General features: G+C 51.3%; 4 protein-coding genes and 1 long non-coding RNA gene across 9 annotated transcripts; 3 read left to right on the top strand and 2 right to left on the bottom strand.

Moving 5' to 3' along the window:
• Positions 1 to 3,363: 3,363 nt before the first annotated feature.
• Positions 3,364 to 11,655, top strand: LOC144720724 (uncharacterized). The gene is made up of 6 exons (XM_078597713.1): positions 3,364 to 3,521; positions 5,141 to 5,303; positions 8,053 to 8,094; positions 8,966 to 9,102; positions 10,026 to 10,085; positions 10,640 to 11,655. The coding sequence occupies exons 1-6, from the start codon at positions 3,384 to 3,386 to the stop codon at positions 10,646 to 10,648; spliced, it is 549 nt and encodes a 182-aa protein (XP_078453839.1). The 5' UTR covers positions 3,364 to 3,383; the 3' UTR covers positions 10,649 to 11,655.
• A 4,445-nt stretch (positions 11,656 to 16,100) lies between these two features.
• Positions 16,101 to 39,064, bottom strand: GLUD1 (glutamate dehydrogenase 1). Its single transcript, XM_078597712.1, has 13 exons — positions 38,550 to 39,064; positions 35,224 to 35,304; positions 32,434 to 32,489; positions 29,689 to 29,752; positions 29,261 to 29,355; positions 27,785 to 27,964; positions 26,760 to 26,897; positions 25,251 to 25,388; positions 23,722 to 23,802; positions 21,892 to 22,015; positions 20,620 to 20,711; positions 19,597 to 19,659; positions 16,101 to 18,391 (listed from the first exon to the last, which is right to left on the bottom strand). The coding sequence occupies exons 1-13, from the start codon at positions 38,947 to 38,949 to the stop codon at positions 18,275 to 18,277; spliced, it is 1,629 nt and encodes a 542-aa protein (XP_078453838.1). The 5' UTR covers positions 38,950 to 39,064; the 3' UTR covers positions 16,101 to 18,274.
• Positions 39,065 to 39,188: 124 nt separating this feature from the next.
• On the top strand, positions 39,189 to 82,793 carry SHLD2 (shieldin complex subunit 2). 4 transcript variants are annotated; one of them, XM_078597705.1, is made up of 12 exons: positions 39,189 to 39,287; positions 39,788 to 39,892; positions 42,823 to 42,940; positions 46,970 to 49,317; positions 58,349 to 58,456; positions 60,252 to 60,449; positions 68,471 to 68,626; positions 69,742 to 69,945; positions 74,296 to 74,578; positions 77,664 to 77,779; positions 78,589 to 78,763; positions 80,595 to 82,793. In XM_078597705.1, the coding sequence occupies exons 4-12, from the start codon at positions 47,712 to 47,714 to the stop codon at positions 80,662 to 80,664; spliced, it is 2,916 nt and encodes a 971-aa protein (XP_078453831.1). In that variant the 5' UTR covers positions 39,189 to 39,287; positions 39,788 to 39,892; positions 42,823 to 42,940; positions 46,970 to 47,711; the 3' UTR covers positions 80,665 to 82,793. The 4 variants fall into 4 exon arrangements, with proteins under 4 accessions (XP_078453831.1, XP_078453834.1, XP_078453832.1 ...); XM_078597706.1 differs by lacking the exon at positions 39,189 to 39,287 and adding an exon at positions 39,296 to 39,544; XM_078597708.1 differs by lacking the exon at positions 42,823 to 42,940.
• A 9,194-nt stretch (positions 82,794 to 91,987) lies between these two features.
• LOC144720720 (synaptotagmin-15-like) lies at positions 91,988 to 113,375 on the bottom strand. Of its 2 annotated transcripts, none has more exons than XM_078597709.1 (8): positions 113,234 to 113,375; positions 110,292 to 110,604; positions 104,376 to 104,560; positions 101,758 to 102,101; positions 99,945 to 100,118; positions 95,956 to 96,076; positions 94,857 to 95,045; positions 91,988 to 94,215 (listed from the first exon to the last, which is right to left on the bottom strand). In XM_078597709.1, the coding sequence occupies exons 1-8, from the start codon at positions 113,238 to 113,240 to the stop codon at positions 94,079 to 94,081; spliced, it is 1,470 nt and encodes a 489-aa protein (XP_078453835.1). In that variant the 5' UTR covers positions 113,241 to 113,375; the 3' UTR covers positions 91,988 to 94,078. The 2 variants fall into 2 exon arrangements, with proteins under 2 accessions (XP_078453835.1, XP_078453836.1); XM_078597710.1 differs by having other exon boundaries at positions 110,292 to 110,601.
• Positions 93,673 to 103,392, top strand: LOC144720721 (uncharacterized). The gene is made up of 2 exons (XR_013585793.1): positions 93,673 to 97,850; positions 101,783 to 103,392. It is a non-coding gene; the product is annotated as an uncharacterized LOC144720721 (long non-coding RNA).
• Positions 113,376 to 132,455: the final 19,080 nt, after the last annotated feature.

Raw genomic sequence — 132,455 nt, 5'->3', positions numbered from 1 at the left:
TCCTCCACCTGCGGTACTCCGGCTCGAGCTGTCCGGTGCGTGTCCATGTTCGTAGTTGTTCTGACACCAGATGAAGTACCGTCGATGACTCTTGGACACCGTTGGTGAGGCACACGTATTTATTCCGTACAAGTAGTCACAACTGTGGACATACAATACTAGAGGGGGTATCGGCCCCCTCACCCGGCTAGCTGGGAATACACTGCTAGCTATCTCTGACCTACCTCCTAGTCCTCCACTAACGGGCTAGGGGAGGCTGTCTGGCCCGACACTGGTAAGTCGGGCTACGGTACCCGGAGTCCCAGAGCACTAGCTCTGGTTCTCGGGACCACGCCGCTGGCTCGGTCCTGCGCGGCCCTGACAAGGGCGGCGTCCCAGGGGAGTCCAGGGCTCTAGCTAGACGATCTTCGGTCTTCACTGGTTTAGCTTTAACATTCTGCCCCGAGCCCTCTGACACATCCCCCTTTATACTCCACCCCCGCTGAGGGGTGGGGCCCCGGGCTGCCTGGTGCGGACGTCGTTGCGAGCACCCCCCCCCGTGCACTCACGTAGCCCCGCCCACTGTGTTTGTTTCCCATAAGCTGCCATGCATAACGGCTCTCTCTCTAACACCCCTACACAATGTGCAAGGCCGTCAACGTGGCTGTCACCGTGTCATCTCGGCGCTTTATGAAATCATTCATTTCATTTTGATGTTGAGCTAAGGGGGCCGTCCATAAATGACGTCACGCTGTTTTGGACGATTTTTGACCCCCCCCCCCCCCGTTCGTCACACGGCGTCACAAAAAGTCAGATATGACGTCACAACGCTCTGCCCCCCCCCCCCCCCAAAAAATCAAACATGCTTCAAATCGCTTTAAACTATTGTCATTGTAGTGCGTATTTAATGTGGCGCTGCACTCTGATGTTGTAGGAGAAAACATTTATTAAAAAGTCTGTTTAATTAAGTAGAACGTGTTGTCTATATTTATTTAAAGTTGCACATTTTTACGTGACGTCACATTTCGCACCCCCCCCCTCGTCACACATCGTCACAAATGTCTGACCCCTCCCCCCCCAGATGCGTGACGTCATTTATGGACGGCCCCTAAGACATGGGGACCACAATGCACTTCAGGAATTCCTAGTGGTTGTTTGCATAATGCAGAAAGGCTGAGTGATATTTCCACGTCTTTATTTGTGACGTATGGGATTCGTGGTGATGCCTACAGCGTGCAGTGACGCTGTTTGTAATGTGTACTGAATATGAAACGATGATTAAAATTACAGTCAGACCCCACGGTTTCCGTCGGGGATGGGTTCCTGACAGGTTGTGACGACGAATTTCGAAACGTCATTCAAAGCGATGTACAGAGTAGTAGTAGTCGTAGTAGTAGTGGGTGGTGGTGGTGGTAGTCGTAGTGGGTGGTGGTGGTGGTAGTAGTAGTCGTAGTGGGTGGTGGTGGTGGTGGTGGTGGCGGAGGGCGGAGAGGCGACGGACAACGAGGCAGGACGGACGATGCTTTCAGCGACATAAGTGTGGGGCTTGAGGCGACGCAAATCACGTAGAGGCAGTCGTACTTAATAATAAAGCGACAACGCATTTGCGAAACGACGAAAAAGGGGGAGTCGTAAATCGGTGTATCCCTGTAGCACGAACATGGACAGGCGTACACCTGTCCATGTCCTTATCACAGCTTATTGTCCTTCCCCCGCATCTCCGATGAGCGCAGCTGGCTACGTACGGCGCGAAAGAAGTTCAATATGCACACGGCACACACGTACGCACAGCACACACGCACGCACAGCACACACTTACGCACAGCACACACGCACGCACAGCACACACGTGCTTACAGCACACACTTACGCACAGCACACACGCACAGCACACACGCACAGCACACACGCACAGCACACACTTACGCACAGCACACACTTACGCACGACACACACGCACGCACAGCACATACTTACGCACAGCACACACTTACGCACAGCACACACGTACGCACGACACACACGCACGCACAGCACACACTTACGCACAGCACACACGCACAGCACACACGCACAGCACACACGCACGCACAGCACACACTTACGCACAGCACACACGCACGGCACACACGCACAGCACACACTTACGCACAGCACACACGTACGGCACACACGCACCGCACACACTTACGCACAGCACACACTTACGCACAGCACACACTTACGCACAGCACACACGTACGCACAGCACACACTTACGCACAGCACACACTTACGCACAGCACACACGCGCGCACGGCACACATGTACGCACATCCCGACTCCGAACCGATCCCGAGGAGCGTCCCCAGAAAAGTGCCGCGCGAGAGACGTTCAACGCCCAGCAGTGATTGCGCGACTTCACGCGCGCGCCAAGCCGCATGCGAGCCGGCGCTTCACCGCGCCCCGAAAACCCTCGAGGACGAGGAGCCTCCTCTTCCTGCTCCACTCCGCAATCGCTCGCCCTCTGGCCGCCCGCCCGCTGCTGCAGTGATGACGCGGCTCTCTCGAGAAAGGGAGCAGCTCCCACCCCGAACTCTGCAGCAACCACCACCACCACCCCCCGCCCCCATTCGCCAAGGCTCCCTGTGAGGTCGTTCTCCTGCCCCCTCTCCCTTCCCAGGATATCGCTCTCCAAAAAACATTGCCCGAACAGACTGTTGGGGCAAGTGCTGTTTGCGAGCGCCTATGAAGGCCGGCACGGCAACACGAGAGGGGTGGGTGGCCAGCACCACGCCCGACCGCCTTTGTCTCCCCAATGGCGATGTTTCACACATCGCATGAGATGCTCACTTGAGGCTGAGTCGACCTAGGCGCGGCCCATAACCGTTTCAGATAATTACCGTCACTGGTGTTGGCCGCAAGCGGGAATCCAATTCGGGTCACCGGTTTCGTAGCGCAGCGTAGCGCTCACCACTACACCACCGCCACTCTCATCTTACGAGCTCCCCTCTCTCCCTCGACCACTGCCAAATATCTGCCATCGTCAGCAGCCCCCCCCCCAACCCTCCGCATGGCCCCTAGACCCCCCCCCCGTGTAACTCACTTGAGGCTGAGTCGACCTAGGCGCGGCCCATGACCGTTTCAGATAATTACCGTCACTGGTGTTGGCCGCAAGCGGGAATCCAATTCGGGTCACCGGTTTCGTAGCGCAGCGTAGCGCTCACCACTACACCACCGCCACTCTCATCTTACGAGCTCCCCTTTCTCCCTCGACCACTGCCAAATATCTGCCATCGTCAGCAGCCCCCCCAACCCTCCGCATGGCCCCTAGACCCCCCCCCCCCCCCCGTGTAACTCTGGCACGCGCGCGAGGAGCGGCCACTCCCCTCTCTGTTGCCCGTGAATCGATCCGTGATGGATTGATGTCTCCCAATGCTGACGCGCCCGCTCGTCCCATATATAAGCGACGCGCCCGCCGTGCCGCATTCGACACAGCCAGCGAGACGAGAAGACCCAGCCCAGCCACAGCACAAGACCAGCCCGCCCCGGCATTCCTAAAGGTACAGAATTTCTCCCTCGACTCGGTAAGACGACTGCTCGAAGGGTGGTTGGTGGTGGTGGCGGCGCGGTGGTTTTGCGCGCCCGGCAACCTGAGTTCGATTCCCGGCCACGGCTAACATCAGTGGCGAGTGGATATCTGACCGGGTCCTGCATTGCGGCCCCCACCCTGTGCTGACCAGCGTGCTGAAGTCTGGTTAAGCAACCACCCTCCTCCCCCACCCCTATGGGCCGACTCGGCGTGCGGAGGCCTTCATCCAGCAGTGGAGTGACACGAGGAACTCCTGCGCATGGTCGGTGATTGTTACGTCGTAAAGGGAAGAGCGGCGAGCGGAGTTTGTGCAGAGAAACCGAAGTCCCTCCTCCTGCTCCGCGCGTCTCGTCTCGCCGTCGGTGGCACCGCACGTGGCCGCCACCGCACGTGGCCGCGACGCGGCGGTCCAGCGGTCGCTCGCTCGTCGCTTATAGCGGGAGGGGGGCTCTAGCCCTCCACATCTCACCAGTGGCGTAGTAAAGTACACTACCAGCTCAGGGGGAGAGGGGTGGGCCATCTGTCAGGTGGGGCCCCAATACTGCTCGAATAACAACAACAACACGTGGAACGCAACTGAAAGTATTTACATAAAAAGTAATAAACCGCGTTTTAAATAAGCGTTGTTGTTCTTTTACACTGTTGTTGAAAACAGATCTAACGGTGGTTGCCACGGGGGGGGGGGGGGGCAACTCGTAGCTTTGGCCACCAGTTGTGGTGGGGGGGAGAAAGGCACCCCCTGCCTGCCCCACGCGAAGTTACGCTCCTGCCCACGACCTTCTCTTCACCTCTCACGACTCTGTCCCATCCCGCACTCAACGCTCCCGATCTCGAACCACGCCGAGTCGCCTTGTGCCCCACAGGGACAGCTGCCACCGGGAGTGCCTCTTTTCGCAATGTTTGAAATGAGATGTGAAGCGCTCTGAGACTCCCATGCTTATATATATATGTATCAAAAACAAATCATTATCATCATCACTATCGCTAAACTCCTCAGTATTTAATTCTCAGAAGTTAAGCAGAACCGTGCCTGGTTAGCACTGTACTTGCATGGGAGACTGCCAGCGAATGCCAGGCGTTGTTGTCGGCTTGGGCTGCTTAGGTAGCCAAACGATTATGTATATCAGTGACGGATTGTAGAATCCATCTCTGCGATGACATTTGCCCTCTGGTATGCGTGATGGGGTGTTATCCGGTTTTATCCGGTTTTTATCCTACTTTAAGTCAAATATTAATGAATAGAAATGTCCAAACATCCCAATGTCGCATCAGGAGTAATCTGGCGAACGAAGGGTGAGACAACGATATCCTGCTGGGTTTAATCATTGGTACTATCATCATCAACCATCCTACCTCAAACGAGTAGCAGACAGCATCGTGTTCCGAGACAGCGCCTGGTGGGTCACATCAATGTGCAATAGCCGGAGCGGAATTTTCTTTTTAATATTGCGCAGTGATCGAGATGATAATGATCAAGAATGTTTCACAACACCGCGCAGACGTGAACTCAACCCCACGCAGCAGCAGGAGCACGCGTGAGTGACATTCACACCGAGCGCTTTGTGTGTGCGTGCGCGTGGTCTTTTAAAGACCTCTCTCGTTGAAGCACAGGAGGAAGACGAAGCAAGAGGAATGGACGCTCTGAAGAAAGGCTTCTCCAAGGCGAAAGAGGGCGTGAGCTCTGCCGCAGAGAAGACGAAGCAGGGCGTGACGGACGCGGCCGGGAAAACCAAGGACGGAGTCGTGGCCGTGGGTAAGGGTGGCGCGCGCACTCCGCACGGGGACAGCTGCACACGCGCTGAGCTCTCCTCTGAAAAATTTACTGGATGTCTGTGGCACAAAGGAGATTTGTAGCTCATCGTATTCCGCCAGGGTAACTACACGTGACAATGGGCTTGCATAATGCGCATGCGTAAGGGACGTTGGTTACCATGTAAAAAAAAACAACCGGCAATGGATACCCATTATAATTTATCTGCATTCAATAATCCCCCACCACACTTCGCTCTAGAAGGGCTCACAAGTGATGTAATCACATCTGCACCTCTATTTAAGGAACGAAACAGGAGGATTTATCCGCAAATGTGGCTGTCGCCTGATGAAGCTCGTTGCAATTACTGGTGAAACGTCGTAACTCAGATTGTAAATGTTGTGGCGTGGCTCTCCAACACACCGGTGTGCTGTACTAGTGACGAATTGGCCATGTTCTGTTTACGTGACAAACCTTACTAGTTGGCTGTGTCGGGTGGTGGCGGGTTTAACGACACATTTATATATTTACGCGATCTAATACAAAAAAAAATCTGTATTATGGATGATATTGGTCGCGAAAGACTTTGTGTTAAATCAATACATATACTGATTGATTTTGATATACCATCGTCATCGTTTACTGTCCATCTCTCCACGCCGTGTCAAGGTGTCGAGATGTTAACGCCCTCGCCTGGTCTACAGGAGGGCGTGGGTTCGATCCCGACTCTGACGATGACTGCTGCATATTTGGGAGTCTCCCTGGTCTCTCTCCCTGTGGTCGCGTGGATTTTTCTCCGGGTCCTCCGATTTAGAATCAACACGCATTCGGAGTCTTAAATATTCCACGTGATGGTAAACCTCTTTTGTGAGCTATCATTTGTGATAGCCACGTCGTCGCTTCAGAAAAAAAGAACTTTATGACTCAGTTGACCTTACCTGGGGTCATCGGCGTTGATTGACCATACTTCACCACGATGGTCAATTTGGAGTTGGTTCAGAGTGAAAGGTGGCGTGGGGGATAACAGAAGCGATCTGGTTAGTCTTCATCTCTGACGTTAGTCGTGGGCGGGAATCGAACTCAGGTGGCTGGGTTCACAGCGCAGCGCGTAGCCCACTGCTGCACAGCTCGCCCACCGCGGCAATTGCGAATGTTTCTCGTGAACCAAAGCCCCCCCAACGAATCTCCTGTGCAGCGGCGTAACCTGTCTCGGTGAGCCGGCGGTGCCACTGCACCGGGGAGCCACAGGCCAGAGGGGGGGGGGGGGGCCCAGGCACCAGGGCTACGAAGAGGGGGGGGGCGATTGAACAGCGCCCCCCACCCCCCCGGCCCATGCTAAGCACGCCGAGGGATCCGTGTCACCATTTCCAACTGCAGCAGAGTAGTGGAAGTTGATGCGCAGCACGGCGCAGGCAGGTCGCTCGTGAAATAGAAGCCAATAGCTCAGTGGGGCTTCAAAATTAGTTTAGTTGTTATTTGTGTAGATATGTTAAAGTGATTTGCTTGCCTGCCCTATACCCTGCACTGTTTGTTGTTCTGGCGTTCTGACCCCGTGCCCCTTACTGGATATCTGTGAAAAAGAGCTTATTAGCTCATCGGATTCTTCCTGCAGTATAAATACAGATTCTGAAGTGGCAATTGAAGGCAGCTTAGAATCATGCAAAGTGTGCCCTCTGTGTGTATGGGTAGTTCTCACTGGGTAGTGCTCGGATGGGTGACCACCAACAGCAGTCACAGGACTGCGCGGCTACGTGGCTGTGTGTGTAGAACTTCTTTCGCACCGCACGTAGCCAACCGTGCCAATCGCAGGTGCTGGAGAGCAGAGGGCAGTGCCGCATAACCAAGTTGCTGTACTGCACTATACACTACCGCGTCTATGCCCCCCTCTCTCCCCCCACCATAACGAACTCGCAGTGACCAGTGTGGGGAAGTATGGTCTATAACTCGCTGCGACACGAGCACGTTCACGGATTGTAATTCTGTGATGTAATTTACAAGTTCAAATTGTTCTTATATTTGGATTTGGATTCATGGCACGGATAATTGTTTATCCTGTTTACAGTAAGTTCTTGCGTAGATTTCATCGAAATTATTCGGCTTTGTTCTTGTTAATTTGCTCGCATCCACCATGCAATATCCATAACTATAGCCACTGCTAATGGTCTATGGATTTCTACGTAACTCTATGGATCTCTACGTTACTCTATGGATCTCCACGTAACTCTATGGATCTCTACGTAACTCTATGGATCTCTACGTAACTCTGTGAATCTCTACGTAACTCTATGAATCTCTACGTAACTCTGTGGATCGCTACGCAACCATATGGATCTCTGCGTAACTCTGGATTTCAGTGTAACTCTATGGATCTCTGCGTAACTCTATGGATCTCTACGTAACTGCCAGCACTGGCGACATAATTTGGCTGCGTCCGTTCTCGTGACCGAGCTGCCGAGCCCAGGGAGACTCTCAAAGCGACACGGCCAGCAGCAAGTTGGGTAGGGGGTGGGGGGGATTACGTTGAGACGTAGGCAAGAAAATAAAAAAGATCAAAGAATATAACGCAGTGACGCTCGCTGCAGGGCAATTGCGTCACCGCAGTGTGGCGAGGGGAGGGGGTGATGTGCATGGCTCAGGGCGTGGCGCTGCGATCCGATTAAAATAAAAAACGGACTGCGACGGGAATAGCCGATCGTGAAAGATGGTCTCGTACTAGAGCCGCCACGTGTCTCGCCTCCCTCGTGGCCCGCAGGCACCAAGACCAAGGACGGCGTGGCTCACGGAGTCAGCACCGGTACGGCGACTCATCCCATCCGCGGCTCACCGCACGTCTCTCCCTCACTTCACCAGTGGGGGTCGGGGGGTCGGCGATCTGCGCATCTTGAGCCGCACGAGGCTGATGGCTTGCCACCCAACCGCATCGTATTAGCCACGTTGCATTGGCGGCTCTTGAAATGTTGACGGGGTTTTAAAAAAAATATTTGACAACCGAATCCGAAGCAAAATATTTGGCTCTTCTTGGTTCTGTAATTTGGCTGCCGACCTCTGCACTCGACGATTCGTCATTCAGGCCCCGGAGCTGAACGGGACGCGTGGAGTGGCACTGCGGTGGCAGGGCTGCGCAATCAGACGCACACACGCACACACACCAATACACAATGAAAACCACGAGACATAGTTGTCAATCCCGCACTCAGGGCACCACGGTGGCTAGGAGATGTTAGCTACCTCGCCTGGTATACAGGAGATCGTGGGTTCGATCTCGACCCTGACGATGCCTGCTCTATATTTGGAGTTTGCGTGTTTCCTCTCTCCCCGTGGTCGCGTAGATTTTGCTCCAGATTCCCCCCACACATTAATAAACACGCGTTTCGATTATTTGGCTGCTATGAATGTCCACATGAGCGGCTACTTCGTTGAGCTATAACTTTTGGCCAGGCCGCTTCTGAAAAAGAGCTACACAATTTAGTGGGCCTTACCTGGTAAAACAAAAATAAATGTTTATACTTTGGATAGTTTATGAGCGGCATGGTAAAGAATGATGAAACGTCACCCATGACCCAAAATGGCGTGGGGAGGCCCTCATCCAGCAGTGGATTGGCAGTACAGGAATATAGATCACGTGGCTGAGTGGCGTGGTTGCCGTGGCGACGCTGTCACCGCAGTGGCCGGGAAGACGAAGGAGGGGGCCCAGGCGGTGGGGGGCGCCGTGGTGAGCGGCGCCAACGCCGTGGCCACCAAGACGGTGCAGAGCGCCGAGAACGTCGCCTCCGCCGCGGGGATACACGCCAAGGAGCGCAAGGTGGGGAGGGGGGGGGGGGCACGGGGTGGGAGGGGGGCACGGGGTGGGGGGGGTACGGGGTGGGGGGGCACAGGGTGGGGGTGGCACGGGGTGGGGGGGCACGGGGTGGGGAGCACGGTGTGGGGGGGGGGGGTACGGGGTGGGGGGCATAGGGGGGGGGTACGGGGTGGGGGGCACAGGGGGGGGGGCACAGAGTGAATGTGTGGGGGGGGGGGGGGGCACGGTACGGGGAGGACAGGGGACACGGTGGGGGGGTGCAGTTTGCCCTCGGCCTCAGATCTGGAGGGGACCCCGTCTGGCAACTCCCCGACCGGCTTTCAAAACAACAAAAATGCTGCTTCGTGTTAGAGCCCAGAGCGCGTCTATATCGGCAGAGCAACGTGGTGCAAAACGTCCGGCGCGCTGTCCTGCTGTGTGTATCAAGGCCGTAGCCATGGAGTCAACATCGGGGGGGATCAAATCTTCCAGGGGGTCTAGGGCCCCCCTCCCCCAGAAAAAAAATCTAAATTTTAAAACAAATTTCCTAAAATATAAAAAAATGCACTAACACATGGGATGGACTTTTTTACAATAATGTCAAACAGTGTATTGTATTACATTGCTCTGTTTTTTATGTTTTACCTTTTCTTGTTTCATTGTATGTAATGACAGAGATTAGGGATTTATAAAGTACAATTACCACAATCATATAAATATAAATCTATGCATTGTTATATGAAGACAAGGTTTTGGCAAATTTTAGTTTTTATTTACACAGCATAGAATTTTTTTAAAATATTGTTTATAGCAAAATATTGGGGGGGGGGATATTTTGAACATATTTGAATATTGGGGGGATGTGTCCCCCCCATTATATATTATAATTACGGCCTTGGTTTGTATCGTGGGCTACGCGCGTTTCATCCGGCCGCGTCTCATCACAGGATGAGGACAAAGAGGCGGAGGGGGAGACGGCACCTGGAGCGGACGAGGCTGCACCACAGGCAAGGACAAGATCTCTTGAGACATTACACTCAACCTCACTCACACGCACGCACACACACACGGGTCGTGTGTTACACACACAACACGTTAGCGCAGCGGTCAGCGCGCTGCGCTACGAACGCGGCGACCCGAGTTCGATTCCCGCTCACGGCCAACACCCGTGACGATTATCTGAAGTGGTCCTGGGCTTTCCCGAGGTCAACTCAGCCTCGAATGTGTACCTGGTGCGGTGGATAAGCATTGCCACTCGGGATACAAAGGCGGCCGGGCGTGGTGCTAGCCACCCACCCCGCTCGCGTGCCTTACCGGCCTTCATAGGTGCTCACTAACAGCACTTTCACCAACACCTGCATTATTGGTTTTAGCACCTCCAGTGTTATTCTGTTTTCATCATCTCGATACCGGCCAAAAAGGGTCCCACAGATAAAACACAGCAACTGCGGTTTTGAAAATGGTGAACGTCCTCACCTCGCATGATTGTGCGCCGAGCAGCGCGGCAACGCAAAGCTACTCTTCAATAAAACCGTTCTGGTTCTTTTTCAATATTTTACAGGAGTCGTAAAGTTCCGCGGAATCTGCTGCTCGTGCCGCCCGTGCCGACCATTTGACGTCTGGGGGATGCGTTTGTCGTCGCTGCCACCACGCTCAGCACCTCGCCCGCTCAGCACCACCACGCTCAGCGCCTCGCCCGCTCAGCGCCACCACGCTCAGCACCACCACACTTAGCACCACCGCGCTCAGCACCACCACGCTCAGCACCACCACGCTCAGTGCCTCGCCCGCTCAGCGCCTCGCCCGCTCAGCACCACCACGCTCAGCACCACCACACTCAGCGCCACTACACTCAGCACCACCGCGCTCAGCGCCACCACTCTCAGCACCTCGCTCGCTCAGCACCACCACGCTCAGCGCCTCACCCGCTCAGCACCACCGCCCTCAACGTCTCGCCCACTCAGCACCACTACACTCAGCACCACCACGCTCAGCACCACCACTCTCAGCACCACCACTCTCAGCACCTCGCCCGCTCAGCACCACCGCGCTCAGCGCCACCACTCTCAGTGCCTCGCCCGCTCAGCACCACCGGACTCAGCACCACCACTCTCAGCACCTCGCCCGCTCAGCACCACCGCGCTCAGCACCACCCCGCTCAGCACCACCGCGCTCAGCGCCACCACGCTCAGCACCACCCCGCTCAGCACCACCGCGCTCAGCGCCACCGCGCTCAGCGCCTCGCCCGCTCAGCGCCACTACACTCAGCACCACCGCGCTCAGCACCACCCCGCTCAGCACCACCGCGCTCAGCGCCTCGCCCGCTCAGCGCCACTACACTCAGCACCACCGCGCTCAGCACCACCCCGCTCAGCACCACCACGCTCAGCGTCTCGCCCGCTAGGTGCCACTACACTCAGCACCACCACATTTAGAACCACCGCGCTCAGCGCCACCACACTCAGCACCACCACACTCAGCACCACCACACTCAGCACCACCACGCTCAGCGTCTCGCCCGCTCAGCACCAGCACGCGCAGCTCGTCACAATAAACGATCGCAGCATTCGCTGTGGACCTGGTCTCTGCTTGCAATAAATTTCCTTTTAAAGAGCGCCGCTGCATTTGCTCGTTTGGAAGATGGCTTACTTCCAATAGCACCGAAAGCCCCTCGAACCGAAGTGATTACTTCAAAGTCACTTTGAAGTAAACACTCTAACTAATTGGACTATTTTCCCGTGGTATGCAGTTGCCATCAGCACGAGTTAATTGGTCACCGATTCAAGTACTGGCACGCAGGCTCGCCAGTTAGAAAGTAAGTAGCGAATTATTCAGACCACGGACGTAGCCTTTGAGTCAAAGCTGTCCTCAACGTTTGGCTTCAAATGCTGAGATATATCCCCGATCTTCTTGTGCCTTGCCTGTGCAACCAGGGTCTACCAAAAACCTCGGCCTAGATCTGTTCTTGGGGGTGCGGGGGCGCCGATTGCACGGTCCGCCTGTGGTGAGGGGAGTATGACTCAGATCGTTCCAGCGTGGACAGGTGCTTTTGTTTGAGGGCATTTGGTAACTATTCAGGAACGAGCTGTCCCAACACCTCCCGCTGTCGTTCGGCCTCCCAGAGGCGTAGCTAGGATATTTTGCGCCCGGGGACGAACTATAAAATTGGCGCCCCCCCCCCTCCCCCCCGTTTAATCACATTTCCTATTACATTGTATTTAAAGAAGCAAATTTATAGAAATTATATTACATGGCTCACTCAGCCACTGTCGTAGACTGGTTGACATAGTCTACAAAAGATTAATTTTTCTTGATTTCACTGTCGCAAACTAGTCAATCACGTAATCAAAATCTGTTTTTTTCCAACGTTTCTCTTTCAACGCTAAGAAGAACAAGATCGCTGAGACGATCTTGTCCCATTGAAGTACGCAAATACGACAAAATATGTTTCAATTTGCTGAACGACCGCTCACAGCTTGCAATTGAAACTGCTATTGTTAATAAAATTTGCAGTGAAATTCGCAAATTCGGAAATATGTCGTCTCTATAAAACACAATAAAACCAAGAAGATCCAAAGGAGTTTCTGGTAGAACTTAATTCCGGTTACTGAGCAGCATTTTGCAACCTCCAATTTCTATGAAAAGTTCGTGGCAATTGATGTCGGTGTCATAGAAATTTCCAAAATCTGTGCAATTTCGACGAATTGCATCGACATCTGTGTCGGATAGAAGAGTTTTGACTTCCAGCAGAAATCCAAATTTTGTGTTCAGGTCTTTTAGTCGTAAAAACCGTGTTGACATCTCCTGTTGAAGGCGATAAAATACGCTCTTCATAACGCGCACAATTTCTTCTGCTGAAAGTTCTGCATCTCTTGCCAGTTCTCCTGGAATTTTCAGACGTCGCCTAATTCTTCTGTCCACATCGATCCCCCAGGCTGTGCATCTTGTTTTGGCGTTTTCTACAGCAACTTGGCTCAAATCATCACGAAGCTTGACAAATTCATGCTCCAAAGATTCAAGATCAGTTGCTGCTTCCTTGAAATTCATAGTAGGATCCTGTAAGCGCTTCTGAACACGATCAATTTTTTCAAGAATGACATTCCAGAAATGTAATAAAACTATGAAGTAAAAATTTAATACGCATGCCTGTAACTGTTCTGCATCACTTCTGGTTTCAGGCGTCATAGTTACGTCCTCCGATAATTTGTCTAGCAGCCCTACTAGTTCATCCAGTCCTTCATAGATAGCTTTAACAGCTTCTGATCGTGCACTCCAGCGTGTTTCAGACTCCCGCTTTACTGTGATGGGCACAGCTTTTTTAACTCTTCGCAACGAATTGTTGAACGAGAGAAAAACAGATATATACTGTGCGGTGGCTAGGATTGTTTTCATGAGAATTTAGTTTTTCTGGCTTTCTCCACTTGTTGAAACCGTTTGTTAACTCAAACGAAGCTCGTGAGTTTGAACTCGATGATGTAAATAATATACAACAGAAACAGTAAGCAGCTTTATTGATTGGTGAATATAATAGCCACGAACGATTCACTTCCTCTTCATTCGCTAGTCGGCGTTCATACCATGCGGATGTAATTGAACGTTCTCTGGATACTGATGATAGATTGTCTCCGTGCGGAAAAGGCAAGGATCCGAGAGTAATCATTTCATTGCGAAGAGGCTGTGATATTTTCGATAGCTTTGTCGTTTTATCATATTCTAAGTAGCCAACATCGTGAAACCTTAGTACAGCAGGAACAGCATCATAATGAGTATTTTCAGCTTCTCTATCAGAAGATTCTTCCATCTCATCTTCCCCGTTACTGTCAACAAGTTCATCATCATGTCGTAGTTTCTGCCACCAAAAAACAGGCCAGTGACTAAGGCTGAAAGACTGCGCCTGTCTGTTGTTTGGGACGTTCTTCCATGTAAGTTCTTAATAGGCACGCGTACCAAAATGTAATTACATGACATGTAGGCTGTGTGTGGCGGGATATTTAATTTTTAGGTTGAGGTGTAGATTTGTGCAGTAGTTTCAGGCTGCCGTGCCCGCCGCAATAAGTTATAATGTAACGTTGTAAGCCTCATTTTGGCGCCCCTTTACCTTGGCGCCCGGGGACATATGTACCCCCCTGCCCCCCCCTAGCTACGCCTCTGCGGCCTCCTATGGTGGCGCATAGTGGCGGCAGTGGTAGCACACGTGCCTTGCAGCAGCAGCAAAAGAACATGCGTCTGGGTTCGATTCCCGACTCTGTAGAGTTTATGTATTCTCTCTCTCCTCCTGTTCTAAACGGGGTTTTGTCCAGGATCGCCGGTTTCCTCTCCCAAGCTAAAGAGACAAACTAACAATGTCATTGGTACTGGCCAAGCATCCCAATGCTGAGACCATTACCTGCAAATGACACGACTGGAGTTATACACAGCAGCCGCAGCAGCAGCATCAGCATCGCCCCCCGACTGCAAAAAAAACACACACTTGGCAGGACCCTCCTGAAAAAGGGTCTTGAGACTCGGCGAAGCTTTCCCGGGCAAATGAGCGTCATCACAAATAACAATAAAATATTATTGATGTTCACGTGGTTTTTTTCGCTGTCGTTTGTGAACTGGGCAGTTGAATGGGAACCACAGCGAATGTCCCAAGCGAGGAGTCGGATTCACGCATGCAGCATTAAGACAGCGACTGAGCAAGTGGTGGTCGCACCGGTCAAAGGCAGTGAAGGCATCTTCAATGAAGCATTTACCTTGCACGCTACATTACAGAATACACGACTGTAATGTGATGTAGCTGCTGGTTGTATATGCGTATGTATATTCAACCAGCGCTTAACTTCAGTCGGAATAGTCTAAAACGCTGTTCGGGGAATAATTTCAGCGCCCCATAATCCATCTCAGATTTTGTCTTCACGATAAAATAAATATGGATGGGCGTACCTTGCACTCTAGTGGTAGTGCCTTACACCGACGGTCCCTTCTGCGCGGCGGCCTGGCGGAGTGATGGAAATGATCGGATGAGAACTGAAGTCCTGAGCACGCGCAACGGTGGCGTGGCGAGCGGGAGACTCCCTTGTTGCGGTGTGACGCTTTGCCTGGGGGGGTTGAGAGGCCGAGCTCTTGGGAGGACGCCCCAAGAATCTGGGCAATGTGTGTGTGGGGCGGCGGGAGACATTGCGTGGGGCGCGCGTGACACCCCACGCGCTCCGCGAGTGGCGCGCGAGTGTGAAGAGGTGCACGCGACGGAGTGTCACAAAGCCACCGCTAACACGGCGATGATAAATAATAATGATGAATACCATTATTGTTGAATTACGACCGCGAACCCTGGAATTTATCGCACTGGCTCAGGGCTGCGAGTGGAGCACAGCGCTGCACGACGCTCGATCCCAACTGGAAGACAGTGGCGCCGGCAAACGACGGCTTCCTGTTGGAATGCGTCAGTGGCGTAACGCATGAGCCTGTGAATTGAGAAATTAGCTGTAAATGTAATTATCGTTCGTAGTTATAACTTAATTAATGTATTGCCATCGAACACAGATGGTTTCCGCATCGCGCGCTTGCGGCCGTCTGGAACGCTCTTTCGATCTTCGGAAGCCACTTGAGCTATGCACTTTTTTTTTTACTTTAGACTGAAAACTCATTTATTTAGAACCGCTTTTGTGTTTAGTTGTCCTTCCCCGCACCTCCGATTAGCATGGTTCGCTACGTACGGTGCGAAAGAAGTTCAACATGCGTACATTATACAGCCTTTTAATCCACTCCAGGATAAAGGCTTCCCCATTCCGTGCGAGTTATAAGGGTTGTTTGACCATACTTCACCACGATGGCCCGTGTGGGTTGCTGAAGGGGGTGGCCAGGATTACGACAGATAGTACTTGGCACTGATGTTAGCTGTGGCCAGAAAATTAATTGAGCGTCTTCGGTTTATGGCGAGGCACGCTAACCAGTACTGCACACCGGAGCTCAATCCGCTTAGAAAGTATATGGGATTTGGACAACCAATTTATGGCACAGAAAATGTACGACATACAAAGTTTAAACGGCAACATTTATTCAATGTTTGAACGTCAACTTAGGTTTCCAGAAGAAATGAAATCATCACCGCCCCATAAGTGTCCACCGATCGCCAAACGATGACGACCCAAGCAAACACTCTCTCCCTCTCCCCCCATCGGCAAGCCTCAACATTCTCCCTCTCAACTCGTGACACAATCAGTGCAATGCGAGAGAAACGGAAGCAACCCCCCCCCCCCCCCCAGAGACTCCGTGAACACCATGCCTGCTTGAGCAAAACGCCATGGACGGAATGAGGCACTTTTCAAGAGCCGAAATGTCTTCTCGAGATAAATGCGAATCTGCAGTCTCCAGCGGGACTTGCAGTGGCCAATACCCTGGCCGAAGTAATGTAGGATGGCTTTTACAGGCAGCAGGCACGTTGGGAACACAGAAGAGGCTGCTTCGGTTAAAAATGCACAGAGCGCAGGCGGCACATTGAGTGCGGGCATCTCTCGCGGTGTTTAAAAAAAAAAAGTGTCACTGCCCCCCCCCCCAAAACGTAAATCGTTGCCACTGAACTCCACGGGGGGGGGGAAGGGGGGGCAGAACAAGCTTGAAGGTGGCAATGGACGGTACATTTGTGTGGATGCACTTAAAACGCAGAGGTCAGCCAGACTTCTTCGTTGAAGTCGCACATTCCAGAAAAATATAAAAATCAACGTCCTCTGAAAAATGTTCCTTGCATTCGCTTCAGGCCAGTGCAACACATCGCACGATGTACGACGAAGCCCATAGGAGACCAGGAAGGTATCGGGAGGAGGTTTGCGAGTGAAATGCATTGTGGCCGTATGGAATTTTGGACAGTGCTGCTGTCGACATTGAGCAGCCTTCATCCAGAAGTGGATTTGGAATGGCTGAAAATGGTATACGTATGACAACATATGCATTTAATGTTAAGAGACTTTAAGCATATATTGCTGAAATGAAATAAAAAAATAGCTTCTGTTGCAACACCACATTTTTTAAAAATCCACACCAACACCTCAGCCATTTAAAAGGTTTGGAAACGCAAAAGACAAAACACACGTTTAAATCTGCCTCAAACTCTGCTGTAGCGTCCGAGTTGACAGTATTAATCGTGCTTGCAAAGTCAGTGGTTGTGAAAACATCAATCTCAGCCTAAGATTACACAGCCTGGCATGATCAATGACAGTGTGCGAACACGACAACACAGGTCTGACCAACTGGGTCCATCCACGAACGCGACACTGCACACCCAATGAAATTTGGCATCTGACAATGGCGTGGCCCATGTCCCCACAGTGAAGGTTTGCATTAGTTTGAGTAATATTAACGTGCAAAATGAAGCACAATCATAAAAAAAGAGAGAAAATGTCATAACATTTCTTTGGCAATATTTTAAACAATGTTATACTTTTGTCGAGACTGTCCGTGGAATTTAAAAAAATTAAAAACGTGGATGACTTGGTCGCACCGGGGCAGGAGAAAGCAAGACGCAGTGTCGACATTTCCTGCGCCCGTCACGGGACGTATAAACGAGCATTCTATTTACTGTGTAGCTTCCTGCGTGGCGTGTACTGGCAGGGGTCTGTGTACATCATGCGGTAACCCGTCAAGTCTCAGCCTACACTTGCAGCCGCGATCACTTCACTCCTAAACTGTGAGGATAACCCCACACCAACAGCTGACAGCTCACAGGTGACAATCGACACTACATTAGCCCTAAAGTACATCTTACACTATTGTTGCTTATTTTGAAATGCGGCATGGCTCATCCTTGAGGCCACAGTGGCTACAAGCATCCACCGTTCGGCAACGTATAACAGTGAAACTCCCACGTGGTCATCGTATCCAGAGGGCAGTGGTTTAGAGAGATGCACGGAAAATCGTGTAACAAAAAGTGAACCCAGGAATGAGCGACCTCGGCTCGTGCCATGGTCAATCTTAACTACTTCCTGCGCGTTGCACCGTTCAGAAGCTAAATGCCAACGGCCTGCTAGCCACGAGAGAGGGTTTCAAGGCAAAGTCTTAGCTCATCATGCTAAAAGGTGCTGTGTGGGTGTTTGGCACGTGGTGCTGTGCGGATGTTTGACACGTGGTGCTGTGCGGGTGTTTGGCGCGCCGGCGTTTGGCACGTGGTTGGCGTTCAGGCGTGTGAGTGTGGTTGTCCCGTTGTTTTGGGTGAGGGCCTTTAGAAGGTGAGGCCGGCCTCGTTGTAGACGCGGAACACTTTCTCGATGGCGTTGACGTACGCCGCCGTGCGCAGGTCCAGCCCCAGGTTGTACTTCATCGCCGTGCGCATGATTTGCTGTTGCAACGCACACGTTCACACACACGCGCACACATACACGCACGTGCACACACACGTGCACACGCGTGCAGGAAAACGTGGCACAATTAGCTCGGAGAGAAAAAAATACATCATCATACCTGTTTGCTTGTTTTTTTACCCGCAAATAAACGATTAAACTATTGTTTTAGTTTAACAGGTAAGGCCCACTGAGCTGTATAGCTCTTTTTCAGAAGCAACCTATCCACAAATGCTATGAAGTGGCTTATCACGTGGAAACTTAGAGCAGCCAAATACTCTAAACGCATGTTGAAAACATGCTCACAAGCAGGCACACTGACCACGGGGAGAGAGACATGCAAACTCTAAATATAAAGGCACCAGGGTTGGGATTGAACCCTCCTGGAAGCGACCGTGGCACCCACAGTTTCTACATGGTCAGAACTGCTTGCCTTAACATACTACAATTCATAGGCACGTAATAAGTCACCAGCCCCAGCGACTTTGTGAAACATCACAATGTGAGTTGCATTTGTACAGATCAGCCTAAGTGTTAAACTAGCGTTCAACAGGTTTAAGATTATCATAACTTGAAAAATAATGTATTCTCATACCCACAACTCAATGTGCTATTATGAACGCAGAAATCGACTGCAATAAGTGGATCGATGGATTGTCGCATACATCATAATTTCACACACATGTCACATATATGCAGCCAGCGAAGGATGTTTCCACCGCTCGACAATTACGTTCATGATTATGATGATGTAATGAGAGCGTCTGAAGGATACGCGACTCAAACTGCACGTGATGCGGCTGACTGATGGCGAGTTCTCTGTTTGATCACCACCACAGGGGAGTCAGGATGTAGGGCACATTCCAATTGCCTACCACACATCCCCCCCCACCCACCCCAAAATATATTTAGATGGTATTGAATGTAGCAGAGGATTTTTTGGATGTCATGAATGTCAAATTGTCAGGATATAATTCAACATTTTCATGTTTTTTTCATTTTATACACATTTAATCGTGCAAAACGAAAAACCGTATATGCTACTACTTTTGCTTCGTCAAACTTTGTACTCTGGTGGAAACAAGAATCATCCTGCGATTTTTATTCCATTTTGCGTGCGTCACCGATCATCGATCCCCACAACCGCCACCTCCCACCACCGCCCCCCCCCCCTCGTACCGCCCCTCCGCTTGTGCTTACTCACCCTTGCGGAGCGCTCCATCGTGTAGGCCAGCCCCGAGTGGACAATGTCCTTCTCTGATGCACCCTGGGAAGCACAGGGAACAGGGGCCACACGGCGGAGGAAACACGGCTGAGCAGCAGCGGACACCGCAGCAGCGGACACCGCAGCAAAAACATCCTCGTGACCACCCACCGGCTTCGTAGGATCGACATGAACCCCGGTTTAACTCGATTGTAATAGCGGAGCAGTGCGTGTGCCCACGTAAGTACATATTCACACGATGACGAATGGCTTTAAACGCGCAAAAAGAAATATGGCTACGAAGCGATGGTTTTAACCGAGCGGACACTGACAATTTTTCGTGCCTTATCGATCTCTTGCGACACATGTTGCTGACAGAAACGTTTCAAAGATTGCTCAGCAGAAGAAGAGAAATGAGTCGGTGACAACATGTTTTAACAATCGACGATGCAACAAGCTTCGACTGACAAATAAGTCTTAAACCACTATTGTGGATTTGTATATGTGTACATGCGCAGCCATTTTTTGTCAATAGGCCACTAGACAAGAGCCGGCCGTGGTAGTTATTTGACCGTATTTCACCACGTTGGTCAGTGTAGGCTGACGAAAGTGAGAGGAGAGGGGGGGCATAGGTGTAGCAGCATAGCACAGTATAATAATACATTTTCTGTACTGCCCTCTGCTGACAAGTGCCACGGCAGCCTACAAGACCTGTTTTACACATGGGTATTATAATAATTATTGTGTTAGGGCCTTGACACAAGAGGGCCATGACTGTTGCATACGAATGCGGTGAGGTTCGTTGTGCCAGGAGGCTTCAGCAGAACCACCGTCGTCGCCGTGAGTTTGTTGTCTTTCCCCCGCACCTCTGATGAGCACGGTTGACCACGTACGGTTCAACACACATACAACGGACGTGGCTCTTCACCGGCACCTACGGGGCCTTTGTGTGACCGAGCAGAGCGGCAGGGCGGGGGTTTGGTAAGGGGGGGGGGGGCGGCTTCCCTCCGCTGAGACACTCACGGCGATCCGCGCCTGGAAGTCTTCGGTGGGCACGATGGGGATGCTTCCCTGGGTCTTCCCGAACTTTCGCTCGATGCTTTCTTGTACCGAGTCTGCGAGGTACCGGTGAAAACACAGACACACACACGTTTTCATAAACAAAGATAAAAATCCCCCGTGTAGCCTTAACAGACTGAAAGGGCAAGTGCCGTTAGCGAGCACCTATGCAGGCCGGCACGGCACACGAAGGGGTGGGTGGCCTGCACCAACCCTGGCCGCCTTTGTCTCCCCACTGATGTTTTCACACCCCACCAGGTACTCATTTGAGGCTGAGTCGACCTAGGGGAGGCCCAGACCATTTTAGATATTTGTCACTGGTGTTGGCCGTGAGTGGGAATTGAACTCGGGTCGCCGGGTTCGTGCACAACGCGCTAACCGCTACACTACCGCTCCCCACCGGTGAACACACAAACCTGTACATTAACACGGACACTTACACATACATACACACGATCTCGCACATTCACAATGGTGCAAAACTAAAGCTTCCCCATGGAGGTCGCTTGAGCCCACTGCCCCAACACTGATCAGTGAGGGTTGGCCATGGGTGAGGGGTCCAGGAAGGATTCAGATACCACTCACCACTGTTGGTTGTCATGGCGATTCAAACTCTAACCACTGGGTTCACAGTGCAGTGTACTCACCCACTCCACCACCACTACCCAAGCATGCATTACCACTCACACACACGAGCGTGTTCGTGTGCGCGTGCAAACTCATATAGGCGCAAACATGCACGACCCAGCAGCAGCTAAACTAAAAACATGACATACACGATAAACAAATGGTGTGGTTCTGACTATGTAAAGTTATAGGTCAGTGTCGCATAATTAACACTAATTTGATTATTGTTGTTATGAACAATAATAACAGTTATTTAATGATATATAAAGTCACAAAATGGACGGCCATGATGCATAATGGCCCAGTTTAAAATCATAACAAAATAATTCAAGTTGGTTTTGTGTGGAAGTCGGTTCTATTTCTAGGCACGGAGGTTTTTTAGATGACGCTTGTGTACCCAGGACAGCCTCACCGAGTCCCAAGACTCTTTTTCAGGAGGCTCCTGCCATCCTAATTGAGCCAATTCAAAGGCACATTTACAGCATTGGGATGATTGGGCAACATTAGTTAGTGTATTTTGGAATTTTCTTTTCAGGTACGGGGAAAAAACCGAGAATCCAGAGGAAACTGATAGGTGCGAGGAGAAGTGATGCCTTGTGGGTCACTCACTCAGCAGGTGGTAGTTGGACTCGCGCTCGTATTTGAAGGTCAGGCGCCCGTAGCTCACGTGGTTGAGGTTCTTGAGCCACTCGAAGAAGGAGACCGTCACACCGCCCGCGTTCAGGTACAGGTCCTACAAGGTGGCACAGAGAGACCGCCGGCTCCGCCTCACAGAGTTCACACACAGCGCGAACACTGAAGCGCCAATACGTACTTCACTAGAGAGATTGCTGAAGTAACAAAAAAACAAAACACCACAGATGGCAAGACGGTTCCCAACCCCCCCACTCCCCCCCGACCCTTTTCCCCGTTAATTTTGCTCCGTTTCCCTCGCCTTCCCTTCCCCGTATAAAAAATCCGCACTCCCGCTCGCAGCCCCGACGCTCGTAGTAGAGCAGTGAGCCCATTCCACTCGCTTCTGCCCGTGGAATTTCCGTGCCCCCCTCCCTATTCTGGCTCGTGCTCTGTACCGGGCTCTTGTCAGAATAACAGAAAAAAACCGCAGATATATCACAGACTACATGTTTCCTAAGACAAGTTTCCCTTCGCTTTACGCAGTGGTAGTAGATGTTTTCCAAAAAAAGTGGCGTAACAAAGCGAAACAGCACGAGGAGACAGCTGCCTGCCGAGTAGCGTGTACGGCGGTAGACATGACGTTGACCCATGTCCGACCGCGCAGCCGCACGTAGAGTTAATTGAGGGCGACATCGCACAACCCGAACCCGCGTAAAGCGAGGGAAACCTGTAGGAATAAGAATACATTTTGAAATAAGAAAAAAATGTATGTCTACGTTGGTAAAAAAATTAAACTAGCCATGTTTGTCATTACGACTGTCTAACAATGGAAAAATGTATAAGCTGACAGTACTTAATTGGGTCAGTAACCACATAGCAACATTGCCCCCGACTAGCAGAGCGTACCTGTATGTGAAACGCAGCACCCTTGTGATGGACTTGCGCTAAGAGAATCGTGCGAATACCAAACGTGCTCGTGGTCTGATTGGTTTCTCTCTGAAGAAGGGCCATTTCCCGAAACGTTAGCCTGTTAAATATGAATTTGTAAGACAGTGCCAAGGATGAATGAAGTAAAATATTTCTTTATATTAGTATACATTTTGTTGAAAGACACTGGCAATAATCAGATTATTATTCAGCTTGTTTACACAAAAAAGCCTCACGGAGTCTCCGAGGCACTATTTCAGGGGACGCCTGCCAGGTGTTCCCAGCAGGGTGAGATATTGCTGCTGCTCTGTGTGTAATCCTGTCACGGAGTAATTTGCAGGTATTTTTGTTTTGCATTGGAATGTTTGGCCAATTACCACAGTGGCAAGATGTTAACTACCCCGCCTGATATACAGGAGGATGTAGGTTCGATCCCGACCCTGACGCCTGCTGTATATTTGGAGTTTGCATGTTTTTACCTTCCACATTTAGAAGCGTGCGTTTCGAATATTTGGCTGCTATAAATGTCCTCGTGATGGCAAGCAAACTTCGTTGAGTTATCATTTGTGGACAAGTTGCTTCTAAAAAGAGCTACAAAGCTCAGTGGGCCTTACCTGGTGAAATAAAAAAAAAATGTAGTTTATTGTTTGCTGTTTTTTGCCAAAGGAGGAAACCGGAGAACCCAGAAAAAACCCATACACAGGACAGGGAGAGACAGAAGGTACAAACTCCACGCAAAAGAACGCCCCGAGTGAGGAATCAAACCCACGCCGCCCTTCTTGCCGTCAGGCTCAGGTGTTAACCACTATGGCAGCGGCGGTGCCACCACCCAGCCCACTCGGCGAAGCCGCTGCACTACGGCGGGATTTGCCGTAAAACGGGAAGCGTGCCACGCACCGGGATAACCATGACGTTGTTCTTCAGGAAGATCTTATCCGCGTCGGGGGTAGTGGGTCCGTTGGCTCCCTCCGCGATGATCTGCACGCAAAAGCACGATCGCACGGCACCGTGGGGGGGGGGGGGGCCCAACCCGCCGGTCACACCACGTTGCTTTCACTGTTCCTAGGCAACGCAATTTCAAACTGTAGCGCAGACAATGCAAGCACATCTCCAGTAGATACTGCACGACGATAATGGAACGTGTGCGTTACGTGGAAAAATGAAAAATGGGGGGGTTGTGGTGGGTGAGGAAGTGAGGGGGTAGGGGTAAGGGAAGTGACAGTATGTTGCGATTAAAGACGTTGTATGGAGTCATAGGCAGAGGAGGAAAGGAGGTTGTTTGAGAATGGGATCTTAGCCGGAAGGCAGTTGGCTGAGCGGATGGGTTGGGGGAGAGAGTTGCAAACTACGGAGGCAGCTGCAGAGAAGCAGTGACCTCCCATTGAGTGGAGTTTGACCGAGGGCATTCTCTCCTCATGTTATCCCAATCGTGCTATCAGCGTTGCGTCACGGGAAAGAGAATGCATTCGGATCTCTCGCACAGCAGCACGACTGTCTGTGCTAGATAACTGCCCACAGAGCTACCTCCTAGATCCCTTCCAGATATCTCTGGTCAGCACAGTAAGTGGCTGCACTTTGCCATCTGCCCTGCCACAGAGATTAATGTTAGCAGCATGACAGTCAAACCGATATATTTTTCACTGAGATTTAACCAAATAAAGCGGGCACATTTCTTTCAGGCGATAGTTTTCTCACTGCAGTCAACGGTGACCGAACTGAACCCATCAAGTCGCTACGCTTGAGAGCCCAGTTTAACCACAGGCTCGAACCCAGTATCTCGTCGGTGCAAGCTCAGCAATCTGACGTCTGAGCCCCTGCGGCCGCCTGGGCTGCAGGCTTTAACGCAGGCCCTTGGTCGCTGGAGCGGCAAGCGAAAGAGAGGGGAAGGAGTGATGAAAAACGAGGTCGCTTGACCCCACTGCCCCAACGCTGGTGAGTGCAGGTTGGCCATGAGTGAGAGATCCAGGAAGGGTTTAGATGCCACCCGCCGCCGATATTGGCCTTCGTAGCGATTCGAACTCCAACCACTGGGTTCACAGTGAAGTGCACTCACCCACTCGACCACTACCCAAGCACGGAAAACCACTCGTGCACAAACCCACACCGCGTTCGTGCAAATTCATATAGGTGCAAACTTGCAAATATAACGTGCGCGACCCTGCAGCATGCAAAATAAAAACCTAACATACATGACAAATACACAATGCGGTTCTGACTATACAAAACCATAGATCAGTATCAAATAATTAACACTAATTGACTGCTGTTATTAACGCGAATAAGGCATGCGGGCGCCTGGACTGCGGGCTTTAACGGAGGCCTTGGCCGCTGGGGCGTCGAGCAAAAAGAGGCGGGAAGAGGTCACCGAAAATGAGGCCGCGTGTGCGTGCGTGCGTCCGTTAGTGCGTCCGCGCGTGGTTCCCCACCTTGGCCTTGATGCGGTGGGCGTTGAGCCTGGTGAGCTGCTTCTCTCCGGCGGCCGGGATGAGGATGTCGCACTGCGCCTCCAGGATGTTTCCGTCGTACGGCTTTGCCCCAGGGAAGCCCAGCACCGTGCCGTGTTGCTGTTGGGCGCCAATGGCAAGAGGCGGATCATCAACGACGTGCCAGAGACGTGGTCGCGGGCGAAGAGCGGTGTCATTGCGCACGGGAGGCGATTGTCACATGCACTGCGCTGATCTCTCATGGCTCAAATTCGTAAAAAACGATAAAAAATATTTTCAAAAACTATTTCTATTTTACCAGGTAAGGCCCACTGAGCTATAGAGCTCTTTTTCAGAAGCGACTTGGCCATAAATGATAGCTCAACGAAGTGGCTTATCATCGTGTGGAAATTTATAGCAGACAAATACTCTAAACGCATGTTTCTAAATGTGGAGGGAGAAACCGGAGGACCCGGATAAAAATCCACGTGAACAGAGGGAGAACATCCAAACCCCAAATATACAGGCGTCCGGGTCGGGATGGAACCCATGACCTTCTTTATACCAGGCGAGGTATTAAACACCCTGCCACTGTGGCACCCTCTAAAGGCATTGGAAAGGCCCCATATAAGTCAAACTCGTGGTGAAGACTATATAGAGCCCTTTTCTTAATCTGCTGCTGGATGACGATCTCACCATCCCACGCAGGTCGTGGAGGTGCTCTGACAATGGTGAAGTTGGGAAGCATAAATGCACGAGCATTTAGTACATTCCAACATTGGATGTTGCCGCAATGCCCGCTTCTGTCCGACACTGTAGCAGAGCCCGACAGCCCGTCCACGAAATCCTGACGTGCGTGGTGGTGTTGGCCCATCCGAGCACTATCCAGGTTCAAATCTGCTTGGCTTCCGTGATCTGTGCCATCCACGCTCCTATCTCAGCATTTTTTTCTCAACGTGGCACGTTACAAATCTTGGACTGATTGGTCTGACGAGGTCGGGCGCATTCCGGGCGATTTGGTGAAGACCACAATTGTTACTCACAGATGGCTGAATGGCAGAACAGAGCATACAAATGTGGCAATACTAATTAAGGGTTGCTCTCCTGGGCATGTTGGCAGCTTATGACAGCTGTCAGTTCGCCCTTTCCCATTCCGATGACGTATGTGTACATCATCAAAGTGAAATCAGAAGGAAAAAATAACTTTATCGGTACCGAGGTTCTCACAAGGCCACGCGGGAGGGCTTGTGGCAGTTTGGCGCCAGCTATCGTAGAGTGCAATCATGTCGCTACACTTCTCTGCGGCGAGTACAATGTTTTTAAAAACAACGTCGCGCAACACCTCTCTAAATAAAATTGAACGCTGAGCCGTGTGCGCGTTCCAAGATTCAGCGGTGAACGGAACCCCACCCTGCAACTTGCGGACGTCTCTGAACAGGAAAGAGTGAAACTAAAAAAGTGAACAGGCGTGGCAGTAAGCCAGGGTGCGGTGAGCACGGGCGTGCATCTCACGAGCTTGTACTCCTCCAGGTCTTTGGGGTCGATGCCGCTGGGGTTGTACAAGTTCCCGTCGAGCTCCCCGATGCCCACGCACTTCGCTCCAGCCCGGTGCAGGTACCGCATGGAGTGCAGACCGACGTTGCCAAAGCCCTGTTCATGGCAAAAAAAATGGAGAAACGACGCCACGCGTTCAAAAAGTCTGACCCGTTTCTCACGGGTCAGGGTTATTTTACATTGCAGTGCACCTGTGTAGGCCTGCAAGCGATGAATGAATGGTTACAATTCTGTCATTATTCTCTGTAATGTCTGTAACGTATGTCTCAGTCATTCTGTCGTCTCTAAATTGTTTCTTTCGTCAAGTCTTGATTTTAGTTTCTCCCAAAGAGGGAAACTAATAACTTCAGGCCTGCAGTATTATATATATACGGTAACTAAAGATCCTTATCTGCTCTGCAACCCCAAGCCCCGAAAACCACAATTATGATAAAAAATTTAAGCCCAGACTTCCCCCTAAAACCATGACATAAGCTTCTCTATCCTGTCAGTCATGGGAGATGTTTGATACTACTGCACAGCGCTAGTCAAGACGCGTTGGTAAAAAGGGGGGAAAGCCAGGAATGGTTCAAGTATCACTTGCCACTAACGATAGCGTTGCTGGGAACCAAACTCAGATCCGTTGTTGCAAGTTGCCCAAGCCACAGAAAACCGTGTTAATAATTCCCAAGATGACGTAAATTCCAATGGCATTTAGACCGAATTAACCGAACTACAGAAATGTATCGAATATTCGAGGAGCAGGAGAAACATCTTTAGCCGTCTTGCCTTGCTGCCTTGTTACTGACCGTACATTATGTATTATCTCGTATAATCGTTCTCATTCGTCAATCTCATTCACTGCAACCATTAGCAAAAAATAAACATTTCCCTATATCACTCAAGCACGCGCGCGATTCGACGCACGTACTGTCACAAGCGCAAGCACCGATTCGGATCGACTAGTCGTCGTCCCGCCCCTGCATGCGTGCGCCCGCCCGTACCTGCACAATGAAGGTCTTGTCCTTGAGCCCCGGGGCCAGGCCCACGGTGCCCATGAGCGACGCCTCGTTCATGAAGTTCTCGATGCCGTGGAAGACGCCGCGGCCCGTGGCCGACACGCGCCCGTGGATGCCCCCCTGGGTGATGGGCTTGCCCGTCACGCACGCGTGCGCGTTGATGTCCTGTGGGAGGCAGCGATTCGCGTCACTAAGATTTGTTATTTTTTGCCTGCTCAAGCAGGGAGACGTTTCTTACGTCGGTCTGATTTAAAAACATAATGTAAAAATAAGACGAATGAACGTTTGAAGGTGAAGCACCGATGAGGACGGAGCCTTTGATTGGTGTACGGTTATATCTGCTTAGTTTCATACGGCCCACGGCCACATGATGATGCCTTCCACTTGAAAACGGTTCTCAAAAAGATATTTATCCATCACCGCGAGCATCTTCGCCTCTCTCATCTCATACTGGAGGGCAATATTCAGAACCTGACAGCAGTGTTTCTCATGTTCACGCTCAGTCACTTCTATCATTTCAAGAGCCTCTTCATACCCGTGAGACACGCACGTTATTTTTCGCATGATATTTATCATTGGATAATGTTGAGGTGTGCGAGCGTGTTAATGTGTACTTGGACTTTGAAAGTGCGGCGCTGGTAGTGCAGTGGTAAGCACTCTGCGCTACAAACCCGGCGTCCCGAGTTCGATTTCCGCGAACGACCAATAACAGTAGCGAATATATGAACCGGTCCTGGGCCTTCCCTAGGTCGACTCAGCCTTCATTGACTACCTGATGCAATGTGTAAACATCGCCACTGGGGAGACAAAGACAGCCGTGCGTGGTCCTGGTCACCTACCCCCTCGTGTACCGTGCCGGACTTCACAGGTGCTACTCGCTAACAGCACTTGCCCCAACAGTCTGTTCAGGCTATACGGGGCATATCTGTCTTTCCACTTTCAAAGTGCACCGAGCCTGGCACAAGCGACATGGTGACGTCATCACTAGTTTGTGGCGAATGGCGGCTGTTGTTGTTGTAAATGTGTGGCCTGCCAAAAGCATCTGCAAGTCCTTTCCGGCCCTCGGTATGGATCCAGTTCATTACCCCTCCCGTGGTCTCTAACAAATAATTATTTAACAATTTGTATTTTACCAGGTAAGGCCCACTGAGTTATGTGCCTCTTTTTTTAGAAACGACCTGGACTCAAATGATTTCTTAAGAAAGTGGCTTATCACGTGGAAATGTATGGCAGCCAACCACTCTAGATGCATGTTTATAAATGTGGAGGGAAAAACCGGAGGACCTGGAGAAAAATCCACGCGACCACGGGGAGAGAGACATGCAGACTCCAAACATGGCGTCTGGGTCGGGATCGAACCCACGACATCGTGTATACCAGGCAAAGCAGTTAACATCTCGCCACCGTGGCTCTGCTGGAGGTGGTGGGGGTGGTGGGGGGCAGGCGTGTGCAGGGCCTTACGGTGTGGCCCATGGTGTTGGCATAGGTGTCGGCAATCCACGACATCTCGCGCTCGCCCGTGCTCATGTCTGGTGCTGGCACATCGATGCCCGGTCCTGGCGCGTCACAAGGGCAACACAGGTGAGAAGATAGCCCCAGGTGACACAAGTGAGATGATACCCCCAGGTGACACGGGTGAGATGATACCCCACATCCAAATCGATGCTCAGATCCTTGCGTGGAGTGTGACTGTACACTACTTATACATTGTTACGTTCTCAAACATGTGATTTGGCATCTAACATGTCCCTATATATTGCCAACGCAATATATACTGTGCTGTCATGAAAGCCCATCGTATTGTCAAGTTGGATGAATCAAAACAAACATCAGAGCAATTCACTGCCCGCACCCCCATCCCCCAACTCAACACAAACTCTGGCTCTTACCGATAAAGCCCTTCTTGGCCAGCTCGATCGTGAAGCGACGCGTGATCTTTTCCAATTCCACGTCCTGTGAAAGCAACGGCAGAGAACGGGGGATGCAGGGGAACCCGTGCCACAGTGTTAACATTTTCATTGAAAAAAAAAAATAATCGCCAACATGTGAATATCAATTTCAGAATGTCAAATTTGATGCTCTTAAAAGCAACGCGCCTGACCAAATCTACTTTCTACTTTTTCTTTTACCAGGTAAGGCCCACTGAGCTATATAGCTCTGTTTGAGAAGCGACCTGGCTATCACAAATTATATCTCAACGAAGTGGCTCATCACGTGGCATTTATATTGGCCAAATACTCTAAATTAATGTTGTTTCTAAATGTGGAGGTAAAAACCGTAGGACCTGGAGAAAAATCCACGCGACCACGGGGAAAACGTGCCAACTCCAAATATACAGGGGTCAGGTATCGAACCTACAACCTGCTGCATACCAGGCGAGGGAGTTAACATCTCGCCACCACTTGGTATATGCACCCGATCTCACCAGAACTCAGAAGCTAAGCAGGTCTTAAGATGTGGTGAAAATGCTAACAAACATGCTCTAATAATATATGCATTGTCTTTAAGACTGATTTTCATGTTCACCACAAGTACGTGTGGTCCATGCAGATTTGATTCCTTGCAGAAAGTTTATATTTGGTGTTTGTACATCTTAACACCCGTTTTATTGTCAGAAAGGGTAAAACCCATTCTTATTTTTTTTCCTACTCAAATACTCCCAACGCGTGTTTCTCTTTCACAAGCCCACGCTGACCAGTGTGGTGAAGTTTGGCAAAATAATCACCATGGCAGGGCATGCTGTGGTGGGGGAGCCTCTTATCCAGCAATGGATTGACATGGAAAAGGACTCGGTCAGAGAAGGGATGGGGGGGTCTCACACTGCGCCCATTGGACAACGCTGATTTTCACGCCGTTATCAGCACTTGTTAATGGTCAGCAAAATACCGGATCGTTAACTCGTACAAGGAAAGAAAAAACAGCAGTTCGCATTTTTCTTTTGCAGACGAAATGTGTGCCGCACTGAAAATCAACAGGTCACCACGCAAATTACTTTTTTGCACTTCGGTTTTAACCAATTATGATTATAATGCCACTGTGTTGAAAATGCTGACATTGCCACAACTTTGCAATGTATTAATAGATTAGCCAACAGCACCACCACCACCAGTGCACACCATTAATCTATGAACTCTGGCTAAGGTTAACCCACCCCACTCCCAACTCCCAGCCAGGTTTATCTGCCAACGTTTAACACATGCCATCAAATATTTTCTTTTACAGCCATGTTTTTTCACTCGCTGTATCTCACAAAAACCTAATCCCAATCCATTTGGGGCTGCCGAAGGTTGCGGACAGGGATCAAGGTACCGTCGGAGTAGCGCTTCTCACGTCCGGCGTGGTCCCCAGGATGCAGACACAAAAAAGACAAAGATTCCGCCCCCCCCCCCCCCGTGTAGCCTTTACAACAGACTGTTGGGGCAAGTGCTGTTCGCGAGTAGCACCTATGAAAGCCGGCACGGTACACGAGGTGGTGGGTGGCCAGCACCACGCCAGATCGCATTTGTCCCCCCAGTGGCGATATTTTTAAACACAACACCAGGTGCTCATTTTGGGCTGAGTCCACCTAGGGGAGGCCCCCAAAACCAGTTCAGATAATCGTCACTGGTCTTTTCCGTGAGCGGGAATCGAACTCGGGATCCCGGGTTCATAGCGCAGAGTGCTAACCACTGCACTACTGCTCCCCTCTGCAAAAACACACGCAGACGCGCACACCCACAATTCCACCAATCACCCAGTGGCATGGGTTTACACCCACACGGGCAAAGCTCACTGTAGATAGCCTGCACTAACAATGTGCGATTTTGCATCGCCAAGTGCAATCACAGTTAATTATCATAGCAAAAAGATTAACAATAACATCGTACAGATTCAGCGTTTCTGGTATACGTTGGGGTAGAGTGATGGTGCCGTGGTTAGCGCATTGCGCGATAAACCTGGCAACCCGAGTTTAATTCCCAGCCACGGCTAATAACAAGTGACCAGTGTAACCGGTGCTGGCCATGCCCTTAACCAACCTTCGATGACTACCGTGGTGGGGCTTGGTGGAAGAATCCCCATGTCCCAAAGGCAAAGGAGGCTTTCACCCATATTGTGCCCTGTGCTGTGCAAAAGATCAATAAATATTTTAATGCTTCGACTCTAACGTGGCTTGTATAATTCATGTAAAATAATTTGCCAGAATTAATAAGTGATGACACATCCCATTAAGTGGAGACAATGATTTTTCTAAGTGTACGAGGACTAAGTCCTGTAAAGATTCCCATTATCACAAAACTTCATGGGCATTCATTCCAAAACACCTGACTTTGCATTTCAATTAACCATGAAAACTGCACCAAACCGGCGTTAGTCGTGATCATCGCACCATTATTATCACGGGTCAAAATCCAGGCTGTTTATGCTTGCAAAACAACCCACTATCTGTCACTGGGTCCCATAGGGTTGCTGATAGCTGTGGAGATGCAGTGTCCTAGGAACTTAAGCAACATCATCAGATTTTAGGTTCAGCATAATTGTCCGTGTGAAAGACTTTGGTACAGGCTCGAACTTTAGATATCACACGTTTCAAAAGGAATTTGACTCCAGGGCAATATATGTAGGATGAAGTGCGTGCCTGCATGCTGTATACACACCGAGTAGTTTCTGGGGTTGATCTTAACTCCAGCTTTTGCACCTCCGAAAGGCACATCTACACACAAACAAGTGACACAAGTACACAATCAGTCAACGTTCAGACAACGTTTCCGGGAGGTTCTTTAATCAAGGACATTAGTGTGTTCATACTCTCCTGCATGCGTATCACATCACGTGCGCCGTGTATTTTTTTCACTGGTCAACATAAATGCAAGCGGATATATTTGTAATGCTTTCCAACTAAAGTTGAGAGCTATGGTGCAAATACAGGTTGTTAAGATGTTCAAACACCAAATAGACACCAATTGCCAAGGTACATTGAGGGAAAAAAGTATTTGATCCCCTGCTGATTTTGTACATTTGCCCACTAACAAAGAAATGATCAGTCTATAATTTTAATGGTAGATTTATTTGAACAGTGAGAGACAGAATAACAACAAAAAAATCCAGAAAAACGCATGTCAAAAATGTTATAAATTGATTTGCATTTTAATGAGGGAAATAAGTATTTGACCCCCTCTCAATCAGAAAGATTTCTGGCTCCCAGGTGTCAAGTAACGAGCTGAGATTAGGAGCACACTCTTAAAGGGAGTGCTCCTAATCTCAGCTTGTTACCTATATAAAAGGCCTGTTCACAGAAGCAATCAATCAATCAGATTCCAAACTCTCCACCATGGCCAAGACCAAAGAGCTCTCCAAGGATGCCAGGGACAAGATTGTAGACCTACACAAGGCTGGAATGGGCTACAAGACCATCACCAAGCAGCTTGGTGAGAAGGTGACAACAGTTGGTGCGATTATTCGCAAATGGAAGAAACACAAAAGAACTGTCAATCTCCCTCGGCCTGGGGCTCCATGCAAGATCTCACCTCGTGGAGTTCCAATGATCATGAGAACGGTGAGGAATGAGCCCAGAACTACACGGGAGGATCTTGTCAATGATCTCAAGGCAGCTGGGACCATAGTCACCAAGAAAACAGTTGGTAACACACTACGCCGTGAAGGACTGAAATCCTGCAGCGCCCGCAAGGTCCCCCTGCTCAAAAAAGCACATATACATGCCTGTCTGAAGTTTGCCAATGAACATCTGAATGATTCAGAGGACAACTGAAAGTGTTGTGGTCAGATGAGACCAAAATGGAGCTCTTTGGCATCAACTCAACTCGCCGTGTTTGGAGGAGGAGGAATGCTGCCTATGACCCCAAGAACACCATCCCCACCGTCAAACATGGAGGTGGAAACATTATGCTTTGGGGGTGTTTTTCTACTAGGGGACAAGACAACTTCACCGCATCATGTACCGTCAAATCTTGGGTGAGAACCTCCTTCCCTCAGCCAGGGCATTGAAAATGGGTCGTGGATGGGTATTCCAGCATGACAATGACCCAAAACACACGGCCAAGGCAACAAAGGTGTAGCTCAAGAAGAAGCACATTAAGGTCCTGGAGTGGCCTAGCCAGTCTCCAGACCTTAATCCCATAGAAAATCTGTGGAGGGAGCTGAAGGTTCGAGTTGCCAAACGTCAGCCTCGAAACCTTAATGACTTGGAGAAGATCTGCAAAGAGGAGTGGGACAAAATCCCTCCTGAAATGTGTGCAAACCTGGTGGCCAACTACAAGAAACGTCTGACCTCTGTGATTGCCAACAAGGGTTTTGCCACCAAGAAGAACTAAGTCATGTTTTGCAGAGGGGTCAAATACTTATTTCCCTCATTAAAATGCAAATCAATTCATAACATTTTTGACATGTGTTTTTCTGGATTTTTTTGTTGTTATTCTGTCTCTCACTGTTCAAATAAACCTACCATTAAAATTATAGACTGATCATTTCTTTGTCAGTGGGCAAACGTACAAAATCACAATGGGATCAAATACTTTTTTCCCTCACTGTATCATGTCTGCATGAACCAGACTCGTTTGTGTCATTTACCACAGGTGTGGTTAATGCAGACATGACCATCCTATAAGATTGAGAGCATAGATTCCAAGAACACAGGATGAGATGTTACTATCCTCTGTGCAAGCACTTCCAAGAGTTCATGAACAGCGAGCCTGGTGAAATTTGGGGAGCGCATCGTCAGTAGTGTACCTTTGGTTCCTAGGGTGTTTCGGCCTTTCATACTACTGTAGCTAAAGCGGGTGTTTCCAACATACTGCGAAGCATGAAAAACTACAGAAATGGGAAGCTAACCCATGACTGTCCCATTGGGGTCTATTCCCTCCTGTCAGCCGTCTCTCCGTGCCGCCACAAGTACTTTCCCCTGTTGTCAGCTGATCTTTCTCAGCAGTCACTGGACAAGTCCAGATATTCAGATTCCAAGAACACAGGATGAGATGTTACTATCCTTTGTGCAAGCACTTCCAAGAGTTCATGAACAGCGAACCTGGTGAAATTTGGGGAGTGCATCGTCAGTAGTGTACCTTCAAAGGGTAATCAAATGCGAACAATATGAACCAATGTGTAGAAAATAGATGTGTTGCTATTAGAGTTAGCTGATTAAAAACCAGACAAATTGAACCAAGGGTTGCACAAATATATTTGCCCTGACAGCCACCAATCAGTTTCAGTACTGATAATCAAATACTTCTAAAAACAAACACATGTTGGAAAGAGTTGCATAAGTCATGCATACACAGGCTCTTCCCTAACGAGTTTAAATTTCTTGTTGTATGTTTGGTGAGAGTTTGCACTTGGTATGCCATTGCAAGTGAACATCGTGTAATTGTGTGCATTATTTCTCCATTTCCACCACCCTTTACCCCCCCCCCAGGTGAACGATTAAAACGTACCCACGACAGCGCACTTGTAGGTCATGAGTGACGCCAAGGCCTTCACCTCGTCCACGCACACGTCCATGCTGTAGCGGATTCCTGGGAGTCCACACGCACCACATCACAACACCAATCACTATTTGGAACCATAGAGCGTAAGAGAGAAGGTCTGAAGCCTGGACTTGAACAGGCAGTCAGGATGTATGTATGCTGAGCTCCATTTGCACTGGACATAGTCAACCATGCTATCGGAGGTACGGGGAAGGACAACAAACTAAATACAAAAATTAGTTCTAAAGATATGAGTTTTCAATATAGCAAATTTAAAAGTGCATAGCTCCAGTGGCTTCCTAATATCGGAAGGAAGAGCATTCCAGATGGCCTCAGGAGTGCATCTGAAAGTGCGCGATGTGGTAACCATCTTTGTTCGATGACTAGCCAAAAGCCGCTGCGAGGATGACCGGAGTTCACGTGATGGTTTATGCTCCTTGACGAGATCAGCAAAAAGCATGGCGAATGTGTGACCTCCCACCCAACAGAGGTTAACCAGGGCTTCGACAGAAGACCTTGGTTTGCCGAGGTGGTGATGAGAGGGACAGAGGAAGGTGGGGGCCAGTCCATTAGTCCACGAGCGGGGCATAAATCAGTGCTACCTAAGGTAACACAACTTTAGTCGTACTCAATTATTCACATGGCCAATAAGAGTAGTTTATTTGATAACCCACTCATTTCAAATGGTTATCATGTAATTCACTGTTTTTGGCCACATTATGATATTGAAAATGCTAAAGTTATGCAACCTCAGATGGTATAGACAAAATAAACTATTTAAACTATTTTTCTTTTACCAGGTAAGGCCCACTGAGATATATAGTTCCTTGTCAAACATGAGCTGGCCACAAATGATAGCTCAACGAAGTGGCTTATCATGTGGAAATTTATAGCAGCCAGATACTCTTCAAGGCATGTTTCTAAATGTGGAAGACCCAGTGAAAAATCCACGTAACCACAGGGAAAATGTGCAAACTCCAAATATACAGGTGTCAGGGTCGGAATCGAACCTACAACCTCTTGCATACCAGGCGAGGTAGTTAACTACATGGAGTAATGGGCACAAAAAACAATTGCTCATCTGTTATCGGCGAGTATTGTACTGTGCTTATTGAGTTGCCATGTACGATGTTGTTCAGCTATGGACCTACAGAACAACACAGATAACAACACATGTATTTACACATTCTTGGAAGTCAACATTGCTGGGCAGCAACAAACATTTATAGACTTGGCAAGTGTGAAACAATGTGATGCGGTGGGTCAAGTGGCTGTCCGTGTGCTATATATGTAAACGTAGATGGCTCCAGATTGGAATGTGTGTTAAAATGCAACGGTGTCACACAGTTTGATTTAAACCTCACAGAGGAGAGGAAAAAAACAAGATGGCCCACATTTTATTGGGTATAAAAATAACTAAAACTGAAGAAATTCATCAATAATGTTGCCCGAAGAGCAAACACAAAAAGGGCCACTGCCCGAGACGTCTCTTGTAAAACATCGCCTATTATATTATACGTACTCTTTCCTTTTAGGGTAGTGTTATTGAAGGATCTGTAGTGCTTTTGTTATTTGTGTTTTTGCCAATTCAGTATTACAAAAATGTGTCTGGGGGGGGGGGTGCTCGCTGGGTGTGGCGCACAGACAGTAGATGTCATTCCTGCAGCTTTCAGCCAAAGGCGTGGCCATTTAAAGCACAAAGAAACAACCCGTGTAGAATAAGGCAGTGTTCGTGTGCATTTAATTTTTCTTCATGGGCTGGGGTCACCTGAGTGTGAGTGGTGTGTGCCCCATGTTAGACGAGGATGCTCACCAAGTTACACCGACGAGTGTGGGGAAGTATGGTAACATGTGTATCCCACCATCGCCTCCAATGCCAGTTTTGGGAAAACCTCCATCCAGCAGTGGATTTATCATAGCTGACAATGCTGATGTCTTAATGTAGGCTCCACTGCCTTTGTAACGCGATGATAACCCATCACTCGTTTGCGGGTGTCGTTGGACTAATGAAGGCTCAATATGGGATCTTTATTGCCAGTATTAAAATATAACAGGTTTTACCCTTTCTGGCAATAAAACAGACATCAAGATGTTAAAACACCGTACAGAATCCTTATTCAAGGAATCCTGTCCGCATTAACCACACGTACTTGTGGTGAACATGCAAACAAAAAACATGCTCTGATAATATTTGCATTTTCTTTGAAACTGATTGGTCCACACCAGAGACAGCTTTCTTTTGAGCCTCGTCTCAAAGTGTTAGACCAGAGAACGCCAAAAGGCGAACTGCACAAAGACAATGCACTCTCAGGGAATTTATAGCTCGGGGTGAGCAGCTACAATATGCTGAAAAACATTAGGGGGCCCTTACAAATCAGAGCCCCATTAAAAGATGCCAAATTCCAACGGCCCTCACTTAATGACGTCGCTCTTCGTCTACATCAAGGATGAGAGGTGGGTGCGGCGGGTGCCTTGGCTACATTTAGTTTGCTCTATAAGGAAAAGTTGCAAAGTTTCAATGAGACTAAGCCAATCAATGGAGGCAGGCAGCCCACTCGACACGATTATTATGTAACGTGCAGTCCTGCGCATTCCAAGTTTTCCATTGCCGTCAGAGCTGCGAATGCCGTCGTGCCTATGACCTCTCTGCCTGTGCCAAAGTCCAGCGGGACAATGTACGGTCCCTGTCTTTGGCAGAGGGCACGGAGAATTTGGAAATAAAATATCTGTGGGTAGTTCAACAACTCCGGACGTGCACTTAAGACGCTTCAAAGATGTGGGCAGCCATGAGTTTAACCAAGAAGTCCGTTTTAAATTGGGTCATACACTAAACACAATTTAGGACTTTAATTCAGAGATACATCGTTTGTCATAATTTCTTGATGAGGAAAAATTAATCCCCAAGGCCATCATTTCCTTCATAGATCATGTTGCACCTTCAAAATTACACCAACATACGAAGGGACAGCACTCGCGAGGTGCCGTGTGCTGCCCTCAGGTGAGATCGCCCCACCAGGTGACAACAGGTGATGCTGCCCCTTGAAAGAGTGACGTTTAGGTCACGTGACACATGCTGCCCACATGGAGATATTCTGACCAGGCGACACGTGCTGCCCTCACGTAACAAGTGCTGCCCCCGGGCGAAATGACACAGATGAGATGATCACCCTATGTGACACAAGCGAGATGACAGATTTGGGTGGCACAAATTATACTTTAATTGTAGGTGACACAGGTGAGATGATGACGATAGCCCCAGGCTACCCCTCACCACCAACCACCACCATCATCACCTCCTTTGCAGGGCGTGCGGTGCTGGCTGTGCTGCGCGCGGTACGCCTCGATGACCTCCCACTCGCCGTTGTCCCTCTTGATGGGGAAGCAGACGCTCAGGATGTGGTTGCACGGCTTCACGATCTTGAGGATGCCCCGCACCCGGCGTCTCTTCTCTTCGGGCGACTCCCTCGTGCGCAGGTCCTCCACCAGCTTGTCCTCCACGATGCTCACGCCGCGGTCGAAGAAGCCCTCGACCATGCGGAAAAAGTTGGGGTCGTCCACGTCCGTCGAGTCCGTCGAAGCCGAGGACGCCAACGTTGCCGTGGACGAGAGCGGCCTCGCGGTCGGAGCAGGCCCCGTCAAGGCGACGCGGGAGGCGGCGGCCCGCAGCGCGGGGAGGCTGAGGAAGCGGTGCATTGCGACGGGGGAGTCGAGTCGAGTGCGGGCGGTGGTGGTGGTGGCGGTGTGGAGTAGGCGAAGTGAAGCGGGACCCGGGGTCGGAGTCTAACCGGGGTGAGGTGGGGGCGGGGGCAGTCTGAGCTCAGCTGATGGGGCGGATGTGACGTCATCGGCGGTGTTTGTGTGGCCATCTTGGTGAGGGGTAAAGTTGATTTGAGGGAGTCGCGCAATGGGGGGTGGTGGGTGGCGGCCATATTGGTACAGGAGAGCCGAGTGGTGGTGGTGAGGGGGAAGCCGAGTGGTGGTGGTGGTGAGGATGGTGGGGTGATGGTGAACTGGTGATGCTGGTGATGCTGGTGCGTGACTGGTTTAACTCCATTGACCCCCCCTCCTCCCTTATGATAAGTCCAATGTCCGCCACGGTTCGTGACAAAAACAACAACTATGAGACTGTACTGGAGTGTAATGAGAGTGGTTGGCGCCTCGCGCTGTGAGTTCTAGCAAGCCCCTTCGCCAACCCGCGCTGAACCAGCGTGGTGAAGTATGGCCGAACAACCCCCTATGAGCCCACACGACCTGGGGAGGCCTCCATCAGCAACAGTGGGGTTTGCTTGTTAACAATAATTTGTATTGCATTGTCAACATGAGCACTGTTTCGACGCGTAATGGGTGCAAGCTGAATCCACGTGCTCACACACAGATGTGTGTGTGCTTATTTAAATTGCACAATTGCGGTCAAAGTCTTAGCAAATCATTGCGTTTCTTTTACAGCGTATTGTGTTTCTTGTTTGATCAAATGTTCGGTTTTGTTATTAGAATTCTGATAGTATTGTCGGTACTCTGTGTTTTATCCCAGGTTTCTCGATTGAATAAGAGAGCTGTGTTACGGCAGTCCTGTATATCAGACAAGGTCTTCGTTTGCACGCGGCTGGCGGGCGGAATGAAAGAAGATTCGACAGTGGTAAGTGCAGAGCTCCCAATTTTCTTAAAGAGAAAAAAACTACTTAGAAATGCTTTCCAGGAGCGTGCCGCTGTGTTAATTACGTGTCGAACTTCTTTCGCACCGTACGTAGCCAACCACCGCTGTTCGGACATGCGGGTGGAAGGACAACAAACTAAACACGAAAGTCACTTGGGATGAGCGAGGATTTGTATTCGAGTCTTGACAGTCGGGCACACGCAACTATCCACGTGTATAATAGTTTGTTGGGGGGGGCATTTCATGGAAATAAATATTAACTGTTACATGCGTCACTCCAGTGGGAATGAACACATCAAATTGATTTATTTTGGACTTTTAATTATTTTGGAACGAGTGCGGCTAGTGTTGATTTAAATCGTATGGAATTGTTTAGGAATTTAAACGGATTAGAAAATAGTAAGCACACAAAAGACATGTCGATGGGACCATTTTGCCAGTATCAATAACATTTATGGCATAACACAGGTGTTATAATACCATATAGACACACACGTCTGTGTCCATGCATGAGCATACAACGTTTAGATCACCAGCCTAAAGGTTTTAATCCAATGTTTTCCAGCAAAGAGTTTGGTGATTCCACAGTAACGGAGTGAGAATATCAAATGCAGTTACATCAGAGATGTTTTACTAAATTGTTGCACGATGGGGTTTCATCCAGCAGTGGATTGGCAAAACAGGTGAAGCATGTTTCGCATCAACCTGCTATGAAAGAAAATGACAAAACGAAAACCCCCGATTCCCTTTACATTTTGTGAAGGTCAGATTCCATGCCCTGTTCTATAATGAATTTAATTGATTTAAAAACAACAGACAATATGCATCCTCATATTTGATTATTGCTATGTATTTGTTAAAACATGAAAGCCCTGGTACCGGTTTCGAATCCCCAAAAAATCCGAAAACTGGGGAGCTCTGCTCTACTGGACATCTGTGAAAATGAGCTATATAGCTCATCGGATTCCTTCAGTACTAATACACATTCTGATTCCAGCCCCATCATAATATCGTGACCATTTAAACACAAAACTGCCGAGCAGAGAGCTTATTTTCTCTATGAACATTCTCATGGTTGGTATGTGAATAACATCCACAGACATAGCGAGAAGTTTACACACATACTGGATGTAATGTGAAATGAAATCTGCCCTACTCATGGGTTAGCGAGGTTGTCTAATAGCAAGCGTCCTTCACTGCTCTTGCTCGGGTCAACGCCACGCGCGGTGGGGGTCGTGACAAGGGGGCGTTGTCCGTTTCGTGCTCGCAGCCAATGGCAGGAGGGGGTGGTGTCCGCCTTGTTTGCCTGCGGGGAACCCGGTAGTGGGTGCCACGTGGTCTCGCCAGCCCCACGTGTTGACAGAATTGTTTCGGCAGTGGCAATGTTTGCTAGTACGCGTTGGTCAGTAAGCAACTTTGCGATATTATTTATAGACTGATGTGATATAATGTAAGGGAGATGTTACAGCCCCGTTTCCGTCCACTGCTGGATAGAGAGTCCTCCACCCGCTCCAAGTTGGTCATGAGGATTGTTTGACCAGACTTTGCTGGTCACTGCAGGTTTGGGGACTGCAGGACGAGTTCAGAGATTACTCGCCACTGATGTTTTAGACTTGGCCAGGAATTTAACCGGTTTTATAGCGCAGTACACAGACTACAGTTTAACGGTTCCCCATGTGATAGGGTATTATACTGTGGACATGTTTAATGTTTGCAGGGCCAGACCTGTTTGTGTTTGTGTGCCATTACCTTTAATATAATTTTGTGAGCCGAAATGCGACGTTTTAACTGCGGTACTTCTACAAGTTTGTCAACCCTGTCAATGTAAGCCGCAGGCTGTCAACTTTCAAACTTTTACCGCATGCTGATTTTCAAAGCTAATGATACTGCATGATACTTTTTTTTTTATCAGACAATCGGCAAGCACGTTATTTGGACGTTATCGTCCCTCCAACCAGCCAGTAAAACTTGTTCAAAAAAAAAATACTATATTATATAGCAAGGTTGGCTACGTTCGGTGAGAAAGTAGTTCAACATATGAAGTATGGTGAAACCCCAACGTCTCCACCTCCCCACCCCTGAGTGACCTCTCGCGCGTGACAGCCCTCAGGCCCCCCACCCCCACATGCCTGCCCCCCAGTCGCCCTCCACCCGCACCTGCCTCCTTGCCCCCCCCCACGCACCCACCACCCGCGCTTACCCTCGGTGCCCCCCCCCACTCTCTGCACACCCCCTCCCCTATACGTGCTGTGTTTCGCATGGTCTCCAGCCAGACGGGTGGCGTGCTGGGGTGGGTAGCCAGACAGTCAGCCAGCCAGCCAGCAAGCCAGCCAGCAAAACTTCTAAAATTGTACTAACTTATTTTACCAGGTAAGCCCCGCGAAGCTAAGTAGCTTTTTTTCAGAAGCGACCTAGCCACAAATGATAGCCCAAAGAAAGTGGCTCTTGTGGAAATGTATCCCAGCCAAATACTCTTTAAGTGCGTTTCTAAATATAATATGAATCCGATGCAAAATGTTTCTTTGAAAATTTTTATTTAAACACAGTTGCCGAGCACAGACCAAAACGCCCAAAACGCCAAGCAGCCAGCAACAAACATCACCTTTGAAGTTGTTTTAGATAAGATATACAGGCAGACCTCGCTTAGCGCTCTTGATGCGTTCCTGGAGAAGTGAGCGCTAATCGAATCAGTGCTAAAAGAGGTCATTATACCGTTGTAAAGATGGGGATGCATTCCCGACAGCAGCATTATTAATTTAGCATGAGCAACATATTATGGGGCTTCATTGGGGTATCGGTAATAGCGCTAATATTTCAGATGGGAAACAATATTTCATAAGTAAAAATATTTATGTATTATTACAACATTCATATTATGTATTGTAACCACAAGGCCATTCTATTCCTACAAGGCAGCGGTGGGAGATGGGGTTGGAGGAGCTTCTGCTGCACTCCCAATCTGCGTCATTCTCAGAGAAGAGATCCAGGACCTCCGTGGTCTTCATAATGCCCTCGGTCTACATTTCTGTGGTGAGGTTTCTTTCAGTTGGAGCCTGAGAGTCTATACTGGTTCCGTGGGTTCCCACCTGACTCAACGATTATACTGTAAATATTGAAAAAGTTCGATAAAAAATGTTTTATTTGTGACTACAAATAGTGATAATCGAACCTCGGGGGGGGGGTGGGTCTGTTTGGCTCAGCGTTTGTCGCTCTCATTGGTCGAACGACTGATGGGGGTTGGGGCATTTCCTTGCCCAGCGCTGCTGCATGTTCTCACTCGTAAGCACTTTATAATATTTTGAGTTTCTTCATTTGTTTTAGTAAACAACAAAATCCAGGACGTAGAGCGCTTCAACGAATCGGCGTGTAATGTGTTTCTCGAACTGAGCAAGGTTGTAGCTGATGGGACGGAATTACAAAGTGGGGCAGTGTAAGAAAAGCAGGATAAATGTTTTAACCTGCAGTACTGTGGTTGGACGCAGTACGGACTAGAAATGATAGTTTCAGTCGACCGAGTCATCGGCATGGGTGGTATGCACTGCGTGGACTTGGCCACTGAGTTGTGCGGAGTTTGGAATTGATCCAACGTGCCGCGGGTTTTGCGCGAGAGAACGCCTCTCCATGATCAGCTCGTGTCACACGAGGTGGGGGGGTAGAGGAGAACACAGACACCGCAGTGTTCATGAACGCCCCCCAATGCTCGTTGGCCGAGGGTCGGCCACTACCCCCTCAGACTCCAATCGGCAGCTCCCAAGTTGCGTCAGTTGTGTTCAGTTGAGCTCTGTCGTCTGTATGAACCTCACTGGAATTCAGTAACCGGCGATAACTCGTCACCGGCTTCGGTAATTCTGGTCACTGTGGCTACAATTAGAATTTTTTTGAAAATTAAACGGAGACATTTTTTATTCTCATTTATCGTTCACTATGCGTCTTATGACCAGATTAAACGGGGTGCACCCACCCCATCTCGTCAGATCTCGGAAGCCAAGCAGGCTTGAGCCTGGATAGTGCTGGGACAGGTGACTGCCGTGCATAAAACACGTGGTGTAGGCTGCTGTACGCTTACATTGTCAGCAGAGAGCAGGAGAGAAACATGCTTTATTGTACTGTACTATGCTTCCAACGCCTATACTCTTCTTCACCTTCACGAACCTAAACTAACAAGCGTGGTGAAGTATGGTCACATCACCCCCACGATCCACACGACGTGGGGAGGCCCTCATCCAGCAGTGGATTGACAAAGGGCTGTATATTTTTATAATAAGTAATAATTGTTTTGCTCGGTGGTTGGATATATTTGTAAAGGAGACACGAGCTGACAATTTTGAAACAAGCTTTTAAATGTGGGCAGTACAATACAGGATTAATATAATATTACATTGCTATTTACGAGTGAGAGGGTATACATCGGTGGCAATTTAGTGATATCTGAATCCATCTTTACTCTTCTTCGTGAACTCGCGCTGACGAGAGTGGTGAAGTATGGTCATACATTCCCCATGACCAACGTGCCGTGGGGAGGCCTTCAACAATGGATGCTAAAAGAGGGCTGAAAATTGTCCTGGACTTTAGCGGTATACATTTTTAAAAGAAGCGTTATTTTGTTTCCAAACAATGTTTGGCTCGAATAAGCTCCTCAAAATGCAAATTGGAAGCCCAGTAGATGTGTTCTAAAGAAGGGTAATTTCTGAAAAGATTTTAGCCAAAGCTGTGGACAAATAGTATGTGCTGGGTGCGTGCAAGTTATCTCATGATAACTCATTAAACTGGCAAACTGGGTCAAGAATTGGCACGTGTGGAATTTTCAGGATGGACTCGTTTAAAATTAGTTTATTTTGCAAACAGTGATAAGTGCTCGGCGAGTAAATAATCCGTAAATTGTTTCAAGCAGCCCAATAAAATAGAGGAAAGAGCATAATAAAATGGACCTTTTGTCGTTGGACTCCCTAGGATATTGATCTGTTCTTGCAGTAGACAAAACATACTACAGTTGTGGACCAGGAAACTCAAGGCTTCCTTAATCTGGCTCCCCCACACAGTAAATTATAGAATGTAAAAAAAACAAATCCGTGTTCACATTGTTCGTACATTGGCTTAACACGTAGGCTTTCGTGACCAATATGCAGGGGTTGTTTGGTTGTAATTACCGACGAAACGTCGTACTCGAATTGTAAGTGTTGTGCGCTTACTCTCCAACACACCAGTGTGCTGAACTAGTAACCCATTGGCATGTTGTGTTACATTACAAACCTTACTAATTGGCTGTCGGCTGGTGGCGGGTTTAACGACACATATTTACGCGATCTAACTTAAAAAAAAACTCATATTGATATTGTTCGCTGTAAGCTGGCTGGATGCTACTATGGTCCATCGGTATGTGTAGAAATTAGCTGATGGGATGAGGTACCTGCAGCCCGTGACTTCACTTCATCCGGCCACAAGAGGTCTGTTACTTCGAAACGACTCAAAACATTAACAAGCGGGCTATATTTCATATCTCCGTCACCACGTAAAAAATATAAACATTTCTTACACAGCCAATCAGCTGCACAGATTTCTGGGAGTGTGTAATTCCAGCAGCATGGATTCAAGACAAGCAATCTCTGGACCGGTTTCAACGCACATTGTCTCATGAGTAGAGTCAGGCTTATTCTTGTTTCTTTCGGTAAAGTCACGTAGAAGGGAAATAATAAAATAATATAAATATTAAGCAATACATATTCTCACGACGTTTCGACTGCAACACAAGCAATCATCAGGTGTGAAATCCACAGAAAGAAAATTTGAAAAAAGTGGCCCCCGCTTGTGTTGCAGTCGAAACGTTGTGAGAATTTTTATTGTTTTATATTAATATTATTTTATTATTTCCCGTCTACGTGACTTCACCGAAAGAGCCAAGAATATGAATCCCTGCAGTCACGAAAGCTTTAAATCAAAATTTAGAGTCAGGCTTGCTTGAATCAAGGGTGAACTGCCGATCTTCCAAGCAAGGCGGGCGAGGACCCTGTCTTTACGCTATGGCGTCCTAGTTTTCAGCAAAATTAAATAACATGGAAAATGTTCTATTCTCCACAATGACGTGAATGATTATTTTGAGTTACGCAAACAATATAGTCAGCCACCAAGTTATTTGCGCTAATCAGGTTCTAAGGTGCAAAATAAGTTCATCATCCATAATACAGGTTTTTTGGGTTAGATCGCGTAAATATATAAATGTGCCGTTAAACCCGGCACCACCCGACACAGCCAATTTGTTAGGGTTGTCACGTAAACAGATCATGGCCAATTCGTCACTAGTACAGCACACCGGTGTGTTGGAGAGCCAAGCCACAACATTAACAATCTGAGTACAACGTTTTGCCAGTAATTACAACTAACTTCATCAGGCGACACATATATTTATGCGATCTAACCCAAAAAGCCTGTATTATGTATGATATTGGTCGCGAAAGCCTATGCGTTAAACTAAGTTCAACTAACATGCATGTACTCGAGTTGAAATATTTTCCAGTCGGCCATACTGCTGCTAATTTTAACACGCTCGGTCAATTCTCTCAGTGCTTGGGCCTTTGCAGTGACAGAAGTGACGAAGGTGCATGTTAAAGCGTTTCACTCAACAAGTATCGGAAAGTCCTATCTCGCCATCGATTGGGATAAGGTTCCCCACCGCTGCTTTACGAGGGCGTTTCCAAATATTTCTCCGAGCTATTTGACGAGTCGACTTGACCATAGCGCAACGTTTTGTTTCCAAGGGAACATCTTTTTTCCACTCATCATTCCACTCTCCTGCGCCGCTACGATCGCATGGATGCTCTCTGGTCATTACTCATGTCGCGTGATTAATCGTGGGCTCCCGAGGGACGACGGGTGCGGTCAAAATGCAAGTTTGGTGTAATCAAGGAGGTGTAGCACTGATATATATATTTTTTATTATGTGTCAGGAAACTGGCTTGCCGGCGGTTTATTTTTCGTTCTTTTGAACGCGTAAAATTATCGTAAACATTATTTTGTTTCCAGTTGGCACCACTGAAGCTGAGACTGGTTTCTGTTTCCTGGCAGGATGTTCAGAACCTGGCAAGCGGGGGGGTTCCTTTGGACCTTTTTGTGCTGCCAGCCTCATCTGCCCACAATGCCGCTACAACCGCTGCATCTCTCAACAAGTGGAACGTTTGCGTCACAGCATTGTCAACGTACTCGCATGGGTTTTTAACGTTATAAAAAAAAACATCAGAAATACCTCATGCTTTTTAATTTACTCCCCCCTTTTTTACATACAACAATCGATCAATTGTACACTTGAAAGTCTGGGAGCGAATTGTTAATTGTGTGGACTGTTACAATAGAGTGGGGATCCGCTGCCAAAATGAAATATGACAGTGCTGACCGTTGCAAACCCCGAAACAAATAAAGCAACCGCTGCAAACAATAGCACCGTTGAGATACTCGATGCCAGATATATTTCGTGGATACTCCCCTCTCATGCAAATTCACATCACTGTATATATCGCTCTTCCAATATGGATGTAATGAGTTCCTTCAAAGGATTATTTTAACAAGATGGGATTCCAATGCGGGGATAACAATTGCTAATCATGGAAGGCGTAGGCTTAAACTACACTTGAAAGATCAATATCTTCAAAACGTCGTGTGAAACTCTGGAGATTAAATGAATACCGTTGGAGAATCTCTCCTTACCGATACTTGCTTAGATATTAAAACGTAGTGTGAGCGGCCCACCAATGTGAGAGCTCCCAAACCTTTTCCAACGCAACGTAAAGTGTTTGTGTGAAATTATCGAGAAATGAGCACCAGCGGGTCACGCCGAGTGAGGAGGGTGCACGTGTTCGTGGGTGCCCCCATCGTTAACCCCGATTGTTGTGACATGAGGAACAACGTGTCGGGGTCGTCAAGACCTCCAACGGGCTTCCAGGAATTCCTGTGCACTTGGCAAAAATCCACTTCGCAGCTCCTGCTAAAATCCACCTCCAGTGGCAGTGGCCGCGGTGATGGCAGGATTCCAATGTCGGCCTCTACAGCGGGAAGCGGCACGACCGAGCAAAGGGTGGACCGCGATTGTGAGGATGAGGGCGAGCCTTGCGTGATGGACCGCTCCCAAGAACTCTTCGACCTGCAGCCGTCTCTGCAGGAGTACTTTGACAGCACGTTCCCCGGGCCGTGCGACGATTTGACCTTCGGCAGCGCCGCTGCTGCCAACCATCACAAGTGGTTCACGAATCCAACGGCGAGGACGTTGCAGGCTTCGGGGAGCCTCGCAAGCCAGTCCTCCGCCGACGACTATTCCCAAGTAACCTTTCCTTCCCTTCTGACTCAGCAGCCGCCACTGGTTGCGGCGTCGGCCTCGGACCGGCTGCCGTCACCTCCTTCATTGGCAAAATGGAACGAGGAGCCCGGCGGCGGCGGTGGCGCCGGCACCGTCTGCGAGGAGCACCGGCGCGGTCGCCCCAGTGGCCGCGACGTCGCGTTCAAGCGCAGCCTCGGTGCCGATGCCACGGAGCTCGGGCGCACCTCGTGCAGCTTTGGCCTAGAGGAGCTAAGTTTCGAAGCGTTTGGATCGGGGGTTCTGTGCTCACAGGTCGTGCCGCCGACCCCTGTGGCGCTCGAGAAGCGCGGCGGAAAGGCGGCTCGGTTGAAACAACACTTCGTTAGGAAGAGGAAGTTGGAACAAGAGGTCAGAGGTCACGGCAAAGCCCTCAGAGGTGAAAATAACAAATTGGCGAATTGTGCAAATGAGAAAGATGCTTCCGTAATTTTGAGTGGAAATGAGAAATGTGAGGTGGAAGCATCCCACCCTTTAACCCAACCCCCTTCTATTGTTGAAACGAAATATGCTATGGGGGGAGCAGGGGAAATTTTATCAGAAAATCCACAAACACCAATGCTGCCTTTGCCTGAAATCAATGAGTGTGAGCTTGCAAGTCAAGCCCATTGGGTCGAAGAGGCGGTTTCAGCCACGGACCCAAAAACCGAACGGCCAAGAGATGGCGATGACAGTGAAGCACGGGCGCCGGCGCCGATTGTCTCCGACCTGGGGAGGCTGCAGCAGCAGCAGGAGAGGGCGACTCGGCTGCGGCGCGGCGACCCTCAAATGCGCGCCGTCCACACCACCCCGCTCGCCGACTGCACCGGTGGCGGCGGCCGTGGCGGTCCCGGCAACGGCCGCAGCGGCAGCTCGGGCGCGAAGCGGCGGAACGTGCTGGTGGCCATGCTGGCCTGTCTGCCGGTGCAAGACGTGCGAGTGAAGAGGGGCGCCCTGGCGGGCTGCTCCGTGCCGGTGGCGGGCGTGGTGGCCACGGACCAGTCGTTGGTGAGCGCCAAGGTGGTGATGTGGAGACTGGCGGCGTTCTGGGCCCTCCTGCTGGTGCCGGGCGACGTCGTCGTGCTCACAGGTAACGTGGCAGCGGGGGGGGGGGGGAAGGGGGTTGCGACGGGCGACTGCCAAGGTGTACGATGCGGCGGCCGGTGGTGGCTTTCTCGTGAATGCGGTCGACATGTCTCCCTGTTCAGATGAGCGACGGAGACGGTGCTCATCTCTGGCGTATCTGAGCCATTTGCAGAAATGACATTCGCATAGGAGCGAACAATACTAATTTTATTAACAATTGGAAGGATCAATGTCTCAGCACCCTCGATTGGGCTTGAGCAGAAACCATCTCCTTGTGAGTTGAGCGCTTGAACCGCAGTGCTATGTGACCGCATGTCAAACTGAAATTATTGTGAAGCCTTGGAGTCAAGGTTGTAATTTTAAAAAGTGTATACTGGGGAGAGATGGGGACGAGGCCATGAGGGGTGAAAATTCCGTGGTGATTTTATTGAAAGCCTTGGCTTTGGTCACCAAATATTTCAATTCGTATCATCAAATAGATTGCGACACCTATCGACTGGAGCATTGGCTGACCGGCAGATTCCTCATTCAGCCGGATGTTCTCTTGAACCGATGAGCTCTTTTTTTAGAGGTGACCGAGCCACACATGGTCGCTCATGAAAGTGGCCTATATCATCATATGTGGGAATTTATAGTCGCAGCCAAATCATCTAAGCGCATGTTTCTATATGTGGAAGGACAAACCGTAGGAACCCTGAGAAAATTCCACGTGACCCAGGAAGAAAACATGGACAAATATACAATATTCATTGTACAATATCCAAATGTACAATATCCAGGCATTGTCAGGGTCGGAATCGAACCCAAGACCCCCTGCATACCATGCGAGGGAGATAACATCTCCTCGCCACTACGGCACCCCATTAGAAGAAAATAAGTCAAGGCGGGTCGGTGGCTCAGAGGGCCAATGCACCGCCAGTGCACTGATGCAGCACCACTGACATTCCTCGACGCCACCCATGATTCAACTAGAATCTCAAGGACAACAAGTTGATGGTTGCAGCTCGGTCACCAATGGCTGTACAAAAACATCTGAAAATAGAAATGTCGAAAGGCAGCAGTGTCAAATGTGTGTGCCGACTGCCGAGTGTGCGTACAGAGGCCTGTTGAAGTGACCCACAAAGGTAGTTCTTGTGACATGATTTTTCCGGGGTTGTTTTCTCACCATCCCAAGGTGGGGCACTGCTCTCTGTGAGCGGGAAAACGTCTTTGTCTCGTGACGCGTGACGCAGGTAGACAACACAATTCAAATTGGGGACAAAGCAGAAAATAACCATGAGGAAAATAGTTCACGCGGTACATTGCCCTGCCGCTCCAATGCCGGTATACGTTGTGTGCAGATGAGGATGATAAACAGCTGTCCCGGGCCTTGGAAAGAGCCCAGCATTGTCTGTGAGAATCCTGCTTCCTGTTTACAGGGTGGGGGTGGGGGGGCAGTAGGAATAACAAGCAGTCTACTTGCAATGAACATTTAAACTAATCTAAAACATTATTTTACCAGGTAAGGCCCACTGAGCTATGCAGCTCTTTTTCACAAGTGACCTGGCCACAGATGATAGCTCAACGAAGTTTGGTTATCGTCATGTGGATATTTATTGCAGCCAAATACTCTCAAAGCATGATTCTAAACATGGAGGGGAAATAACAGGGGACCCGGAGAAAAATCCACGTGACCAAGGGGAGAACATGCAAACCCCAAATACACAAGCGTCAGCGTCGGGATCAAACCCACGTCCTCCTCCATACCAGACGAGGGAGTAAATATCTCGCTGCCGCGCCGCATTAGAAACGGTCACAAAATCGAAACTTTCTCTTGCACTCCGTGCTTTTCTAAAAGGTGGTCAGTAACTGCTGAGCACGTTGGTCAAGAATAATTACGGGAGTGTCCGACGAGATACGTCCAACTGTGAGATGGAGCGATGAAATCATCGCGTGTGCAGGTGCCAGGTGGATTGGGGGGAGGCCTTCATCCAGCACTAGATGGATTGACCATGGCTGCTGCTGATGATTATGGTGTGAAGCCAAATGACCTAACTTTTTTGGGGTGAACAACAATGGTGTCAAAAATGCAGCTTGAGTTATTTAACCGTTTTGTTCCCCTATCGTTTCTGTTGATTGTCCCACCGAGGGGGCACTGTGTAAACGTTCCCACAGATACAAAGAGGCCCTGCATAACTCTTGCACGGCCCCGAATAACAAACTGTGGGTGGGGGGCATTGTGCGGCACGGCACTAGCTCGCCGTACCAGGCTACGCCACCCCGCCGTTTCCAAGCCTTCCTTCCATTATTTTACGCCCGTCCAAGAACAACCGCACCCACGGCACTGGCGGGGGTGGGTTTTTTTGTGTGTTTTACACGAGGAATGTTTTCCAAAAACACTGGAGCCGCAGTCAAGTAATTGTTGTGTGCTGTACGTGTGTATGTTGAACTTCTTTCGCACCGTACGCAGACGACCGTGCTCGATTGTGTGCTCGCGATCGATAGCCGGTTATGGCTCCGGTGAGACGACGTGTGTGCCCCTCTTTGCGTGTGTTTTTTAATGATTAAACTCCCCCCCAAAAAAGTACAATTGGACATGTCACAGCAGGTGAGATATCTCCTCATCGGCGTCTTCCTTCTTGAGGCACGTTTTGTATGAAACTGTATCGATTTACAACAACAACTCCAACACGCTCGTCAATAACACTGTTAAATAGGTGATAGTTCGAGCAATTGCCCTTCTTCATAGCACATTTTTTCTAAATTATTTACTTGCTATGAAGACAAGCCATTGCCCAAAACGTCACCTATTATATATTTTTTTCCATTTAAGCCCACAGTTTATTGTGGGGAGCGGTGGTGTAGCGGTTAGCGCGCTGCGCTATGATCTTGGAGACACGGGTTCGATTCCCGCTCACGGCCAACACCAGTGAAGATTATCTGAACCGATCCTGGGCCTCCTCTAGGTCGACTCAGCCTGAAATGAGTACCTGGTGCGGTGTGTAAACATTGCCACTGGGGAGACAAAGGTGGTCGGGCGTGGCGCTGGCCACCCACCCCCTCGTGTACCGTTCCGGCCTTCATAGGTGCTCGCTAACAGCACTTGCCCCTACAGTCTGTTAAGGCTATACAGGGGATCTTTATCTATCTCTCCGACGCATATTCTGGGTGTATCGTGAGGTGTTTGTTGAGCACGATGTCCCGATGCTGCACTGCACGTGCTGGTGGGAGCCTCCGTACGTCACAGCAGGGGCTCGACGTTGAAGAAGCTGCCACCACGCGGAGCGAAACGTCGGACTTCACGCCGAACAACGCGCGGTACAACCACAAAAAGGAAGAGCGGAGCTCTTGCATTGGTGCAGTATGTTGCCTTCCATTCAGTAAGTTCAGTTTTCCAAAAGCACTACAGCCTGATTATCATCTTTTTAAACGTGGGCGTTGATACGGAAAATGGAACAAAAGCTGGAAAGCATTGAGAGGCGCGTGCTTGGAATCACGTTTAAAAGACAGGTAGCGAGATGTTAACTACCTCGCCTGGTATACAGGAGGTCGTGGGTTCGATCCTGACCCTGACGGCTATATATTTTGAGTTTGCGGTGTCTCTCTCCCCATGGTCGTGTGGATTTTTCTCCGGGTCCTCGGGTTTTTCCCCTCTCCATTTAGAAACATGCGTTTACAGTACGATAATGATGCATTTACAGTATTTGGCTCCTTCTGTCTCATGTTCACATGATAAAAAGCCACTTCGTTGAGCTATCATTTGTGGCTTCTGAAAAGAGCTATATGCCTCAGTGTGGGCCTTGCCTGGGAAAATTTTTATATTGTTAATAGAGTAGAAACAAATGGAATAGAGAAGTTAAATGAATAAAAGGAATTGGAATTGACTGTTAATGACAGGAAGTGGGCTTGGACAGCACACTTTCGCTAGAAGGGATGATGATGATAGCCAGGAGTCGAGACGAACGATGGAGCTGCAGCCGAAGGAGGGAGCGTGCTTGAGATGACATCTAGCTGCTGGGGCCGCCCCACCGATGTGCATTGCGAGTGCCCCCCCCGAGCATGCGTGAGATGTCTCCAGGAACTCCGGTTTCCTCCCACATTACCAAACAAACTCATCGATGGAATCGGCCAAGCACACAAATGCAGGCTCCTCCTGACAAAGAGTCTCGTGACTGAAGAGGAGGCTTTCCTGGGCAAGCGACTCTCGTCATTTTCATTGTTATTCCGGAGGGTGCCTTCCGTGTCCGCGGCCGTGTCACTTTCCAAAGCGGCGTACGGGAACCAAATGGATCTTTTAAATGTCAGCATCACCTTGCGACTGACAGAATCTCTGCTTATTTATGCTCCCATTGTGTTGCGCGTAAGTGTTTGCGGAACAGAACGTGTTGGTCGCGTGCCACGCGCATTCCCGGGCCCCTCCTTCCGCTGCGAGGAATTGTCTCCGGGATAGGAAAAATACGTTTTAAACTTTCTCCCTTTCCTGCCCCAACTGGGGTTGTGTTGGCACCGCAAATGCAGCAGCACCTCGCCGGCACGGCAGAAACAACGAATCACCCCCCCCCCCCTGCGGCGTTTCACCCGCTCGCTGCCCTCTCTCGGCAGAACGATGCAGAGGAACGGTGCGGAGAAACGGTGTGGCGGAATGATCCGGTGCCAGCGGTGGCATAGCTAACCGATCGAGCAGGCGGTGTAACTGCATTTTTATAAAGCGCCTTTCATCTTAAAGTATCTGAAAGCCAAGGACCTAAAAATTTTACTTACACTCACAAGTATAGATATAATCTAAGCGAAATAGAAAGCTGATAACAATATAAAACACTTTACTATCGAAATTCCAATAAAATGAACAACTATGATAAAAGCGAATAATAATAATAATTACAGAGTAATCCAATCAGACGAGATTTTTTTTCATTTTACAGGGAAAGTCTGCAGTACAAATAGGGGAGTTTTAAGACCGATTTGAAAAGTGAAACAGACTCGGAATCTCTTATAGACCGAGGAAGGGGATTTCACAATCGCGGAGCCTGGCTGCAGACGGCTCCGTGTCTCCCTTAGAACAACAATACCACAGTGTCCTGTCTTTGGACAGAGCCCATGCCAACCACGTTGCATCCGACTACGCACGGCATATTTCTGCGTTGAGTAACACCAACCCCTGCCAATGGAGTGCAGTGACTCTTGTTCCGTACGGTGGCCACAAGATTAGCTTTTTCTACACGCATGTGCTTTCTTTTGGGCGTGGATTTAATGGAATGTCCAGCTTCGTAAGAGAGAAGCTATTTAGTTGTGATTTGTAATGTAGCCTTTTGGGAGAAATCTGCCCAGCCCAAAAAACGTTTCCGTATTGTGATGAGAATAGCACCACTTGACTGACCAGTACGGACCAGCGTGGTGAAGTATGGTCACGCAACCTACACGACTCCCCACACTGGCATGGGGAGGCCTGCGTTCAAGCATATGAATTGGGTGCCATATAATATTGTCTTTACAGAATTATGCAGATTGTATACAGAATTATGCAGATTGTATTATCAATTTCGGCACCATAATTACAATTTTTATTTAATATTTAATATATTTATTTAATATTTTATTTAATATTTAATATTTTAATATTTTACTTTATACGGCACGGTACCCGCCCGAGCATATTGCCGCGTTGATTTCTGAACTCTACCTAATATAGCGCATTCATTACTCTGCCAGAACCTGCGTTGGCAAATCGGTCGCCCATCCAAGTGTAATCCACATCCAAATCCGTTTACCCAGCGAACGTAATGAAAATCCGAGGCTCAGTAAGTTAATTATATTATGCAACGGGCGTGTTTTCTTGCGGACATTAAATTCCGTACCGGTAAAATTCTCGTTTTGCATTTACAGCGACGGAATATGTTCGAAACTGATCACTGTGCCAGTATTACCACCTGCCCTGCCCACCAGCTGTGTCAGTATAACCCCATGCCCTGCGTGCCAGCCTGCCTTGTTTTCCGAGCATGACTTAATACCTATTTAAAAACAAAAGGAGTGGTTATTAATAAACACTATCCCAAGGGTTGCGTAAGAAAAGTTACGTAAAAAACAACAATGTACAAGAAGGTTTGAACGAACAAACAACGCTGAGTGAGTCACGGCAGTGGTGGTGGGGCACGGGTGCCCGCCCGTCCGTGCGCGTGTGTAGGAAGGAAGGGTTGTACCGCCGCCGCTTGCTGCTGCTGCTGCAACGGCTGCCGCTGCTCGCTAGCACGGCAGCGATAAAATTAAATTGAATGTCTCCGTTCCGGAAAGCGCAGGGCGGTGTTGCAGGCGGAATAGACGGCTTTCCACCCCAACAATAACACGCGGCCTGCAGTCGTGCGTTTCCTGCGCGCACACTTGCACGTGTGTGTGTGCGCGTGCAAGTGAGTGGCCGTGTGTGTGTGTGAGCGCACGTGCACACTTACACGCGTATACACGTGTGCGAACACGTGTAAGAGTGTGTATGCGTTCAAGTGAGTGGCCGTGCGTGTGTGTGCGTGTACACTTGTTTGACCAGGTGTGTGTGTGTACACGCGTTATTGTGTGTGAGCGTGTGTCTTTGGCCTGCCTGCTACGCATCCTGGGTTTATACCAGGCTTAATTGTGTGAGGAGCTCACAAATCCTTGAAAGATCTGGACACAGTCCCACCAGTCAGCTCCTCCGGCAGGCAAGGCTGCGTTGGCTAGATCATGTTGTTCGCATGCCCAACCACCGCATGCCCAAGCAGCATCTGTTTAGCCAGATAGAGGGGGATAAACGGGCACGACATGGGTTGGAGAGAAGATGGACTAATGTGGTATGGAAGGATGTGGAGCTCGGTGGACTTGCGAAGACTGGCACCAGTGGTGTCAAGATCGGCCTCTATGGAGGAGTCTCGTGAAGGACGCTACTGGGCATTGCCCTCCAACAACAACGGAGGGAAGAGGAGCGACGCCCACAACAACGAGTGGAGCACCGGGGGTAAAAATGCACCAAGTTAGCATAGTAGGGGGTACAGCTGGTGCATCTGCCAGTCATCAGCCAAGCCATGGCACCTGGGTCTGTCGCATGATATCCTGTCAGCGCGCCTTCGACACTTCACGTGGCCTCAAAGTGCACTTGGCCTGGCACAGGCACTTTGGTGACATCACCGTCACTATGTGGCGAATGGCGGGTATTTGCATTAGGCTTTGCACGTGTGTGTGTGTGTGTGTTAACATGATTGAGTGACGTGTGGAAGGCCAGCTGGCCTTCCACACTCTTGTGGGCTCAAAGTGCACCTTGTCTGGCACAACCCCCATGGTGTTGTGCTTCAGCAGGGTGATAGATGTGGAGGTGATGGTGATAGTAGTGGTGGTGGTAATGTTTGTGGTGTTCGTGAAGAACGTCGTGGTTGTGGAGGTAATAGTGGTTGTGGTTATTGTGAGTGTGGCGATGGCAGAGATTATAATCGCGGCGATGCTAGTAGTAGTGGGGAGCAGTATAGCGGTTAGTACGATGCGTTACGAACCCAGCGACCCGAGTTCGATTCCTGTTCACGACTAACACCAGTGATCATTACCTGAACCGGTCCTGGGCCTCCCCAAGGTCGACTCAGTCACAAATGAAGACCTGATGTGGTGTATAAACATCGCCACTTGAGAGACAAAGGCGGTCGGGCGTGGTGTTGACCACCCACCCCCTCGTGTACCGTGCCGGCCTTCATAGGTGCTCGCTCACAGTACTTTCCCCAAGTCTGTTAAGGCTACACGGGAGATCTTTGTCTTTTGGTAGAAGTAGGAGGAGTTAACAGGGTGGTAGTTGTGGAGGTTGTGATGGTGGTAATAGTGGCGCAGCTTTTGAGTGTGCAAGCGGTGCAACCGCAGGTGGGGCCCATGGTGCTGGAGGGTTGTGACCGTGGTGGTGGGGTTGGTTTTAGTGGTGGTGACAGTGATGGCAGTGCTATTGATGAGCTGCAGAGAGAAACTGGCACCCTCTGCTGTTCACGAGCGACATTCTCACGTCGGCTTTTGGCTTGAGACGTCCGAGGCTGCATGTGCACTCAGCACGTTGAGAACGCGCATTACCGCTCGTGAACACAGGTGCGCAAATGTTTATATATTTAAACGTATCATTTAGTGATGCTGCTGCTGCGTTGGCAGTGGGGCAGATGCACAATTACCAACAACAAAAACTCAACGCACTCATTAAGAGGAAAGAATATATAGTCGGCGACGTTTCGGGAAATGACCCAACTTCATGTTGTGCTATTAAGCGGGGCCATTGCCTGAAATGTCACCAATTATATATATTGCTTTCTTGAAGGCACTGTTGTTGACAAGTGCGTTGATATATAGATTATATATTTCCAGGGTAGCCCAAAAGTCAGGACGCATACTGCAAGGTTCTTTTTTATATTTACAGTTTGTTGGATTTCTTTTGCACCGTACATAGCCAACCTCGTGAACCGGAGGTAATGCTTGTGGGTTTGAGGCGAAGCAAATCGGGCAACGGTATTGATAACAAAGTGAAGACGTATTTGCGAGACCACGTAAAAGGGGTAGACATAAATGGGGGGTATTGCCGTACCGGTTTTTGCCAAAGCGTTAGCCAGACCCGATGGTGAATTATTTTATAGCTGCATCGTTATTACCTAATTGTGTTGTAAAACTTTCAAACCCGGCCAAGTTGCAGGTTCTTTGTGCCCAAGTGGTGAGATGTTAACTCCCTCGCCTGGTCTGCGGAAGGTTGTGGGTTTGATCCTGACCCTGAAGCCTGTATATTTGGAGCTTGTGGTGTCTCTCTCCCTGTGGTCGCGTGGATTTTGCTCCGGGTCCTCTGGTTTCACCCTCCACATTTAGAAAAATTAGTTTCAAGTATTTGGCTGCTATAAAGTTACACATGATAAGTCATTTCGTTGAACTGTCATTCGTGGTCCAGGTCACTTCTGAAAAAGAGCTATTTCGATCAGTGGGCCTTACATTGTAAAATAAAAAAATTATCGGTTAGTTTTTTGTATAAATGTCCCTTCCGTCGCCCCCCCCCCTCTCCGTTTCGCCTGCCCACTCCCCCCCCCCAGACGTTTGCCCCCATATGGACACGTGGAGGCAGGAGGAGGTACTGCAGCTGAGCCCAGCGAGCCGCATGCTCAAGCTTGGCCTGTGGCCACTGGTGCAAGCCTCCCACTGTGAGCAGCGCACACTCACACACATTCGCTGGTGCGACACACACAAGACAAAGGTCCCACCATGTAGCCTTGACAGACTGTTGGGGAAAGTGCTGTTTGTGAGTAGCACCGATGAAGGCCGGCACGGCATAGGAGGGGGTGGGTGGCCAGCACCACGACCGTGACCACCTTTGTTTCCCCAGTGCTGATGTTTACACACTGCACCAGATACTCATTTGAGGTTGAGGCGACCTAGGAGAGACCCAGTACCGGTTTTGATAATCGTTACTGATATTGGTTCGTGAGCGGGAATGGAACTCGGGCCAATAGGTGCATCGCGCAGTGCGCTAGCCGCTACACTTGCTCCCCATATTGCACACATACAGGCACATAGATCTACACACACACAATTGGGTACTCACATCGGAACACAGACACAGGAAATCGAATACACGCACAGATATACACGCATAGGCATGTAGACACACAGGCACCCAGGCACACAATAGCAACATAAATTATTCACCAATAAGTGATCGTGACATTACCGCAGCGCGTTTGCCAGGCTTGGTGCACTTTTGGGCTACTTGAAGTGTGGAAGACTCACTGACAGCAGGTCACAGAACCGACCCACATCTTATGGGTTAACCGAATAAGATGACTGGCAAGATACACCACCTGTGTTGCCCCTGTGCTTTCTTGTTGTGCATTAGCTTTTACCCTGCATCACCATGGTTACTCACCATGGTGATGCTAAGGTGTTCCTTGCGGTAGAGACGACGAATTAAGTTTTGTTTAACCCGCAGTGCGATGCCAGTTTCATAGCTATCGAATATGCAGGTGGTGCAGCTGCACGGGCTGGGCCCATGGGCCCGAGGAGCCCATGTGCGGGGCAATGCCCCGGTGGTGAGATGTTAACTACCTCGCCTGGTATGCAGAAGGTCGTGGGTTCGATCCCGTCCCTGACGGAGTTTGCGTGTCTCTCTCCCCGTGGTCGCGTGGATTTTTCTCCGGGTTCTCCGGTTTTTCCCCCTCCACATTTTGAATCAGCATCACGCGTTTAGAGTATCTGGCTGCTCCAAATTTCGTTGGGCTATCATTTGTGGCCAGGTCACTTCTAAAAGAGAGCTGTTTAGCTCATTGGGAGAACCGATTTCACGCGCACTCAGATTTGATAATGCGCTGGGCGGTGACACGAGCGACCGAGTTCGTAGGGTGTCGCTAACGCGCGGTTTATTGCTCAGGCTCTTTTGCTGCTCAGCCGCGAGACTGAACCCAGATCCCTGCCTGCAGATGAGATGGGGGGAGTGACGAATTGTTCGATATGAAAAGATATATTATAACAACAAAAATAAATATAGCGGCAGTGTTGTGCACAATCCGACAAATTGTGTTGCGTTACATTTCATGTAGTTGATGATTTCCTGAGAATTTTATCCAAATTATGTGGTTGTATTTGCATGGGTCTTGCCAAATAGGTCTGTGGGCTTTACCTGGCAAAATAAAAGAAAATATTTAAATTGTTTAATGGTTTTTTAAATGAAGAAAGGGGGTTTGAAAAGGGTCCACAATTTCTTTCCTACCGACGAGGCCCACGGCACTGCGTGGCGCGTCCTGCTAACGTCCTGTTAACATCCCGCTAACGTCCCGTTAACGTCCCGCTAACATCCCGCTAACGTCCCGTTAACATCGCGCTCACGTCCCGCTAACGTCCCGTTAACATCCCGCTAACGTCCCGTTAACATCCCGCTAACATCACGTTAACGTCACGTTAACACGCATGCCCACGTTGCGCCGGTTTTGCTACGAGCGGCAGGGCGGGAGGTGGTGGACGTGCGCAAGTTGGACGCCCTGCTGCGCTACCTGTCGGAGCGCCACCCGCACCTGGGAGTGGTGGGGCCTCGCCCGGGCCTGGCTCACACGTCGAGCGTGCGCTACCGCGACCCGCGCACCTCCGAGCCCGACTCCATCCTCCATTGCGTCGGTTGGGTTTCCGGCGTCGTCACGCGCACAGGTGAGGTTATCGGGTCAAGTCACCCTCTCTGCCTCTTGAACAGTTGGGGTGAGCGGTGGATGATTCCGCATTGCCATGGGGGTAATATGAAGAAACGGGTAGACACTCTGGGAATATTTTTTTTATGAGAATAGTTGGCACTTTGGCTGAGAGGGCTTACAATGGCTGTGTTGGAGACTTCCAGAAAGCGACATGGAGGTGTTGTGTTTGAATTCTGGTTCCAATTGCCTACAATGAAACCAATTTCTGAAATGTGTAGAGTTGATGGTCTCCGTGCTTTCTGCATGGAAGACAATCCACAGCAGTGTAATTGCGGCCATGCAACACAAAACTGTGGGCCATCTCGTACACCACTGCAGTCTGCACTTATTCACTGGAGGAGGCACAACATAACAACAGGCACTCCACTGAGGGCCCACTCATTGTTGCTCGCCGACCTCAACTTGAGAATTTAGCTCCTGAACACAATGCCATCGTGCGCAAGAATTGAATTGACCATTCAAGAGACATTTTCCCCACTGTGGTTTTTCATCCGGGATATTTTAATCTAATTCAGCTCTTTTTCAGATGCGACCTGGCCACAAATGATAGCTCAACAAAGTGGCTTGTGATGTGGACATGTTTTGCAGCCAAATACTCGAAACGCACGTTTCTAAATGTGGAGGGAAAAACTGGAGGACCCGGATAAAAATCCACGCGACAATGGGGAAAACATGCAAACTCCAAATATATAGGCACGAGCTTGTTTGGCCATCCTAGGATGGAAGCTGTAATATTTACAAAACAATTGAGCAGAGTATATTTGTATCTTGTGTAAATTTAATGGCAGTGAATCTTGCACGCAAGTAGGTCATCAAACACTTCACTGCATTTCACTGTAGCACTGTATTAATGGCAGTGAATCTGGCACAAAACGAAGTCATCAAACACCTCACTTCATGTCACTGTAGCACTGTGTTTAGCTGACCTTCAATTTGTTCAAATTCACTGCTCTGATACTTTATTCTCTTCTGCTTTCGGTCGCTGGGGTTGAAATAAATTGGATTTAAATACAATATCTGGAAAATCACTGAGAAATTTATATTTCTACCATAATGTAGAAGCATAAATTAGACTTACCTTTTGTCTGAAGTGCTGAAGAAATAAATAAAGACACCAAATCCACTTTCTTGCTGCGTGGAATTATTTATTAGATTAATTTTCAATAAAGAACCGTCAAACTTAAAGCGAATTTGCGAAAACATGTATTTTCGCTCGACCTTCTGCGTGAGTGTAAAAATCCACCCGCTCATGAATATTAATGTTGGGGGGGGGGGTGCGGCATGTGGAGTGACGTCACACGCGTTACACACAAACAGACATTCTTGGCTCATTATAGTAATAATCAGGGTCGGGATCAAACCCACAGCCTTCTGTATAATAGCCGAGGTAGTTAACATCTCGCCATATACAGTCATACCCCTGTTTACGCCAGAAATACGTTCCTGAAAGGTGCAACGAATTTCGCAACGACGTAAATCAAAGCAATTTTTCCGAATCACCAAAATACCGTACGTAAATAATATCTTCTTAGGTTTTTTTTTTCGGTAAAGTCACGTAGAAAGTAAAATAAAATAAAAACAAAAATCACGACGTTTCGGAGGCAACACAAGTCTCCGTCATCAGGTGGGACCGTCACAGCCAGATTAGCTGTATCAAGTGAGGCAATGATTCAAGATGTAATCCCTTAAAAGCGAGTTGAGGGGGGAGGGAGAGGGAGGGGGGAGCTCATCAGACTATGGTAGCCAATGAAAGGAACGTATCGGGAGGGAGGGGGGGCGAGGCCAAAAGGGTGGGCGAAGGACGTGGAAGCGCTTGTGCGCAAGCGGCCAATTACTGCACACGCCAACCAATGGAGCGATTGTGCGCAAGCGGCCAGCCACTGCACCCGCCAACACAATGGGCAGAGAGAAGGAGGGGAGGTCTAATACACATGATAGACAAAAGAACGAAAATGATGATGGGTACAAACTTAGGGGGAGCTCATCAGACTATGGTAGCCAATGAATGGAACGTATCGGGAGGGAGGGGGGGCGGGGGGGGGCGAGGCCAAAAGGGTGGGCGGCGGACGTGGAAGCGCTTGTGCGCAAGCGGCCAATTACTGCACACGCCAACACAATGGAGAGAGAGGGGGAGGGGGGGTCTGATACACATGATAGACAAAAGAACGAAAATGCCCATGTTTATACCAATGCTGGCTGAACAATGAAGAGAGTACTGTTAAAATAACTGGGGATGTTAACACTCGGTAAAGTACAGTGAAATAGTGCCTGTCAGATAAGATGGTCCAAAAAAATTTGTGATTCAGTCTTTTTTGCGTGGTTGATAACATCTTTCCAATGATTACTAAGTTTGTACCCATCATCACGGTTGAAATTATGTCTGTGTTTGTATATTTGTATGGCTTCGTGTACAAACCTTTGATGGTAGCCGGGAGGTTTGCAGAGAACCTTGGTCTCGGAAAAGACAATTTCATGAGAGCCCACCGAGTTGTAGCAATGATCGGCCACGGCAGAAGAATCAGTTCTGCCGTGTTTCAAATCTGACTTGTGCTCGCGGACACGATCAGAAACATGACGTTTCGTTTCTCCAATGTAGCAATCACCACAAATGCAACTCAATTTGTAGACTCCAGGATACTGTAAGTCAGGAACGACATCCTTCACAGATGGAATCAGATCACGGATTTTATGCACTGTACTGAATCGGACTTGGATCTTATGTTTGTTTAGAATTTTGGAGATCTTTTTGGTCACGCCAGCTATGTATGGTAAATAATATCTTGTAATCTACAGCACGGTACAGTTTTGTACGTACGATACAAAGTAGTTGGTGTACAGGGTAGGTGGAGGCGAAGACTGAGGCGACGGATACGAGAAAGGACGGACGATGCTGTCAGCGACGTGAGAGTGGGGGTTGAGGCGACGAAAGTCGGGTCGCGTTGTTAGTGATAAAGTTACGACGTATTTGCAAAACAGCGTAAAAGGGGGGAAGACTTAAATCGGGGGAATTACTTTAAATAGATTTCGATTTTAAGCTTTCGTGACTGCAGGGATTCATATTCTTGGTTCTTTCGGTAAAGTCACGTAGAAGGGAAATAATAAAAATAAAACATAATTTAATAAAATTCTCACGACGTTTCGGCCACAACATGAGGACGGCTGCTTGAGGACTTTACCGAAAGAACCAAGAATACTTTAAATAGATTGAATCGCTATTCGTGGGAAAGATCGCCATCTAGCGTTGGCTGAGAAGGGGCTAATTTGTAATGCCTTCTGTGGACATTCCCACACAATGTGAGGCCTTGCGACTTGGGGAAGTGCCATAAATAGCTGTCTTCCTCTTGTGACACGACCACCATAGTACAATTAGTTCTCAAGTGTGGCGCTCTGTTCTCAAAATGATTGCAAGCACATTTTAATTGCAAACGTGAAAAAAGACAAAGACTTCATCGCCTGATGTATTGTGACAAGGGCCGTCAGCAAGTGACTATTAAGGCCACCGTGAGGCACACGGAGGTGGTGGGGCGACCGCTACGCTAGCCCTGCCACCTTTGTCTCCGCAGGACTGTTTTAGGTTTGCAATTTAATGCCGAGCTGACCTAGGCGAGGTCCAGGACCGTATTCGGATACCGCTTGTCGCTCGTGTCATCTGTGGCCCGGGAATCCAGCTCGCGTTGCTGGCTTTGTGTACGCTTGCCACTCGAGAAAACGTTTCCCCACACACGCGCAAGTTGACGCACGGGATACACACAGCGAAATACGGTGGGTGTATCTAGAATATGACCACATCACCCGGATTTCGGCCAGTCTCATCAGATCTCTGAAGCTAAAGCAGGTCTGAAACTGGATAGTTGTTTGATCGGTCCATGACCCATCATGCACAAACAGTTTGTCCAAGGTGTTAATATCTCAGTGTGCTTTGTCTGGAAGGATTGGATTGGTTTAGTTTTATTTGTACGTGTTTGGGTGATTTGTTTGCCTTTCCTGTACTTTGCACTCCTATCATGTTTTTGTGTTGTTTGCCATCACGTTCTTACCCGCCCCTACTGGGCATCTGTGAAAAAATTAGCTTTATAGCTCATCGGATTCATTTAGTAAAAATCAATATTCTGATTCTTGCGGGGCTGTGTTACAGTTTGGGCAGCAGAGGGCAGTGCGTCAAAAGAATCCTGCCTTCATCAACCCCAATTGACCGGCGTGGTGAAGTACGGTCAAATATCTCCCACTACCCGCACGGGCGTGCGGAGCCATCCTCATTCAGCACTCGATTTACAAAAACGGCTTTCCACTCGCAAGGCGTACAGTGTCTGCGGTGTGTGCTCTGGCGGCAGCGAGCATTTTGGCGTCTGCAGAGGGGGAGGGAACGCAGAAAATAGCCGCGTGGTCTGCAGCGGTAATTGCTGGGAGGGTGCAAAATGATGAGAAAACCGTTGCAGAGTAATGAGCGTGTGATTTATTGCGCCGTAGCATTCCCATGCAAGGCCACCGTTACACATTCGGAATTTTAAGCAGTACGTGAAAAAAAGCGATGTTTAGCGCGTGATAAATCCTGTTCTGTACATAACCTTGAAGACGGCGGCGTCTTGTGAAAAGGCTCGCTGTAAATTGTGTTCGCAATCAGATTCAGTGAGCAGGATCTGTAGTTTTATATATTTTTTTATCAATTCTAGCACCCCATTCTTTTTTTGTTTCGTGTGTGTTTTTGCCCACCCACGGCGAAGCTGTCACGTGCTCTCACTGCGCATCACATTTTAATCGCAGTTTTCTGAAAATGTCATGGGCAGTGGAGCGGTTGTGTGGTGGCGAATGCGGTTGTACTCTGAACCCAGCAGCCCGAGTTCACTTCCCAGCCACGTGGTTTGTAATGTCCAAAACCAGTCCTGAGCCCAACCCTTGCCCCCCAATGTATTGACCTGCACTGATCAGCGTGGACGTGTATGATCAAACAGCCCCTCACGATGAACGAGGCACGGGGAGGCCTTAGGCTTTCATTCAGTGCAGGATTAACAGAGGTGCCGTATATCAGTGACGGACTGGGACGAAAAAATCTGCCCAGGCATTTGTAAGCACACCGAGCCCAAATTGCAATGCGATCTCATTGGCCTATTTTGACTGGGTACAAAAACACAAATGGGCTGGTGAGGGAGAATCTTTGGGGCTGCCGAATATGGGGACTTAATGCCAACTGAGAGTGTAAATAAGAAATGCAGCATACACAGATGTAATAAAATATTTTTATTAAAATATTTTTATTTTACTGTGATCACAGTTACAATTTTCTCACACAGACCGCCCCACCGGCCCTCGGAATGGACCGGCCCACTGGGCTTTTGCCATGTGGACTGCCCTATGGCCAGTCTGGGCCTGCTGTACACTGTACAGAAAGGTCGTTATTTTTTCTGTCAAATAAGCAGAAGGATAGTGTTATTGAGTTTTTATTTATTTCCAAGTTCCGCAACTGCATTGGGCAAGCCGAGTTTAACTCGGCGGTATTTTTAGCCACCATTGTGAGTTGCTGGGAGAGAGAGAGAGAGAACGATTGTGGCTCGGCTGCTGAGTTACAAGCGCCACGTGCGGGTAAACAGGACGGAGGCTGGGAAGTGCATCCTGCCGATCGAGCTGTCGCCGGCAGTGTCAAGATTCTTCCGTTCGATTTGATGGCTCGGCAATGGCCAGCCGCGCTGATGGAAGGCGGCAGCGCGTGTGTGTCTGTGTGGCACCGTGCGGAGCTGATTTCCATGAGGAGCGGCAGTGCAGCGGTTGGCATACCATGCTACGAACCTCGAGACCCGAGTTTGATTACCGCTCACGGCCAACAACAGTCATGATTATTTGAACAAATGCTGCAAATGAGACCGAGCCTCTGCCATGTAGATGGTAATAGGCTACATAACAAAAGACTGAGCCTTTATTATGGAGAGGTTCGGTTTGTGACTAAGCCTGGCCTACATAACAAAAGTGTGAAAAAAGAAAGCTAAACCTGGTAAAACAGAACTGGCTGTCTATCAGTAACCTGTAATAGTTGTCTGTCAAATAAGATGGTCCAAATAAGTGTAGTTAAATCTTTTTTGCATGGTTAATCACATCTTTCCAATGATTACTCAGTTTGTAACCATCATCACAGTTGAAATTATGTCTGTGTTTGTATATTTGTATGGCTTCGTGTACAAACCTTTGATGGTAGCCAGGAGGTTTGCAGAGCACCTTGGTCTCGGAAAAGACAATTTCATGAGAGCCCACAGAGTTGTAGCAATGATCGGCAACAGCCGAAGAATCAGTTCTGCCTTGTTTCAGATCTGACTCGCGGACACGATCAGAAACATGACGTTTCGTTTCTCCAATGTAGCAATCACCACAACTGACCAAAAATATCTCCAAAATTCTAAACAAACATAAGATCCAAGTCCGATTCAGTACAGTGCATAAAATCCGTGATCTGATTCCATCTGTGAAGGATGTCGTTCCTGACTTACAGTATCCTGGAGTCTACAAATTGAGTTGCAGTTGTGGTGATTGCTACATTGGAGAAACGAAACGTCATGTTTCTGATTGTGTCCGCGAGCACAAGTCAGATCTGAAACGCGGCAGAACTGATTCTTCGGCTGTTGCCGATCATTGCTACAACTCTGTGGGCTCTCATGAAATTGTCTTTTCCGAGACCAAGGTGCTCTGCAAACCTCCTGGCTCCATCAAAGGTTTGTACACGAAGCCATACAAATATACAAACACAGACATAATTTCAACTGTGATGATGGTTACAAACTGAGTAATCATTGGAAAGATGTGATTAACCATGCAAAAAAGATTTAACTACACTTATTTGGACCATCTTATTTGACAGACAACTATTACAGGTTACTGATAGACAGCCAGTTCTGTTTTACCAGGTTTAGCTTTCTTTTTTCACACTTTTGTTATGTAGGCCAGGCTTAGTCACAAACCGAACCTCTCCATAATAAAGGCTCAGTCTTTTGTTATGTAGCCTATTACCATCTGCATGGCAGAGGCTCGGTCTCATTTGCAGCATTTGTTATGTAGGCTAGGCGTTAGTCACAAACCGCACCTCTCCATAACAAAGGCTCAGTCATTTGTTATGCAGTCTATTCTTAGTCTTAAGCCTCACCTTACCATATTAATAAAAAGTGTGCCGTTCCTGGCCCTGCCCCCCTCAACCATTATATATACGGAGTGGTATCTCCTGTAATCCCTCATTTACTTGATACAACTGTCTGGCTGTGACGGTTCCACCTGAAGAAGGAAGCTTGTGTTGCCTCCGAAACATCGTGATTTTTATTTTTATTTTACTTTTATTAATTTTAATTTTTTACCTACGTGACTTTACCGAAAAAACCTAAGAATATGAATCCTTGCAGTCACGAAAGCTTCAAATCTAGAAGTAATTGGAGGGAGTTTAACCCGTAGGCTTTTGCGACCAATATTATCCATAATAAATATGTTTTTGAGGTTTTATCGCTTAAATATAAATGTGTTGTTACACCTGCCACCACCCAACACAGCCAATTAGTGAGGTTTACCACGTAAACAAAACGTGCCAATTTGATACTAGTTCAGCACACCGGTGTTAGAGAGTAAACCCACAGCATTTACAATTCGAGTACGACGTTTCGCTGGTGATCACAACAACTAACATCATCGGGCGACATCCAGAATTGTGAAGACGTCCTCTGGATTCGCTCTCGTCTACATGACAAACCTTACTAATTGGCTGTCTCGGGTGGTGGTGGATTTAACGATTTATATTTACACGACCTAACCCAAAACACCCTTTTTTATGGGTGACTGGAGGGAATTTCAGAGTTGAGTGATGTGAGGAACAGAAGGTGGATGCGAAATGTTGCATCCAACAGATGCAGTGATACGCTGCTCAAAGACAATACGGTTCAGAGGAAACGAGTCATCAAAGTAGCAAATGTTTCTTGTTTCCTACCCCCTCCTCCCCCGCCTCCCTCCATCCCGCAGAGTGGGACCCGTACACGCTGAACGGAAGAGCGCAGGCCGGCACGGAGCGACTGGTGGCCACCGCGAGGCTCCAACAGAGCTCCAGGGTGGAGCACACCCTCCGGCTGACGGGGCAGGCTGCGTCGTGGGCCGGACACATCCGCAGAGCGCCCCTTGGTGAAACTTAGCACCACGATCGCGTTCTCCCCCCCGATAAATAGTCAGAATCAGAATATTTATTTATCTTGGAGAAATCCAATGAGCTGTGAACCTTCTTTTTCACAGATGTCCAGTAGGGGGCATGGCGTCAGAAAGTAACAACAAAGAACAAAAAAACGATAGGAGTCCAGCGTATAGGAAAGGTAAGTAAATCACGACAAATAAATAAACTAAAATTTAACTATTTTTTATTTTACCAGGTAAAGCCCACCCAGTGACCTGGCCAAAAATGACAGCTCAGCAAAGTGGCTTATCACGTGGAAATCTTATAGCATCCAGGCTTAGTTCCCCCTTATGTCGAGCCTGGAGTTTTATTTTGTCGCCTAAACACGCTGATTGCTTGGAGTTGGGATTGAATTTGAACTTAACCCGTTCCGAGACGTCTGCAAAGCTGCAGGGTGCGTCCCGTTCACCGCTTATTCTTGGAAACGCGCAAGTGGTTCAAGCGGTTCAGTGTTCGTTTTATTTCGAGTGGCGTGACGCCGCTGTTTTTAAAGACATTGGACTTACCGCGGAGAACTGCAGCGAAACGACTGCACTCTGAAAGCCGGCGCCAAACTGTGCCACACGCCCTCCCGCATGGCCTTGTGGGAGCCACGGTGCCTATCAAGTTATTATAAATAATTTTTTTCTTTGGAGATGGCGATGGATCAAGAATATGGAGAGGACTCAGAAGTGGCCTCCACTCCTAGTGGGACAAGTGCTTGGGAGAAGATGTGAACTGTCTTTCCGCACTTTCACAGCCAATACCCAGACATGTCTGATGTGACGTACGTTTGTTTAAATGGCTGCGGCTTTGATTATTGAGTTGACCGCTGAGCTTAACGTCGTCCCCCCCTCGACAAAGGAGGAAAGCCCCTCCTCAGGGCAACGCGTGCCCTCTAGTGGCAGCACTGGCTCCATCGCCACGTTCGGTAGCGATGAACGAGATAGACCACGACATAGCCAAGATGAGGGAATTCGTTTCTCTTAGAGCCCCCTCATGGTAAGTTAATTTTAAAGTGCGTAGGCCCATCCGAATGGTATGAAATGTTAATAATTTAACACTTTTTATTATTAAATTGATTCTACAGACACCATCTGGGCCTTCCACTACTTGGTGGTGCGCAAAGACCCGGCAGTCGCCACGGAGACAGAGCTGTGGAGCACGCCGCTCTCGTCGTGCGAGCGCCTGTTCCCTGACGACCCCAGAGCTGCCCTCTGCTCCGACCTGGTGCCCGAGGGAGCCGTCGCCCGGCCCTCCAGCCTGGCCAGCCTGCTCGCCGCTCACATCACAGGTAGGCTGGCGAGGGGGCGGAGAAGGCGGCGGGGGAGTGAAAGCTAAAATAATTTGGCATCGTGCACAATGCTCGCTCTTCTACAGACGAGCGAGTGAATCAGAATATTTATACTGGAGGAATCCGATGAGCTATTAAGCTCTTTTTCACAGATGTCCAGTCAGGGCGAGTAAGAACGTTCCAAAAATAAACAATACAAAAACACGATAGGAGTGCAAAGTCTAGCAAAGGTAAACAAATCGCTGAAAAATATACAAATGAAACTTCATTTTTATCTTACCAGGTAAAGCCCACCGAGGTATGATTTTTTTTTTCAGAAGCAACCTGGTGACAAATAATAGCCCAACGAAGTGGCCTATCATGGAGATATTTATATCAGCAAAATACTCAACACATTTTATTACATGTGGAGGGAAACCGGAGGACCTGGAGAAAAATCCACAAGGAGAGAGACACCGCGAACTCCAAGGTCCCGGGGGAGTAAAAGCTAAAATCATTTGGCACCATGCACAACGACCACTGTTCTACAGACGAGCGAGTCGGAGTGGGGGGAAGGGTTGCTGTCAGATCTCCAGCATCGTAGACAACCACAATGCGGGTGGAATTTAATAATCATCAAACTAGCCAGCCTGCTGTGGCCGCATCTGTGGCACTAGACGTACGCTGACCGCTGCACGTATTTGATTCTACGCGTCGATGACCTGAAATTATCGGGGAAGTTCAGTCTCTGTCGGCCCTTTCTCTTGAGGCCTCACCTCCTTCCGCTTGATGCCCCACCCTATTCCTCTTCATGAACTGCCCCCTTAAGTCTTAGGCCCCACCCCTACCTGGTGAGGCCGTCTCATCCTCTTTCGGCTCCGCACCTTTCCTGCTTAGGACCAGCCCCATGTTCTCTAGGCGCCAACTCTTTCCGTTTAGGCACCCCCCCCCCCCCACCTGGACGCAGGGTTTGGCTGGTCATCACTCCATCTCCTTCACCCCACCAGTGTTGTGTGAGATCATAACCCCTCCTCCTCTCCTCACCACTCCCATGTCTCTTGATGTCATCACCCCTCTCCTCACCTCCACAGTGTCGCTTGACGTCATCACACCTGTCCCTCACCTCCCCAGTGTCTCGTATGACATCATCACCCCTCTCCTCACCTGCCCAGTGTCTCTTGACGTCATCACACCTGTCCCTCACCTCCCCAGTTTCGTATGACGTCATCACACCTGTCCCTCACCTCCCCAGTGTCGCGTGACGTCATCACACCTGTCCCTCACCTCCCCAGTGTCTCGTGACATCATCACACCTGTCCCTCACCTTCCCAGTGTCGCGTGATGTCACAACCCCGGTTCGCTCTCTCCGCGTCGCATGATGTCATCACCCCCTCACCCAAGTGTCGCGTGATGTCAATACTCCTCTCCTGAATACTCCAGCATCTCATGACGTTATCAACCCCTCACTCCAATCTCGCGTGAGATCATCCCGGTGCATCACAGACAAGACAGGCAAACAAGCACATTATTACGTAGAGATCATCTATGTATATTAATAGGTAACGTTTCGGGCACTGGCCCTTCGTCAGAGAGCGTAGAGATGCAGAGAAGTAGAGTCTCGACCTCTCTAACCTCCCTCGCAGAGTGGATCTCACAATCGCCGAGGAACCGGACAAGCCGGTAGGCAACAAACGAGCGGTGAGCCGGCACCAGCAATTGCCCAAGCTCTGCAGTCCCCTATATATCAAGATGTTTTCCGTCAATTAAAGGAGTGTTAATTAATTTATGCATCGAACAGATTGTGACGATTTGTCTCATTACCACGGATGTGAATCATTGTATGCCTGGTCATCGTGAAGCCAGTGAGTGGAGAAATACAGGTTGATGATTGGTATTTAAAATACAGTTTTCTTGATGCTGGCCTGAAAGTAATTTACGCTGGAGGCCGCACGGGTCCTTTGCTAAACCTGGGTTGAAAAGTAAGATAATATTTCATTTGTGTTTAGTTAGTTCTTTGGAAGGGAAGCCGGATGGCATTGCATGTCTTCTGTGGCTTATTTTTGGTCTTTTGTCAGACTTAAAAATTCACTCTATATCTTAGGTCTTAAGTGTTTTCCTGCAAAGCCACCAATTATATTATTACTCTGCTTTGTGTCTTAAGATTCAATCCGACACATTCCCTTCATAAATAGTCACTATACAAAACAGCTCGAACCCAGTGTTGCATGTGTGTGTGTCTTTGTGTGTGCACGTGTATGTGTGTGCACTTGTATGTGTGTGTGCCTTTGTGTGTGCACGTGTATGTGTGTGCACGTGTATGTGTGTGTGTATGTATGTTTTTGTGTGTGCACGTGTATGTGTGTGTGTGCACGCATGTGTGTGTGTGCACGCATGTGTGTATTAACATTGCCACTGCAGTGTTTATAAACATCGCCACTGGAGAGACAAAGGCGGTCGGGCATGGTGCTGGCCACCCACCCCCTTGTGTGCAGTGCCAGCCTTAATAGGTGCCCGCGACCAGCACTTGCCCCAACAGTCTGTTAAGGCTATACGGGGGGGGATCTTTGTCATTTTGTGTCTGTGTCCACACGTGTGCGTGTGTGTGGGGGGTGAGTTCAGCATGTGTATGGAATTCTAGACAGAGGCACCCAGGCATTTAAATTGTGAACAGCTGCTCGATTCTCTCCAGAGATTTCAAATGAAATGTTAAAATGAATTTAACTCAATACTGCTCCTTATGAGATTCCATAAATTATGGACTGCGATGGAAGGTGTGTGTGGTGGGTTGCGTCGTTTTTAAAATGTTACCACCACTCAAGTTCCAACCAGCAGTATAAATTGGTTCACCGCAGTTTAGTTGACCAGCAGGTTTGTGTGCGGTTGAGTGAAGTGTGCGTTCTCCCACCTTTACCAAAGTCTACATATGTCCAACGTGGAAGAGTAGGCCAATTAGTCTCATAAGAGGAGCTCTGTTGAGCTCTCTCTAGGAGGTGGCGGGGTGGGGGGGGGGGCTTCCGCCAGCAGTGGTGTGAGTTAGCAGTTACAGGGCGGCGCCTTTACCTTTCTGATTAATATTACGCACAACGGAATGAGAGCGTAGGGAAGAAAGCCGTGAGAATCAGAGACGTCCCACCACCCAGCAGCTTGCCAAGGCGATAGTTGCGGAGTGGCGCAGGTCAGGAGAGGCCGCCGCTCACGTCCACAATGGCAGGAAATCTGCCACCGGCGCTGGGGAGGCTGCCCTAGCCGGGCTGGTTGCGTGTGCGCACGCCCTCTCTCCTGTTTGTGCATGAGCGTACGAGGCGGCAATAATATTTGTTTTACGTAACCCCGTTATTTCACGCTCACGCCAAGGTTTGCGAAACTAAATCGGGCTCACGGCGTGCACCTTACGCGCCAACCTTGGAGTAATTGCAGATTCCTGGATGCAGCCCAGTGGCTTCCTCTGATTATTGGGACCCTCTCTTGGGACCGGAGACGCTTTGGTTTCTAATCCCCATCGAGTTGCCTTTGCTCTCTCCGCCGGCCCCGCACGCGGGAGGATTATCTTCATCGAACCGGCAAGGAACGGACGCCTCCGGGATGGGCGGCGGTGAAGGGTCCTCTCCGCTGTTTGGTCAGCGGGCCGGGTGGTGGCACACGTGCTGCTCCCGCCCCGCCCGGCAGTGGCGTGACTCTCGTGGCGTTGGTGATTGTGGCTCCCCGAGGCCAGGAGCGGCGGTGATGCGAGTTTGCGCTCAGAAAATAAAGAGTTGCCATTGGACGTGAACATCTGTGAAAACGAGCTTTGTAGCTCATCGGATTCCTCCAGTATGAATAAAGTTTCTGATGCTGTGTGGCTCGGCAAGCGAATATGTCGCAGCAGGGCACTGAGCCGACACGGCTGGGATCCTGGGTTTAAATCTGGCGTGGTTCAGCCTCCCGGAATTATAGCAAGGTCGCAATTTAGAGAGATTTAATGGTCTCAGCCTGGGCAACAATTACGCACGATAAAACATTAATTTAAATTGGGCCTTTATCTTAATTTGGCTTCTTCCAGCTCTGATAATTGTCACGTTTTGGTTTGATTACTGTCCGAGGAACACTGTGGTGGAGCGTGCAAAAACGATGCTTCATCTCAAGTTGATAGCACACTGCTTAAAAGAACCTCAGAATTATAATCCAACACGTTGCCTTCTGGGGAACTTTTCCAAATGAAATCCCACCACCCCCCACCTCCCCCCCCCCCCGCACAATCTCACAACAACGTGACGCTGACATCCCAAGCAGCGGGAAGAAAAACAGCTTGCGGCGGCGTTCGAATCTCGCGCCCATTTAAGGACTTTGCGGCTCGGTGACCCTGCGCTGTCGCCGTCGTTTGCCGTGTCCCAGGCCGCGTGGAGGTGACGGCGCGCATCGCGTCCCTGCTCTTCCTCCGCACCGGCCGCCCGCCACGCGGACGGCAGCCCGAGGGTCAGGCGGAGCGGCCGCGAGACGGCGGCCCCCCCGCTCTCCGCGTCGACGCGACGACGCCGCTCGTCGCCGTGGCTACGGCGCTGCCGGGCCTGCTGCTGCGGGGCTGCGCAGGATGCGGGCGCGAGCTGCGGGAGGACGCCCGCGGCGTCGTGGCGCCGTGCCTGCCCTGCGCGCCGCTGGCGACGCGCCTCTTCTACCCGTGCGTGGGAAAACTCAACGGCGACGTTCGGGGGGAGGCATGCCGTCGGGGGGAAACGGTTTTTGTCCGTTGCGCTTCGAGGGGCGGAAAAGCCGCGTTAGTGAAAGCGTTCGAGCAAAAGCCGAGCAAATTCCGCACGTTTGTGGCAGAAGCCAGTTTCCGTTGGATGACGACTGTGGACTGCTCATAGACTGGTACTCATTTTAGTACTCAACTAATCATCCCTTCGTGGTTAATGAATGGAATACTGCCGTGGTCGAGTCTGCTAGGGATTGGTATGCGCTATGCCCTAATGGCACTCGGTCAGACCGCACCACCAAAACGTTAGCCGTTTGTGTCGATGGAGTGCGTTTGCGTAGTTGATCGGTTACCATTTGCCCATTCTACTCGTGAACACCAGACGTTACGTGGAGAGGAACGGTCAACGTGCGATAGATACATTGACGCAGCGGTGGCGAGATGTCACTTGGTATACAGGAGATCGTGGGTTCAATCCCGAAAAATCCACGTGTAGTCTCGTTTAGAGTATTTGGCTGGTATAAATATCCAGATGATAAGCCACTTCGTTGAGCCTATCATTTGTGGCCAGGTCGCTTCTGGAAAATAGCTCTATATACACCTCACTGGGCCTCACCTGGTAAAAAAAATAGTATAATCTAGTAGTATAGAAAGTAGGTAACGTAGATATTGAGTTAATTGTGAATAGTTTTCAGTAACGCAACAAAGTGCTGTATTTCCGAGCGATCGTAATCGGTGATACGATCGCCAGCCAAGGCAGTCTGACTGGTGTTCCGTTTGCACAAGCTGTCGCGTTTCCCACCGCCAATTGTTGAGGCGGCGGCGGCCCAGCAGGTAGCGAGCGCCTCCCCCACTTGTCGCAGAGGCTCACAGTTCCGGGGTTATTTGCCGCAGGTGTAATTAGCGTGGCGATAAAACCGCGCCCCACCGTCTGCTTCACAGAGCGAACCCTAAGCCTCCCCTGACGTCATTCACGAGTCGACCGTGCTGACAGTCACGAGTCCAAATTGGTCGAATTCTACAATTGCGCCCAGCCAATTACTCGATTGAGACCATACACCCCCAGCAATCATCAATATCTCCTAGCATACTAATGCCCCCCAGGTTATTCTTGCAAATGAGACTATGCTAGTCGTTTTGAGTTCTCACCGAGTTAAACAAATTTAAACTCGAACCTCAGCCATCGTCGCCACCTACACTTGAAATGGCTCCGTATAATCAGTCCACCGACCTCGCAATACAATTACAACGTGGCTTTATACATTGTCAAAATGCCACCGTATCTCAATATGCTGTACGGGCACAGTCCCATTCGTTTTTGGCTGAGAGAAAAGAATAAAGGTCTTGAGAGTGGGCTTCAACATGGGCAGGGAGTTGACAGCACGGACGTCTGTGGGTAGGGACTTTTCACCTTGCCACAATAAGCGCTGGACAAATCTTTCACATCACAACTTCCCAAGGGTCTACACTGGGGTTTAGTTTTCAATCTGACCCTGGTTCGGTCAGATTGAAAACTAATTTCTTTTTAACTGGATTTTGTGTATGGTTTGTTGTCCTTCTCCCGCACCTTCGATTAGCACGGTTGGCTACGGACGGTGCGAAAGAAGTTCAAAATAAATAAACAAGCAACATGCGCTCCACACAGACGCCAGGGCTGGGCAGTCGCCACGAGGTGGCGCCGTCATCTCACGGTTTTCATCGTTCAGTTCTCCCAGGCGGGGAATCCAGTGGGGTGACGCTGATGCGATTAGAAGAACCTGGCCCTTCCGACAGTCGTCAGTGAAATTGTAAATAATAACAATCAAAAACATACACCACGTGGTCAGAGCTGCCTTTACAATCCAAGCCTTTACCCCGTCTCGTTTTCCCGCTCCATTCCGCTGTCATTCGAAACCTCCGTCGATGTTAACCTAATTACTTGCCATCTGTTTCTCATTTCTGCGTCATTACTGCTTATGTCACGAAAGGCCATCGTTTATCTCGCGCGGTGATTCCGCGCGGTAACGGGAGATGAGCCGTACCCAACTCTGTGGCTCCGTTGCTCAAGCGACGCTTGAGCGCGTGCGTACGTGTATGTGCGTGTGTATGTGTGTGTATGTGTGTGTATGTGAGTGTGTATGTGTGTGTTAATGTGCGTGTGTATGTGTGTGTTAATGTGCGTGTGTATGTTTGTGTGTGTATGTGTGTACGTATGTGTATGTGTGTACGTGCGTGTGTATGTGCGTGTGTACGTGTGTGTGTATGTGTGCGTGTGTAAGTGTGCGTGTGTACGTGTGTGTATGTGTGTGGGGAGCGGTAGCAACGTAGCGATTAGGACGCTGCGCTATGAACCCAGCGACCCCGCGTTTCCATTCCCGCTCACGGCCAACACCACTGACGATTATTTGAACCGGTCCTTGGCGTCCCCTAGGTTGACTCAGCCTCAAATGAGGACCTGGAGCGATGTGTAAATACGTCGATGCCAGGGAGACAAAGGCAGCCGTGTGTGCTGTTGGCCACCCACCCCCCTCGTGTGCCATATTGGCCTTCATAGGCGCTCGCTAACAGCACTTGCCCCAACAGTCTGCTAAGGCTATACGGATGGTGGGGGAAACATTGTTTTACCAAAACATTGCTCACTCCGTCTCTCTCCTTGAATGCCTAGAAGTCCAGGACTTGCCATCCAGGGGTGACCAGCTCGATCCGATTCGATCTCCCGGCGCTACCCGCGAATCGCATTTGAAACTCTACACGACTACTGCATCGACAGAGAGAGAAAGAGAAGTGAAGTGATGAGAGAAAGTGACGAGAGAGTGAAAGTGATTAAATTCATAATTTAAGGCCATTCACAAAAAAAGATAGGTTTTTGTATTTAGGCCCAATCTCAGCACTGGAGCTTCTGAGCTATAATCTCGGAGACAAGGGAGAAGAATACAGCACGTGCATGGGGTCCATTCGTAAACCTTAGAAGGGTCTTAAATACCTGAGCCCAGAACGGCAATGACCCTGCCAACGAACCCCCCTCCCCCAAAGACAACCGCGCGGTGCTGCGTGTTCAAGCTGTAACCCCTCATGTCGCCCACGACAGGCCGGCGTTGCTGTGCGTGACCGACGGAGTGGAGCGCGTGGAGGTGCGTGTGTCCCCTCGTACTGTGGAAAAGCTGCTTCTCAACATCCCCCCCAGCTGGCTGCACAGACCTGCAGGTGCTCGGGGGGGGGGGCGGTGGAGGGGCTTTCCCAGGTGCCCTGTTTTTCATCCCAACATTCCCAGAAATGGCCCGTCCTCTTTCGGGCATTTAAGGCAGCAGCGTCTCGGTTTTTGGAAAGGTCGGAAGGGAGCTTGGTGAAACCGTGAGAGATGGCGAAGGCTCTTCGAGGCCTTCATCCAGCAGTGGATGAATCACGGCTGATGATGATAATGATGATGCACAAACGCTGAAAGGTAATTTTTTTTATTCCTGCCTGGTCATAATGATTAAAGTTGAGCTCTAGGGATATTATGATTAGACTGGTTCCCCGAAAGGAAATGTGGGAATTTCCACCTCTAGACTGCAAGTGAGTACTGGACGACACCTTTTGGAGCATACAAGAAGTGTGTAGGTGTGTGTGTGTACTTGTGTGTAGGTATGCGTGCAATAGTGTGTGTACACGTGTGTGTGTGTACATGTATTCATGTGTGTGGGGAGCAGTGGCGTCGCGGGAAGCGTGCTGCGCTATGAACCCTGCGACCCGAGCTCAATTTACACTCACGGCCAACACCAGCACCGATTATCTGAACTGGTCCTGAGCCTCCCTTAGATCGACCCAGCCTTAAATGAGTACCTGATGCAGAGTGTAAATATCACCAGTGGTGTTGGCCACTCACCCCGTCGTGTGTCGTGCCGACCTTCATAAGTGCTTCTCGCTAACAGCACTTGCCTCAAAGGTCTGTTGAGGCTTTACGGGGGGATAATTGTATTTGTGCATGCATATGCCTGCATGCTTGTAAGCGTACTTGCGTGCTCTGCATTTAGGCTACGGGTTGACGTTCTCTGACCTCGTGGCTGACCTCTGCTCGGCGCTGGTTTGCGGCACCGAGCGCTTCCGGCTGCTGCTGGCGTCGCTGTCCGAGTGCGATGAGAACGACGTGGCAACACGTCGCTCCCTCACGCTGCTGCAGCTCTCGCTCGACACCACGCTCCTCCAGCCGTGAGCTCCTCCAGCCACAGCAGGGCACCGCTGCAGAAGACTTCCCGTCTCTCTCTCTCTCGTGGGAATCTTTCATCGCGGGACGATGTCGAGGATCGAAAAGATAAAATGGAGACTTTGTTCAAAAGGGCCGCGGATGAGTTTAGGCCGGGACATTCTCTCGGGTGAAGATTATCATCATTGCGAATTAAATTTTAACATCTAGCAAATGAGGCTATTTTTTAATATCCAAAGTGACATTTTACGATTTTTTTTTTATTCAAGCACAAGCACGTGACCTTCACGTCTTGTAATTGCCAGGACCCTCAAATGAACCCCCGAGCGTTCTCGGCCCAAACAGCCACAACATATGAATTAGCATGCAAATGACGAATGAATTAATGATGACTCAATCCTGCACCACGTTGGCTTTGCTGCACGTGGCTGGCTGCCTGCAACCCAGCACTGTGGGGGCCGCAGCGAGGGTTGGCGGACCGCCACACAGATTGCTTGTGAAACTCCCTTCCTGTGGGCGTCGAGGAGGTGCCTTCTCCTGGCTCGCCAAGGAGAAGATGGTACAGCGAGTGTGGAACTGATCTCCATCTGTTTCCATCTGTACGGGGATAGTGTGTTACACCCCCCCCCCCCCCACGTGTTGGTGTTCAAGGTGCTCCGGTTTCCACCCATGTGTTTAACAAACGCTCATCGTTAATTGGCCGATAACATCCTTGAAATAAAAAAAAACCCAATGTGGCAGGACCCTCTTGAAAAAAAGCGTCCTTGTGTTTCTCTCCTGGATATATAAGTTATTGTTAAAAAAGAAGCTGCGCCGAAAACGAGCGCGCCAATACTTCCACGTGATCAGCCGTCAACCAAAGAGTTTCGCTAAACAGCGGCGGCCCGCAGTCTGCGTCGGCAGAGCGTCGCGACGCGGGGGCTGCCACGGTTGTAGGGGAGGCCTTTAGCGGCTGTGGCCAGAGGGGAATCGTGGGGGTAGGGGGGGGGATGTTTCCGACCACTCGAGGGCCTCATTGACGCTGTGACACAAGAGGGTTTATCCGCCGGTCGATGCGAGCGCCGACAACAAGCGGGGAGTGCGGTAGCGACTCGGACGCGGATGTCCATTGATCGTCCCCCACTCCCCCCCCCACCAAGCCCACACCGTGTTTAATTCTACACTGGCAGCACTGAGAGGCAGTCGGTCACAAGACATAAATGGCCTCTCTCGAGCCTCAACTTGAACAGGGACAGGGAGTCAACAGCATGAATGGCTGGCGGGGGGCAAGGGACTGTCAGTATTCGGAGGGGAGGGGGGGCAGCTGACAAGAATGATGTTTACCAATCCTCCCCGCTGCAATACAGACCAAGCTGCTGCACGCTCCCCCCACCCGATCCAATGAGTGCCAAACGCGGCCCACGCGATGTAGAGCGCGCCGATTACAATTGATAGAAATCTCGCGTGTCCGCGTGCGTGTGCGTGCGTGACATCATCGTATAGATCGTCTGGATGGGGAGCGGTGGCGGTTAGCGCACTGCGCTATGAACCTGGCCACCTGAGTTCGATTCCCGCTCACGGCCAACACCGGCGACGATTAATCATAATCTGAACCGTTCCTGGGCCTCCCCTCGGTCGACTCAGCCTCAAATGAGTACCTGGTGCGGTGCGTAAACATCGCCACTGGGGAGACAAAAGCGGTCGGGCGTGGTACTGGCCTCCCACCCCCTCGTGTGCCGTGCGGGCCTGCATAGGTGCTCGCGAACAGCACTTTCCCCAACAGTCTGTTAAAGACTACACAGGGGGGGATCTTTGTCTTTGTTATCGACATCCATCGTATACTTTGTGTGTGCGCAGGATGCCCAGAGCGTCTAGATGGGACATCGTCAACCACTGTTCTTCAAGGATCGTGGCCCCAGTACGATGAGCTTCTCAACGCTTCGCAACTCTCGTATGCAATGCCCTTGGTCTTCCTCGTGCTCTGTGCCCAGAGTACCGGTCTCTGGGTGGTCTCCTCTTCGTTAACCGTGGACAGCAAATTATCGGCTTTTGTGGACTGAGCTAACTTGGCCGCCTTGTGTGGCTTCACCAGTGCTAGCGTACGGCCCTTTGTCAATCCTCCACCGGATGAAGGCCTCCGCATTTCGTTTTCGGTCATGGGGGCTGTTCGGCCCATAGTTGACCACGGCGATCTTGTGCGGGCTTGGCACGGGCATTGCTCGGGTGCAGGCTCAAGAGATCGCTTGCAGCCGATATGTTGACATCGTGACTAGGATGGGAACCCAGGTCGCCGGGGTTCATGGTGCGAGTGACGCGCTGCTTCCGACCGCTTCCCCCAGACCGTGGCCTCGTTAGTCACGCGCTGTCTCTGCGACACATTGAAGTTGGTTGCGCGCCGCGTTATAACTGTTTCTCTCTCTCTCTCATCTCGCCCAGAGTCTCTGAGGCACGAAAGATGAGCTGGTCCGTGCGAAGGTGCTAAATTAATTTCTGATAATCGCCGTTGTGTGTTTGGAGTGGCTCTCCCTGACCCGGCTACAGCCACTATATTGGCAACTCGTCTCACTGCGCAATTCGATTTTCAGCTAACAATTTCCCTGGAAGTGGTGTAACGCAACGCTCTCCCCCCCCCCCCCTCAGAGATTAAATCAGGCGGCTTTGTTTACACCGAGCAGAGAGAGAGAGAGAACCCCCCCTAACCACGTTTGGCATTTTCCCGTCTGCAACATTCCACGCAGACTCACCGACGCGGGGAAATCGTCGGCCCTTGGCCGAGCCGAACCAAGAATCGCATTGGTCCAGAGCGGCGGGCTCGCTCCGAGGGTGCGACGGCCGTGGCGCGTGATTTTAACCGAGCGACCTTCTTTGGTGATTTGGCTTGGTAGATTTTTGTTGATTTGGCTTGGTAGATTTTTGTTGATTTGGCTTGGTGGATTTTTGTTGATTTGGCTTGGTAGATTTTCGTTGATTTGGCTTGGTAGATTTTTGTTGATTTGGCTTGGTAGATTTTTGTTGATTTGGCTTGGTAGATTTTTGTTGATTTGGCTTGGTAGATGGCTCTCACGAGACGCAAGTCCTAACCCGTCGATGGCGATGACGGTGAATTTTGAGCTCATGCGATATGGCGGTGCCGTTATGGGTGACGTTGCAGTCAAAGTTTTGAACCGGTCTGAGCGTTGAGGTGCGGAGTGCCCGCCCCTGTGTGCGGCTGGGTTTTTCTCCAGCCACCCCTTGTGCGCTATGAAACCCGCACGCTGGGTGGGTTTTGAGGTCCCGTCCACTGCTGACATTAGCGGTGACTCGCGATGACAAATTTGGTGAAGTATGGTTAGACAAACCCTGTCAGTGCCACAGTTTTAGGGAGGCTTTCGACCAGACTTGCACTACTCAACGGCGGTGAGTTTAACGTGTTAGCCTCGTGCGAGGTTAAGATTGAGAACAGATTAAAACCCTGCGATACAAAAAACACTTAATTTTAATTTCGGTAATCGGCATCGGAGTTGTTCCCTGTAATTTGTCGTTTTGTGATTATTTTTTCACGCATTTGGCAGGACTCATAACAAATGCAACCACGACATTTGGATCAAATTCCCAGGTAATTATAAACTACGTAAAATGTGTGTTCACCATAACACCCATCCTCCAAAAGCAACACAATTTGTCGGATTGTGCACAACACTGCCGCTACATTGATGCGGGGTATTTGGCTCTCGGACGGTGGGCTATATGTAGAAAAGAAATTGCCAGGCGGCACGCCCTAAGCCCCGCGGTGGGAATAGGATATTTCGTTTCCCCATCCCTAAACTTTAAAGTACTTTAATTAACATATTTGTGCCGTTTCTATTATAAATTATTTACTTATTGCGCGACATCGACCGTACCAACTGACGCCAATTGCGTGGTGGGGGTGGGCGGACCCTGCCAAGTGATGTGCCTTGGCTCCATCGCACGGGGACATTTCCTTTTACGCGTTTAACATGGAATAAATATCCACATCACGCTGCCGATTTCTCTTCACAGTGTGATGTCCTCTTCCCCCCCACCACCCCAATGCGTGCTATAAAGTTCTTAGATATTAACTTAATATTCTTAAAGCGCTTACATAGTATTATTCTGCCTCGGGCGGGGGAATGGTGGGGGGGGGGGGGGAGGTAGCGGCCCAGCCAGCAGCCTGGTAATGTCTCACCTCCAGCTTGCCAATCTAGGCGAGGCCGCGGGCTCTGCACGGGAAGAGGCGTCACCACGCCAATGTAAAGTACAATTTTATTGCATCTTCCGCTAAGAACTGAGGTTTATTGTTTACTATTATTAAACAAATAAGTTTACAAATATTACAATGATAATATTTGTGTGCACATAACAACTCTGCTTCATTGTTTACTATTATGAAACTAATAAGTTGCCTAATATTACAATTATAATGTTCGTGTGCAGAAACTACATGTGTGTCCCTAAAGTCGATGTCTGTGTGTGTGAGTCCATATGTGTTTGTGTGCGTGTAAATCGATGGGTTTCTACGTGTGTGGGTCCATGTCTTTGTGTAAGTCCATGTGTGTGTCTGTCTTTTTCAAACGGACAACGCCCCATGTGTGTGTGTACGTACAAGTATGTGTGTGTGTGTGTCAGTCCATTTGTGTGCGTATCAGTCGCTGTGTGTGTGTTAGTCCACATGTGTGTGTAAGTCCATACATGTGTGTGTGTCACTCGATGTGTGTAAGTCAATGCGTGTGTGTGAGTCGATATGTGCCTGTTAATTCATGTGTATCTAAAGTACATGGCTGTGTGTCACAGTCCATATGTGTGTAGGGGTTATTACGGGGAGAAAGGCGGACAGAAAACACAAGGGTGTCTGCACCCACACACGGGTGTCTACACCCACGTCCGCATCCGTTAACCACTGGGGGGCCATGGGGGCTCTGTGATCCCCCATAACCCCGCCCCTCGGAGGGAATCCCTATAAAAGGCGGGGAGCCAGAGAGCTCGGGGCCAGTGTAGAAGAAACTTACCAGTGAAGTCTGAAGACCGGCAGAATAGGCCCTGGGACTCCCCTGTCTCGCTGCCCTTGTCAGGGCCGAGCTGGGCAAGCCAGCGGCGCGGCCCCAAGAGCTTCCGGACCTCTGCTCTTGTAAGAGCAAGGCCGACTTAGCTGGGTGCCGGGATCCGTGCTTACCAGGGCCGGATCAGACAGCCTCCCGTAGCACTATTAGAGGAGGACTGGGAACAGGACAGGGGAATTAGTGCTAGGGGTGGTTTCCCATCTAGTACGGGTGAAGGGGCCATTACCCCCTCAAGTATTGTACTGCCCTTGAGTTTAATAAAAGAGTGTGCCTCGACTCCGTCGTCAGTCTCCCTGGAACTCACTACATCTGGCATCAGAAGTGGTCGAAAGCATGGATACGAGACGGACGACTCGTGCCCAAGACCCCTGAGAGGACGACAGCGAGGGAGAGGCGGTGCAAGATGTCGCCGCCGACGTACCTGGCCAACCGCTGCCGGCTCCACCACCTGCAGGGCAGTCGGAGAGGGTCGGGACATCAGCTGATGAGTTGGCATTAGCCCACTCCCGACTGGCAGAGCTCCTATATGCAGCGGCCGCCGCGCTGGAGCAGATAACTCGCCTGGGGCCGGGGGGAGCAGCGCAGCGGGAAGACGGACAGCGCCCGCCAGAAACTCCTGCCTTTGCGATGGGCCGGAGGCTTGAACTTCCCGCCACGGGTACAGTAGGAGCCGAGGGAGGGGCCCCAGCTCGTCACGCGGGCGGCGGGGCTCAACCAGTGTGCGCCACGTCATTGGCGGGGGCGGGTCGCAGTGGCTACCTATCAGCGGTCGCCAGGTCATCACCAGCGGACGACAGCACCGACCAAGCTGGAACCAGCGCGTCACCGACGGCGCGACCTCCATTAGGGTCCGCCATTGCTCCCCATACTGTTCATGGACACGGTACGGGTGCTGGGCGATCATCGGAGACGGAGCCGACATTTCAGCAACGCCTGCCGGCCCTGCAGGAGTTCGTATCGAGCGGCGGCGATTGGGGTGGGTTTCAGCACCGTTTCCTCGCCCACCAAGAAATGGCTGGGTGGACGGACAATGAGGCGCTGCGTGCTCTTCCGGCGATGCTGGATAGCGACGCCCTTGGCACCCTCACCGCTGCACCCAGGTCGGCACACTCCACGCTTCAGTCGGCGCTGCAGGTGCTGGCCACGGTTTATGGGCCGCCTTTCGATTGTCGCCAGCTTTTCTACGAGCGGCAGAAGGGCGACAAGGAGTCACCACTCGCGTACCGCACGGCCCTGCTGGCGTTGGCGAAGGCGGCCTTCCCGTGCATGGACGAGGAAGGGGTCGATGCGATGGTGGCCGAAAAAATTTTGCTGTTGGCCGACGACTTGGACTTCGTCATCCTGGCGCAGGATGATGTGGACATGTCGTCATTACGGGCTGCAAGGCACATTCATGCCAATCTGATTTCCCAGCGAAGGAAGGCTAACAAGGCAGCTGCGGGACACACCATGGCGGCAACCACCTCCGAATCCGAGGGGGGCTTCGCTGCGGGCCGTTCTGCGGGATGGCGGTCTGGCGGGCGACCGGCTCGGGACGCACCGAGCCACCGAGAGCAGCCCAAGTCTTCTGGAGCACTCGTCGTGTGCTACGACTGTGGCCTCCGGGGCCACGTGGCTTCGGGATGCCGGGCTCCTCGACAGCGCGGAGCAAGAACTGCGGCTGAGGACGGCCCTCTTCAAAAATCTCCACAACATCCTCCAGCAAGTCGTGGCACCCCACATGTTCGGCCTGCACGCACACCCACTTCTTTCTCACATGCCCCGACACACGATTCTCGGGGTTCGGGTGCTGGTGCGTCAGGTCGCGGCTTGATGGGGTGGGCGCTCCAACCGGACCAATGGTCCAAGTTGGCTCACCGTGTTGTGGCTGCGTCGGCGGGGTCGTCCGTTGTCACGGGGCACATTGATGGGGTGGAGGTACGGGTATTGATCGACACGGGAGCATCGGCGACTATCATTTCCGATTTGATTTATAATATCCTGCCCGTTCAGAGTCGCCCGTTGCTCCCCGTCGACATACCGTGTTACGCTGCGAACGGGGGCTCGTTAGGTATCATCGGCCAAATTCGAGCGCAAATTTCTATCGGGGACATTAAATTATCTGGGCCGGTGTTGGTCTCCTCCTCTCTGGCAATTCTGTGCCTGTTGGGGACAGACTTTTTGGCCAAATTGCCTGTCAAAATTTTGATTGACCAGGGATGCATCGAGCTTCCATCGGGCTGACGTATAACGTTCCTGCCTTCCACCCCTGCCTTGCGTACAGCCTGTGCAACGGTACAGGCGCTCGTTGCTCGAACAGTGCGCGTACCCCCGGGGGCACAGATGCTCGTGCCCCTGCGGTTGTGTCGACCGTTCGCTAAAGGGGTCTCAGACCAGGGCATTTTGCTGGGGCCGTCTAGGGCCGGGGTGAATGGGCCAGATTTGGTGACGGCCCAGACTATTGTTAAAGGGGATGAGGACCCGTTTATCGCGGTCCTCAATGTCGGGACACGGACGGCGGTGGTTTCCCAGGGAACCGTGTTCGCACATGCGATTCCGGTACCTGCGGAAACGCCGATCATTGGCCAGGTGGCCACCGCTTCTCAGCCGCGACTGCAGTCAGACCATGACGAGGGTTGGCTGGAGGCGCTTTGTGCTGAGACACCTGACCTATCCGACTCACAACGTGTTAAATTGCGTACCCTTTTGCGAGAATTTTTTGACGTCTTTAGTAAGCACAAATATGATATCGGATGTATAAAATTGCTGCGCCACCATATTGACACCGGTGACAACGCTCCTATCCGCCAAAATTCTTTTCGGTTAAGTCCCGCCGAAAAGGATCATGTCAAATCGGCTGTAGATGACATGTTGGCTTCTGACATTATTTCTCCCTCGACCAGCCCTTGGGGTGCACCCATAGTATTGATTAAAAAGCACGATGGGTCCCTAAGGTTCTGCGTTGATTTTCGGCGGTTCAATAAAATCTCGGTGGCCGATGCTTACCCGCTTCCTCGAATGGACGAATCTCTGGATGCCCTAGCTGGATCACGATTCTTCTCCACCTTGGATTTGCTGTCAGGGTTTTGGCAACTTCCTTTGGATGACGAATCGAAGCCCAAAACGGTTTTTCGAACGCCGCACGGCCTCTTCCAATTCAATCGGTTGCCTATGGGGCTCCACTCCGCTCCCGCAACGTTCCAGCACCTGATGGAATTGGTTCTCGCTGGCTTGCAATGGGAGGTATGTTTGATTTACCTAGACGACGTGATCGTATTTAGTAAGACATTTGAGGAACATCTTGATAGGCATCGGGCCGTCTTTCTCAAAATGCGCGCAGCTAATTTGAAATTCAAACCACGAAAGTGCCATTTGCTACGCGAATCTGTAAGATATTTGGGTCACATCGTCAGACGGTCAGGTATCTCAACTGATCCCGCCAAAACGTGTTGTGTCAGCTCCTGGCCGACTCCCACCTCGGTGGGGGAGGTTAGGAGCTTCATCGGTTTTGCTTCATATTGCCGGCGGTTTGTCGCGGAGTTCGCTTCCATCGCTAAGCCGTTACATGCCTTAACGGCAAAGGGGGTGAAGTTTCATTGGGGGCCGGAAGAGGAGGCCGCCTTTAACTCTCTTCGTGACGCCTTGGTGGGGGCCCCGCCGTTGAGTTACCCCGATTTTTCTCTACCTTTCGTGCTCGACACGGACGCGAGCAACACGGGGATTGGGGGCGTGCTTTCCCAAGTTGTGGGTGGTTTGGAGCACGTTGTGGCTTACGGTAGTAGAGTATTGTCTCCTGCCAAGCAAAGATACTGCGTCACCCGCCGGGAACTGTTGGCTATTGTTTTCTTTATTCAACAGTACCGGCCATATCTGTACGGCCGGCATTTCACATTCCGTACAGATCATACGGCATTGCAGTATACCCTGCGTATTCACCAGCCATCGGGGCAGTTATCCCGATGGCTGGAGATCATTCAGGATTTCGATTTCGAAACAACATATCGCAAGGGGATTCGCCACACTAATGCCGATGCCCTGTCGCGCCTGCCGGTCACTTTGGATTGCACTTGTTTCTTGGGCTCGGGGCGTTGCAAATCGGCGAGCGACGGCCAGGATCGGGTCTTTGCGGCCGCCGTTGAGGCTCCTTGGGGCGTTGGCCCTATTGATATGGGAGGGAAGGATTCCCTACTGGGCTTGTCAGGTGTGGAGTGGGGGCGCCTCCAAATGGAGGATACTTTCCTCCTGGCGCTACGGCGTCGCGTGGAAGGATCCGGTCAGGGGAAGTCGGGCATTGTGCCAGGGCCTCCTCATGCATTGGGACGGAACGATCCGCCGCCACAGGCTGGTGGGGCCTTCCACGTTGAGGGGTAGGGCTGTATGGGCTGCTCATCAGCGGCTCCTGCACCTGGGCACCCACAAAACCCTTGCCATGCTCCAGCTTAATTTATTTTGGCCGGGCATGGCAAGGGATGTGGACGATCTGTTGCAGTCTTGTACCCAGTGTGCTCAACGGAAGCCGCCAGCAAGGGGAGCAAGCCCACCGCTCCAGTCTATTTCGGTCACCCGGGTTAATGAGCTTGTCGCTCTTGATATTTTGGGGCCGTTTCCTTCCACACCTAGGGGTAATAAGTACCTACTGGTTGGCGTGGAATATTTCACGCGATGGCCTATGGCTTGGCCCCTCGCCAACCAGTCGGCAGCAGCCGTTGCGGAGGCTTTTGTCCAGGGCTATGTCCTCGACAAGGGCGCTCCGGAACGGTTGTTGACCGATCAGGGAAAGAATTTCACTAGTTCCCTTTTACACGAGGTGTGTGAGCTTCTTGGTACGAAGAAAATTCGTACATCCCCTTACCACCCACAAACGGATTGGATGGTAGAACGCCTGCATAGGACTCTTATGTCCATGCTGTCACACCAGGTATCTGAGTCCCAAACCGATTGGGACCTTCAGATTCCGGGAGTTCTGGCAGCTTACAGGATGGCTCCTCACGTGGCGACCGGATTCTCGCCATTTTTTTAAATGTATGGCCGCGAAGTTGACCCGCGTGTTGCGACCCAGCTGAAAATTGCCACACCACACGCTAAGTCCAAATTGGCGGACCATGTTAAATTTAATATCCTCAAGTCGGCTGAGGCACGGGAGGCGGCTATGCAAAACTCTGACTCTCGCCAGAAGGCTAATGAAAGGTTGCGATCGCGCCGGTCACACACGCACGAATGGCACCCGGGCGACAGAGCGTGGCTACGCTCTGTCGCCCGGGTGCCATGGAAATTGTGCAGGTTATGCAGCCCCAATGTGTTCGCATTAAATGGGGGAAGCGTCGGTGGTTCGTACACCCTTCACGGTTGAAGCGTTCTTTGCGCCACATGCTTCCTCTCATGACTATGGCCGAACATGTGGAGGGTCCACTGACTCCTGGAGGGCGGGGTCGCCGCCAGCCTCTGATCCGCTGCTAACTGTTCCGTCTTCAGGGGCCCAAGGACTGACGCCCTCTCGGCCGCCAGCCTCCCCCGAGGGGGTCGGCGCTGGCTCGTCCAAGAAGCCGGAGGGCCGTGCACCTGCATTTTCAACACCTGCCGCCGGCCCTACCGGGTCGGGCCCTTGTGACGGGCCCGCTGCACGGACACGCGCCAAGACGCGCCGGTGGTTGTGAGTTGCTTCCCGCGCGTGTTCCGCTGCTGGAGGGCTCGCTCACCTTTTTTTTATTTTTTTGTTGGGTGGGGGTGGGGAACCACACTCTGTACATATGTTGCATGTTGGGGCTGGGGTATTTATAGGGGACCGTCGATTGTTGTTACTCTTGTTATTGTTACGGGGCACACACATGTTGACTGTGTTAAGTCTTTATTGTTGGTTTTTGAGGGGTTTGTTTGAGCCGGGACGGCTGCGGGCTGTACAAGGGGGGGTGATGTAGGGGTTATTACAGGGAGAAAGGCGGACAGAAAACACAAGGGTGTCTGCACCCACACACGGGTGTCTACACCCACGTCCGCATCCGTTAACCACTGGGGGGCCATGGGGGCTCTGTGATTCCCCATAACCCCGCCCCTCGGAGAGAATCCCTATAAAAGGCGGGGAGCCAGAGAGCTCGGGGCCAGTGTGGAAGAAGCTTACCAGTGAAGTCTGAAGACCGGCAGAATAGGTCCTGGGACTCCCCTGTCTCGCTGCCCTTGTCAGGGCCGAGCTGGGCAAGCCAGCGGCGCAGCCCCAAGAGCTTCCGGACCTCTGCTCTTGTAAGAGCAAGGCTGGCTTAGCTGGGTGCCGGGATCCTTGCTTACCAGGGCCGGATCAGACAGCCTCCCGTAGCACTATTAGAGGAGGACTGGGAACAGGACAGGGGAATTAGTGCTAGGGGTGGTTTCTCATCTAGTACGGGTGAAGGGGCCGTTACCCCCTCAAGTATTGTACTGTCCTTGAGTTTAATAAAAGAGTGTGCCTCGACTCCGTCGTGAGTCTCCCTGGAACTCACGACATGTGTATGTGTGTGTAGGGCAATGTATGGGTCAGTCTATGTATGTGTGTGTATGTCCATGTGTGTGTGTCTTAGTCGATATGTGTGTGTGTGTAAGTATATATGTGTGTTTACGTCAATGTGTGTGAGTCCGCGTATGTCTGTGTGTGAGTCGCTGTATGTGTGTACGTTGATATGTTTGTGTAACTCCATGTGTGTGTATCTCAAGTGGATGTCTATGTGTGTGTGAGTCCATATGTGTGTGTGAGTCGATGTGTTTGTGTGTGAGTCGATATGTGTGTGTGTGTCTCAGTCCATGTGCGTGTGTGTTAGTCGCTGTGTGTGCATGCCTCCATGTTAGTCAGTGTAAGTCCATTTTTTCGCGTGTCTGTAGGTCCATGTGTGCATCTTAGTCCATCTGTGTGCTTTATTGACCTGCTCAAGGCCTATGATACCATCAGTAGGCCTGGGCTCTGGGTTCCTCGTGCTTTCTGAGTCCCTCGCCCTTTGCTCACGATCCTTAAGGACCTTCATGATGGTGAGCGGCCCCGCGTCAAACTACGTGGCTGTCAGTCAGAGCCGTTCCCTCTTCACCTTGGGGTGTGACTGGGATATCCTCTGGCTCACACATTATTTAACATATATTTTGACCACGTAGTTCGTGAAGCCTTCAATGGCTGTACCGGAGGAATTACCATATGGTACAGATACAATGGGAGGCTGATCGATGCCCGGGTGCGGTCAAGGGATGGCTCCCTATTGCTCAACCATGTTATGTATGCAGATGCTTTGGTGATTGCTGCTCACTGCTGCTGAACCTGGAGCTTGCCACTAAGAGGTGGGGCCTTACCATGAGCCCCACCAAAACTAAGCACCTGCCTGCCTATTTTGTACCATCGGACACTCCACCCCCACAACTCCCAATTGTTGATGGGGCTGTTGTCGAGACAGTGGACAGTTTCCCATACCTTGCCAGTGTGCTAATGACCGGCTCCGGTTTAACAGCAAAGGTCTCACTCCAAATAAGTCGAGCTGCATTATCTTTTCATTGGCTGCGTAACGCTGTGTGGAAGCTACCTGCTCTATCACTCCATACGAAGCTTCAGGTCTTCTCAGCCACGGTCATTCCCTCCGAACTCTACGCTTGTGAAACTTGGACCCCCCTAATGGAACATCTTCGTCGGTTAGAAACATTTAGGATGGCCTGCCTACGATCCATCCTGGGTTTAACCTGGCTTCATTGTGTGAGGAGCTCACAAATCCTTGAAAGATGTGGACCAATTTCCATCGGTGACCTCCGGCAGGCAAGGCTGCGTTTCCTGAGTCATGTAGCCCGCATGGCCAGCCACCGCATGCCTAAACAGAAGACATGGAGTTATGTGGTACAGTAGGACTTGGAGCTGAGTCCACTTGCGGATGACTGCTACCAGCCATGTCAAGATTGACCTCTGTGGAGGAGGCTCCTGAAGGACGCTACTGGGCAGTTGGAGGCAGTCACCCTCCAACAACAACGGAGGGCGGAGGAGCGATGCTCACAACAACGAGCGGAGCGCCGGGTGGCTAAAGCACAGAAAGTTGGCACAGTAAGGGGCCACAGGTGGTGCATCAGCCAGTCGTCTCAGTCAGTCGACCTGTCACATCTGAGTTTACCCCATGACCTCCTGCCAGCGGGCGTTCGACACTTCACGTGGCCTCAAGGTGCACATAGCCTGGCACAAGCGCTGTCGTGACGTCACCGCCACTTAGTGGCGAATGGCGGTTGTTGTTCAGTCTATGTATGTATGTGTGAGTCAATTTGTGCGTGTAACTCTGTGCATGTCAGTCGATTTGCGTGTGTAACTACATGTGTGTTTGCCTTTTTCGCCCTAGCAACGCTGGGTAGTACTAACCGCTAGTATTTATATATATTTCCATATCGAACAATTTGTCACTTCGTGCATCTCATCTGCAGGCAGGGATCTGGGTTCAGTCTCGTGGCTGAGCAGCCACAGAGCCCGAGCAATAATCCGCGCGTTAGCGACACCCTACACACTCTGTCGCTCGCGTGGCCGCCCGGTGCTTTATCAATCTGAGCGCGCGTGAAATCTGCTCTCCCACTGAGCCACCAGGCCACAAATGATCGTTCAACAAAGTGGCTTTATCATCACGTGGAAATTTAGAGTAGCAGCCAGATACTCTAAACGCGTGATTTTTATTCTAAATGTGAAGGGAAAAAAGCGGAGAACCCTGAGAAAAATCCACGTGAACACGGGGAAAGAGACACGCAAATTTCAAACATACAGCAGGCGTCAAGGTCGGGATCAAACCCACGACCTCCTGTATACCAGGCGAGGTAGTTAACATCTAGCCACGGTGGCGAGATGTTAACTACCATCGCTCCTCTTCACGGGCGAGTTTCCCATCCTTTGCCTGTCGCTCCATCATTAGTCTCGACCACTCCAAAATCAGTTTCTTTAAACTTTCATTTTTTTCTTTCTCACGTTGCTTTTATTCACAGTATGATGTCGTGTACAATAAAGTCGAGCACAATGAAGTTCGTGAAACACGACGGGACGTTCGAGGTGTGCGCCACTGGAAAAGCGCGCGTTCATACATCACTCACAACGCAGTCCTTATTGGGACCCATCTTATTGGACCACCCGATTGGACAACCCTATTGGACCCCACCCAATTAGGACCCACCCTATTGGACCACCCTATTGGACCACCTATTGGGACCCACCCTATTGGACGTGTTAATGGGAGCACCATAACCACGCATGGGGGACACGGGGAGGGAGGGGAGAGATTTGAGGTCAGGATTTGGAGTAATCACGATGATGGCGACGATTGTGCGTCACACGCATTACGTCTGTCATCGAGGAACCCATCCGTGCCTCATTATGATGCTAATTCTAAACACCAGCCAATCAGTAAGGCTTGTCAGGTAAACGAAACGTGCCAATCACATTACTACTTCAGCACACCGGTGTGTTGGGAGAGTACAACCCACAGCGTTCGCAATCCGAGTACTGTGACGTTTCGCTGGCGATGACAACAACCAGCTTCCTCGGGAAATCTGCCGGAATTAGTGAAGAAGTCCCTGCTGCTTCTTCGGCCTTGGACTGAGCGTCGCGCCACGCAGCAGCCGTGACGCCACACCACGCAGCAGCCGTGACCCCCACGCTGCGTGCAAACGGCAGACCCAGCGTGGTCTTCTCGGGCGTGACAAGGGGCCACACTCGATTTGAAAAATCCTTTACGAAACAGCCCGTTTTTTGTGGGGGGGAGGGGCTGATAAAATCAAAGGAGGGCACCACCAAAATTGACGTCTGAGATCGTTTTCAGCGGCGTGGCTATCGAGTGTGCAGGTGGTGCAACTGCACTGAGGAGGCCCAGGCGCCGTGCTACGAAGAGAGGTGGGGGGGGGGGGGAGACGAGATGGACAGGGTGGGGGGGAGAGGGACAGGGTGGGGGGGGGAGACAAGGTGGGGAGTAGGGGGGGTCACCATTCCATTCCTTGCATCAGGGCGGATGCCACCCGGCACCACCCGGGTGGGGGTGGTTGGCAGTGCCACGAGGACCTGAGGGCAGTCCGCTGATTGTCATCGCCGTGATGGGTCGTGTCTTGCGTATGGGGGGGTGGGGGGAGCGGCGGAGTTCGTGAGTTCCGGTGCTGTTGCGGGTGTGGGTGGTGTCCACGGATCGATTTCACGCCGCCGACGATTGTCTTGCGGTCGGTTTCGCGAGTGGGTGCCGTTCCTCACGGTTGGCGCTGCCGCCGCTGCTGCTGCTGCCGCCGCCGCTGCTGCTGCTGCCGCTGCTGCTGTCACTGCTGCCGCTGCTGCTCTGTCACCTCGGCGACGGGGCGGCGCTAGGAGTCGGGGCTGAGCGCATGCCACCTCTTGACCATCTCCTTGGGCTTGGCGATCATCTCCTCCCAGTGCTCCAGGCCCCGCCCCCGCGCGTACATGAAGGGCCCCACCACCACGCGGCCCAGAGTCAGTTCACCTGCGAGCGAGACAACAGCGGCATTACCACAATTTTACCGAACTTTTTTTTTTAATAAGTACCTGCTGCTGCGCTTAAACATCGCCACTGGGGAAACAAAGGCGGTCTGGGCGTGGTCCTTGTCATCCACCCCCTCGTGTACCGTGCCGGCCTTCATAGGTGGTCGCTAACAGCATTTGCCCCTACAGTCTGTTAAGGCTACACGGGGGATCTTTGTCTTTGATGTCTGTCAAACTCACAGCACCTGGGTCTGTGTCGTGGCCTCCTGCCAGCAGCCAGCCTTCGACACTTCAAGTGACCTCAGGGTGTACCTAGCCTGGCACAAGCGCCGTGGTGATGTCACCGCTAGCTATCTACTGTTAGCACGCTGCCCTACCAACCCGGACACTCGAGTTCGATTCCCGCTCACCGCCAACACGACGATTATTTGAACTGGTTCTGGGCCTCTGCGAGTTGAACTCAAATGAGTGGCTGGTGTGGTGCGGTGCGGTGCTTGCCACCCACCCCCTCGTGTGCCGTGCCGGCCTTCATAGGTGCTACTCGCTAACAGCCCCAACAGTCTGTTAATGCTACACGGGGATGGGGGGGGTCTTTCTCTTTTATCACCAGCAACCACTCGGGAGATGGAGCGAAGCTCTCACCTCCGTCTCCCGCGCCGGTGCCCGTCTGCAGCACGCAGAGGCTCAGGCTCGAGGAGTCGAGGTTGGAGGGCGGCAGGGGAAAGCTGAGCGTCTCGTTGTAGAGGGGGCTCGGGCAGCCGCGCGCGCGCCCCGTGCCCTTGTCGCGCACGCGCTGGTTCTGGTTGAGCAGCGTCGCCCGCACGTGCACGTCTGTCCGCACGTGGCAATCGCCATCATCGTCGTCATCGCCGTCGTCATCATCGTCGTCATCATCAATCGGCAGCAGTCACGATCGACCACTCTGATGTATGCGCACATTCTCCAAGCTGATGGCGTCTCTCACGCGGTCATACGTTTCGATATCATCGGTCATGGTGAGTGACGTACCTCTGGATGGCCAAACGGTGCGCTTCGTCGGTGTTTGAAAATCCTAATCGGTACTTAGCGAGGAAAAGGGACCCCGAGTCCTGATATAGGTCAGCGATGATGGTTACTTATGATGATGATGAAGAATGTTGAACTTATTTCGCAGTGTATGTAGCCAAACACGCCGATCGGAGGTGCGGGGGAATGATGTTAACTACCTCGCCTGGTATGCAGGAGGTCGTGGGTTCGATCCCTACCCTGACATCTGCTGCATATTTGGATTGTGCAGTGTCTCTCTCCCCGTGGTCGCATGGATTTTTGGCCGGGTCCTCTAGGTTTTTTTCCGTTCACATTTAGAATTTACAATCGTTTGGGAATATTTGGCTGCTTTAAATTTTCCACGTGACGATAAGCCACTTCGTTGAGCTATCATTTGTGTTATCCAGGTCGCTTCTAAAAAAATATCTCTCTCGCACAGTGGTCCTTACCTGGTAAAATAAAATAAAATTGTTTAGTTTGCAATCAGTGTGGATGGCTACGAACGTGCAGCAGTAGCAGCAGCGGAATGATTTTGTTGATGATTTTTCTGCTGATGATTTTGCCAATGGTGATTTTGCTGCCGATGACGATTTTGCCGATTACAATTTTGTGGATCATGATGATTGTGCTGCCCATGCCAAACGGTCATTTTGCTGTTGATGATTTGGCCGATGATGATGTTTTTGCTACTGCTCATGATGCTGACGGGACGCACCGAGCTCCGAGCTGTCCCCGTGGAAGCGCAGACCTTTGGCCCGGAGCACGACCACGGTGAGGCGGCTCAGGTAGGCGTTGTAGCTCAGAGAGAAGTGCAGGTCCCCGTGCTCCGAGCTGGGCTGAAGCGCAAGGTAGCGGGCAGTGAGTGACACCGTGTGTGCACGTGTGTGTGTGTCTGTGTGTATAATGGGGAGCAGTGGTGCAGCGGTTACCGCGCTGCGCTACGAACCTGGCAACCCGAGTTCGAATCCCGCTCAAGGCCAAAACCAGTGACGATTATATGAACCGGTCCTGGGCCTCCCCTAGGTCTACTTAGCCACAAATGAGTACCTGATGCGGTGTGTAAACATCGCCACTGGTGAGACAAAGGGGGCCAGGCGTTGTGCTGGCCACCCACCCCCTCGTGTGCCGTGCCGGCCTTCATCGGTAATCGCTAACAGCACTTGCTCCTACAGTCTGTTGTAAGGTTATACGGGGGATTTTGTATTTATGTATGCGCCTTACAAATACAAATCCTTGAAAGATCTGAAAACATTCCCATTAGTGAGCTCCTCTGGCAGGCAAGCCTGCGCTGCCGAGGTCATGTAGCCCGCATGCCCCACCACAACATGCACAAGCAGCTTCTGTTTGGCCGCATATAAGGGGCTAAACAGGCACGACACGGGCTGGAGAATAGATGGAGCTGATGCGGTACGGGAGGATGTGAAGCTGAATGGACTTGCCGACGACTGGTACAAGCAGTGTCAAGATCGGGCTCTGTGGAGGAGGCTCGTGAAGGATGCTACTGGGTAGTTGGAGGCAGTCGCCCTCCAACAACAACGGAGGGAAGGGAAACGACGCTCACGAGTGGAGCACCGAGCGGATAAAATGTCTGCTCGTCATCTCAGTCAACCCATGGCACCTGATTCTGTCCCGTGACCTGTCAGCGAGCCTTGAACACTTCACGTGGCCTCAAAGTGCACCTGGCCTGGCACAAGCACCGTGGTGACGTCACCGTCACTGAGTGGCGAATGGCGAGTACTGGTGGAGTGACGTTTAATGGAGTCACTATGGTGGTTAACGCCAGTCACTGTCACAAGACTGGAACTCTGCATCTTGAGCCTCTCTCTCTGGCACCAGAGTAGGTATGGCATGTAAGCGGGCCCTAGAGGGCATGGTTCTGGTGACGGTCAGAGAGAGGGCAAGTGAGGACGTGGCAGTCTGGGTGACCCCGAGAGGGCACGTGATCAGAACAGGGTAGCGAGGGGCCCCAAAGGGTGGCTTGAGGGACACGTGGTGCTGGGTCGAGAACCTTTTGGTGAGATCCAGAAGGGGGCGTGGCCGAGGGCGGAGCGAGGCCACGCTCGGGAGCATAAAGGGGAGGTCCCGAGAGCAATCGCGGCTGTCTGTTGGAATGGAACCCGTCGGTGCTACGTCTCTTCGATATTCGGTCTCCGGTCGTCACGTGCGGCATCGTGGGTCAGGCAGTGTGTTACTGACTGGCCCGGTTATGTAGTTACCCTGTTGGGGTCTAGTTAACCCGTTGTAACGTTTAAGTAGTAGCCCTCTTAGGGCCGTGTCATAAACGTGTTGCCTCCAAGTTAAAGTGTATTCCTCTGTAGAACCAACTACACTGGTGTGGGCCTTCCCTAGGCCGACTCGGCCTCAAATTAGTAACCGTCGTGGTGTATAAACATCGCCACTTGGGAGATAAAGACGGCCAGGCGTGGTGTTGGCCACCCACCCGCTCGTGTGCCGTGCCGACCTTGAAGAGGTGCTCACTCGCAGAACGTGCAAACATGCGGGTGATATTTGCATGTGCCGTGGGTATATATGCAGGCCTTACAAGCTCAAGATTGCCCAAGTCGATTGCGGAAGGGAGCACGTGACTAGCAACCGCAGCCAGCCTGAAAGGTATACTGGATGTTGTGTGCCGGGTGGGATTACTCCCTGCCTGGGTTCGATCACCGGCTGGGGTCAATTTCAGGAGCTGGTAGGAGCAATTTCAGGACTGCTAATCTCCTCTAAGGTCGACTTAGCCTTCAATGAGTACCTGGTGCAATGTGTTTTTTAAACACGTTACCACCAGGGACAGGGAGACAAAGGCGTGGTGTTGGCCACATCAAACCACCCACTCTTGCCTTGACAGGTGCTTGCTAACAACACTTCCTCCAACAATCTTGCTTGACTGCACGACGAGATAATAATAATGTTGGTTTACATATTGCGTGCTGGGACGGCGACTTCAAGCGCAACACAACCGGAATCTCAGGACGAACGTCTCCGCGCATGGCGAGATATCATCGCCAACCAAACTTGCCATGCCCCTGCAACGGCCTTGCAACAACCACAGCTCGAGAGCCGAGAGCAGCGGCATCTTGCGTAACGTAGCTTGCGGCATAAGCCCAACCAAAAGGTTCAGCGCAATTGCAACTCATCAGTACGAGTGAAGCCAGCATTGCCTACTGCTGCCAATTGTGCCTGAGAGGCCTGTGTTGAGCAGCCCCCCCCGCCTCCCGAGTGGCGTCGCTATCGAGTGCGCAGGTGGTGCAACTGCACAGAGGCGTGCGGGCCAGAGGGGGGTGCGGGGGGGGGGGGGCAGGTGCCGGGCTACAAATATGAAAGGAGGGGGCAGGGTGAGAGGGGGGGTGGCATTCCATTCCTTGGACCAGGGCCCATGCCATCAACGCCACTCCGCTGCCCCTACTCCGCACGGTCAGGACGAATGGCAACATCGTCCAGGCACTTGCAGATGAGGAGGCAATGTGTCTGTAGCGTGGCGGTTGGTGCACTACGAATCCGGCGGCGATCTGAGTTCGAGAGGTGCTCGCGAGAACAACATTTGCAGTGCTCGCGCAGACGTCTATAAAAAGGGCGCCGAGGTGACGAGATGTTAACTACCTCGCCTGGTATACAGGAGGTCGTGGGTTCGATCCCAATCCTGTTGCCTGCTGTCTATTTATAATGGGCAGCGGTGTTTCAGCGGTTACCGTGCTGCGCTACGAACCTGGCGAACCGGAGTTCGATTCCCACTCACGGCCAACACCGGTGACGATTATTTGAACCGGTCCTGGGCCTCACCTGGGATTGCGTATTCTCGCCGTGGTCGCGTGGAATTTTCTCCGAGTCCTCCGGTTTTACCCTCCACATTTCGAAACATGCGTTTAGAGTATTTGGCTTGCTTTACATTTGCACGTGATAAGCTGCTTCGTTGAGCTATCCTTTGTGGCAAAGTTGCTTCTATATCGCTCAATGGGCCTTACCTGGTAAAATATAAATAGTAAAAAAAATATCTCATTCGTGACTCAAACGTCATCGCACCTCCTGGCTTTGACATTCCTCCTCGAAGACACCGGTGGTGGAACCATCAACCGCTTTCAGAACATCAACAACTTCATGAATGGGAAATTCAAGATGCAAGCCACAGTAGTGCGTGCGATTGTGGCCGTGCAACACAAACTATCGACCACATAGTAAACCCATAGACACATAGAGATACATAGAGACTCGGAGAGATACATGGGGTCTATGGGCAATGTTCAGTCTATGGGCAGCGTTCAGTGTACGGGCAGCGTTCGGTGTACGGGCAGTGTTCGGTGTATGGGCAGCGTTCAGTGTATGGGCAGCGTTCAGTGTACGGGCAGTGTTCAGTGTATGGGCAGTGTTCAGTCTATGGGCAGTGTTCAGTGTATGGGCAGTGTTCAGTGTATGGGCAGTGTTCAGTCCATTGGCCAGCTAGTAAAGCCACTGTGGCCTGCGCTCCATCAAAGGAAGATCAACAAGACGACACAACCCCTCTCTCTCTCTCCTGAAGCCTTCTTGTCGTGGCCAGCACACAAGCACATTGCCCTGCATACGCACGACTCGTAACACGCTCCTCAAGGCGACACTGCGAGCAGGAGGAGGGAGGGGGGTAGTGGATCGTTGTCTGTGTGCGCCCTGTTGTGGTGGTGGTGGTCGTGGTGGTGGTGGTAGTCGTGGTGGTGGTGGTGTTGGTGGTGGCGGTACCTCGAGCGCGTCTGCGTCGAGCTCGCGCCACAGCACGAGGCGCGCGCGCGTGCACCTCTGCGCGTGCGCGCGCATGGGGATGAGTGCGTGGCCGAGCGCGCGGTGCTTCCTGTGCACGTCCACGGCCAGGGCCGAGAGGCGCAGCGTCCGCTCGCTCAGACTCCCGTGGGACACCTGCAAGGGACAACGACACAGCCCCCCACCACACCCCCGTATAGCCTTCGATGGATTCTCCCGGGGCAAGTGCTGCTAGGGAGTAGCAGTGGCGGCTATGAAGGTTGACGGCGCAGTTCACGACGGGGTGGGTGGACAACACCACGCACGGCCGCCTTTGTCTCCATCCCCCCTCCCCCACAGCGGCGATGTCTGCACATCGCTCCCAGGTATTCACGTGAGGCTGAGTTGACCTAGAGGAAGCCCAGGACCCGTGTTGACCGTGGTCGCAGGATCGTGTTGGGTAGCTATGCGGGGGGAGGGGGCTGCGGCTAGGCAGAGGAGGCCTTCATCCAGCGGTGGATTGGCCGTGGCTGCCGTGGTTGCCGTGGCTGACGGTGTCATGACACGGCACGCCGGCCCGCTGCTGGATCGTGGCGTCTCAGCGCACTCGCGAGGGCGATTCGCGCCGTGGTGAGGAGGGAGCGGAGCGCCGCGGGAGGTCGCGGAACGTAGCAATCTGTGGCTATCGGGGCGGGTCGATTGTGACGCCAGTCTGCACGCACACGCGTGTTGATGATGGTGGTGGATGAGAGTTGTGTTGTTGTTGATGATGATGGTGGTGGTAATAGCGATGCTGATGGTGATACTGCGGCTGCTGCTAATGTTGGTGGTGCTGGAGCTCATATTGCTGCTGATGATGATGGCTATGATGCGTGATAGTGTTGTTAACGATGATGATGTTAGTGGTGGTTGTAATAATCATGCAGGATACATTGGTGATAACGGTAGTGGCGGTTTTGATGGAGGTGATGATGATGCTACTGCTGCTTCTGCTAATGATCATACCGCTGATGATTATGCATGCTACTTCTGCAGCTGATAATTATCATCATCGTATCAATGCAGGTTTTTGATCATCATCATTGATTTTAAAAGTATACAATGCAACTGCTGTTGAGAGAGAGAGACATACAGAGAGAGAGAGACAGAGTGAGAGAGAGAGAGACAGAGTGAGAGAGAGACAGAGATAACTCGGCAGTGCGAGGAGGAACCACAGACAACAAGCGGGGTGTGGCGAATTTCGCCGCGGTGAGCCGGCGCCAACAATTGCCCAAGCTCTGCGGTCCTCTACATGTAAGGGTGTTGTCAGCGTATTTCCCGCATCTCCAATGAGCGCGGTTGGCTACGTGCGGACTGAACGAAGTGCAACATATGTACGCACGTACAATGAAATGATGGGTGTTTACACGGTGTGGGAAGAAAACCTACACACGTGGGGAGGGCAAACACTCTATCCCATACAGATGAAACAGATGGAGATTAGTTCACACTTGCTGCATGTACCACATTGTTCCGAACAAGTCGCTGCTGCCACCACAGCGCTCGATCACAGGCAGACACTCGGTGCAACAGGGTAGCCACAAGCGCACTAACACAGAAATAAATCAACCATCATCATCGTCTTCGTCATCATTGTCGTTGTCTTCATCATCATCGTCATCATTGTCGTCGTCATCATCATCGTCGTCGTCTTTATCATCGTCGTCATTGTCGTCTTTATCATCGTCGTCATTGTCGTCTTCATCATCGTCGTCGTCTTCATCGTCATCACCATCGTCGTCGTCGTCATCATCATCGTCGCCTTCGTCGTCGTCACCTGGAAGACGAACGTCTCGTTGAAGGTGGGGTGCGCCGTCTTGCGCCGGACCTTGGACTGCACGTGCCTCCTCTCGTCGGGCAGGAGGAAAACCTTGACCAGGGGGTCTCCCACCTCCTCAGCGTCGCGTGGTGCCGCGCGGCGGACCACCCCCCCCGGCAGCCACAGGTTGCGTCCCTTCAGCAGCGTCACGTGGAGGCGCTCAGAGGCGAGCTCGTAGTGGAGCGAGAAGCAAAGGCGCGGAGTGTCGGGACCGCTCGGGCCAGCCGCGTGCTCCCACTCGCCCTCCTCGTCGCCCGTCGAGCCGTACAGCTCGGGGTTTATGGAGCCCAGCGCGAAGCTCTCTAAGTTGGGGAGGGGGGGGGGGTGACGATGTTCGTTTATACTCTTTGGTTCTTTCGGTGAAGTCACGTAGGTAGAAAAATTAAACAAAATTTAAATAATATGTCACGATGTTTCGATCGCAACACACGCGGTCGTCCTCAGGCGGAAAAAATAATCCAGCAGTGGATATATTATTTTTTTATTTTTCTACCTATGTGACTTTACCGAAATAACAAAAGAGTATGGATTCCTGCAGTCACGAAAGCTTCGAATCAAGATTGATGCTCGTTTATTTGGAAAGAGACTCGTTTTCATTTAGCGCCTCGGCTGTGGCTATACATTGTGTTCGTTATGAAGTTACTTTTGGTGGGGGTGGGGTGGGGTGTTGTAAACGCACCGCCTCCACGCGACACAGCCAATTAGGAAGGTTAGTCGCGTGAACAAGATCTACCAATTTGTTAAATGCTCGAGTTATAGGTGTTGCGGGTTTGCTCTCCAACACACCGGCGGCGCTGAAGCTGTTGCTCATTGGCACGTTTTGTTCAGCCCGTGACACACCAAACGATGGATTTGGAGTGGGGGGCGGGGGGTGGGGCGACCGAACATTGATCACGTGATTTCCCGGAGGCTTGAGATGATTTAGAGATCAGAGATCTGCAGATAGAAGGGAGCGATTTGGAGTCGGGGGTGGTCACGCGGAAGTCACGTGATTTACCGAATGCTTGAGCTGGGGCGCCACGGTGGCTAAGAGATGTTAAATATCTCGCCTGGTACGCAGGAGGTCGTAGGTTCGATCCCAACCCTGACGCCTGCTGTATATTTTGAGTTTGCGTATCGCTCTCTCCGTGGTCGCGTGGATTTTTCTCCGGGTTCTCCGGTTTTCCCCTCCACGTTAAAAATCACGCGTTTAGAGTATTTGGCTGCTATGAATTTCCACGCGACGATGAGCCACTTCGTCGGGCTATCATCTGTGGCCAGATCGCTTCTGAAAAGGAATTACATAGCTCGGTGGGCCTTACCTGCTGAAATAGAAAAAAATAGTTTCTTTTTTACTTATTCTCTCTGGTCGACTTTTCCGACAAAATCCGAGACTCGGCATCGCAATCGCCACCGCTCCTTGTTGGCACGTGGCCCGGCCACTCAGCATCACCACAACACGTGGCCCGGCCACTCGGCATCGCCACAACGTGGCCGCGATTTCTCGCGGAACGAACGAACGTGAAACCCTGAGCGATGCGTCGTGGAATTTGCACGATCGATGCGTCGGCATTGTGCAAGAGCTATAAACGCGTACGGTGTTACCCAACCACACTGATTAATTATTACGAGCATTATTTTATTTAATAAAAAAAAACAATTGTATTCCTGGTCTAAGCAACGAAGAGTTGCAAAACGCAGCAATCCACACGGAGATATAATGACGAGAAATACTGCGATGATACGTAAACACACAGAGAGAAAGAGACAAGTTGATAGTGACGGAGAGAACGAGCTCTAGACACACAGAGGCAGACACAGAGAGCTCCAGAAATAGACACGGAGAGACACGAAGACACCAAGGGAGGGCAAACAGACAGCGATAGACTCGCAGAGACAAAACCACAGAGACACGCATGGAGACAGAAAGAGAGAGAGAGGGACAACAAGACACATAGACACGCAGGGATACACGCACATGCACACACAACAAGACACATAGACACGCAGGGATACACGCACACACAACAAGACACATAGACATGCAGGGATACACGCACACACACACACAACAAGACACATAGACAACAAAGACAAAGATCCCCTGTATAGCCTTAACAGACTGTAGGGGCAAGTGCTGTTAGCGAGCACTTATTAAGGCCGGAACGGTACACAATGGGGTGGGTGGCCAGCTCCACGCCCGATCGCCTTTGTCTCCCTAGTGGCGATGTTTACACACCGCACCAGGTACTCATTTAAGGCTGAGTCGACACATAGACACGCAGGGATACACGCACACACAACAAGACGCATAGACACGATGGGACACACACACACGACAAGACACAGAGACACGCAGGGACACACATACACACGACAAGACAGAGACACGCAGGGACACGCACACACAACAAGGCACAGAGACACGCAGGGACACACACATATACACGACAAGACACAGAGACACGCAGGGACACACGACAAGACACAGAGACACGCAGGGACACGCACACACGACAAGACACAGAGACACGCAGGGACACACACACACACACACGACAAGACACAGAGACACGCAAGGAGACCGCTGCACGCACCTCGCGGCCGGTAGCCGAATGCCCTCCTTGGCTCCACACCGCCGGGGTCAAATCCTCCCCCTGCTCCCCCTCCTCCTCCTCCTCCCCCCGCGGGCAACCCCCGCTCCTGGGCGCGAACCTCTCCCGCGCCTCCAGCCTCCCTTCTCGGCGGCACCACGAACGGGATCGGCCGCTCCATGGAGCCGCTGTCATAGAGCCACGCGCGCCCGGCTCCCGTTATTCCCGCAGTTCGCGACGCCTCGGGGTGAGTGGTTTGGGTGGTTGGGTGGGTGAGTGTGTGGGTGGATGAGTGTGTGGTTGGGTGTGTGTGTGGGTGGGTGGGTGGGTGGTTGTGTGTGTGGGTCGGTGAGTGTGTGGGTGGGTGAGTGTGTGGGTGTGTGAGTTTGTGGGTGAGTGAGTGTGTGGGTGGGTGGGTGAGTGTGTGGGTGGGTGTGTTGGTGGGTGAGTGTGCGAGCGGTGCGTGTACGTGCGGGTGAGTGAGTGTGCAGTGTGTGTGTGGTGTGCGTGGGTGGGTGTACGAGCGACGGTGTGAGCGAGGGTGTGAGCGAATGTGTCGATGGGTGAGTGTGTGTGTGGATGGGTGAGCGTGAATGTGTGTGTGGGTGAGCGCGAGTGAGTGTGTGAATGAGTGAGTGAGCGTGATTTTGTGGGTGGGTGAGCGTGAGTGAGTGAATGTGGGTGAGTGTGTGTGTGTGCAGTGTTGAGCGCGCGAGGTATGGAAAGGGCGCGCGGGCCGTGCCGTGTGACTCCGTGCTTAGCCGGTGGCCAGATGAAGCGGTGTTATTATTGCGATCTGTCGTTATTTCCTAAAGGGGCGTTCTCGCGCAGCGACGAGTGACATTGGGCATGGCAAATGTCGGTGGAGGAGGGGGAGGAGGAGAGGGAGGGAGAGGGGGGTGGTGAGGGCGATGAGGGTGAGGGAGGTAGGAGCTTGGCAGAGAGAGAGAGAGCCGGGTGGGTGGGTGGGGGGCGAGGAGCGGCATGGAGGCAGCAGCACGTCAAGAATGTTTGCTCGAGATTGTTGAGACGCATCGAGCGCGACCCGCGTGCTGCGCTCGTGCCAGCTGTTGTCTCGGCGCGTCGTGGCCGAGCGCACAACGAGACATCTCGCACGCATAGGTGCCTCGTGTTTGCTGTAAGAATTTACCGGTTCTCTCTCGCTCGCTCGCTCGCTGGCTCTCCGTCTCGCTCTTTCTTTTTTTCCGACTCTTTTTTTTAGTCGAACAAATACAAAAGGAGTCCGATAATCCCACGCTACCGCGTGAAACGTATCCTGAAATGCACCGCTAGCGTTTTCTGAACGAGGTCTGTACGTACGTACGCATGTGTTGAACTTCTTTCGCACCCTACCGTGCTGATCGCAGGGTACCAAGGGTCGCGAAGGCAACGCGAATGCGTAAAACTCTTCACGGATCGGCGCAGGTCGCTTTGACGCGAGCGCGGTTTGTGGATTTCATTGAGCGAGGGATTCCCACCACGGGTGTTGGATTTTTTTGCGAATGTCGACAGAGAACGAGAGAGCGAGCCGACGAGTTCCTCTACCCCCCGCCCCACCGCACGCTACTGAGACTCGTCAGTGTGCAGGTTGTTGGTGACTCGGGAGAGACGGGCAGCCTGCAGCCCACGTGGCTAGTGGCTCTAGTTACTCCCACCACCTTGTGCCACTCGTGAATCTAAACTAAACTATTATTTTATTTTTTACCAGGTAAGGCCCACCAAGCTTGCGAGATATTTTTTCAGAAGCGACCTGGCTATCACACATGATAGCTCAACGATGTTGGCTTATCATCACGTTGCCATTTATAGCAGCCAAACGCTCTAAACGCGCGATGCTGATTGTAAATGTGGAGGGGAAAACCGAATGACCCGAAGAAAAAAAATCCACGCGGGGATAGAGAGAGACGTGCAAACTCCAAATATACAGCAGGCGTCAGGGTCGGGATCGAACCCACGACCTCCTGTATACCAAGCGAGGTAGTTAACATCTCCTAGCCACCGCCAAGTTCATCTCGCCGCATTTCATCTTCGTGGCCATTGAGTTGTCTTCACGGGATTCACGGATTGTGCGGGGAACGGTCGCTTGTTACGCACGATTTTTAGTTTTCCCTCTTTTAGGGAAGTGTTATTGAGCAGTTTGCTGAGATGTTGCACGTGTTGTTGTTTTGTTAACTCATGCACCACTGCGAACGCAGCATCACGAACAGTACAATTGTAATCCATAATAATAATAATAGTACAAATGATCCTCTCAAGATGACAGCGTCTCTCTCGACCCCGGGGTTCCTGAGATTTAAGCCGAGACATTTCCTGTCCCCGTTCCTGCGAGTGTCTCTCTCTTCCTGTCCTGTTTGTGACAACTCGAGCTGTGGCTCGATCAGGGAGGGCCCCACAATCGCCAGTCCATCTCTGTCTGTCTCTCTGGGTGGGAGGCAGTAGCCCCAACTCTCTCTCTGTAGACCCCCACCTGTCATGGAGCATAAACCATCATCAAGCCAACTCCGGTCATCTTCGCAGCACCAGCAGCGGGGGCTTTTGGCTGCGAGCCGTCGGACAAAACGGTCACCGCATCGCGCTGCGTTTTAGATGCGCTTCGCGTGGCCGTCTGGAACGCTCTTCCTTCCGATGTTAGGAAGCCACGGGGAGTTACGCACTTTTAAATTAATCTAGATTGAAAATTAATTTATTTTAGAACTGCTCTTCATGTTTCGTTTGTTGTCCTTCCCGCGCACCTCCGATTGGCGCGGTTGGCTACGTACGGCGCGTAAGAAGTTCAACGTACATTCAAGCACACGTCACGTGTTCTCGTGTCACCTATGAACCGAATGTAATTGTCGATGTTTATATCGAGCGCCTTCACTCAAGGCACCCAATGGCGTAGCTTACAGCGCAGGGACTCCGAATGTAATGATGTAGTTGACGGGGGGCGTGCTGCAAGAATTAAGGAATGAGTGACAGCAGCGATCGAGGGGTGCTTGGGGATCACGAAAGGGCTCGAGGGGAGGGACGGGAAGGAGTGGCGGGGCGAGGGGAGGGGAGAGGCTTCAAGAGAAGCACGGATAGCAGGCTAAGGAGGTGGGGACTGCGTAATACTGTCATCTTGGGCGAAATGAACGTCGCTAATTCGAATCCAGTTTAGTCGAGCGCAGGGTTGCCTGGCTCTGTGCGGGATCGGTTTGTGATTCCGCGCTGTGTATATGCGGCTCACATATGTCCACCATAAGTCGCTCTATGTGGTTTGAATTCACTCGACATGCTGCTATGCGGTTGGACGGGAGACAACATTGTGTGTGTATGCTGTAAGGTCGTGTTACTGACAAATGTGTTGAGTTCTTGAGCATTACTTAGGATGGGCGTAGTGTTAGTGCCTTACGCTAATGATCCCTGCCCCCAAGCCAGCCTACAGCGTTCCGGACAACATCGAGTGAGAGACGAATTCCCGAGAATGGCACGCGCAGTGAAACTCGGGCATCGTGCGCGTTGCAGGTGGAGTGGTGGCGCAGCGGTGAGCGCACTGCGCTATGAACCCTGCGACCTCGGTTCCATCGATTGCCAGACACGGATATCGTCAGTGGCGAGTAATGTCTGAACCAGTCCTCGTCTCCCACCACCTCCGCCAACCCGCGCTGACCAGCGTGGCCAAGTGTGGCCGAACAATCCCCATGGACCAACTTCGGTACGGGGAGGCATTCATCCAGCAGTGGATTGGCAAAGTGCTGTACACTGTCGGGTTCACGATAGTGTACACACCAACGTGTTCAGCGTTCACTGGGTGACACAGCGGCAAGATATCAACTACCTCAACACGTGGACAAGGAGGTCGTTAGTTCGATCCCGACCCTCACGCCGCCTGTATATTTGGAGTTTGCATGTCTCTCTCTCCGTGGTCGTGTGGATTTTTCTCCGGGTCCTCGGGATTTTCCCTCCGCATTTAAAATCGACATCACTCGTTGAGAGTATTTGGATGCAAAATGTAGCAATCTTTGGAAGGACGTTTATCAACCAGGTAAAGTGTTAACTGTTGTGTTGGCCCACTCTCATTACGTTGCTAAGTTTGCTAAGTTAGATCATTTTTCTTTTTTTCTCTCTCACCTTGTCCCCTCTTTGAATTTCACCCCCACCCTCTCGCCCGTTACGGCAGCCCCTCCCCTCCCTCCCCCCTCGGATTAGCTGAGGTGTGCCTAGCTCTGCGATCTTACATTGACTTGCAAATTCCATCTCTGGCCCCGCCCACTTACCCTTGGGTTGTGCCCACCACAAACCTATATAACCTTTGGCTGCAGTAGCTCTCTCGCTACAATTATTCCTGCCTCAGCAGTCCGCCTGCTGTGTTTTTTCACCTGAAGACGATTGCTTGTGTTGCGATCGAAACGTCGTGTTCTATTATAATTGTTTCTATCTATGTGACTTTACCGAAAAAACCAACGAGTAGTATTCGGCCGTGAGAAACTTCCACGTGATGGTAAGCCCACTTCGTTGAACTATCATTTGTGGCCAGGTCGCTTCTGACAAAATAACTATATAGCTCAGTTGGCCTCACCTGGTGAAATAAAATACTTAAAATAGTTTTAGTTTAGTCACAGCTTGTTGATTGTACACGGACGTGAATGGAATGGGGGAATGTTGGCTGGGTTTCGACTGTGCTGAGGGTTATCAGCGAGGTGTGGCCTGGTTGAACAAATGCCACGGGGTGCCTCGATCCTATCTTGCCTTGAGTCAATCCATTAACTATGTGAGACGCAGACGTTGCATTTCATCCCTGGGAGGAAATGCAAACACTCTTGCCAAATTATATACGGAAACTCGTCAGGAATTTGTTTTTTGCTGGCCGCTCCGTGCTGATGAAAATCAGATAAGTCTCAACTGAACTATCAAACATGTGTTTTGTATTTTACGAGTTAAGGCCTACTGACGTAGGCCATCACAGATGACAGCTCAACGAAGTGGGCGTATCGTCATGTGGGAATGTATAGCAGCCAAATACTCTTAACGCGTGTTGTTGATTCTAAAATTTGGAGAAAAATCCACGCGAACACGGGGAGGACCTGCAACATTCAAATATATAGGCGGCGGCAGAGTCGGGATCGAACCCACGACCTCCTGTACACCATCCGAGGTAGTTAACATCTCGCCATGAAACCAGCCTGCTGAAATATACAGTGCCGAGAAATATTGGTGAAGAAGGCCGCTCGGCTGATGGACTGCTGATGTTGTTTTATATTGCGCGAGACGGGGACTTTCTCAATAACTATAAAATGGGTTTCATCGCTGGAATTTAACCTTGAGATACGCTGATCAATTGCTTTGAGCAATGCCACCTACAAACACTGAAGTCTACTCCTGCCACCCCAGGCATTGTCTTGCGGCTCACAAAACGTTGTCTTGAAGGGGGCGTAATTACAGCCCGGTCGGCGACACGGACAAATAACTCCCCACCCGGCATACAAACAACAAAAGCTGCCCCGTATAGCCTTAACAGGCTGTTGGGGCAAGTTTTGTTAGCGAGCACCTATGAAGGCCGGTGTGGTACACGAGGGGGTGGGTGGCCAACACCACGCCCGACCGCCTTTGTCTCCCCCGGTGGGCGATGTCTTTACACACCGCGCCACGTACTCATTTCGAGGTTCATCCAGTAAGACATCGCGCTGTGACCGCAGCTACTACCAGTCGGGTGCCTCCACTTCTATAACCTCCGCAATATCGCGGTCGGCTACGTACGGTGCGAAAGAAGTTCAACATTACAGTCGGAAAAGGCGGAAAATGATTCGGCGAGACATGAAAGCCACGGCCATCGAATCGTGGGCGGCGGTGGTGGTGGTGGTGGCGAGATGGCGAATGCGTTGCGACAGAACTCGTGCGGGCGAGTTGGGTTGCGAGTGCGGGGGGAGTGCGGGGGGAGTGCGCCCGGGGCCCTCTCACTGCGAGTCGGGGGCCGGACGCGGCCTCCCGTTACTGCCGCTGCCGCCGCCGCTGCTGCTGCTGCTCGTGGTCATCACGGGGGTCGCGGCGTCCCCGCTCGTAGGGGCCGAGGGGCCCCGGAGAATCACGGCGGTGCCCCGCGGCGACCCCCTCTCGTCCAGCTCCTCGTAGCGCGACGCGGGGCCCAGCAGCGGGAGCGCCGCGTAGCAGCAGCAGCAGCTGCTGTTGTTGCTGCTGTTGTTGTTGCTGTTGTTGTTGCTGCTGCTGCCTCCCGTGCGAGTTGACCACCACCCGCTTGGCTCGCTCGATCCTGCTGCCCGGTCCGGGGAGAGGTCGAGGCGGGGAGAGGTATGGAGCGGTGGTGGTGGTGGTTGTGGTGGTGGTGGTGGTTGTGGTGGTGGTGGTGGTGGTTGTGGTGGCGGTGGTGTTCGTGAAGGTGGGAGAGGTGGCAGTGGATGTGGTGGTCGTGGTGGTGGATGTGGTGGTGGTGGTGGTTGTGGTGGCGGTGGTGTTCGTGAAGGTGTGGTGGCGGTGGATGTGGTGGTCGTGGTGGTGGATGTGGTGGTGGTGGAGGTGGGGGTGACGGTTGTGTTTTTTTAAAGTGGGGGTGGTGGTAGTGGATGTGGTGGTGGTGGTCGTGGTGGTTGTGATGGTAGTGGTGATGGGGAGCGGTGTAGTGGTTAGGCTCACGACCAACAACAGTGGTGAATATTCTAATCGGTCCGGAACCCTCCCTTGGGTTGACTCAGCCTTAAATGAGTACCTGATGCGGTGTGTAACCATCAGTACTGGGGAGACAAAGGCGGCCGGGCGTGGTATTGGCCATCTAACCACTTGTGTTCCATGCCCGCCTTCATAGGTGATCGCTGGCAGCACTTGGCCCAAAACACGTGTTGAGGCTACACGGGGCAGTAGCGGCAGTTGTAGTGGTGGAAGTGACGGTGGTGGATTTATTTGAGTTTATATAATTTAGCTAATCTGTTCAATATCACCGTGAACAATGCAAAACCGTGCATTGATTGTAACGTCAACAACATAATACATTACAATAAACGAGTTACAAGAAGCTTAAATTCGTCAGTCGGACCTCTTGCGTCATTTTCTCTTCGTGCGGATTCCGTTAAACGGATTGTGCCTATAAATAGCCGTGGATCTATGGAGCGGTGGCACAGTGGTTAGCGCACTGTGCTTTGAACCTCACGACCTTGAGTTCGATTCCCGGCCACGGCTAACATCAGTGGCGAGTTACATCTGAAGCGGCCCTGTCCCTAAAATCACCACAATTCACTGGACCAGCGAATCCCCATGACCAACTTGGAGCGGGTGGAGGACTTCATCGATAAGTCGGTTAACAAAAGACTATACATTATCATTACAATACATCATGATAAGTTATCACTAATTACTGCGGACTGTTTACCTTATCCGATCATGATGTCCGATACTACCAGTGACGTGAATTGTCGGGTTCACTATACCACGAACACGAGATCCTGGGTTCTGGCATCTTGAAGATTAACCATCGAGCGATTTAGCCACTCAACCGCGTTGTTGCACAGCGATGGGGTTCGATCCCTGGAGCCGGCGAGCCACGCCCGAATATCGCGTCAAGTGGCGACTCGCAGCGTCTGTAACATCAATCGCGAGGGGAGGAGAGGGGGTCTGGCAATGCCCGAGCGATGGACGTCGCTGCGGTGTTCCCCTTCGTAGCCGAGGACACGAAGGTGGCGTGGGGCTGGGGGGGGGATTAGCGCACACGCATACCTTGTGGAACTTGTAGATAAAATAAAGTTATAGTTCGATTTAGTTGTACTGATGTCAATGACGATGATGATGCCAACTTTGTAATATGTTGTCGACCTTGCAGCAAAATCCGATGAGCACGGTTGGCTACGTACGGTGCGAAAGAAGATCAACATCCATACTGCTCCGTCGAAGCACGGCATCCACTCGTCGCTCTTGTAGAGAGAGAGAGGGGACGACTCAGAGAGAGGACGACTCAGAGAGAGGACGACTCAGAGAGAGAGGACGACTCAGAGAGAGGACGACTCAGAGAGGACGATTCAGAGAGAGGACGACTCAGAGAGAGGACGACTCAGAGTGGACGACTCAGAGAGGACGACTCACAGAGAGGACGACTCACAGAGAGGGAGCGACTCAGAGGACGACTCAGAGAAAGGACGACTCAGAGAGATAGTGCAGCGGTTAGCGCGCTGCGCTACAAACCTGGCGGCCCGGGTTCGATTCCCGCTCACGGCCGTCACCAGTGACGATTATCTGAACCGGTCCTGGGCCTCCCCTAGGTCGACTCAGCCTTAAATGAGTACCTGGTGCGATGTGTAAACATCGTCACTCGGGAGACAAAGGCGGCCGGGCGTGGTAATGGCCACCCATCCCCTCGTGTGCCGTGCCGGCTTTCATAGATGCTCGCTAACAGCACTTGCACCTACAGTCTGTCAAGGCTACACGGGGGATCTTTGTCTTTGTGTCATTGTGCGTGTGCGTTGAACTTGTTTCGCACCGTACGTAGCCAACCGTGCGAATCGGAGGTGAGCGGGAGAGGACGGCAAACCCAACACTCACACAACCGCAGCAGGCGACTGCGGCGTGTGTGAGTGGTTCGCACGCCGGACTTGCAATCCAGAGGCGACGATTCGACTCGCTGTCTCTGTCCAGCCTTGCCCCCGGGTCTGGGTTCACCTGAATCACAATCTTTACTTACACTGGGACGAGTCCCATGCGCTGTGAAGCTCTTGCGTTGACTCTCCGCTCACCGCCGGTCTCGTCGGAATCCACGAGAAGAGCGCACCCAGGGACGTGGTGAACGCAGCAGCGCACGGCACGGGCACCTGGGAGGCTGCTGTTCGTGCCGTGCGCGTGGCCCTTCGGATCATCGCGTCTCGCCACACGTGGTGGGTGGGTGAGTGGGGAGGGGTCTGTACCTGACATGAATCCTCGCAGCTCGGATGAAGAAGACCCGTGGCTCTCGTCTCTGCTGTTTGGTCCGGGCGAGTGTCTCTGCGCGTTCCTCTGCGCGTGACGATGCGTGCCTGGAGTGCTCGCGACGCTGCCGCCCAGCTGTGTTTATTGACTCGGCTAAACGTTCGCCCCCCCCCACCACCTCCACCTCCTCCTCCTCGTTCTCCGTTTGGCGACTCTATCCCTGTCGTGTGAACGGATCTTTGCTCGTCGATGCCAAAAAAAACACCTTTGGCTCGCGCAAAACAAAAACGTCGGACATTTAGCGCTACGCTGCGCTACGAACCCAGCGGCTCCGAGTTCGATTCCCGCCGCTCACGGCCAACACCGGTGACGATTATCTGAACCGGTGTTGGCTAGGTCGACTCAGCCTTCAAATGAGTACCTGGTGCGGTGTGTAAACATCGCTACTGGAGAGACAAAGGCGGCCGGGCATGATGGTGGCCCCCCATCTCGTGTGCCGTGCCGGCATTTGTAGGTGTTTGCTAACAGCACTTGCCCCAACAGTCTGTTCAGGCTACAGGGGGGTTCTTTGTCTTTGTTTTGTGTTCCTATGTGTTGTCAATGTTGTGGGGAGCGGTGGTGTAGTGGTTAGGACGCTGCGCTACGAACCCGGCGACCCGAGTTCGATTCCCGCTCACAGCCAACACGAGTGACGGTGTTGAGCCTCCCCTAAGTCGGCTCAGCCTTTAAATTGGCACCTGGGGCGGTGTGTAAACATCGCCAACTAGGGAGACAAAGGCGGCCCACCCCCCTCGTGTGCCGTAGCGGCCTTCGTACAGCACTTGCCCCAACGCCTTGTCGAGGATGTACGGGGGGTCTTTGTGTTTGTTATGCACCAGTTGTGAGCTTCACAGTCGCCGTCATCTGCCGCGGTTCCCGAGATACGTGGAGCGTGCTGCCAAATAAATAAATAATGCGTCACCTCCGATGTCTGGCGGAGATGATGACCCCCCTCGCCCCCCATCACCCCCCCGCCGCCCCCATCACCCCGCCCCACCACCCCCCCGCCGCCCCCATCACCCCCCCGCCCCCCATCACCCCCCCCGCCCCCCATCACCCCCCCCCCGCCCCCCATCACCCCCCCGCCCCCATCACCCCCCCGCCTCCATCACTCCCCCCCGCCCCCCATCACCCCCCCCGCCCCCCATCACCCCCCCCCCCCCGTCTGAACGCGTCACCAACACAGCTGTTATCAGCCTCAGCCATAATCTATCTGCTGCTGGATGGAGACCGCGGCTAGGAAATAGAATGACCAACGTGTAGACTTGAGTTTGTCAAACAATGGACGATACATGAACCGATATCATTAAACTAAAGAATGCTACATCCACAAAGATTGTGGGGGTTGTTCTTTATTTTGCTTAATTCGATTATCAATACCGCACTCTGTATAAGGAGGTGTTTTGGTTTGGTGTGGCAGGAACTCAGAGATGTCCGGACAGAACCCATCACACAGACACGGTGGTGGGGGGGGGGAAACGCTCAAGGGTCCGCGGAAGCGGAGTTGGCGGAGCTACTGCTTGCTGCACTCGCCAGCACGCAGCAGCAGCAGCAGCCCGGCGGGGTTTCTTTGTTTGAAGTTTCACAAATCATTGCGTGATCCACCAACCCTCGCCTCTCATGCTGCTGGGTCACAGTCGCGCTACGTAAGCTACACGCTCAACACATTCATCAATAACAATACCGACTTAAATGGGGGTGGAATTGTTTTGGTCATATGTATAATGGGAGACGTTTCGGGCGAGAAAGAGTTGATAACAAGATAACTCCTCTGATTTTTTTCTTTGTAAGGCCACGGTGTTATTCGAGAATGTGATGAGTTGTTTTTGTGTTAATTGCGCAGCAGCAGCAGCGCCACGCTCAGTTGTATGTAGAGTCCAGTACACGTTGTATGGACACTGCAGTGGGGCCGTCCATAAATGGCGTCACACACCTAGGGGGGTGGGGGGGGGGTCAGACATTTGTGACGATGTGTGACGAGCGGGGGGGGGTTGAGAAATGTGACGTCACATCAAAATGGGCAACTTTAAATCAATATAGACAACACGTTGTACTTAATTAAATATACTTTTTAATAAATGTTTTCTCCTACAACATCAGTGCAGCGCCACATTAAATACGCACTACAATGACAATAGTTTAAAGCGATTTGAAGCATGTTTTATTTTTTTTGGGGGGGGGGGGGGCAGAGCTTTGTGACGTCATATTTGAGGGGGGGGGTCTGACTTTTTGTGACGCCGTGTGGCGAAGTGGGGGGGGGGGGGGTTTAAATCGTATAAAATCGCGTAACGTCATTTATGGACGGCCCCTGTATATGTTGTATGTAGAGTCGAGTCAGACCAATTCAGATCTTATTGGTCACCCCGTGTCCCTTATACATCTCAACGTTCATCCCACAAAGTCCCATCACAAGGGAGAAACACGACACACGTTTAAAACTCAATTTTGACTCAATTTCCCTGCACAAGAATACGGGTAACCCGTATACCTTGACGGGTATGAGTACATGTTGTATGTGCACTACATCACATGTTGTATGTACACTACATCACATGTTGTATGTTTACTACATCACATGTTGTATGTTTACTACATCACATGTTGTATGTACACTACATGTTGTATGTACACTACATCACATGTTGTATGTACACTACATCACATGTTGTATGTTTACTACATCACATGTTGTATGTACACTACATGTTGTATGTGCACTCCATCACATATTGTATGTACACTACATCACATGTTGTGTGTACATCACATGTTGTATGTACACTACATCACACGTTGTATGTACACTACATCACATGTTGTATGTACATCACATGTTGTATGTACATTATATCACATGTTGTATGTACACTACATGTTGTATGTACACTACATCACATGTTGTATGTACACTACATGTTGTATGTACACTGCATCACATGTTGTATGTACATCACATGTTGTATGTACACTACATCACATGTTGTATGTACACTACATCACATGTTGAATGTACACTACATGTTGTATGTACACTACATCACATGTTGTATGTACACTACATGTTGTATGTACACTGCATCACATGGTGTATGTACACTACATGTTGTATGTACACTACATCACATGTTGTATGTACACTACATCACATGTTGTATGTACACTACATGTTGTATGTACACTACATCACATGCTGTATGTACACTACATGTTGTATGTACACTACATCACATGTTGTATGCACACTACATCATATGGTGTATGAACACTACATGTTGTATGTACACTACATCACATGTTGTATTTACACTACATGTTGTATGTGCACTACATGTTGTATGTACACTACATCACATGTTGTATGTACACTACATCACATGTTGTATGTACACTACATGTTGTATGTACACTACATCACATGTTGTATGCACACTACATCACATGGTGTATGTACACTACATGTTGTATGTACACTACATCACATGTTGTATGTACACTGCATGTTGTATGTACACTACATGTTGTATGTACACTACATGTTGTATATACAGAGAGGGAAAAAGAGTATTTGATTCCCTGCTGATTTTGTACGTTTGCCCACTGACAAAGAAATGATCAGTCTATAATTTTAATGGTAGGTTTATTTGAACAGTGAGAGACAGAATAACAACAAAACAATCAGAAAAACGCATGTCTAAAATGTTATAAATTGATTTGCATTTTAATGAGGGAAATAAGTATTTAACCCCCTCTCAATCAGAAAGATTTCTGGCTCCCAGGTGTCTATTATACAGGTAACGAGCTGAGATTAGGAGCACACTCTTAAAGGGAGTGCTCCTAATCTCAGATTGTTACCTGTATAAACGACACCTGTTCACAGAATCAATCAATCAATCAGATTCCAAACTCTCCACCATGGCCAAGACCAAAGAGCTCTCCAAGGATGGCAGGGACAAGATTGTAAACCTACACAAGGCTGGAATGGGCTACAAGACCATCGCCAAGCAGCTTGGTGAGAAGGTGACAACAGTTGGTGCGATTATTCGCAAATGGAAGAAACACAAACGAACTGTCAATCTCCCTCGGCCTGGGGCTCCATGCAATATCTCACCTCGTGGAGTTGCAATGATCATGAGAACGGTGAGGAATCAGCCCAGTACTACACGGGAGGATCTTGTCAATGATCTCAAGGTAGCTGGAACCATAGTCACCAAGAAAACAGTTGGTAACACACTATGCCGTGAAGGACTGAAATCCTGCAGCGCCCGCAAGGTCCCCCTGCTCAAGAAAGCACATATACATGCCCGTCCGAAGTTTGCCAATGAACATCTGAATGATTCAGAGGACAACTGGGTGAAAGTGTTGTGGTCAGATGAGACCAAAATGGAGCTCTTTGGCATCAACTCAACTCGCCGTGTTTGGAGGAGGAGGAATGCTGCCTATGACCCCAAGAACACCATCCCCACCGTCAAACATGGAGGTGGAAACATTATGCTTTGGGGGTGTTTTTCTGCTAAGGGGACAGGACAACTTCACCGCATCAAAGGGACGATGGACGGGGCCATGTACCGTCAAATATTGGGTGAGAACCTCCTTCCCTCAGCCAGGGCATTGAAAATGGGTCGTGGATGGGTATTTCAGCATGACAATGACCCTAAACACACTGCCAAGGCAACAAAGGAGTGGCTCAAGAAGAAGCACATTAAGGGCCAGTCTCCAGACCTTAATCCCATAGAAAATCTGTGGAGGGAGCTGAAGGTTCGAGTTGCCAAACGTCAGCCTCTAAACCTTAATGACTTGGAGAAGATCTGCAAAGAGGAGTGGGACAAAATCCCTCCTGAGATGTGTGCAAACCTGGTGGCCAACTACAATAAACGTCTGACCTCTGTGATTGCCAACAAGGGTTTTGCCACCAAGTACTAAGTCATGTTTTGCAGAGGGGTCAAATACTTATTTCCCTCATTAAAATGTTAATCTATTTATAACATTTGTGACATGCGTTTTTCTGGATTTTGTTGTTGTTATTCTGTCTCTCACTGTTCAAATAAACCTATCATTAAAATTATAAACTGATCATTTCTTTGTCAGTGGGCAAACGTACAAAATCAGCAGGGGATCAAATACTATTTTCCCTCACTGTACACTACATGTTGTATGTAGACTACATCACATGTTGTATGTACACTACATGTTGTATGTACACTACATGTTGTATGTACACTACATCACATGTTGTATGTACGCTACATGTTGTATGTACACTACATGTTGTATGTACACTACATCACATGTTGTATGTACACTACATGTTGTATGTACACTACATGTTGTATGTACACTACATCACATGTTGTATGTACGCTACATGTTGTATGTACACTACATGTTGTATGTGCACTACAGAACACGTTCGAATTCCGCACGGGTTCTGCGAGTCACGTGCACGACAATTAACGACACGTGCCCAAGCAGCGGACTGACGAAGAGCTGCAAACAACAACAACAACAAAGATGACGACGATTTCGTGATTCCATCAAGAACGCCTCAATCGGGGACCCAACGCGCTGATGTCCCCTGGAGGCAAAGACGTCGCCTCGCGCCACGAGAGGGCGCGCGCGCGCCACGAGAGGGCGCGCGCGCGCCACGAGAGGGCGCGCGCGCGCCACGAGAGGGCGCGCGCGCGCCACGAGAGGGCGCGCGCGCGCCACGAGAGGGCGCGCGCGCGCCACGAGAGGGCGCGCGCGCGCCACGAGAGGGCGCGCGCGCGCCACGAGAGGGCGCGCGCGCGCCACGAGAGGGCGCGCGCGCGCCACGAGAGGGCGCGCGCGCGCCACGAGAGGGCGCGCGCGCGCCACGAGAGGGCGCGCGCGCGCCACGAGAGGGCGCGCGCGCGCCACGAGAGGGCGCGCGCGCGCCACGCGGCCTCGACCTCAGCGACTGCGGAGCGGGGGAGGCATCACCGAGGAGTCGGTCGTGCTCCTCCCCTCCCCCCACTGGATTTAGGGCAGGAGAAGTCGCTGCAGCAATGATGAGGGATTCCGCCTGTGCCGTCTGTATGGGATCGAGAGCAGGCACGGGGGGGCGAGGGGGGGGGGGGTAACACAGCGGTCTCGTAGCCGCATGCGGCTCTTTAAAGACCGTTTCTTCGTGAAGTTCTTTATTGAGAGACCACCCACCCTCTCGTGTTCACCACGACGCCAGTGCATTGCGGCTCTTGAAATGTTGAGGGATTTTGTTGTTGTTGTAACGAATTCGGAAGGAAAAAAATGTCTCTTCTTGTTGTTTTGGTTGCCGACTCCTGGGATAGAGCGTTGCCCCCTCGCACGCGTGAGTTTTCTCCGGGCGCTCGGGTTTCCTCCCACACGTATACACACTCGTTCATTGGCAAACGACACCTTCATATGTGGAGGATCGCCGCAGAGCTTGGATGATTGTCGGCGCCGGGTCACAGCTGCTGTCTTCCCGCTCGTCTGTGGTGGTTCCTCCTCCTCTCGTCGCCGAGTCGTCCTCTCTCTAAGTCATCCCCTTGAGTCGTCCGTTCTCTCTTTGAGTCATCCTGTCTCTCTCTGGGTCATCCTCTCTCTGTGGGTCATCCTTTCTCTCTCTCTGAGTCGTCCTCTCTCTCTGAGTCGTCCTCTCTCTCTCTGAGTCGTCCTCTCTTTTTCTGGGCCATCCTCTCTGGGTCGTCCTCTCTCTCTCTCTAAGTCATCCTCACTTTCTGAGTCGTTCTCTCTCTCTCTGAGTCATCCTGTCTCTCTCTCTCTCTGGGTCATCTTCTCTCTCTCTCTGAGTCGTCCTCACTCTCTGAGCCGTCCTCTCTCTCTCTGAGTCATCCTGTCTCTCTCTGGGTCGTCCTCTCTCTCTCTCTAAGTCATCCTCACTCTCACTTTCTGAGTCGTCCACTCTCTCTCTAAGAGAGCAAGCGAACTTTGTGCGACTGCGGCTCGTCACGAGTCCAGATGATTTTTCTAAGTTTCCGCAGCCAATTACAAAAACAAATACAAGAGGCACGGGAGTGATAGTGTACAGCCTTGTGTCACTCCACTGCTGGATGAGAGGCCTCAACCAACGCAGCGCAATACCGTGGGAGTTGTTTGACCATACTTCACCACGATTGGTCAGTGGGGTTCCGACGACAATCGATTCCGCTGTCACCGCGCGCCACTGATGCCAGCATGGCCGGGAGTGGAGTCGAACTCAGGTGGAGGGGTTCACAGCGCAGTTTGGCGACCACGGCTCCACAACCCGAGGCAACAGGGCGCGAATGAAATTCCCCTAATTTCCGGATGATATGACTCCCAGCGTGTATTTCAAAGCAGTAGTCGATAAGTGTGTGTGTGTATGTGAGTGGCCAGGCTGGATTGTGTGAGGAGCTCACAAATCCTTGAAAGATCTGGGCAAAGTCCCATCGGTGAGCTCCTCCGGCAGGCAAGGCTGCGTTGGCTGGGTCATGTAGTCCGCATGCCCAGCCACCGCATGCCTAAAGAGCTTTTGTTCGGCCCGATCGAGGGGGCTAAACGGGCGCGGCACGGGCTAGAGAAGAGATGGAATGATGCGGTACAGGAGGACGTGGAAATTAGTGGACTTGCCGATGACTGGTACCAGCGGTGTCAAGATCGGCCTCTGTGGAGGAGGCTCGTGAAGGACGTTACTGGCCAGTTGGAGGCAGTCGCCCTCCAACAACAACGGAGGGCGGAGGAGCGACGCTCACAACAACGAGCGGAGCGCCGGGTGGCTAAAGCACAGCAAGTTGGCACAGTAGGGGCCACAGGTGGTGCATCAGCCAGTCATCTCAGTCAGTCGTCCCGTGGCACCTAATGGGTCTGCCCCGTGACCTCCTGCCAGTGGGCGTTCGACACTTCACGTGACCTCAAGGTGCACATAGCCTGGCACAAGCGTCGTGGTGACGTCACCGCCACTTAGTGGCGAATGGCGGTTGTTGTATTTACATAACCTGATTGGCAAAGGGCACACGTTTGTTTGGGTGCGTCTCACTTTCCAGAGTCTTATCATCGGCAGAGCGCGGTGAGATAAGTACGCGGCACTATCACTCGCATAGTCCACACTCATTTTTGCAACGAGGGTTTATTGAATGCGGTCTCTCTCGATCGGAAACACACTCACACACGCGCGCACGCACGTCCGCTCCGTTAACGTCCTCGTACACACGGTACTGTATGGCTCGGGCTCATTCAGTGAAGGCAAGAATACAAATCGTGTTTGTTTTCTTAGCGAGTCGTGAACGACGACGGCATCTACCGCAGCATCTACTTCGTAGGCTACGCGATAGCGCGGTGTGTGTGTGTCGCTCTCCAAGTCGGCGTTCTTCACCGCTCTTCACAGGAGGGGGCCACTTTCGCCGATAAGACGTCGTGAGTGCGCAACACGAAACCATTGTTGGGTTTGATAGCAGCACGATGATGACGACGGTGATGATGATGGGGGGTGCTGTCCAAGGCCGTCATTATAATATATATTGGGGGGACACATTCCCCTCCAAATATTCAAATATGCTCAAAATGTCCCCCCCCCCCCCCAATATATTGCTATAAAATAGATTTCTGTTTATATGATTGTGGTTATGGTTGTACTTTATTCATTCATAATCTCTGCCATTACATACAATGAAACAATAAAAAGTGAAAAATAACAGAGCAATGTAATACAATACACTATTAGACATTATTGTAAAACATCAAAAAAGTCCATCCCATGTGTTAGTGCATTTTTTTACATTTTAGGCGGGAAATTCGTTTTCAAATTTAGATTTCTTTTTTCTAGGGGGGGACCTCCAGACCCCCTGGAAGATTTGGTCGCCCCCCCAATGTTGACTCCATGACTACGGCCTTGGTGCTGCCGCTTTAGTTTGTGTGTGTTGTCGGGGGCCGCACTAAAGGCCACCAGGGCCCACTAGTGGCCCTGGGCCTCGCAACGAAGAACGCTGCTCTAGGCCGCTCTAGGCTGCCCCATGCGCACGACGCTACGCCTCGACTCTTATTTTACAATATCATTAATAATTATTATTGACGTTCATACAGACAATTAGATATGTACAACACGGAGGAGGTTTACAATTATACAAAGCGCTAGGAGGGCATTACATCGTTACTCCACTCGTTACGATCCCTTCTAATCTCACCGCGATCCCTTCTAATCTCACCGTGTCCCCCACGTGTCAATAAGTTAAAACCGCAAAACGTTCCAAAAAAAACTTCCTTTTATTCCTACGGCATTATTCCTCGGTACCTCGCTGATCTCGTCAAGGAGCATAAACCACCATCACGCGAGCTGTGGTTATCCTCACAGCAGCGGCGGCTTTTGGCTCGGCCATCGAACAAAGGCGGTGGCCACCGCATCGTCGCGCGGCGCTTTCAGATGCGATTCTGCGGCCGTCTGGAACACTCTTTCCTCCGATGTTAGGAAGCCACCGGAGCTATGATGCACTGTTAAATCATCTAGGTTGAAAACTCATTTATTTAGAACTGCGTTTTGTGTTTAGTTTCTTGTCCTTCTCCCGCACCTCCGATTGGCACGGCTGGCTACGTACGGCGCGAAAGAAGTTGCAGAGATTCGCGGTTCAGTTCCCAGCGGCCGCCCTAGTACATTAATTCTGCGGGTGCAAAAACAGTAACAATACATATACGCGCGTCCGTTTGTCTGCTTCTACAGTGGACGTCAATATATTCCCATGACATTATAAGAAATGTAGCAGGCCTGCATGTGGGCCGGCGTTTACGCGGTCCAAATTTGTCAAAGTTGTAAAAATAAGAATAAGACTCATAAATTACAAAATTGGAAAATGCATGGGAATATCGCCTCCCCACTGCCCCATCGTCCTTTACTGCGAACCTTAGCGAGGGCTCTGCTGGGCACAGTGAGGTTCCGTCAGGCTCTGCTGGGTGAATATTAAAGGGGGAATGGGGAGTGGACTCCATGTGACACTCCGCACCCACAGTTGCACGTGAATCGACAATCTGCGGGCTTTTTGTTCAACCATCCACGAGCTAATCGCTTCATCAATGTCCGCGATCAATTTAACACTGACGGAGCGTGGCACTTTCATTATCAAAACAAAAAATTACCACATTAACGAGCCTTCATCAATCCACTGCTGGATGAAGGCCTGCCCCCGTGCCCGTGTGTCGGCCACGAGGACCTTGCTTCACCAGGCCGGTGAGTGTGGGGTCTGAGTCAAGGTCTGGGTCAAGGTCTGGGTCAAGGTCTGGGTCAAGGTCTGGGTCAAGGTGAGGCTATGCCCAGGGCCCGTTCGATATCCCTCGCCACCGACGTTAGCCGTGACCGAGAAACGACCTCAACTCGGGGCATACCCGAGGGGTGAGCTGAACACGGGTGAGTGAGTGTTTGGGCAAGCAGTAGTAGTGTAGCGGTTAGCGCGTTGCACTGCGAACCCGGCGACCCGAGGTCGATTCCCGCTCACGGCCAACATCGGTGACGATTATTTGAACCGGTCCTGGGCCTCCCCTAGGTCGACTCAGCCTAAAATGAGTACCTGGTGTGATGTGTAAACATCGCCACTAGGGAGATAAAGGCGGCCGGGCGTGGTGTTGGCCACTCACCCCCTCGTGTGCCGTGCTGGCCTTGATAGGCACTCGCTAACAGCACCTGCCCCAACAGTCGGTTAAGGCTATATGGAGGATCTTTGTCTTTGTTAGAGCGGGTTCAAATCCTAAACAGGGGGTTGACCCTGCCATTGATCACTCCAGGGCCGATAAGAATCAATACCACTTTGTGGGAAATCAACAACGGCTGTGTCGTTTGGAATAACTCGTCATCGCCATACGAACGTGGATTTTCCTCCCCGGCGCTGTAACACAGCAGATACGGGCTGCCCCATGCACCCCGCCTGGAGCTGGCAACAACTTCAGATTTGTCTAAAAGCTCTCAGGTAATTGCGAGCGGTGTAGATTACTGAGCGTGCAGGCGGTGAAACTGCACTGGGGCCCACGCATCAGGTCACGGTGGCTAGATGTTAACTACCTCGCCTGGTATACAGGAGGTCGTGGGTTCGATCCCAACCGTGGGTTCGATCCCAACCTTGACGCTTGTATGTTTGGAGTTTGCATGTTCTCTTTCCCGTGGCCGCGTGGGTCTTTCTCCGGGTCCTCCTGTTTTTTTAAATCCACATTTAGAATCAACATCACGCGTTTAGAGTCTTTGGCTACTGCTTGAAATCTCCACGTGGTGATTCGCCACTTGGTTGAGCTATCATTTGGAGCCAGGTCGTTCCTGAATAACAGCTACATTGCTCAGTGGGCCTTACCTGGTCAAACAAAAAAAAAGTTGTATAGCTTTTTATAGATCAAAATCACAATCAGTATTTAGAATGGAGGAAATCCAGGGCCCATGTCAACCACGAGCCTTTATCTGTCCCCTGCTGGGTGGCTCGGAGCCCAGAGGGCGACCTGGCCTGGCTCTGTGCGTGCCAAGGGCGTTGGGTGCCTTGAGCTTCCAACTCATCGTCGTTTTCCACTTTCCACACTCGCGGACACGGACGAGACGTGGACTAACACGCGGACATCAAAACCGAAACGCACTCACCTCCCGTTGGCCATATACATCGTGGGAAATCAACAGCAGTTGACAAACAACACATATTTTTAGGAAAGGGTGTTTTTTTATATATATTGTTTTTTTAAAAATAAAACTTCTCTAAGGCGTTTTATTTTTGTTTGCGTGACTTATGGCACTGCGTGTCTGTGTTGTTTGTGTACGCACTAGGCCTCAACGTGCACCTACCCTGGCACAAGCGCCGTGGTGACATCACCGCCACTTAGTGGCGAATGGCGATTGTTGTTGTTGTACGCGCTGCGCTTCAAACCCGGCCACCCGAGTTCAATTCGCCTTCACCACCAAAGGCAGTGGTGAGCCCTTCCTTGGGTTGACTCAGCCTCAAATGAGTACCTGGTGCGGTGTGTAAACATCAGTACTGGGGAGACAAAGACGGCCGGGCGTGGTGTTGGCCTGGAACCCCCTCGTGTGCCGATCCGGCCTTCATAGGTGCCCGCTAACAGCACTTGCTCCAATAGTACGTGAAGGCTATACAGGGGATCTTTGTCTTTCGTGGCACTAATCGGTGCTCGCTGACACCACGTGTCATCATCATCATCTATCGGGATGGTGATTTGTTTAGTTTGTGTTCATCGTGACTCGTGGATGCAAAATGTTCGGTGCAGAGTTTGGAGCACTGTTCAAGTCGAATGGTGAGAGACTCGGATGCCTGTGTCCATCTCCCCGCGACTCGGGATTCTGCCCGCCTGTGTGTGTGTCTCTCTCTCTCCCCCTGTCTCTATCGGTGTCTCTCTCTCTGGGTGTTTTTCTGTCTCTCTTCGTGTGTCTCTCATTCCGTCTCTCTAGTTCTGCATCTCTCTCTCTCTCTGCATGTCCCTCTCTCCGTGTCTCTCTCTTTATCCGTGTGTGTCTCTCTCTCTTTGCGTGTCTCTGTCTCGCTCCGTGAGTCTCTCCCTCCGTCTCTCTCTGCGTGTCTCTCTCTGAGTGTCTCTCTCTCCGTGTCTCTCTCTCTTTCTCCGTGTGTGTTTCTCTGTACGTCTCACTTCCAGGGCTTCTTTTCCCCTCGCCTCTACAGGGACCCCCCCCCTCCTCCACTTCGTGTCGAGACTGATCTCACGGTAACAATAACCACGATCGTGATGAACGACTGTGAGCACCATCCACGCGCCCTTCCTCCTGCGATTTTCTTTACGTTTGCGGGGTTTTTTTGTGAACGCAGAGGCGAGACTCAATCATCCCGATGCGCCAAATCCTTTAAACGCAGAGGAGGAGTCGAGTGAGTTGCGAGCTGTCAAAACAGAATCATCGCTCGCGATTCGTGCCTCTGTTCGACCAGGGCGCGGGGGCGGGGCTGTTTGCGGTGGGGGGAGACGGGTGGAGAGAGGGGAGTGGGGGGGGGTTACCCTCACTCACGGGGTCTTCCTACGTGAGGTCACGGAACAATCCGGGGCATCCCTCTCCCCACCACCATCGCTCCGTTCCTCGCGTCATGCGATTGCGTCACAATGCGCACGCGTCCCTCGCTCGCTCGCGGAGCCGTTCGAGGGGCATCGACCGTGCCGTGCCGGTAACGAGGATGGGGCGGAACGAGTCGAACGCGTTACGATGTAAACATGGAGTGTCGATCACCGCCTCTGATGGGACCCCCCCCACCTCCCCACAATTTGTCATCGTCTCGCGTGTAGGCCGGCCTTCTCTGCGGGTCGCTAATGGCTGCGCGCAGGTGAAACCCGAGGGGTGACCGACTTGCTGTTCTCTTCATTGAGGCTGCGAGTCCAGCTGCGAGGGCCGAAGCACCGTGCGGGTGGTTTGATCCCCTACGCGGTGAACGCGGCCGGTGGCAGGACGAGTGGGATCGTGTCCCCCATCACGCCACCGCTCAGTGTGTGTGTGTGTGGTTCATGAAAACAAAGAAGTCCCGTGGTTGCAATCCTCCAGAGGGCATTTTTTTCTTCTATCGCGGAGGGGGTGGGGTGATGAGTCTCCACTGTCTCCGAGAACTATCTATGGCATTGTCTTCGTATCTTGCAATGGAAGGAGCCGATTTCGCAATTGGGAAGAAACCCAAGAAAAAAAAACCGTGGGTCCTAGAAATTTACAAAAATCTACCGGAGCGCTTAAGTGTCGTGTTGTTATTGTTGTTGTTTGGACAAATGGAAAGACCCGGAAAGAGAGGGAGACCTCAGAGGGACTGGCTTGGTGACGACCACATCAAGAGATTGGGGCCAAAAAATGGGATGTGGCCACCACTTGAGCATATTGGCACTGCAAGACAGAGAGGAGAGTGGAAACAACAATTGACGACATGTGCAGTGGATACCTACGGGGCTGCCTGGCCCCACGGATCGTGATGGTGGTGAGCGGGCGGCTCCTTGACGACGTGACCTCCAATTGAATGCGGGGGGACGGTCCGCGATTGGCGCAGTGAACACCGCCGCCGGATCCTCCTCCTGAGTGTGGCTTTCCCACAGCCACGTGGCTTTCCCACAGCCACGTGGCCGTGGCTCGCATCGTGGAGAGGCCCCCCGACAAAGTTGTGTGTGTGTCTCAGACCCCCCATACGATGGATGCGAGCGTGGTCATCGACAAACAATGCGAACAAGAAGGCATAGCCCGGACGCCACCGATGAAAACACACTGTTGCTGTTGTTGCTGTTGTTATTATCGTAAAGGAGCAAAAACCATCATCACGCGAGCTGCGGTCATCCTCGCAGCAGCAGCAGCGGCGGCGGCTTCTGGCTCCGACATCGAACGAAGACGGCGGCCACCGCATCGCGTGGCGCTTTGAGACACGCCTCAGCGGCCGTCCGCCACGCTCTTCCTTCTCGATATTAGGAAGCCACCGCGGGGAGCGATGTCACTTTTGACATCATCCAGATTTTTAAAACTCGTTTTGTTGTCTTCAGTTTGTGGTCCTTGCCCCCCACCCACCCCAGCGCGCGCACACCTCCGATCAGCAACAGTCGCCTGACGTACGGCGCGAAAGAAGTTCGACGAGGCGCTCGCTCGTGCGCGCGACGGGCGCCTACGAGGATGGGCTCCTCTCGTCCTCGACGCTGTCGAGGCCTCGCCGCGAGCGCTGCCGGCGGCGCAGGCAGCACGCATAGAGGCGCTCGCGGAGCTTGTTCATGCGCAGCGCGTAGATGAGTGGGTTCACCGCCGAGTTCACGCACACCAGCACCGAGGCGACCATGCGTCCCGACGAGAAGCGGGTCGCGTCCCGCGCCGAGTTGTACAGCGCGAGCAGCAGGGACGGCGTGAGGCACACGAGGAAGAAGGCGGCCACGATGCTCAGCGTCACGGCCGCCCTGCGGTACGTGAGCCCGCGGCCCGACGTGCCCCTACGGCCGCTACCGCCGCCGGCGCCGCTGCCGTTGGCGCCGAGGCCGCCCGGCTTCGGTGTGTTGGCCTTCGCCTCGTCGGCCTTCGCGTCGCTCGCCGAGGCGGCCCCGCTCGCCGCCGCCACCGCTGCCGCATCCTCGCTGCTCTGAGCGGTGCGCTCCGTGTCCGCCGAGGACATCTCGAAGGTGGAGGAGCTCGAGTGCTCTCGCTCGGCGGGACGCGCTGCCCTCTTGCTCGTCTCGGACGCGACGGACACGCCGCTGCCCTTCCTCTTCGCGCTGCCCCCTCGGCAGAGGTCGGCCGGCCTGGACCCTGCCCCCGGCGTGAGCGCCGACGCGAGCGAATGCTGCTTCTGCTGCTGCTGCTTCTCCTGCTGATGCTGTTGAGGATTTTGCTGCTGCCGCTGCTGCCGAGCGCGGTTCCAGCGGCTGCCCGCCGAGCCGTGCATCTGCCCCGTGCGTCGCGACACGGAGACGAGCAGCGCCAGGCAGAAGTAGCCGGTGAGCAGGAAGAGCGGCGTGTATCCCACGGACGTGCTCCCGAAGTACAAGCGCGTCGCCTCCTCGGGGAAGACGGCGCCCACGTGGCACGTGGTGGGCGCGCCCGCGGTGTCGTCTCGCGCCCACACGGCGAACGGGAGGACTCCGACGGCGGCCGAGTAGAGCCACACGAGCGCGATGGCCACCTTGGCGCGGAAGGCGTTGACGAGGCGGCGGTGGCCGTGCGGGCACCTCACGGCGGCGTACTGGTCCAGGCTGATGACGAACATCTGCGAGAGGGAGACCATGACGAGGACGCCGAGCACGCAGAGCGAGAGGGCGCAGTGCGCGTAGGTGCGCAGGGCGGGCGCGTAGATGGAGGCGAGCGCGAAGGGGAACGCCAGGCCCACGAGCATGTCCGACACGGACAGGTTGATGACGAAGTAGTAGTAGATGTTCTTCTGGCGGATCTCGGCCGTGGCGAACAGGTAGATGACCAGGCAGTTGCCCACGAAGGCGACGAAGCCGAAGATGTGCAGGAAGGCGAGGAAGGCGACCGTGCCCGCTGAGAAGTGGGACGCTACCGAGGAGCGCTCTGTGAGGCCCGAGGAGTTGCACCAGGGAGGCGAGGCCGCCCACAGGAGATCGTCGCTGCCGGAGTTGTTGTTGTTGATGGTGGTGCAGAGAGGCGTGGGCAGGAGGGGAGGCATTGTAGTTCGTTTGTTTGATTTCTTGGGATGGTTGGTCTTGGGGTGTCTCACGGATGCGTGGACCGTGGTGCCTGCAACGAATGAGAGATTCGATATTGAGAATTGTATCGATACGTTTGTCACAATCGTCATATTGTGAGCGTGGTTTGGTGTTGCCTTACACATCTCGTCAGCGGCACGGCCTTGTGAGAGTGAATCTCATCAGCAGCATCGATTTCAATCCCCGGAAAAACTGTGGACCGGTTTCGTCATTTAGTATCTCATCATCAGCAGCAGCAGCGGCAGTCAGGGGCCGTCCATAAATGACGTCACGCGGTTTTTGACGATTTTTACTCCCCCCGCCCCTCGTCACACGACGTCACAAAAAGTCAGACCCCCCCTCAAATATGACGTCACAAAGCTCTGTCTCACCCCCCCCCCCCCCCAAAATAAAACATGCTTCCAATCGCTTTAGACTATTATCATTGTAGTGCGTATTTAATGTGGCGCTGCACTCTGATGTTGTAGGAGAAAACATTTATAAAAAAGTCTTTAATTAAGTAGAACGTGTTGTCTATATTTATTTAAAGTTGCGCATTTTGATGTGACGTCACATTTCTCAATCCCCCCCTCGTCACACATCGTCACAAATGTCTGACCCCCACCCCTAGGTCCGTGACGTCATTTATGGACGGCCCCTCAGGCCCGCTCGAACCAATGCTGGTGACCTGCCCGATGTCTCGAGGCAAGGGCTACCCCCCCCCCGCCCTCTCTGTGTGTTAGAATGAGCCAAGCAGACTCCTTTGTCCAGCTTTGTTTTACTGTCGATTGGCCCTGGTCCCAGTGGAGCGAGGTGGGGTGGGGGGTGATTCATAAACCAGCAGCAGCAGCCTCTTCACGCGCGCCCGGCACTCAATAACCCACCCGCCCGCCTCTCTCTCTCGCCTCGACCCCACCGCACCATTAGTCCGCACATAAATAAAACAAGATCGATATAATTCAGAGCGGGACGCATCGGGGCTGTTTTGACGATTAAATATAGATGTCTCATCCGAGGCGGGGGTTTCTTTTTTTTTCGTTTGACTGCTTGGCCACAACCGGCGATTTGTTTTACGGCACGCAGCTGCTGCTGCAAAGACGCAATGTGACACGAGCATTGTGCACACGCGAGCTGTGTGCACACATGCGCTGTGTGTGCACACGCGCTCTGTGCGTATGTGTGCACGCGCTGTGTGTGTTTGTGTACACGTGCTGTGTGTATGTACACGCGCTCTGTGTATGTGTACACACACGCCTTCTCATCATCACCATCACCACGATCCATGGGCAGATAGCCCCGTAGGTGTCCACTGCACATTCCGTCATTTGTTGTTTCCACTTTCCTCTGTCTCGTGCCAAATATCCCCAAATAGTGGCCGCGTCTCTCTGACCCCAATCCTGACCAAAGCCAACCCATTAACCAGGCACGAGTTCTATCCGTCCAGCTGACCCTGACCCCTAACCCCTAACGAGCGTCACGAGTCCTCACTCTCGGGCCGCCTCGTCCCCACGGGTCGCGCTCGCTCCGCGGCGACAGCCCCCGTGTCGTCTTCTTCCTCCTCGCGTACAGGAAACGCCACTAACAAGGAGACATTCACAGCGAGCCTGGGGCCCTCTCTCCATCCTCTGTCTTTCTCTCTCACCCTCTCTCTAACCCCATCTCCCCCTTCTCAGCCCTTTAGCTTCCATCTCTCTCCATTCTCTCTCACTTGTCTGTCCCCCCCCCCTCTCTCCATTCTCACGGATCCAGCTCCCATCTCTCCCCCGCACTCCCTCTGTTGAACCCGCTCTCCCCCCACCTCTCTCTCCCTGTCATCTCTCTCTTCTCAACCCTCCAGCTTCCATCTCTCCCCCTCTCTCCACTCCTCTCCCCCTTGTCTGTCTCCTCTCTCTCATCTCTCCATTCTCACGGATCCAACTCCCATCTTTCCCCCTCTCTCCATCTCTCTCACCTGCTCTCTCCCCACCTCTCTCTCCCTCTCATCTCTCCCTTATCGCCCCTCCAGCTCCCATCTCTCTCTCTCTCATCTCTCCTCATCACGATCCATGGGCAGATAGCCCCGTAGGTGTCCACTGCACATTCCGTCATTTGTTGTTTCCACTTTCCTCTGTCTCGTGCCAAATATCCCCAAATAGTGGCCGCGTCTCTCTGACCCCAATCCTGACCAAAGCCAACCCATTAACCAGGCACGAGTTCTATCCGTCCAGCTGACCCTGACCCCTAACCCCTAACGAGCGTCACGAGTCCTCACTCTCGGGCCGCCTCGTCCCCACGGGTCGCGCTCGCTCCGCGGCGACAGCCCCCGTGTCGTCTTCTTCCTCCTCGCGTACAGGAAACGCCACTAACAAGGAGACATTCACAGCGAGCCTGGGGCCCTCTCTCCATCCTCTGTCTTTCTCTCTCACCCTCTCTCTAACCCCATCTCCCCCTTCTCAGCCCTTTAGCTTCCATCTCTCTCCATTCTCTCTCACTTGTCTGTCCCCCCCCCTCTCTCCATTCTCACGGATCCAGCTCCCATCTCTCCCCCGCACTCCCTCTGTTGAACCCGCTCTCCCCCCACCTCTCTCTCCCTGTCATCTCTCTCTTCTCAACCCTCCAGCTTCCATCTCTCCCCCTCTCTCCACTCCTCTCCCCCTTGTCTGTCTCCTCTCTCTCATCTCTCCATTCTCACGGATCCAACTCCCATCTTTCCCCCTCTCTCCATCTCTCTCACCTGCTCTCTCCCCACCTCTCTCTCCCTCTCATCTCTCCCTTATCGCCCCTCCAGCTCCCATCTCTCTCTCTCTCATCTCTCCTTTCTCATCCCTCTAGTTAACATCTCTCTCCCTCTCTCCCATCTCTTCCCCCTCTATCTCTCGTCTCCCCTCTCACCCCTCCAGCTCCCATCTACCCCCATACCACCACCCCTCCTTTCTGTCCCCTCTCTTATTAGATTACTAATTAACCGATGCGATGCCTTCACTCAAAGGTCTCTATGTATTTACGGGGTCAGAGCGAGAGAGATAAAGGGAGGGAGGGAGGGGAGGGAGCATTTTTCTCTGCTGTGCAGAGAGGAATTCCGCATCGAGAAAGCGTTGCTCCATTGGCACAGAAGTTCGACGTAGC

The sequence above is a fragment of the Lampetra planeri genome, chromosome 9 (genome assembly GCF_965212315.1).
Source record: "Lampetra planeri chromosome 9, kcLamPlan1.2.h2, whole genome shotgun sequence".
Taxonomy (NCBI): domain Eukaryota; kingdom Metazoa; phylum Chordata; class Hyperoartia; order Petromyzontiformes; family Petromyzontidae; genus Lampetra; species Lampetra planeri.
The sequence above is the reverse complement of the archived record's forward strand: the minus strand, read 5'-3'. Positions and strand labels throughout refer to the sequence as shown.

Bases quoted from the DNA above. Each gene is read 5' to 3' on its own strand.
- LOC144720720 (XM_078597709.1), bottom strand. The intron at 95,046-95,955 runs GTGCGTCCCGTC...ACGTGCGGACAG, and splicing joins CGGGGACAGCTCGGAGCTCG to ACGTGCACGTGCGGGCGACG. The intron at 94,216-94,856 runs GTGAGAGCTTCG...TCTCGCTCGCAG, and splicing joins CACCGGCGCGGGAGACGGAG to GTGAACTGACTCTGGGCCGC.
- SHLD2 (XM_078597708.1), top strand. From the start codon at position 47,712: ATGAGCACCAGCGGGTCACGCCGAGTGAGGAGGGTGCACGTGTTCGTG. The intron at 68,627-69,741 runs GTGAAACTTAGC...TTGATTCTACAG, and splicing joins CATCCGCAGAGCGCCCCTTG to ACACCATCTGGGCCTTCCAC. The intron at 74,579-77,663 runs GTGCGTGGGAAA...CGCCCACGACAG, and splicing joins GCGACGCGCCTCTTCTACCC to GCCGGCGTTGCTGTGCGTGA.
- GLUD1 (XM_078597712.1), bottom strand. From the start codon at position 38,949: ATGCACCGCTTCCTCAGCCTCCCCGCGCTGCGGGCCGCCGCCTCCCGC. The intron at 29,356-29,688 runs GTAAGAGCCAGA...GTGACGCGCCAG, and splicing joins GGCCAAGAAGGGCTTTATCG to GACCGGGCATCGATGTGCCA. The intron at 19,660-20,619 runs GTGAGTGTCTCA...TGTGCTTCCCAG, and splicing joins ACTTCCAGGCGCGGATCGCC to GGTGCATCAGAGAAGGACAT.
- LOC144720724 (XM_078597713.1), top strand. From the start codon at position 3,384: ATGTCTCCCAATGCTGACGCGCCCGCTCGTCCCATATATAAGCGACGC. The intron at 8,095-8,965 runs GTACGGCGACTC...CTGTCACCGCAG, and splicing joins GGCTCACGGAGTCAGCACCG to TGGCCGGGAAGACGAAGGAG. The intron at 9,103-10,025 runs GTGGGGAGGGGG...GTCTCATCACAG, and splicing joins TACACGCCAAGGAGCGCAAG to GATGAGGACAAAGAGGCGGA.